Below are 144,179 nucleotides of genomic sequence, written 5' to 3'. Positions count from 1 at the left end.
TGAGAGAATAAGAAAACTTTTTCTAAAGTTTCTTAGTGATTTCATTTTTTTTTAATTGATTTTGTTGAGTGGATCGATTAATATAATGTTTTTTGTTTAAGATTTGGTTGACTAATTTGATATTGTTGAGGCAGAGACAAATATATGCAACTAGAAATGACATATTGGAAGTATGTTATTTATTATAACATATGCAGTGAGATGTCAATGATTGGAGTTTTTATCCTGCCTGTCACTTAAAGTGACATATCGACCCGTCAGTTTTGTAACCCGTATATAATGAATTATCATAAAAAGAAATTTGCTTGCTTTGGTTTTTGGAGAGAGATAATAGTGGAAGTTAGTGGAGTTGCAAGTACGGTGGCGTTGAAGAGGGTAAGAGTGAAGGGTGAAAAGTGAATGAAAGTGTTCTGGACGTTGAAAAATAATGGGGGTGTGGAGAGACATTTTTAGGGGTAGAATGGTTATATTATTAAAGAATGGGGTGTGGAGAGAGTACTAATTTTTTTCAGAAAAAATTTGCCGTGTGGAGAGAGAGTATCGGTGTGTGACAAGTATCTCTAGAATAACCCAAAATCTCTTATTGCACGAGCACAATAAGCCCAAAGCAACATAAGCATTGTGGCCATGAAAATTTATAGTATCCCACTGTTGAACAGATCACAGAAATACATGAAGGCTCATGGATATAAATCTAAAATACTTTAAAGATTATGCCTCTCATCTACAGTGGGACAACAGTGTTTTATTATTTTTTATGTACTTCTTGGTTACTTGGTCATTTATTATTTGTCCCTCTATTTTTTGATTATTTACCTAATTTACCCTATTTAAAAGAGTAAAAGAGAGAGAGAGAGAGAGAAGTTGTTGGGCATAAAAGAAAGAGAGATATGGTTGGATGAGGGAAGAGAGAAAAATGTGCATAGCACGTGCACCATTCTAGTAGATTATAAACTCCCCAAGAAAGTTGTGTCAATATAATGTAGTAAGATGATGTTTAATTTGGTATTAAAATATGTAATTTTTTTATGCTGTAAATATATACGTACTTGCAGATAACACTCCTATGAGGCCAAAGAATGGTACATAAGAGCATCTTTAGGAGTGATATCAACCTAGCATCAAACACCAAATTTCCAACAATTTGGTATTTTTTCAACTTCAGGAGAGTCATATGTCGATGAAAACACCAAAAAAATACCAAACCAAATACCAAATCGGCCAATATTTGGTTCCAGGTTTGATGCTGTATCAAATCACTCACGCGGTTTTGCCAAAACCGCGCGGTTTTTCTAACGCCGCGTGGGCTTGGGCTGCTAAATGGGCTTCTATGGCGCGGTTTTGCTAAAACCGCGTGGGCTTGGGCTTCTATGGGCACGGTTTTGCCAACACCGCGTGCGTTTTTTCTGAAAATTAGAATTGTGGGGCATAGAACTTGAAAAATTATGAATTGTGCATAGAAGTTAAGAAATTAATAATTGTGCAATTGAAGAAATTAAGAATTGTGATTCAAAATCGAAAAAATTAAAGAAATTAAAAACCTATGATTATGATTATGATTATGATTATGATTATGATTATGATTATACAGTCCAAAATCTATGATTATGATATAATCATATAATATCAAAAATGATCCAAAACCTATCATATTACATCAAATTTATTTAGCTATCTTCTTATGCCTCTTACTACTCGATCCCTCTCCTCTCTCTATTTGGATATTCCTAAGCTACTTCTCTAAGTTCCTAACCTAAGAATCAAGATCTTCTCTGTCTGCACGAAGGTTAACTACCTCAGCCTGAAGTTCCTTATATCCCTGATGTTGTTGCGTGTACACCTGCTGAATATCCTCATACATTTTCCGAGTCTCGTCATATGCACGTTAGGATTGCTGATATGTCTGAGAATATGCCTCCTCCCTTTCTTGGCTATAATGATACACGGTAGTCCTTATCCCATCAAACATACAAATCTGGTTCTCATAACTTTCCCGAATCTCAGCCTAAAATCCAAGAAAATACATTATGAGTACATATTATATATATAATGAATAAGAAAAATAAAATAACTAAACTCACCATGGTATACTGATCAATCTGCGGCTCTAACTCATGGCAACGAGCACGAGGCACCTTAGGAATGGAAATGTAAGTAGCCTCCCCATCAGGTCCACACACGGCAAACATCTGAGGATTACTGGCAGACACAGGAGCTGGATGATATGCATTCAGAGGTTGTGGGTTGTAAACAGACTGTGGCGGATGAGGAATACGTACGTAGCTCACGTCTCATCCCTTCTAGGCCCACAAACTCGAAGTTGCTAGCCCAACCAACAGGGGGCAACAACGGACCCATGGAGACACGATTCCACCATCTATAATCTTGATCGCCATCCGCTTTCAACAACAAAAGAAGACGATCGGCCAAGGACCACCACCGGCATGAATTTCATGAACTTGAATTCTACCCCACGACTTCGCATCACTAACATCCGGCATGGGAGCACATGGAACTCCATAACGCCCAAATATCTGCCTCCAACATCTATAAGCCCGCGCATTCCAAACCATATAGTCACGTCGCGGCAAAACAACTCTATGACGCGGACAACACACAAGCATCTTTGCCTGTTGGATCGTCAAAGGCAGTAGTCAAATGCCAAAGTCTCCACTCAATAGATGACAATGATCTAATATCAATCTGAGCACGAGCCATACAAACATTATTTCTAATTTGCCCCCTGTTACGAGTCAAGTGAAGCCCTGACCAACTACCAAATCTAGGGCGAGTATCAACAATCATGTCTATGTTAGGACAAAGAGTTTGAAAGTACTCATAAAACCAAATATCTAAAAGTCCTGTGAATCCTGCAATCTGAGGACTTCTACTTCTGAATGTCTGTGAAGCTTTATCTAACGCCGCTATCAATATGGCATATACTGAGCTACCCAAGTCATAATCTCTCATAGCATGCAAATCAGATACATAAGCATAATATCCCAGTCGTACTGTAGAATGACCATTGGGAAACAGAATATGCCCAATAAAAAACATCAAAAAAGCCCTAACATATACATCAGCACCCTCACTACCAGGTAGAACAGTCAAAGCTAACTCCGCTCGTGTATCAGGATCTAAGAGGGGTTCCATATATGCAGTCTTAATATGAGATAAGTTAATACCAGAAGAATCATAAGCATCCGCATCCAAGCGAGGAAAACTCATAAACATACTATCTATATTCTCATAATTTGTATGAAAAGGTATCGGTTGCCCTATACCGATACTCAACCCATAAATCATAGTGAAGTCTAGTGGTGTGAACCCTAACTCCGAACAAGGGAAATGAAATGTATGAGTTCTACTCCACCATCTTTCTACTAAAGCTATGATCACTGCCTAATCAGCCTTCTCATAATCGACATCAACCAAAAGACCCAAAGGTGTATACAAAATAATATCTCTAATATGTACAAACTCATCCAAACTCTTAATAACTGTCCACCACTCTCTAACACCATGTAAAGCCGATCTAACTCGGTAGTCAATAACATGCAGATATTATGGAAAAAAAATAATGCGTATAAGATAAATAATTAATTTGTCCAACTCAACTAATTAATGCATAATATTTAAAATATTTAATCAAAACTAAATAATTACATGAGTATTAGCCACTACACTCGACACATGTTTTGTATCACGTGTAGAAGAGACAACTTCCATATCAAGTGCTTCACCGGGTGCAAATTGTTAATCGAAGTTGTTCATCTGATACTCCAGTACATAGGGATGTCTATTAGTCGGCACGACATCCTCGAGTTCTTCTCCCCCACCGTATTCTACTTCCTCGGGTTCTTCTCCCTCATCGCCAATGTCGTCTGTGTACTTCTAATCATCACCGTCGAAAGGTTCAAAATGATCCATATAAAATTTCAAGAGTTTAGTTAAGTTTTTGTGTTTTGTTTTTTTAACTAGGAGAGGGTTTATAATTGAGAGAAGAGTTGAAAGTGATTGAACCGCGCGACTTTGGTCCTGATTATATAGAAGTAACACGTGGTGTTCTGAACACCGCGTGGTTTTCTGAAAACCGCATGGGCTTGGGCCTGTCAGTTGGGATTTAGTGGCGGGGTGTTGGAAAAACCGCGTGAGGCTATATGGCGCAGTTTATCCAAAACCGCGTAGTTTGATGTCGAAAATTTGATGTTGCTCCTAAAGTTGCTTGGTGTTTTTTTGGTTTAGTGTTTTTTTGGTTCAAAATTTTAGTGTTTTTTTGGTAGCTCTCCTAAAGATGCTCTAAAATTTATTTGCTCGCGCTAGTGTAATATCATACCCACGCGCGAACGATGACACTAATAAAACCAAAGTATTCTTTAATTAATGAAGACATAATGACGACACTAATGACAACACTCAAAACTACCAGCATCATTGCTACTAGGGCTGGCAATGGGTCGGGTAAGAACCGATACCCGATCCGGTCCGAATCAATAAAAGCGGGTCTGGGACAGGTAGTTAGCATATTGGACCGGTTCTGGGTCTTGAAAATCATAACCGGACTCTTATTGGATTGGTTCTGGATTAAGTATGTACCGAACCGTTATGGGCCTAATCCAATTAAAATTTTAGTCTTATTCTTTCTAATTTTCCTCCACCATATATTTCTATTATCTTATACAACATTGCAATATTTAAAGTTCCAAAATAAGATATGCAAAATACATATGTAATATTACGATATTTTTTTACATAATAAAAAGATGGTTTCTATTACAAATTTGGATTTCAAATCATTCATTATGCCTTTTTTATTTGTATATCTTGTTTTTGTGTTTAGCAAAAAAAATTATTTAATATTTATATAACGAAAATTAGGATCCAATTATTAAAAACTCGGTTCACCGGGTTGAAATTGAGCTTATTGGTTCGGAACGGATCGGATCCGGAATAAAAAAAAAGTTTTCGGTTTGGTTCTGGTTCTCTAACTCAAATATCCGTTCGGATCAGGTCCGGTTCTGGGTCTGTATTGTTGAAAAGCGGATCGGTTTTGGATTTGCCTATATCCGGACCGATCCAACCCATTGCTAGCCCTAATTGCTACCACTCCCAGAACATGAAGGGCTTTGGGGTGGCTTGCTCATCATCTCCTCAAACCCGCTCGTCATTTCTCGTAAATGGCTACTTAAGGAGGATACCATATCCGGGTCAAAGAGTTGGGTATCAAGTTTCCCAATTGTTTGATAATATACTCTTCATAAATATGACCCACTTTAAGGTTTAATTTGATGCAATTGAGGTTAAATTCATTAATTTCAGTGAATGCGTTTTGCTATTGAATGAGTTTTGCTATTGAGGTTTCAATTAATGTAAAGTCTTTCCCTATTTTCTGGTAGCGTGTATGATATACACTGTTCTTTTATATCTACATGAATCAAATTTCGCGTGGTAATCCTTAAATATATTTGAAGATACCAACTCAATTTTGGAGATATTTGAAATTTTGATTTGTTTTTAGAGTATTTTAGTCATATAAGGAAAATAAGAAGAGGTTGCAACTCACGTGACCAGTTTTAAGGGCTAATAACATTCCGTCCAATCAATTTTAACGGATTGTACCAATTGAAAAGGGTGATTTTGGATATACCCAACAAAACACTCCCGTACTCCATAACTAACTTAAGTTTTTTCCATACCCCAATAACCACGAATGATTTTTTGTTCCCAGCGGGATTTGCTCCAAGAGCTCCAAGGGAAACAGGAACCAACCAAGTGTCACTGAAAAGGGGTCAACAGTTATCAAATTTCCACCTTAATATATGCTTTCTGATTTACCCCCAACCTTAAAAAAATAAAAGAAAAAAACTTAACCAGTTACAAAATCTAGTTTTTGGTCTTAATTGTTGGGAAAGAAAAAAAGAACAAAAAACTTGAAGTGCTGAACTAGTGACACTTCTTTCAAACTAAAAAAGATAAAAAAAATCTTTAGCTAATGATGGGAAGAACTCCTATATATTTTACAATGAGATTTTTTAAATTATTTTTCTTTTTATTTATTTCTATTTTTAGTGGGGGCAAATCAAGAAGTTTGTTCTAAGAAAGGAATTTGATAACCAAGAAATTGGGCTAGAGAGTCCCATTTAAAAAAAAAACAACTCAAAAGCCCTATCCATAATTTTTTTGGGTTTTAATACCCCTCTATTGTTTTTATCCGCCGTAAGTGTGTTTTTATAGAAAATCTTTAGAATCTAAACTTTTGACTCGAGACCAGGTGCCACCTGTTATTTTTTAATATAAATTATTCTCTTTTTCACCCTTCCAAGATAACTACTTGTTGATAAGATAACTACCATAATAAAATTGAATAAGATAACTACTAGAACAAAAAGAGTAGATTTTGAGTTTGAATAAAATTTAGCAAAAAGTACCGTGTATTGCTCCAAAAGTTAAATTTGACACTACCTGTTTTCATCCGAATATGGACGTTATAAACTTATACATTTTAAAATGCAGATGCACCATGTTATAAACTTATATATTTTAAAATGCAGATGCACCACGTTATAAAACTTATATATTTTAAAATGTAGATGCACCACGTTATAAACTTATACATTTTAAAATGCATACACACCACGCATTTTAAAATGCAGATACAAAATGCATTTGATTATTTATTTTGTGGGTTTGATTAACTACTATTAAATGAAACGGGTTGGTTTAGGGTTTAATGTTTATAAATTTAGGATATAGGGATTAGGGTTTAGTGTCTTAAGGTTTAGGCTTTAGGCTTAGGGTCTAGTTTATAGGGGTTAGGGTTTAGTATCTTAAGGTTTAGGGTTTAGGCTTAGGGTCTAGTTTATAATGATTTTGGGTTTAGTGTCTAGTAGTTTGGAGTTTAGACTTAACGACTAGTGTCAAATGCCTCTACAAAATATTGGAGGCATAATATTTTTAGTTTTTTCATTACCGAAAAGCTAGTGTGTGTCTTGTGAGGGTGTACTTTCAGTGATAGCATCTGGGCCACTCATATAGGCACAATCTTGGTGTATTGCGACAAAGAAGTATCTTGTCAAGGGCTCTAATTCCTCACAAGACTCATACACTCGATGCACCCTAGATGTCCTCTTTTCATTATATGCATTTTTAAATGTGAAGGCAGGTAGTTATAAGTGAATTTTTTGTGTGAAATTCAATTTTTTGTTTTGTATCCCACTATGTTACTGGGTAGATAGTCGGTTATGTTTGTTTCCAAGTGAGGATATTTTCGTCTATTCCTGGTAAAGTTGGATAACACAAATTGGGGTATTAAATTCTAAACAAATTTAAAAAGAGTCTTAGGACTACTAAATATTTATAACTAACTCCTCTAGACTAATTTTCTGATTTGATAACTGTCAATCTCTTTTTAGTAGACACCTTGCTGATTCCTGTTTCGTTTGGAGCTGTTGTAGCAAATCCGCTGGGAGCAAAAAATCACTCAATAACCACCTCAATCTAATAATATCTCCCAAAATTATTTGGGATATTTCTAACAGGGTCAAACAAAAAAAAAAAAAAAAAAAAAAACAAAACTTCTTTTTGGTAACCTGTTTCGAGTGAGTATCTTTTCTCATTCTTCCTTATGTTCTTCTTTTCTCACCTTCTTCTGCCTTTTTGTTATACCTCAAAAAATTACAACCTCTATAGAACAACTTGGCTGATAAATTTTGAACTCTGAATATATTTGCTGATGTATCAATGGTGACTTTTTTTCAGGCCGACAGTGGAAAGCTTGGGGGTTCTGACTTTTCCTTATCGTCACAAGGTGCAAATGAAAGGTTTGATATGGATGACTATTCCGTTAAGGTGCCTGAAGTCCCATGGATAGTGCCAGAGATACCAGCTCCACCTACAACATCAGGACTCTTTTGGCCAAAAAGCTCTCGAAACTCACCGTCTGACAATTTAGTGATGTATGCTGCTCCTCTCCTCAAAGCTTCCAACATTACCAACCAAACCATACCATCTCAAAATACCGAAGGTGGTGACTGCAGACGATAGGGCATACTTTACTGGAAGTGTTGTATAAAGTTTGTATTTTCTTATGCAGCTTCAAAAGCAAACTTGTTACTCTTCGGCATAGTTTCAAAAGAAGGCCCTCCCCAGCATAGTCAGTATAATAAAAGGTATAAGGTTCTCAGTCCGTTGGTTATGGATGCTGACGTATTATCTTGTCATTGCAAAACTAACGCTTTGATTTGGTTCCTGTACCACAAAAGAATAGAGAAAAGCTGGAGTACGTAAAGGAGTTTCCATTATTGAAAAAGTTCAGGATAATCATGCATGCAATTTTTCAGACCAATAGCAAACAAAGTTCTTAGTTAGAACGAAATTTTCTTATTTCCACTTGGAGAAATAAGAGAGATGTTTCAACTCATTGCCAACTGACATGCTCAAGGCAAATCAACCTAACTTGAAAGAAATGAGTTAAAACTCAAAACAATATGACGATATATTCCTAAAACAACGTGTCTATTGTCTTTAAAGTATGTTGTAAGTTCTACGAGAAATTTATTATCTTTATCTTTTTTTTTTTGGAAAATATTATTACACTTTTGAAAGGAAGCCAATGACGACGCCTTCTGTTGAGGTAATTGCAACGAAGTGTATTCCAGCAAAAAAAAAGGTCATTCCCCGATTCCGAGTAGTGACCCTGAGTAATAACATACATTGACACGGAAATCTGACAGTTTCTTCTGCGCCGTGAGTTTACGCTAAAATTTGTCACTACCTGATCACAAGACCTTTTATTGCTACAACAAAATGATCATTTTTATCAAGCAGAAATGCAGAATATCTAAGTTGAAAATTACTTACTATTTGAGCGCTCCATGTCACGGCAACATTTGCTTCCACAGAAACACATAAACGCTTTCACAGGGTTTATGATCTTTAAAGTCAATCCCATAATCCCAAGTTAATTCTTCCAAATCATATACATCTCTAGTGGTGAAAAATGCAAGATGAATTTTTATTTATTTTTATTTATTTATTATTATTATTTTTAAGATATTGGAATCGAATGGTACATGTGTTGTGTTCCAGACTTCTACCACAAACTATTACCACTTTCCATCCCCTTTGATTATTGATGGGATAAAAGAATAAGAGGTTATTCGGAAAAAAAAAAAAAAAAAAAACGGTCTTTTTCTTCTACAACTAAATCAAATTTAGGAAGCTAAATGTGTCTAAAATCATTTTATTTATTTATTTTAAAGTTGAGGTAGGGGAGTGTTTTGTTGGGTATGTCCAAAATTACCCTTGTAAAAATTTGAAAGTTCTATATATTTTTAGGCAAGAAAAAAAATACATTGTATGTAATGCAAAAACAACAAAAGTACATTGTATTTGTAGGTCATTTGTCATTAATGAATATGCATTACTACAAACTCGACTCACATACATTATTGCGACAAGTGCCTATACTCTCCTGTGGTTCAACAAATAAAACCCTAAACTTCATGCCTTAGGCGGTGACCTTGGAGGAGTTGGGTTGATCTTCGGGCCTCTGCCTTTTGAAACAGGAGGACGCGGTGGTTTAGTTTGAGGGTCAGTAGTTTCAACTTGCTCTAGAAGTGAGCCTTGGGAAAATGCCTTGTGGACATCTAGTTTTGAAGTTAGCAGAACGTGGTCTTGGACTACACCAGCTCCACTCGTTCGAGACCCATAATGTCTTATTGCAAGAGCATTATAAGTACAGAATAACATAAGAACAATAAACATAAGCATTGTGGCATGAAAATTTCTATGACCCTCCATTGTTGAACTGATCGGCAAAAAGAACAGAGAATTCTTTATGCTTAGAACATTGAAGGCTCGAGATATAAATAGATTAAGAACTTCCCAAGAAAGTTGTTCCCATTTTCGTGTCATTACAGTAAGACGATGATTTTGTATCAGAATCATCAAATGGATTTCCAATTTTGTCAGGCAAGATAACATAACTAAACAATTCAGCTATTCACTAGATGAAAGTACCATATATATAATAATAGAAAATATTAGAAGATTCTAATGTCAAAGTTTCCAAACATTACTTGATTTACTTCTCTAAACACGATTTTTTTCCTTTTTGTTTGGCTCTTTTTTAGGTTATTTGTAATTTGTATCTGTTCCGGGTGAAGAGAATTAGATTAGATGTTTCTTCTTCGAAAATGCTAGCGAGACAGCCACTGTCACAAACTTATGTGACAGCCCACTTGTGTTTCGCCAGGTTACAATTGGATAACTGGGAACATGGGAGATCGATTCTCACCTTCTACCCAATCGCTAATCATCTGAGAAAAAAACATATAAAACCAAGAGGAGAGTGACTGGTATGGTTGTCTCATCTTCTCAATTCAAGAATAATTCATTGAAAGTCTCAATTGATAGTTCCAAGCTTAAGTTTGTCATCAAATTGGATTAGCAGACTTGCAATTTTAGAAAAGAACAATTTTTTTTTTTCTGGGTTGATAAATGGATTTGTGTTTTTAATCTTCTTTCACCTAAATCTTAATGTAGTTAAAATTTGGACAGCAATAACTTTTTGCCACTCATCAAGCTATTATTTTTTTTGTATTTTTAATCTTCTTTCACTTGAATTTTGATATTTTCACATTCAATTTCAAACGAAGTAGATGCTTATTTTTGCAATTACTAACACATGCAGATAGAAATGAGATCACCGGATGGAGCCATTAAGGAGATGGGGAGAAGAAGATGAAACAGAAGTTTGCCCCTTTTTCTTTTTTTTTTACATGCCCATCTTTTTTATTCACAAACAAAGACTATCCATTTTGAAGGTACCCAGTTTCCCACTTACAAACGTGGCGAAACACTAGTGGGATGTCATGTATATTTATGACAGCAGCTGTCTCGCTAGCACTACTCTTTATTCTTCTCTTGTTTGAGGTATATATAAGATATTTACAAGCCTAATAAGGCAAAAAATATTAATACAATAAAAGAAGAATAATGCATGATCTTCACTAATTATGGTAACACAAGTTATTGCTTAACACTCCCCCGCAAACTCGACTGTCCTGGAGAGACAAGGTTGGAATGTAGAAGTTGAAAACGAGGCTTATGTAGCCTTTTAGTGAAAATATCAGCAAGCTGATCAGGAGAAGGACCAAATTGGACTCGATGAGTTCCAGCAATGACGCTCACGAATAAAGTGATAATCCAACTCAATGTGCTTGGTCCGACCATGAAACACAAGATTGGATGCCATGTACGTTGCACTAAGATTATCACAAAGAAGGGTGATAGGTCCTGAAACTACAAGTTGAAGCTCATGCAACAAGTAAGATACCCAAGTAGTTTCAGCACACACATGAGCTAGTGACCAATACTCAGCCTCAGCACTAGACCGTGAGACAGTCGGTTGTTTCTTGGCAGTCCAAGAAATAAGGTTAGGACCCAAGAAGACACAAAAACCAGTGGTGAAACGTCGAGAGTCGGACAACCAGCCCAATTGGCATCGCAGTAAGCCCGAATGGCGAGTGACGAATTAGTAGTCCATACTTTAAAGAACCCTTAAGGTACCGAAGAATACGTTTGGCTACAAGAAAGTGAAAAGTATGAGGAGTACTCATAAACTGGGCCACATGATGAACGACATATGCAATGTCAGGGCAAGTAGTGAATGCCAGATACTGAAGAGAACTAACAAGTTGATGATACTCAGTTGCATCAGGTAAGGGGTCACCACTCGAGGTTGAAAGTTGGGCCTTGGCACGCACAGGGGTGTTGCAAGGTTTACATTCTATCATAGAAAACTGACGAAGTAGATCAACGATGTACTTGGTTTGTGAAAGATGGAGTTGAGACCGGTGGAAGTAGATGTGATCTCAATACCTAAGAAGTATGAGAGAGAACCAATTCAAGGTCTTTAATCTCGAATTTTGCTCCAAGAATAGAGATGAAAGTTGATAACAGAGATGGAACATTTTTAGTTAGAATAATGTCATCAACATATAGTAACAAAACCATTATCTCTGATGAACGACGAAAAACAAACATCGACGGAATCTGCTCGACTATGAAGAAACCCATAATGAAGCAGAAAGCTACTGAGACGCTAAAACCAAGCTCGAGGAGCCTGCTTAAGACCATAAATAGCTTTATGAATCCGGCATACATGATTAGGACGAGTAGGATCAACAAAGCCAGGTGGCTGACTCATATAAACTGTATCATCAAGAAAGCCACAGAGAAAAACATTATTGACATCCAACTGTCGCAATGACCAACCATAAGATACAACAAGGCTCAAGACGGTCCGAATAGTAGTGGGTTTCACCACTGGACTAAATGTCTCGCCATAATTAATGCCAAGCTATTGATGAATTCCTTTAGCCACTAATCGAGTCTTAGGTTGCTCGATAAATCCATCCAATTTCAATTTTAGTTTGAATACCCATTTGTTTGGTACCACATGTTTGCCTATGGGAGGAGGGACAAGAGTCCATGTCTTGTTTTTCAAAAGAGCATTGAACTCATCTGTCATCGCTTGGCGCCATTCAGGAAACCGAACAGCCTGTGAGTAACAAGTGGGTTCCTCAGTGGAGGTAAGTTGGGCACCTAAAGCACGAGGAAGAAGGTACATAACCGTACCATCAATGCAAACTTTAGGTCGGTGAATGCCATCCCTATGACGAGTGACCATAGTATGGCTAATAGGAGGTGGCCCACTAGATCAGAAGAGTACCCATCTGTAGTGGTGGTAAGAGATTGATCAGAGGAGCTTGAATGAGTATCCATAGGAGAATTAGTAGCCTCGGGCACAGTCACTGTATTAGGAACATGCACATGGACTGTAGGGGGCACACTCACTATAGGAGGGACAAGGGTAAGAACAAGGGGGTTGAGAGGAACCTGCTCAGAGACTGGAGGGAGTATTGGAACAAGAACCTAATCCATAAAGCCATTAGTGGAGCCTGAGGGCAAAGACTGAATGGAAAAGTATGCTCATCAAAACGAACATGCCAAGATATGTAAACCTTTCCAGTGGAGCAGTCAAGGCCCTTGTACCCCTTATGCTGCATGTTGTAACCTAAAAAAACACACTCAGTAGTTCTTGGCAAAAGTTTGTTAGTCATATAAGCTCCTAAATGGGGGTAACAGGCAAAACCAAAGACACATAACTCAGAGTAAGTAGGGGACTTGCCATAGAGACAAGAAGAAGGGGACGACCACTGAATAGTAGGAGAAGGAAGATGGTTGATGAGGTAGATAGTAGTGGAAACCACAACAACCCAATGAATCAAAGGAACATGACTACTAAGAAGGAGAGTACGGGCCAGGTCAGTAATGTGGCGATGTTTCTATTCTACAAAACCATTTTGTTCTGGAGTGTGTGGACAAGAAAAGCGATGGTGAATACCATGAGTGGAGCAAAGAGTCTTAAAGTTACCATTATCAAATTCCCCCCTTCGTCACTTTGAAAGTTTTGATGGTTAGGGGAAAATTGAGTTTTGATATAGGCAAGAAAATTTTCAAAATGACTAAACACTTCAGATTTGTGTTTCATAAAATACAACCATGTAAAGTGTGTAAAATCATCAGTGAATAAAACATAGTATTTGTAACCAGAGTGTGAAACAGTAGGAGATTGCCAAACATCATAATGAACAAGAGTAAAAGGTGAAACAGTACTTATTTCATTAGAACTAGAAAAATAAAGGAAGGTGTGTGGATTTACCCATAGCACAACCTTTACCAAAAGAATGCTTAAACTTAAACTTTATTATTGACAATTACCCCAAGAAAGACATAACCTTACTTTAGGGATGACCTAACCTACTATGCCACAAAGACGAGGTCTGGTGAGATGCATGTAGAGCTTGGGAACGAGGCAGAAGCGGAGGTAGTTTGTAAAGACCATCTCTACATTGGCCTTGAAAGAGCATTAGATTTAGCAAAGATAAAGAAGTGGAATCAAATGCACAAATGACATTGTTATCATGACAAAATTGAGCAATAGAAAGTAAGTTTTTACGCATTGAAGGGATAACATAGACATTATTAAGACGAAATCTGAGAGGAACCAATAGGAAGTGCCATGTTACCCGTGTAAGTAATGGGAAGCTTATCACCATTTCCAAGAAGTACCGAGTCAGGTCTAGTGTAAGGCGTACACTGGTGAAGATAAGTTGAGTCTCCAGTCATGTGAGTAGAAGCTCCTGTATCCAAGTAGTAGGAAGGATCATATGACTGTTGTAGAGTATAACCAGATGGGCCTCCTGAGTAATAAGGATGCCAAAGAGTAGGATGAGCAATCTGTAAACCAGCAAATGTAGAATGTAGGGAGCTAGGGACCTGAGGTCTATCAAAACGAGGCAACATGGGATAAGTGGAAGCAAAATGCCCAATGCCATGAGAAAGTTGGCAAAAGCCAACAGTGGGATGTGCTCCAAGAATACCCGGTGTATCTGTGCGGTACTGGGAAGGACCCTTATAGGTGTTTTTACCTTTCTTACCCTTATAATAATTCTGGGAAGAGGCATGGGATGCTAGCAATGCTGAAGGCCCCAAGGGAGCGGATGCACGGTGATGAGACTCATAAATGAGAAGCCGAGAGTGAAGTGCCGAGATCTGAGGCAAGGTCTCAAGGATCTCAAGTGCAGTAATCAACATCTCATATTTAGAACCTAGGTCGCAGAGTATTGCATTGACCAAATCAATGTTTTTGATAGGTTCACCAATTGTAGCTAGAGTGTCGGTATATGTTTTGGTCTCCTGAAGATATTCAGAGACAGTACGAGTACCATGAAATATCTCGTTCAAATTTTTCCTAATTTGAGAGGAATTAGCAACAGATCTTTGAGAAAAATACTCCTGTAAATGAGACCAAATAGCAGCAGAAGTTTGACAACCAATCACAGATGAGAGAATAGGAACAGACAGAGTGGCAGAGAGAATGCTAACAAGTGTCTTATTAGTGTGTAGCCAAATATTATAGTCGGGATCTGTAATTGTAGGACATGGGTATGAGCCATCAACAAACTTATAAAGATCGATCTTGGCCAATAAGGAAAGCCTCGATTTGATGAGACCATAACAAAAAGTTGTCATCGTTGAGTTTGATCATGACAAGATTTGTAATAGTAGGGATAGAAAATGTTGGCACTGTAGCAGTTGTAACAGTTCCAGAAACAATGGATTCGGTTGAGTTATTAGTTGACATTGTATAAAAGTACTGACTATACTAAACAACTAAATAAATCAACCCAGGTGATATAATGAACAGTAGATCGATGTTGCAATTAAATTGCAATAAGTAGATGATGGGAACTCTTACAGCAGAAGTCTCTCAATAATAGATCGAGAATAAGAAACATAGAAGAATTGTGATGCCGCAAGAAGACTGTAAGAGAAATCAAGACTAGCAGAAACCAACCACGTTGTATGAAAGTGCCAAATGAGAAGCCAGGAAGTGGAATCCGTTGGTGCCAAAAGAAGAATAATCACTAGATGCCAATACATTCCAGACTATTAAATCAACACTATATTAAATTCAATAGCTTAGTGATGTTTTATTCCTCAATTGAAAAGCTTTCTGACAATCCTATAGCAAGAATCTAAAATCTCCCCAATGCTAAACAAGTAATGTCCTTCCACATCATCAGCTAGAGGAAGTAACCTTGGTGAAGGCGGAGGCATCGAAAGTCCACTGGTTGAATTGAGGAGGAGGCACCTTGGTTGAGGTTGAGGCATCTAAATTCCATTGGTTGATTTGAGGAGGAGGCACAATCATTACAGAATCCATCGCTCCAAGAATTCACTAAAAGATTTAGGTGAAAACGAAACAAATCTGGACAGACGGTCGAGAGATTGAGGGAGAGAGAGATATGGTGAACTAATTCAACACAGAAAATTAGTTTAGGGGAGTTGGTTAAGAATTCTTTAGCGGAAGCGTGGTGGGCCCATAACCCAAAAGTCCCGGATCGGAACCTGGCTCCGATACCAAATTATAAGCGGTAAAAGGCTTATCTAATTAATAGACAGAGGCCGTATTTATTGATACTCAAGATTACAATATTATAGGAAGCACCAGTATGGGAATAAGAAACGGATCCCTAATGGCCAAGATATAGAGGCGGCTCTGGAGGCCAACTTCTGGTCATCTTTTCTTCCCCACTTAGTATGCTATTCAGCCCCATAAAGAACTACGATAGACTTGATTCCTGAAAGAGGATACGTAGGCAGCCACTTCGTGGTTCAGTCCATATTATCAAATACTCCTATTGGTTTCGGTAGATACGCCTTTGAACTATAACACGGTGTGAAAACATCAACAAAGGATTGTGGGATACTTAGAAAATACCCTACATCTTATGGCACAGTCTGTGGGGATTGAAGCTAGATACTTGTGGATTTTGGTTTAAAGCATGGAATCAGTAATTTATTAACCACTAAAAATTGGTGCGCACTAAATGCGTATTGAAAATTAGATTTGTTGAAATCCGATTGTTGCATTGCGACCTCTAAATCGTGTTCTTATTAAATTTGGTTACTTTGGTTACCGATTGTTTTCTTCTATATGTGACAGCGGGTTTGAGACAGCCAAGGTCACACTTAGATTGGTTTCATTAAATAGAAGCCACCACTAACTCTGGTTCTCGGTACATGTTGGTCTAAAAACGAAAGTCTTTTTTTTCTGTAGGACATGTTCTCCATTGAGGGAGGTTTGCTGAATTTCAATATCAATACTTGTTTGAAGTTTCTCTGTTGGATCATGTTTTCGTATCAGAAAAGATGATCTTGATCAGAGATTTTGAATCTGATTTGTAAAAGATGGGCTATATAGATGGGATGGTCGTGATGTGCACTAGATGCCTTTTGCATCGTGGTCATGATTGATCCTTGTTATTATCCAGTCTTTTGAGTTTTGGCGCGTGGGTTGATTGGGTTGTCAACAATGCATGGAATGGCTAGAGGTCTGTTGCATGTGATGAGGGAGATCTAAGACAACAGTCATTGCCGTGCAAAACTTAATTGGTTCACTATTATTTCTTTTGCCTGATTAGTCCGTGCTTGGTGCTGTCACCTGGTGCAGCCACCGCCTTTCAGGTTCCTTAGCTTTAAGTTATTCAAGTATTTGACACAATAATCTGGAGAAGACACTCTTGGTCCAGCCACGTCTACTACTTGCTCTAGTCATTATCATAAGCATAACATTATTATAATGATGGGTACATGATTTGTGATAGTCATGGTTATCATACACTACGAATTTGGATATAAAAAAAAAAGATATCAAAGACAATCTGAAGTTTGAGCCTGTACACAGTGTTGTTGTGTTTACGCAAGGAAAAACTTCACATGTGAAATCTAGTTGAGTTGCGCTGCCGCACTGGGGGTGGTCGTTCTACTACTTCCGATCCCGCGACAACCCAAGTTCTATCCAGTAATTGGTGGGGGACTCATGCAGTCCAGCCACGTCTATATGGTACACATCAATCTGGTAAAAGTGACTTGTCAGCCATCGAGGGGTTTAACACTTGAATGGTTTAAAGTCGAGCTTCACCTTTCGGTTGGTTTCAATTCTTCAGAGTAAAAGTATCGAGTTGATCTACTAGAGGAAGCCTGGTTTAGTTTGTGAACAGTTCCTACTTGTGGTGATGCATGCTAGAATATGGAGTGGAAATGGAAGTGTGCCTTTCCTAACCTCATGGTTTGTACAACCTGGTGATGAAGGTGACATGTGCTAAAGAAGCCTGCCAAGCTTCTCTTAAGTTTATTGTCAAATCTTGTTTTGTATAGTGTTCTTGCTTCAACAAGGAATGGTTGTTTAGTTAATATGGATATGGACGATTTTCATGTATAAGAGCTGATTGAGTGGTACTACCACCACTGGGGGTGGTGGTTGCCGGACCATCATCCCCCGTAATTCAAGTTTTATCCAGTGTTTGGTGGGGGATTGGTGCAGTCCAGACACGTGATATTTTCCTAATTGGGGTAAGTTAAGATGAGTTTTGGTATTTTGGCCATAACTTTGGCTATGGTTGTTAGAATCACGCGTGTGACCCCAATTCGGAAAGTCAATACGCTCTATGGTCGCCTTTTTCGATGTCAAAATCTCTTGTTTTCCCTTCCAAATTCATCATTTTTAGATTTTCTTTCCTTTTTACCGTTTTGGAAGTAAATCTGAGTCCGATTTAGGCTATTTTTGGTAGATTACTTCTGTTATTATATAGTTCATTATCTCTCAGCAATATGAAAAATCAAAACATGATAGCTTTCATGAGATTGAGCTCGTGGTTGAAGTCGTCTCTTCTGATTGGGAAATGTTTCTACCAATTTCAGAGATGTATTGACTTTCTAGCTCTATGCTACACCAGGAGTGATTGTTCGACCACTTCCAATTCTGACAAGGGACAAGTTCTTCTCATTGCTAGGATGTTATGACCCATGAAATTAGTGCACAAAATAAATAGATGTCTGTTGCGCATGTGATGATGGAGATTAATATAACAACTTAATAAGTTCGTATTCAATTTGGAAAAGGAATGGTGACGTCCAAGACAAATTGAACTTTGAGCTTGTACATCACATGGTGTTGCTGTGTTTACACAAAACAAAACTTCTTGTGTGGAATTTGGTTTAGTAGTATTGCCATAGTGGGCATGGTAGTCCAATCATTTCTTGTTTAAATAGTGGCTACAACTTGGTTTCTGGACATCATTAATTGGTGGGGAGAGGGGCACTCGCTGTCCATCCACGTACTAATAGTATGTTTATATTAGCTTCAATTGTGACGACAACTTGGAGTAGTATGCTACAATGACTCTAGCTAGTTCGCTGGTCTTGCTACAATGGGGATGTCCGTTCGCCACTTCCAATCATGGAGACATCTTTACTTCAGTGTTTGGCAGGGGACTGGTGCAGTCCCACCATGCCTACATGGTATTTGATTCAATATGGTGATTTGTTAACGACCTATGGAATTCGAGATTTAAGTGATGGGGTAGTTGAGTTTCACCTTATCGAAAGTGAGACGTTGTAAGGAACCGCCAGAAAGGGGTTTCTAAAGATGATCATGCAGGTTTGCCATCTTTTCCATGCTTTAGTATGACACCAAGAGCATTATATTACTCAAGGGGTGGTGCAACCACTCTATTCAGTTAAGAGCTCATGGTGAACTTTGGAATTTCTTGATTGAAATGGTTCATTCATGCACTTAGTTTTGACAACCGCTAGCAAAAGTGCGATATCTTTTTGTACAAAGCTCGGTTTTGCAAGCGGTTTTTTGGGATTGGAAGAAGATTCTGCTAGCTCCCTTATGGTATATGGTGAAGTGTCCACTTCTCTACCAGTTTGCACAGGAGCTCAAATTCTTTTAGGCACTGCAGACTAAAGTTTTAATCTTGACAGTTTCTGCATGAGACAGAGAAATGGGCATATCTTCCTCTCTGCAGGTCGATTTTGCACACCGTTTCTTGTGTTGGAAACTAGATTACAGTGTCTTTCCGGTGATATGAGGCACTACACTTGGTTCTTATGCATTTGGTTCAGTGACTTATATCTTTGGACGGAAGTCACAAATTGGTAGTTTTGTGGAGGAACATGTATAACGTCCTCCCTTAAGGTCCGTTTTATGAGCTGTTCCTTGCATTAGAAACTTGAGTCAGTTACCTTTTTGAAGGTTCATGGCACTACAAAAAGTTCTCCTTGTGATACATCAAGTCAGGTATGCAAGCTGTTGAATATTTTAGAAGATAGACTCAGAACTTTTCCATTGGTATATGGGAAAATGTCTTGTTCTTTTGCACTATATATAGGAAGCAGCAGTATGAGAATAAGAAACGGATCCCTAATGGCCAAGATATAGAGGCGACTCTCTGGAGGCTGACTTCTAGTCATCTCTTCTTCCCCACTCAATATGTTATTCAGCCCTATAAAGAACTACGATAGACTTGATTCCTGAAAGAGGATATGTAGGTAGCCACTTCGTGGTTTAGTCCATATTATCAAATACTCCTATTGGTTTCAGTAGATGATCAGTCTGTAAAACAGCGGTCGGGTTTGTCATTTCATTCGCATTTCAATGAAATTGCAAAAGTTTATTTATAAACAAAAACTAATTCGATCACGTGATGTTTGTGAAAATGGATTTAGGTGAGAAAATAATGAAAATAAAAGAAAATAGACTTTGATTATGGAGATAGAAAATCCATTTGAGCGAATCTTATCTCCATTAAAAGAGTTAGTCTCGATTTTTTATCCCTAGTAATGACTCTTCATCTCTGAACGAGCCTTATTAGCCCATGGAATCGATTTCAGAACCCCATCTCTAGGTGAACTTACTCGATTCTTTAATCGATATAATTATCGAAAAGCCCTCCCTAACGAAAATAATCCTCACTCGGGCAAAGTTTCTGCTCTGAGATCACAAAACTAAAGTGTTATTCTAATTAATAGAAAATAAAACTGAATTAAAAACATTTTAATTAAAAACTGAAAATTAAATTCTTCATTACACTATAAAAGCAGTAAACTACTCTACTCCTATGATTGAATGCTAACCATTCAATGAGAAAAACTAAAACTAGACCCTTCTATTTATAGTTTTTTTGATAGTTTAGATTCAATCCATCTAATCTAAATCTAACGGTTACAAATAAAATATAATATCCCAAGGAATATTCTAGGAATATTCTCTATAATAGGAATGGGCTTGGACTAAATAGTAACAAGCTTTGGCTTTATCTTCACTAGCATCTTTGTACGTGTCTCCGCCACGTTAACAATCTCCTATTTTATTTTATTTTTCATTAATTTATGGATGTGAAACTACCATTTTATCCATGCAAAAAGACAAAATAAAAAAAATAAAACAAAAAATAGCACGAACTGTAATATTCGTGTTTGGCAAGGGGCAAAATTGGAAAAAAAATTAATGGCGTGATGAATTTACTGTTGAAGCCCTCGTTTTCTTTAAAGAAGTTAGATATTCCAAGCTGCACGACCATTTTTTGGAAGCAAGATACCGTTACGTAGAGTTTTCTACGCTGATCATTTTAGCTAGTCAAATGCTTGAATTGGAGTTAGGAGATAGAAGATATCGCTGTTTGAAGTTTTCTCCTGACTTTCGGGCTGATTTTGGTCAGTTTGACCAAGTTTTTTATCCGAAAATCTATTCTTTAGCTGGCTTAGGGACTCAAGTTTAGATTCTTCAACTTGTTTCATGGTTCTCTTAATCCATGAGCTTTGCTGACAGTTTGGAGCTTTAAATGAGCTTATACTGAAGATTTCAAGTCCAAGCTTTATTCAGTTGTATTTCTTACTAAAATGCAGGTTTTGTGTGTATTTTATCGTTGTCTGTTGAAACCTGTGAAAACATGAAAATACCATTAATTTACATTTATTAAACACATAATTGACCCAAATGGAATGTCTCTACGGGGTTTAAAACATAGTTTTGGGTGCTTATCAGTAGCTACGCTTTGAACTAGAACACGGTGTGAAGACATCAGCAGAGGATTGTAGGATAATCAGAAAATTCTCTACAATCCTTTTGATTAGACAACTGGGAGTCAAAATTTCACAAACAACAAAATGCAACTAGTGGAGAGACTTGACATTGTGGGTGTCATTAGCCAAGTTGTCAGTTGATTGATGCTCCTCAAAATTTGGATACTGGCGTGGATGCAAAATGGGATCAACATAGTGGAACAAGCAAATGGTAGCCCATCAAGAAGTGTGTGGACCTCTCGAACCATCAGTTGAAGCTGTCCAGAAGGTTGTGGTATTTGACCGCACGAACGCAATGTCTCTTTGGGTGGTATGTGGACCTAGCTCATCCTTATTTAGGGACAATAGTTTCCCTGGAGATGATCGAGGATCGGCACTCCCTTATTTGTAGCGGCGTGATTGCAACATGACCGTTACCTCACTATGGCCCAGGAAAGAGAGTACTACAGCTCCATTCTAGTATGCTTGCGAGCAATATTGGATGGATTTGTGTCCCAGATATAGTTGTTAATGGAACCCATTACCCACAGGTCTAGGATCAACCAGATTAAGACCAGTGCATTGGTTTACTGAGGGATTAATCGCTTGCATCTATTGGGGTGAAAACTATTAGCCTCGAGTGTATGAATGATTTCTCAATTCACTCCTCGATGCTTCAAAGGAAGGAGTGCTGCCACAGTTGGGATAGTGGAGTGGCTTGAGTCGCAATGGAGCATGCATTTTGAAGTGCATTGACAAACCCTGCGTACGTGGATGAAGAATGGTCTAGCGGGTGGATTGAAAGTCTTGGTGATAGATCGACTTCAGTATAGATGATAAATCTCCTCACAGGTATCTCTATTTTTCCAAATTTTCATAAAGAAGCCAGCCATGTCCAAGAACAGAAGGGTCTGGTATTGTTAGTGCAAGAAGATGCACACAGTTACTCAATCCGAAGCCAGAGGTTTTGATCTTCATCTCTCGACGTGGACGTCGAGAATTAAGTGGGAGTGCAAGTGGTAGAATACCACAGTTTTCCAGTACATAATGGTACATTCTATGGACAGTACAATTTTGTCTCAAGGTAAACAATGATTCCTTTTCCACATTATCACAAGTTCCTTTCGATTCCACAACAATGATCATACAGTTTTATAACACCCCGTCTTTTTATTTTATTTTTTCCTATAATCTTATATATAAAGCGGATACCAGATTTCCCAATTAGTTCCCGTATTCCCGGTTTTAACACAAAGTTTTTAATAGGAAGGGTACCAGAAACTTAGACAGCCACTTATTTTTTGTTCTTCATTGAAAGAGTACATTTGTAATTAGCCCACACCCGAAAATAACCCAAACAGACGCACAGCTTCGAACAGTTTACCAAAATTAGAAAAACTAAACTATTCGGTCATCTTCTCTAAACCAATCTCTTTCTCAACTCTCTATCTCTGCGCATTTACATTTTTTTTTCATAATCGATTGATGCATCAAAGAGGCGATTCTTTGAGATAAATCTAGACTGCCACTTTCTTTTTGCTCTATCTTAGAAGGGCAAATTAGTAATTGAAATTATTCCCAGACTAAAAAAAACTCATCCCCAAACAACACACCGATTCTTTTAGATTTAATGAATCTGTTATAATTCACACATCTTCATCTCACACCTAATTTCTCTCCATTTACCCAAAATGCATGCCCTCTCTAATATTCAGCAGACAATTCAATCTCGTTTCTATCATATAAGTATTTTACTGCTCTAAATTTTTTTCTTCTCGGTTTTTTGCTTATTTTCCTCCTTTTAAGTTTTCGCTAATCGCTACTCCTTGCATGTTACGGACAAAAAATTCATTGAAGTGTTGTAGTATCATACTCGAAGGTACATTTACAATTAACGTGCCCCTGCCCCACCACAGCTCCAAATTGTCAAGACTCAAGACATCAATTCATAAAATGTGGTTTCGAACAAATAGGTTATGGGTGATTAGTTATTATATAGTTAAATCACATGTCAAGCTATACCAAATCTTTGGTTCATCGAGATACATAACGATTACTATATCTTTTCAAAATTGCACCAATCTTATTGTTGGTCTTTATGTACCTAGCTTCCTGATTCATAGTTATTCTCACATTTTAGCGGCAAGAATGTCAGTTGAGTGGGACAATGGTGCATAAGTTTCAGAAAAATTACCATTTGATGGATGACCTGCTTTTAGATTATGAGCACGTGATACAGGTAACCAATGTAACAATTCTTTACAGTGGACATTCTATGTGTAGCAACTAAAGCTACAATGATACATAAGCCAAATCATCATGACAATACAGTACAATACAAGAACTTAAGTTTCCAAGTCACAATGCAGTTCCAGTGCGCATTACACAATAGCTTCAGTGCTATGATTATTTCGTTTTAGTTATGTTTGTTTCATTGCAGTTCTATAAATTTTATATTCATATGAAATGCCTTCATTCACTTGGATAAACAGATTAAAGAATGAATATACACATTACCATCAGACTTAAAAGGGTTCATCCTTTAAAGTCACATTGCCAACTGATGTCTATAAATCTGCAGGTAGAATATGACCTTCTAACCAGCAATGCAGGATCTAACTATCAGGGAGGGACCAAGGAGGGACTCCTATAATGTGATAGTTCCAGTGTTTTGACAAGTTGACACATACGATGAACAAAATCAGATTTTGGAGTTGATTGCCTCTCAAAATATAGAACAACTCTCAATATAGGAGCAAAGGTGGAATAGCAAGGAAAACCCTTTTTTCTGCAGAGTTGTGTACCCCCATCCTCCAGTGATTTGTATATGGCTGCAAGTAAATACTTACACCGAGTAGATTTGGTGGTGGTGAACCCTGTGTTGGTGGTGGGTCCATTACTTCAACCAATCGCCAACGCTAGCATTGTTCACATACTCAAGTACCTCACTGGGTCTGCTAAAACCTACGCCAACTCGGTACAGACTTGCGTTCATGTTAGAGACGTGGATTTAGCTCACATACTCGATTACGAGACTCCTACTTCTGGAAGGTATCTATGTGCCAAGAGCGTACTGCACTGACAGTGATGTTGTGGAGATACTAGCCAAATTCTTCCCTGAATACCCCATCCATACCAAGTAAGTATAGTATATTAATACGTAACTATTTATGTATTTGTACGTAATTAATTACCATTCGCTATCTAGCCAATCAAATCGGAACACCATACCCACTATTGAGTGGGGGCCAAAATATGAGTAGATAGTGTCATAGTGGCCCAAGTTCCACTAAGGCAGTAAGACTGAATCTGCAACTTTCTACGCATGCCTGATTGTGCTAATGGACAGGCTTAGGTGCTCAACAAATTACAAACCGGCCATAAGATTACCTACTTAAGCGAAAAAGACAATTGAGGGCTGTAGTAATTTATTTGTGTTAACATTTTTTTCCTTACGATATTAGAATCTTATGGACACGTAGCAAATCCATACTTAGTATCATGCATAGCATGCTGAATTTTCCTTTTATCCACGTGTCGATTGATGTGGGTTGGTGGTGTTGGAACTATATATTCAGTTTCTTACGCATCGAAAGAGGGACTATTGAAGAAGTCTATAGATTCCTTTTTTCTTAAGAAAAATGCTAATCAGCTACCTTAATTAGTCATCAGTGTTGCCCCTAATTAATTATCCTGAACAACACGTTTATATCTGTTTTTGAACATTTATATAGCCATTGTCTATTTTAGTTAGGGTCATCTTTTGATGCCTATTAAACATGGTTACATCGTGATTCTCCCCGTGACAAGCTGACCATATTTTACTAGATATTGTTTTAGATGATTGCCGAGGAATTCAGCGTGTACTATGTGAATGTAGTTGTTTTGGGTTTATCTGCCACTTGATATTTAATTCATGTTTTTCAGCAAATCTGAAATTTGAAGGCGCCATGATTAAGAGAACCGCTGCTGCTCAAAATTATATAAGTGAATAATATGGTACAACTTCTACTGTGATATTCATTGGTGAAGTTATGAAAAACTCGGAGCGTTGTATTTACAAAGGTGAGTTGGTTTTAATTCGATGCCCTTTACCGCTTATTAGTTGGTTCCATAATGCTATGTTAATTGTATTGATGAGTTAGGTTACAATGACTTGGGTTTTCATGCTTAGTTAATTGGTTTCTCCACGAGCCATCTAAAAATCGTCTAATACCTTTTTGTTCATCATGTGTTTACCATGTGTTGATAAATCTCGACTACTTATATTGGACTTTTTTCCGTAGGGAATCCATGAACTGCAAAGAGCTTTTTAATAATTTAATATTGAAATTTTTTCCGAAAATCATGGTATCGATATATCCTTCATGTAGTATCGAAATTTTGGGCCTTGGTAATTACTATGGTTATGGCATTATGCACTCATATAAGTTCTGCATTATGGAAAAGCATTTGGCTTGCATTATGGAAAAGCATTTGGCTGGAAAGTTTTTAAGGTACTTTGTTAATACTTGAATTAGCTCGCATTGACTCGATTCAGGATTGGATGTTTCTTTCATTTTGCCTATGTCTTACATATTTTAATTTATGTTATTTTTAGGATTCAAGATTCATGGAGGGTCAATGCATAGATAGTCGAAGGAGATGAGGACAAACTTTACTATCAATTTTGATTGATTTTGATAAAATGTTTATTTTCTTTTGGTGCATCAAATTTCAGAATTTATATACTCATTATGTATGACTTTTTGGTTGTGATTTGTAGTAATAAAAAGGAGTACTTGATCTCGGAGGTACTTATGAGGTTTTCTGTTTATTGATAACTTTTGTAGAATTCTCGAAAAAAAAAATAGAGGCATTTTATGCAGGTGAAGGTGGTAAATGGGTGGCAGAGTGAACATTATTATTTTTTTTTAAATACAACATTGTTTCATTGAGTCACTCATGTAGCCAAAAAAGTGTGAGTAATGGGTGCAAAAACCGTTACTAATAGTTTAAGAAATGTACGCTTTAAATCAGTTAGAAACCTGTTACTATTGTTGGAAATAATTAACGCTTTTGATGCTGAAAAACCATTAGTAATTTATTTCAGTGACGATAAATAACCACTACTATAAATAATTTGTAACGGTAAAAAACTGTAATGAAATAAATCAACAAATTAATAACGCCTAATTCTTTACGCATAAAAACCGTTACAAATATTTTCAGTAAAGTTTTTCCACCGTTAAGGATATCCTGTTTAGGTGTAGTGCATGTTGGTTTTAGGTTATGTTAATTTTAATACAATGATACAAAGAGATTTAAAAAACATCTTAATGAGTTTTATATATATATATATATAATTGTTTTCTTTTGTATTATTATTTACTTATGTCCACAGTTCTTTGAATTATATATAGGCTAAGCAAATTGGTTTAAAGATAGATTTATCTGGCTGTCCTTCATTCATTATATCTTTAGGAAGACTGGTAAAAAAAAATAATAATCAGATATGGGTATTGCTCATGTGCTCTGCCAGGTTTAAAGGCTTACGTAAGAAAATGCATGCATGTTTTAACCATATTCTTATCACATTACGGTGTTAAGTGTTTGTGCCAATGAGTCTACAGGAAATGCATTTTCCTTAAGTTGTACTTGGTAGGTGGTATGAATTAGATTTTGATTAGTACTTCAGCAATATCACACATTTTCCTTTTCCTTATCAAGATTCCACAAAAGTTCACGTGGTCATTTCGATTGTATTATTTTCGTGCACTACTCCCAAGTAGAGTAGGATGTCTCTGCTAGAGCATTTTAGTAAGCTCCCTAAGTCCATGATCTCTAAAATGGATCATGCCTCATTAATAAATTAATGGAGCACTCATCGTAGGAATCACCGTACGTTGAATTTTGATTGTTTTTTTGGTGTTATGGGCAATCTATTAGCATTTTGGCAGATTTTCTATAACAAGTTAATTATTTTGGCATCTCTGATATGTTTGTAGTATAAATGCTCCTACATGTAAGGCACTACATCTTTGTGCCTAGGAGGATTATATTGAGCCGAAAAGCTTTGGTGGAAATGAAGTCGACAAAATAGTTAAATTAGGCATAGCGTCTCAGTTGCAATTGCTTATGTGTTTTGCAAGCATGGACTAATAGATATATATCCTCTAAGTTATTCAAGAAAGCTAGCTGAATGGATGAAGCCTTGATGACATGGGAGGTGGAGATGGATCAGAAAATTACAACCTTTGTTAACATGTTAACAGATCTACACAATAATAATCGTTGCTCATATCCATAGTAGCTTAATTGTTTGCAACTTAGGAGTGATGTAGAGGCTATGAAGAAAATGTTTATTAGTTGTAGCAAGTGAGGGTATGCCAGAAATGTATATAAGACTTTGATAGAGCTCATGTCAAGGCCAAAACTATTGCTACAGAGCTTCTGAGGAAAATGCTTCTTGGAGGAGTCAAGCCATTTGGTATGACATACATTCATCTCATGAAACTAGCATAGTGGTTTTGGACTTTACCTTTGTTTTAGAGTTCAAAAATCGTATTACCTGCTCGCGACTACTCGTGATAGAGAAAACGCCGGACAAGACATCAAAATTGGAAATTATATATTTATCTGTAATTTGTTGTACTTGCCGTGTATCATATATTTCTTTATTTATCTTAATTTTTTTCTTTTCTTTTCGAAACATGTTACTTTATGGTGTTCTTAGGAAGTTCTTTACCAAATTTAGCATATAGCAAAGCTTTGTACCGTGAATATTTTTGCAAGTAAAAGTGTAGAACAACTAAAAACAAAGTAGAAAATGAATAGTGGGATCTTTTAGGAAATTAATAGTACAATTCATTTTTTTTATCAAAGGATAAAAACCAAAAACAAAATTCATATTTATGCATTCCAACCTTGATCAAAAGGTTTTGCCTATCACGTGCATCGCACGTGCCCGTTTGCTAGTAATAATAATAATAATAATGATAATAGGTTAAACTAAATATATGATAACTATCAGTTAAGGATAAAAGTCCCGTAAGTAAATAGATAAGTTTTATCCTTATTTTTCGGTGAGGTTTTTTAAAACTAAAAGGGGATTCTCACGAAGAGTTTTTGAGGGAAAAACACAACGAGAGTTTTAGGGGAAAAAAAATGGAGTTTTACTGAAAGAAGAAAACATTTTGAACGAGGAAGATTATTTTTTCACGCCGACAGTCGACTTCGGTCTTCCGGGGTTTTTCCGCTTTCAGAATCTAGTTGTTCGGTTTATAAACTGTGAGTAGTCTGAAGATGTTTTTTTTTTTTTTTTTTTTATATTTGTTTCTGCTAATCATATCCGTAATAGTGGTTTCCTTATTTGATATCTTGTAAACTCTGTTAATGGTGTCTGCTGATAGATAAAATTTCGAAGTACTACAGTATGTAAAAATTCTGACGAATTTGAGAATTGAATTGTCGAAGCCTTGACACCGGTTGTTAATGGCATCGCCATCAGAACCAAATCGTCCTATTCTTTGTTGTGTTTGAATGATGTGTTTTGTTTGATTTTGTGGTGATGTTAAACTGTTGTGGTTATGATTGATGATGTTTGGTTGTGGTGGTGAAGTGTTGGGTATTAAATTGGTGTTTGGTTTGATTGGGTACTGGAGAGTGTGAGGGGAAGCTTTGGAACAAGCGCATTAATAGAGGTTAATATCGATCCAGTTTTGAGGGAGGAATTGGTGAAACAATGATTTGGGTTTTGTATTAACTAAAGTAGTAGGGGTTTTAGTTTAGGTCATTTTCGGTTAGGTTGAGAGGTGAGTGGTGGTCCGGCGAGTGAAGCTTTAGCAGAACATTAATGTCCTCGATTTGAGATTTTTGCAATATAAGGGAATTGGGATTTTTGGGTATCGGCAGATTTGGTTTTTCAAAGGGAACCAAACCGCTGGGTTTAATAGTGGTGTTAGATGGCCGATGGTGGCTGGTGGTGGAGGAGAGGTGCTGTGAGGAAGAAGAAGGTGAACAGTACGTGAGTGTTGGGTTGGATTGGGCCTGGGCCGAATCAGTGGCTGGGCCTGAGTGTTTTAAACTTTTAGATTTCATTTTGGGTTTAAGTTTTAGACTTTGGGCCTTTGACTTTGGGGTTTTGGGTTAGAGGAGTTTGGGGCTGGTTGACTACTATTGAACTGGCTGGTTGACTGTTGTTGACCTTTGGTAGGTTGACTTTGAATGTTGACCAAGTTTGACTTTGACCAGTTGACCCAATTTGACCTTTGACTTGACTAAGATTAGGTCTATTATGATAGGTTTAGGGCTATTAGCATGCTTGGCTTTATGCTAAGACCTTTATATATACGTGTGTACGTGTATTAAATACTATGTGATATTTCAGTTTTATATATGACGCTATGACACTTAGACATCCATATAATTAATAACGCGTAAACCAAAAATACAAGAAACAAGATACTCCTTCGTTCTCTGAAATAATATATGCAATAAAGTTCAATAATGTGTAAACAAATTTACTGCACCCTTTTAGAACTCTCCACGCCTCAAGTTTTGGAAATGAGTTTTATGACTGATGATGTCATATGTTAGGTGGGCATTTATTGAATGTGCCATAAATGGCCCATTAGTGTTATAAATGGGTATTCATTGAATGTGCCATGAATGACCAGATTGTTTGGACTGCCCTAGAGAGGAACTAAGGTTTTCGCCTTGCGGGTTAGTTGTATTCTTTGAGTGTACGGGAATGTAGGGTTGGGTATTCCTTGAATGTAGCGGGAATGACCCAGGGAATTCATTGAATGTGCCATGAATAGCCCGTTAGTGATATGATAGGTATTCCTTGAATGTGGCGGGAATGACCTAATGTATTTATTGAATGTGCCATGAATGGCCTAAGTTTTTGTGCCCGAAGAGGCTGTGAAATATGTGTATGAAAGCCCACAGATGGCTATGATATTGTGGTATTAGGTGGGAGAGAGGCACACAAGAATGTGTGATTTGGCAAATGTGTGGAGTGCAAATCGTGGAGTAGGTACTAAAGGGTGAGTGTATAAGAAAAGTAATTGATTAATTGATAAGAGAAATTGATTTGATTATGCAAGTGTGTTTGGGCTTACATTTGAATACCTATAGGATATCTACATATGTTATATACAATTTCTAACTTTCTTTTGCAGGAGGGTAGGACTTAATAATATTTTGTGCAGGGACGTGGACCTACCCTTATACAGCAGTGGATATCGATAAGTTTTAATTCAATTACTTAGTTATTAAAACAAGTTATTATAATGAATTATAAACTGGAAGTCTTACCTATGGTTGTTTGCTTCAGAACTAATTTTTCTCGCAGAAATACACTGAGCGCGCCCCGCGCCTCATTGGCCTATTTTCCGAGTGCGCCCCGCGCTAAAGTGCTTGGACATCGTCCAAAGCAAAGAGCGCACCATGCGCCTTCGAAAGGTAAATTTGAAGCGCACCCCGTGCTAAAGTGCCTAGACTTCGAGTCAGTCAAGAGCATGACCCGCACCCTACCTAGTTAGTTAATGTGCATCCCCATTTTAGAGTCTACTGATCTTTTTCTAAAACAGCGGTCGGGTTTTACATTTCGTTCGCATTTCAATAAAATTACAAAAAGTTATTTATAAATAAAACTAATTTGATCACGTGAATTTGTGGAAGTGAATTTAGGTGAGAAAATGATGAAAATAAAATAAATAGACTTTGATTTCGGAGATAGAAAATTCGTTTGAGCGAATCATATCTCCGTTAAAAGAGTTAGTCTCAATTTTTTATCCCTAATAACGACTCTTCATCCCTGAACGAACGTTATTAGCGCATGGAATCGATTCAGAACCCCATCTCTGGGTGAACTTACTCGGTTCCTAATCGTTATAATTATCGAAACACCCTCCCTAACGGAGATAATCCTCACTTGGGTAAAGTTTCTCCTCTGAGATCACATAACTAAGGTGTTATTCTAATTAACAGAAAATAAAATAGAATTAAAAATATTTTAATTAAAAACTGGAATTAAATTCTTCATTACACTAGGAAAGCAGTAAACTACTATACTCCTACTGATGGAATGCTAACCATTCCATCCGAAAAACTGAAACTAGACTCTTCTATTTATAGTTTTTTAGACGGTCTAGATTCAATCCATCTAATCTAAATCTAACGGTTATAAATAAAATAGAATATCCAAGAGAATATTCTAGGAATATTCTAGAAATATTCTCTAGAATAGTAATGGGCTTGGACTAAATAGTAACAGGCTTTGGCTTTATCTTCATATTCCAAATCGTATGACCATTTTTTGGAAGCTAGATACCGTTGCATAGAGTTTTCTGCGTTGATCATTTTAGCTGGTCGAATGCATGAATCAGAGTTAGGAGACGGAAGATATCACCATTTAAAGTTTTCTCCTGACTTTCGGGTTGATTTAGGTCAGTTTGACCAAAATCTCTTCTTTAGCTGGCTTAGGGACTCAAGTTTGGATTCTTCAACTTGTTTCATGGTTCTCTGAGTCCCTGAGCTTTGCTGGTAGTTTGGAGCTTTAAATAAGCTGATACTGAAGATTTCAAGTCCAAGCTTTATTCGGCTGTATTTCATGCTAAAATGCAGGTTTTGTGTGTATTTTATCGTTGTCTGTTGAAACCTGTGAAAACATGAAAATACAATTAATTTACATTTATTAAACACATAATTGACCCAAATGTAATGTCTCTACGGGGTTTAAAACACAGTTTTGGATACTTATCATCTACTTATCCAGTGAAACTTATAGAATTCAAAAAACTTAAGGTGGTTCATTACAGACTTATACAGAGCTCCTAATGTCCAAGAGCTTCCTGTATCACTAAGAGCATTGATTACACTTGCACAGTCTCCTTCAAACAAATACTTTGTCCTTCTTAATCTACTAGCCAACATCACTGCCACCTCTGTTGCCACCATCTCAGCTTCCTCAAGTCCTTGTGCCCTAAACCTTTGAACTGCTGATCCCACAAGCTGGCTTTCTTCATCCCATGCTAGACGTACATCTATCTCCTGCCCACCCTATGTCCCTGTGATAAGAGGCATCAAATCTTATTAGTACATAATTGGGTGGTGTGATAGGGAACAAACAATCTAAAGAATTAGAGTTAGAGGGGTTATGAGGAGTAGTCTGCTGTGGAGAATCTCTGAATACTTGAATGCATTTGTTTGTGTCCATGCTACATTTCCTGAGCATGCTTCCCCTGTGACCATTCTTGTGCTCAATTTTTTTTGCATTTTAGGCCTCCCATATGCCATGAAGGAGGAGGCAACTGAATGTTCCAGCTCTTCTTATTGGTTCCTTATTACTTGTGCACCACTTCATAAACTGTTGTACCCAATCACTTAGGCTATCTCCCTGAAGACTTTGGATTCTCAAACTTAGTTCAGAATCATACCAAGCAGCTCTGGTCCAGTTGCATTCAAAGAACAGATGCTGGTCTGACTCTATATTCCTTTCACATAAAGGGCAAAAGAAATCTCTCACCATCTTCCTTTGACTCAGTAGAGTTCCCAGAGGTAGTACTTTCATGTAAAGTTTCCAAAGAAACAGTTTTGTACTAGCAGAGAGTTGGGCTGTCACAGCCCAAATTTCTAAACAATTACAAAGTGAATATTTGAGATATAAATATCTTAAACATCACTATGTTCGATTGTCTAAAACCCAGGCTATGACGGGGTGGATACAACACATACAAACACCTTAAAAACCATATCATAAAATAATCAAATTTAAATAAATACTCCTAATAGTTATCTGCTATCACTTTATTAATAGTCTATCTTCCGTCCAAAAAAAACATCAAACAAACTCTAAGAATAAAAGTCCTCACAACCATATTCTTATATCATACTGAAAGTGTAAACTACGTTATTACATCCTTCCCATAAGAATCGGACCTAATGAAAGAACTAACGGACTGCTCCAGGAAAGAATCCAAATCAAATGTTGTGGTTCCACTGCCTTCCACCTATGTTCCCAAGAACACACCCACGTTGCCAAAACAAAGCAAACATGGGTTAGCAAAATGGAATTTACTAGTATGAGTAGACTAACAACATAAAAACAATTCCATACTTTAATTATCCAAATAAACACTTTATATGTATCCATAACTTAATCATTCTCAGCTTGGAAGACAGGTAGTTCCGTCATTTCAACCGGCATAGTTTCTTCCCAAGCAAGACTTCCATTCTATTAACACATTATAATATCTCATTTTAATAACTTAGAAATTGAATTAAATCTTACCAATATCCACTTCTGTATAAGAGTAAGACAGCATCCCTACACAAAATATTATTAAGTCCTACCCTCCTACAAACGGAAGTTAGAAATTGTAAATAACATATATATGTAGATATCCTATAAGTATTCAAATGCAAGTCCAAGCACACCTGCACAATCAAATTAATTTCTCTTATTAATTAATTGATTACTTTTCTTATACACACACCCTTTAGTACCTACTCCACGATTTGCACTCTACACATTTGCCAAATAACACATTCCTATGTGCCTCTCTCCTACCGAATACCACGATATCATAGCCATCTCTAGGCTTTCATACACATATTTCACAGCCTCTTTGGGCATAAAAACTCAGGTCATTCATGGCACATTTAATGAATACCTTATGTCATTCCTGTCACATTCAAGGAATACCTATCATATCATTAACGGGTCATTCATGACACATTCAATGAATACCCGGGTCATTTATGGCACAGTCTATGAATACCCATTTATAACGCTAACGGGCCATTTATGGCACATTCAATAAATGCCCACCTATCACATGACATCACCAGACATAAAATATCATTTCCAAAACTTAAGGCGTGGAGAGTTCTAAAAGGGTGTGGTAAATTTGTTGAGAACATTATTGAATTTTATTTCATATATTCTTTCAGAGTAAGGAGGAGTATCTTGTTTCGTGTATTATTGTTTACGCATTATTAATGATATCGATGTTTAAGTGTCATAGCGTCGTATATCATAAAAGAAATATAGTAAGAATGAAATTTCACATAGTAGTTAATACAAGTACACACGTGTATATATAAAAAGTCTTAGCCTAAAGCCAAGCATGCTAATAGCCCTAGACCTATTTTAATATACCTAATCATTAGCCAAGTCAAAGGTCAAACTTGGTCAACTAGTTTAAGTCAACCCTGGTCAACAACAGTCAACCTACCAAGGGTCAACAACAATCAACCAGTCCTAAACTCATCTAACAAAAACAACCAAAGATTAAGGCCCAAAATCTTTAGCCTTTCCCAAGCCCAATCTAAATAAACTTAAGCTCATATGTGAAATCTAAAATAAAACACTCAAGCCCACAAATCTGATTTCGGCCCAAGCTGAAACCCAACTAAAAGAACTGGTCTTTTCTTCTTCCTCACTAGCGCACCACCTCCATCGATCAGCCACCACAAACCTCCACTCGCCACCACTACAAACCGTTCAGTTTTCACCCTCTACGAAAACCCAACTCTGCCAATAACAATTTTTAATTCCCTCACTCCTTAAAAACTCAATCTCGACCGCCATTAATGAATTTCAAAGCTTCACATCAACCCAAAGACTAACAATTGTTACTACCACATCCACACATATAAAACAAAGTGTAGTTAAAAAAATCAAACCATCAAAAATCATAGTCGATATAGTCGAAGTCAGCCAGGCGTCAAGCGTCCACGTCTCGTCAGCGTCAGCGTCCGGTAACATTGAGTAAAACTAATAGTAACGAAATTAGGCCACTCGGATAGAGATAACCTAGGAAGCATCCTTTTGTGTTTCAGAACATTGACATATGCTCTAAAACAAGACCAGCCAGGAAACCAAACAAGACTTACAGAACAGGATATCAAATTATCGTACTAAGCTACTGAAGTAGTAGAATTCATCTTATGGAAATAGATTTGACCAAACAAACCAAAACCGTGGGAATCCCAATTTTCTAAGTCAATTCATCAATTGAATTGGACTATTTGATTGGGAGTTCTTTAACATATACTAGCATACATCCTTCTATGATCAGCAAGATCCTTGACTTCAGATATATTCCATTCTCTCTTATCCCCTAGTCGTAATTTATTTACCTTTTTTTAGTGTTTATCTACATGAATTGAGGTTCTCTCCACTGTTTCTATACACAATTCCCGCAGTGTTTCAGGTTCTAATAAATTTCTTTGTAATATTTTCGTTAATTTATTAGTATGATTGATTTTTTATCATTGTTTTGTTGTATGATTATTTCGTTGGGTGTTTGGTTTTTCATTATTGAATTCTTTGTTTGATTCTCCTTACTTTATATTCGTTAAATTTATTTTACTTCAAGTATGCCAAGTTATTGGTGTAGAAAATTGTTCGTTGGTTTTCACTGTCACATACCATGTAACCGAATCATCTTGCTAGCATTTTTTAGTATTTGTAATTCTGTTATTCTGTATCATATTAACTTGATGGATTTTTTTTTTTCTTTTGAGCTGATGGGATCATCAGCTACAAGCATTTGCTGCTTGTAGGATTATCTGTCCTCTCAGTTTTGTTCTTATAAGAACCTAAGGAGTGAAATTTGAACATGACGTCACTAAATCCCCTTTTGCACTTGCACTTGCATCTCCACCATAACAGACTCTTATTAGGCACTTGGTTTAGTTATATACAATGAGATTTCCTCTACTGTAGTGTATTTAATTTCACTATTTCTATTTTGATTAAAAAAGTTGTAAATCTAATAAACTACCATAACTATTAGAAAAAAACTGGTTTATGTAAACTGCCATAGTTATATACAATGAGCTTATAGGTGAATTATGTGCTTGTTGGTTTCCGTAACGTGTGTGCATGCTGGTTTCCGCAACGTGTGTGCATGCTTGCTAAGATGACTTATGTATTAGAACCGAGTTACAGTGATAATTGCTGGCCCTTTTTCTCTGATTTTGGTTGCTTTTCAATCTTTCTATCATGTGTATGCATTTTAAGGACAGTAGAAGTTTGATTGAATGCAATCTTCAATACAAGACCACTTTGTGAAGTTAAATTACACATTGTTTCTGGTAATTGTTCGTATATTCTTATATGCATGCCTAAATTAATTTCTATCAATAGTGGTGTAGGAAGTTGGATTGTTAATGGACTGTCCTTGGTTAGTTTAAATGTTTGGGTTTTCTTATTTTGTGATGTACAATTATTATCTCGTAGTAGGGAACACTGAAATGGATAAGAGTTGGATGCAATTGCCAAAAAAGTTTTGGCCAGCGTATCAAAAAGGAATTAGGGATTAGCTTGAGAAGTAGTCATGAAGAGCTACTATATAAATAAGATATATACATTTCTTACCTTTTATGATTAAATTTGGATGCAACAAGTCAAATATAAGTTATATTGTGGATTGCAGCAAGTCAAATTGTCCTTATACAAATAGTTTCAATTATTCATACCAGGCTTAAGTATGATAATAGATCGAGTGATCTGCGATATTTTTCCTCATTTTAATCTAGTAGTGTTGTTTTGTTCCACCATGTGGCGTGTACAAGTATTTTTTTTTCCTTTGGTGAGATATGTTTCCTTTTCCATATTTATTAAAGGTGCAACATACTTGATTCATGTTTTCTTCTTTGATTACTAGAAATGGATAAGAGTTGGATGCAATCCGAATAGGTTTAGGCCCCGACTATAAAAAAGAATTATAGATTTTGTTGAGATTGCTCGTGGTCATACGCAGACGAACGGGCAGGACTAGATGTCCATGCAAACAATGCAAAAATAGGAATTATAAGCACATCGACGAGGTAAAAGACGATCTAGACCTTTACGGCATGGAAAAGAATTACACCCGTTGGGTTATTCATGGAGAAGACTATGAGGAACAAAGTGACGATGATGACGATGATGTTGGTGAAAGGCAGGGTGCAGGTTTGATGGACTGGATGACATGTTTGAAGATTTGCAGGCTCCAATACACATTGATAATCTGGTGCCTAATGTGGAACATAGGGAATCAGGAGGTAATATAGATCCATTTGATGAACTTTTGAGTGAAGCACGTCAACCTTTGTATCCAGGCTGTAAATCTTCAAAGTTAGATTGTGTCGTGAAGCTGCTTCATTTGAAGATAATCAATCGCTGGAGTAACAAATCATTCACTATGATTCTCCAGTTGATTAAAGCAATATTGCCTGAAGGTGAGACACTCCCAAAGTCTCATTACGAGGCGAAGGCATTAATGCGTAACTTGGGACTTGGTTATATCTCAATCCATGCATGCAAGTATGATTGTGTGTTGTTTTGGAAAGAAAATGAAAATCTTCAAAATTGTCCAGAATGTAATGAGCCGAGGTATCAAGTCTTCGAAGGCAAGACTAAAAAAATACCACAGAAGGTGTTGCGTTACTTTCCACTTAAACCAAGGCTCAAGAGGCTATTCATGTCGAGGGTTAATGTTGCAGATATGAGATGGCATAAAGAAAAACTTGAGCATGAGAAGAACGTACTTAGACACCCAGCAGATTCTAAAGCTTGGGGTGATTTTGACAAGGAACATGAGTGGTTTGCCAATGATCCTCGCAAGCGATGGATTTAACCCGTTTGGGAATATGAGCAGCCAATATAGTATGTGGCCGGTACTGGTTATGCCGTATAATTTACCACCGTGGAAGTGTATGAAAGAACCATTCACCTTCATGTGCCTACTGATCCCAGGGCCTACATCGCCTGGGAATGATATCGATGTCTATTTACGACCTTTGATTGATGAACTAAAAGAGTTATGGAATGATGGGGTGGAGACGTATGATGCAGTAGCAAAGGAAACATTTCGGTTGCATGCTGCAGTGTTATGGACTATAAATGATTTTCCAGCACTAGGTAATTTATCTGGTTGGAGCACGAAAGGGAAACTGGCTTGCCCTAATTGTAACAAGGATACAGTTTCCATGTATTTAAAGAATGGCCGAAAGTTGTGTTATATGGCCAATCGTCGTTTTCTGCAGCCAAGGCATCCTTGGAGAACTCGTGGCAAACACTTATTTGATGGAAATAGGGAGAGCAGGTTGCCACCTACAGAGTTGTCTAGGGATGAATTGTTATCACAGGTGAACTATGTAGAACCTCTTCAGAAATTTGGAAAGCCGCCGCCTAACAAGAAGAGAAAGCGTACTGAGATGGAGTTGAATTGGACAAAGAAAAGCATATTTTTTGAGTTACCGTATTGGGACACTCTTAAGCTACGACACAACTTGGATGTTATGCATGTTGAGAAGAACATCTGTGACAATGTAGTGGGGACATTGTTAGATATAGATAGCAAAATAAAAGATTCAGTAAAAGCTTCGATTAGATTTGGCGCGTGGGTATAAGAAAAGAGTTGCATCTAATCCCAAGAGGTGATAAGTTTGTAATGCTGCCAAAGATGCTACACATTGTCATCTTCGAGAGAAAAAATCTTTTTGAGTGGTTGAAGTCGGTGAAGTTTCGATGGCTATGCATCTAACATTTCTAGATGTGCAAATGCTAAAGATGGTAAGATAACAGGAATGAAAAGTCATGACTGTCATGTGCTCTTGCAACAACTTCTCCCAATTGCAATACATGGTTTTGTGCCCAATGATGTAGCCATTGCATTGGTTGATTTGGGAATGTTCTTTAAAGAGTTATGTTGCAAGACTTTAAAATTGGAAGTATTAGAGAAAATGGAAAAGGACATTGCGGTGGTACTTTGTAAGCTCAAACAAATATTTCCTCCTGCATTCTTTGATGTAATGGTCCATTTAGCTATCCATTTGCCACGTGAGGCGATACTTGGAGGACCAGTGCAGTATAGGTGGATGTATCCTATTGAAAGGTGAGGTTTACAGTTTGTAATTTATTTAATTTGAAATTAGCATGTTCAAGTTTTTATTTACTATATATATATTACATGTGTGTGTTATATGTAAACATGTATCTACACACGCTAAAACAATATGTTCGAAATAAAGCTCGCTCCGAAGGTTCAATTGCTGAAGCGTATGTAGACACCAAATGTCTCACGTTTTGCTCCATGTATCTTCAAGGAGTTGAAACTCGGTTCAATCGTGAAGAACGAAACTATGATGGTGGTAATGAGAATCAACAGGTTCGATTTCCTGTTTTCACACAGAATGTTCGGCTTTGGGAGCCTATACAAGTTCCATTATTGATCCAAAGGACTATGCCAAGGCTCATTACTATGTGTTGAATAATTCTGAAGAAATTTCAACATATTTAGAGTAAGTTTTATTGCATTTAGCTTACCGAGTCTTTTTTTTATCATCATCAACTACTCTGAGTTATTAAGTTTATATATATTTGATATGCATGCAGTCAACACATGACAGAGCTTGAAATGCAAAGCTCACATAACTTACATGAGAAACAAGAAATGTTGTTTCCTAGTTGGTTTTAAAAACGTGTAAGAGCTCGTATTGCTACTTTTTTATGCAATGGTTATGAACTTGGATAATATGCTAATTATGTTTTCCTAATTTGGTGTACTAATTTTATGAATAGATGCAAGTATTGCGCAGTGAGAACTCCTCCTCGGGGCTTACGGATGAATTATATTCATTGGCATGTGGGCCTGATAAACGTGTGAAACGGTATAGCGGATGCATTGATAATGGGATTAGGTTTCACACCAAGGATCGAGAAAAAAATCTCCGAACCCAAAATAGTGGTGTTGAAGTAAAAGGGGAACACCAAGGAGAAGAGATTGACTTTTATGGTTTGTTAACTGATGTTTTTGAGGTTAGTTATCTATTTGGGAATCGAGTTTATCTTTTCAAATGTGATTGGTATGATGTTGGTAATAGAAGGACGGGGATTCAAATGGATGGGCACTTTACTAGTATTAATGGCTCCAAGATGTGGTATAAAGAAGACCAGTTTGTCTTAGCCACGCAAGCATGTCAAGTCTTTTACGTCGATGATACCAAATTAGGTGTTGGTTGGAAAGTTGTGCAAAAGACAAAGCCTCGAAACGTGTTTGATGTTCCAGAGAAAGAAGAAGCAGGTAGTGATGTAGCATATCAACAGGAAGAGCAGGTTGGGGTGAATATCGACAATGTCCAACTTGATCAAAGTCATGAAGCAAGCAGCAGCGGGGTTCAAAATGCACCATTCACACCCATACGTCTAGATAGGGAGGATTTGGACCCAAACGAAGTTAATGCTAATGTGGTCGTGGCCGCTATGGAAAGTCATCAAACCGATAACAATTTCATTATTGACGAGGAAGATGATGAAATAGATGACACATTAATGGAGTATTGTTTTGAAGAGGAGCATGTCGTATCCAGTGATGATGATACAGACATTGACTGAATGTTAATGAAAAACTTCATTATCCATTTTGTATGTTGGTAATCTATATATATATATCATGCATTCACATTAAGCGTTAAAGCATATTCTAGCTAGGACAGGTTGTTTGGATTGCATTACATTAAGTGATAGTTTTGTTGTTAGATCTATTTCGTACTAAGTCAGGTACATGCTTATATATTAAGAATTGAAACTCTCCATTTTAATGCTATATTAATTTTTTTATATGACTTTTAATGTGCTTTATTATTGTATTTAGATTATGTGCCATTTGATATCAATTGTTTTTTATCAAATTTAAGTTTTGCGTGTATAGCTATGACGTCAGGTGTAACTCGACGAGTGAGAGCACAACCAATGTCAGCGGTTAGCAAAGTGAACACATCAAGTATTGGTAATAAGATTATATTTTGATTTGTTTAATGCATTGGATAGTTCAATAATAAAAGACTAGGCATCTTTTTTTCTTCTTTTTATGAATGTTTTTGTTAACAGCTCCAACTAAGAAAAAAAGAGGCAAGGCTATGAATAAGAAACTCATTGATTACAAAGCTGCTACTGGTCAAAAACCTAGGATAGAGATCCACAAAGATCATGCAAGACCTGTGGGAAGGTGGAGTACTCAATTCGTGAGGGAGATTGGAGTAGTAGCGCGACAACATGGACCTCTTACAGGCAGTGATTGGGATAAAGTGGAAGAGGATGTGAGAGGACCATTACGTGATCGCATTAAGGTAATAAAGTTTTTATTCTAGTTGCATGGCATATCAGAATGATTCCTTGTAACTTTGTAATGCATTTCTTGTAGGACAAGTTTGATGTGGATATGCAACTTCCACATGTGAAGTACGTCGTGGACAAGATATTAGGGGAGCGCTTAAGAGGATATAGGTGTCTTCTTCACTTGCACTATAAACGTTTTGGAAATGATGCAAAGGCACGAAATCCCTTATAGTGGCGTGGCGCAAGATAAATGGGATGCTTGCTGTGATTGGTTTCGAAGGGAAGATTTCAAAGTATGATAGTTTACTTATTAGGCTCCTTTAAATGGTTATTGTTGGATGGTTATTGTTGTGATTGGTTTCATGTGTTTTGAGGAAATTAAGGAAATCTAGAAGAGGATATAATTATATTTTTGAGGTTGAAGTGGTAGTCTGGCTATGTTCCAAAGAAAGGATTGTTATAAATTTTTTTTATTAAGGCTGAGACCCTTTGTTTTCCTCTTGACTTGAGATTAGGCAATAATGCAACTCTTTACATTTATCCCATCTTAGTTCAAAGTTGAGTCCAATGAGCCACTGATTATATGATTATATTATTCAAATACAACTTGTATTACAATATTCATTTTACTTCAGAAAATTAGCGAGCAGAATTCAAGTAATCGGCAAAAGCTCTCAACAAACCATTGTGCTGGTTCAAAGTCATTTCTACATTTCTTCGAGGAATCGGTATATTTTTTATTTACATAATTTATGTTGCTTTGGAGTTGTGTACTATTATTTAAAATAAATTATGCTTTCAAATATTTTTTCAATTAGACTCTGAACCCAACAAACTATGGGAAAGATTGAATTCTACCGTCGAACCCACTTTAGTAGTAAGGGATGGACTAGTCCTCAGAGCTCGTGAAAATTATGTAAGTTAAATGACTCTTACTTGCTTTTACCATTGCACTTTAATTTCATATATTTATCCCTAGTTTAAACTTACGAGAACCGGATCGCGACAACTTAAAGTTGAGTCCGGGCGTATGTGGTGGTGAGCCAAAGACCGAGGATGAAATTTTTAGTACAATATTGGGTGTAAGATCTGGATATTATAAAGGCCTTGGGCATGGTGTCATGCCACCATCAGCTAGAAGGATGAGATCCATTCACTTAGAAGAGGAAGTGCAAAGGAGCAAATCTTTGAAGAGGAAGTACAAAGGGCGAGGGTCGAGGAAGCTGAAAAACGTAAATGACGAGCTCATTGCTGAAATGGTATCCCAAAGAACTAAATTGGAAGAGGTTTTGGCCGTTCAAGCTAGGATGGAGGCTTGGATGCTACTGATTCAGTGGAGGTTCTCAATGGTAATGTAGTTTGAGAACTTTAAGCAAGTAAGAAATATTGGTATCTTATTTTCTGTTAATGATGTATTGGGGTTTTTTTTTTTCTTTTTTCACACAATTAGGGATATATGATTGACAATTAGGTGTACACAATTAGGGATATATGATTAACAGGGTACTAAATTGTCCAAAAAAAAAACAGGGTACTAAATTGTTATTTTGCGGCATTTAGATAATGCAATAAAACATTGCCCTCCCTCTCTCTCATATTGGCGCCAAAAAGATAGGAGTAGCATATTTGAACATCTTTTGTAACTTTTAGAACCAATGCAAATCAGGAACATAGTGAGCTTGTATTCTGGTAGAATTTCAGTCAACCTATCCTACCTTGATTTCCATATCAAGTTTCTAATGCCTTCTTTCATCTTTTCGAGATACATCACAATATATTGATTCTACTTCAAAGAGGCCCTTGTTGATTAGTTTGTTTCAGATCGCTTAAAAGCCACAATTTGCATGATGTTTGCAATGGGTAGACTTTGGACATTATTTTGGTGTTAGCTCCAGTTTGCACTTCTCACAACACGCTTTGTTTTTAACTTTTGATATGTTGAAAACGATTCGACTCTAGGGGTAATCTCTCAATGAACTCACATTTTACTCGGGAGAGCTTTTTCATACATCTTTGATCAATTCAGAGGAAATGGAAAGGAAAACTTTAGTTTCAATCTTCTTCATGAGTTTTTGGTGCCTAGTTATTTAGGGGCTGGATTTTTAATGCACTTAATTCGGACGCCTATGCATGTGTTTCCTTTTCTATTTTATTATAATTATTAACTTGTTGTTGTGTGAAATCTCGTGTGCTCTCTCACAAGCCATTTTTTTTTCCCCATTTGTGTGAGTCGGTCACCCCGAAATGAGCAACGGTGTGGTGCTTAATTCCTAGGATATAGCAATTGATGTAAGATGCCCTCTCGGATTTAATTTCTTCATTGAGATTTTTACTTTTGTTCATAGTGGTTCAAAAAATCTAAATATTTACCGACCGCTTAGTAGTTATATATCATTTCCTATTACAAGTAATGTCGAATCGCCTAATGTATTGTCATAAGAAGGGCTTCCAACCGCTTGGAAAGGGCCTTGGGACATCGAGCAACAAATCCCACCCACTAGCTTAGAGGCGGTAATGAGGTGTGTAACATGCCTTTTATACACTGGTGTATCTGTTCGTTGATACTTGTGTTGTTTTCTTGGTGCATACTAGGTATGCAAGAATGTGTCAGAAATCCCACGCCCGATACCTTTACATCTGACTGCCATCTGTTGGAACTGCCTTATCCCACACGGGATAACCAGTCCCAAAGCGCTAGTTATAAAACCGAAAAGGAGAACAACCATATTATGTTCTCCTTATAAAACGGGTTGCAACTAGTTCTCACCGAGGAAGCGGTCCACACTGGAGACCAGCGAAAGCCGAAATGCATCGGCATCTAAAATCCACCTATTCTATTGTCTTATGCGGGACATACCGTTCAGCAATCGCAACACACTTCGATCGAAGCCTAGCCTATAGTATAGAAGTAAGAGGGTGTATATATGGGCATAAACGACCGGCGAGGTGGAGCATCCTTTTCCCGGTTCGCCTATAGAGTTGGGTTGTACTTGACTCGATCCTGCTCTGGTCGACCTAACCTTGATAAAGGAGTGGATAACACGACCCCAGAGAGTTTGAAGTGAGGAGCCAAAGGAGTGACAACTGATTCGATTCCATAGCAGCCGCCAGATCCGAAACTGCATGAGCAAAGCAGCGCCTCCTGTCGCGGTCACGCGCTTCTCAACTTTGCAATCTCTGCATCGACTTGGGATTCTCAGTAGCATTGCCGCGCCGTGAAAAGCTTGTGTGCCTCTCGCGATCGCCGCCCCCCTCTGCTTCCTTTGAAGCCTCTTCAAATCGAACCATAGCGGTTTACGCATCCGAATCGCATCGGGAAAATACCGCTCAAAGACGTTAAAGGGTGCTTTCACTCTTTCTTTCCCTTTTATAGGCGTGAACTCTAGTTTCAAGTAGGTTTTCCCGAGCGTCTATGGGCTGTTGGATAATGCAGATAAAGAACAATTCTAGTCTGAATTAGGACTCAGGGGACACTTCTGACTTGTTAGCTGCAGGTACGAACGTAGCATCTGTAAGAGCAGCAGCTCCTTCTTTTCTTGCAAACAGAAAGAGAGCACCGGATAGTGATTCAACCACAGCGGTATTGCCAAGAGCGGAAGCATCGATCGTCATTTTCTTCATTCATTCCTATCCCACGAGCAGAGAAAGAACTGGGGATGGAATAGGTGACTTGTTCTCTTTCGATAGAGGCACTGGTTGTGGAATCAAAAAAGATATTATATCGGCGGATTGATTGCTCTTATCCTTCCTTCGCTGCAGATGGCAGAGCTACCGCACTACGTTCCGTTGATTGATGGGAGTATTGAACAACCAGCACAAGAGACAGTAAAGAAGCTCAGCTGCCAGAGTAGAGTCTCGGTCGGTCGCCCTGGAGCAAGTGCCTAGCTCAGCTCCAAAGATTGACGAGAAGACCGCCACTGTACATCTTTCTTTCAAAAGATGAGAACACACCACCATTTAGATGAGGGAAAGCCCTTCCTAAAACCAGGCGTGATCTTATATACGATACCACCAACGCCACTTGGGCAACGGCAACTCTGAAAAGTGCATGTTTGTTGGGGGAAGAGAATCTATAGTCCAACTATATGATGTGGTTTTCATGGATCAGATAGCGACTCGCTTATTCGGGAGCCCAGAATCACCCTAACAAAAAGTTTTTCCTCCTGATGCCTTCGCTTATGGTTTTGGATCAAGCTATGTCACTGTAGACAACTCTGGAATTTGGAGAAAGAGAAAGACGTTATGGGTTAATGGGGTTTCTGCCTTAGCTGCTTGTTAAGATGCGGGGTAAGCTGCCTTTGCTTTCGGTAGATCTGGTTAATCAACGGGCTTTGGCCCTGCCTCTCAATCTGCTCGAACTCAAAAAGTAACAGCACCTGGATTTTAAGATGACCACAGCCCGCAGTTATGGATATAAGCAATTTGATTTTGAAATCGTCCGGCTATATGGCTCACGATTACAAAGGCACCCACCACCTCCAGAGCCAAGGGCAGCCTGAACTGCCAATAGGTGTAAGACTAAGTGGAACTCCACAACAACAACTGCATCAGGCACGTCCTACTCAAGTCCAAGCATCAGGAATGGAACATACGTCCTCCGGTTTGCATTTATCATATCCTTTGGCTCCTACACTTGGCCCTCACCACCTTTACTTTTGCCAAGGCTATTCTGATTTAGTTCCACTAGAGCCTGCAGGTTGTGGCTATGAGCAACAATTCGTGTTTGGAAATCTTCCAGCTATGGCTTTAAAGTATATGATGCCAGACCACCTCTGGAGTGAAGGGTAGCTTGGACTTCCAGTAGGTGTAAATCGCAGTGGAATTCCACAACTGCAACTGCTTCAGATGTGAGAGTCAAATATATCCTCTGCTGTAGTGACTTGAACATGATTTTGCTGGTGCAGTAACTAAGAAACTGCTGTAGATGGACCAGTCACCAAATGTACTGAAGAAGTAAGTAGGTGAAGCCATGATTGGCCAGTTGGCTTTTAAAGGGAGAATTTTTTTGCTAAGAAAGTTGATTTATGTGTTTATAGCTTCTATTATAGAATAGAATACTAATGGAGAAACGATATCATTAGTTTAATCAAGGCCATGGTGTTTGGCAAGATCCGAGTTAGCGTCCGATCTCCGGTCATATCACTATTAGTTGTATAATGAGTGTGCCTTTTCTGAAAAAAAAAATTGCCCCGGGCTTAAGCTTATGAATAGTATGATTTTGTTTACGCTTTTTTAGCGACTCTGATCGAAAGAAGAGGAAGACTAGTGCTTCTTTTGAAGACGAACATCGAACAATGATTTCTTTTAATACGCTCGACATGAGATCGACCATCAAGGGCTTTTGTTCCCGGGGTGGAGTTGGGAATAATTCAATTGAACACCACGAGGGCACGCATGACCAGGAAGGTTTTGAAGTGAAAATATACCACACCTCCCTCTTATTTTGTGCTTGGAGTTGGAAATGAGCTGCTATGCCCACAGCTCTTATTCGAGTCCTTTTACTTTGAGTATACAGGAAGCATCCCACGCCCGATACCTTTACATCTGACTCTGCCATCTGTTGGGACTGCTTTTTGTAGTTGAGCTTGTTTGCTTGATTTACTTGATGTTTAGCCTTGCTTATTTTATTGTTTCATTGGTGATAACTTTATGACACGAGGTTTTTTAATGGTTTGGCATTTACATGTACAATTTAGTTCAAAATCTATTAGCTTTTGGCTATTTTTGTCTTCTTATTTGATCTGTACCTTCATGAATGTGATCGAGTTATAACTTTGATAAGTTCTTTCTAAGCTTTTGGCCATGGGCACCAATTTACGCATATAGGAGGTGCATAGTTTCATATGAATTGCCAACTTGTGTATATTAGGTTTATTAATGTTTCTAATAAATTTACTAACGTGATTTTTTTTTTTTTTTAATTTGTTGTGCCAGATTGGTCGATTGGTCGCCAGAAGTAGTAGAATCAAGAAGAAGCTCTGAGTGGATGCTGCTCAAATTAGCATGCTATAGACATTATTTGTGGAATTTTAGTTTTGAATAATTCGTTTAAATTTAGTTGAACGTTGTTAAGATTATGTGAGACGATGTATTTTCGCAAAAAATAGTTATGTGAATTCTTTAAGATCTTTTGTATTGAATGATTTAGTAATGAAATTCATTTTGTTATGATTTGTGGTGAATTGTTATAGGGTTACTGTGTTCTATAAAAATTGTTTTGGGCAGGATTATGTAAATGAAAATGTACAGGTATATGTATGAATTGCACCATTTGTAATGCTAAATGCGTCCCAAATAAAGCATGTGTTTTTCTGGAATTTATATCATTCGCAACAATTTTGGTGTAGCTAAAAGCTTTGATTCTACCGTAACGTAGACACCTTTTACCACACTTGGTGTGTCGCTAAATTTATGGACGTCTTTTGCCACGCCAAATGTACAGCTAAAAATTCAAACTTTCCGTACTGTGTAGCCAAATATTTAAACTTTCCGCAACAGAAATAGTGTAGCAAAAGGTTGCCTTTTGCGACGCCTAGTTGTGCAGCTAAAGGCATCACTTTTGCAACGCCATCCTAGTTGTTACAAGCTCTCTTTTGCGACGCCAAGCATTGCAAATAGTTTGAAATAAATTTGCAATTAATTTAATTTTCATAAATGAAGTAGCAACGAATTAGTGTATTAGCAACGCCCATAGGTGTCGCAACAAACTAGGAACATTTGCCACGCCACTTTTGGCGTTGCATTTGAGTATTTGAGACGCACTTTTTAGCCACGCCTTTGCAACGCCATCTGGTGCGTTGCGACAGATCTTTTGCCACGCTCAAAGGCACTTTTAGCGATGGGGTATGGCGCTACTAAAAACATGTTCTGTTGTAGTAAAGGAACTCAAATATCAAGTCGATGTAAGTAACAATTCAAAGTAACGAACATTTGCATATCACCGTCTACTTCAGGAGCTTTGTGTTAGTGACTCAAAATATGCAATATGCCTTTGGGTCAAATTAAATATATCAAGGTTTAACGAAAATCAAAGAATTAGATTACTAACCAGAAGAATATATGCTAATCAATCAACTAAAATCTTAAAATAAAAAGGCTCAGACTACTCACTCGTAATACGCTCTTACTATCCACTGATATCAACTATTAGTAAATCTCCAACAAGAAGCCTCTCTTCTCCTCTATGTGAAAACTTTTTTTTTTGTTATTCTCTGTGTAAAAATAAACTCTACGTGTGAACTCTTTTTTGTTTTAACCCCCCCTCAAAAAAAAAATAAAAATAAAAATAGGATAAAGGTTTATCTCTTTACCTATGGGGTTTCCTATCCTTAACTAATATTTATCCTATTTTTTTGTTTTATCTATTCTTATTATTTTATTTATTATTATTATTTATGGTACTAGGAGAATATAAATAAAAAAAATGGGGTGTTATAATATACACACCTTAAAAGGATCTCGTCCCGAGATTCAAGGTAGAGTGTTAGAGAAAAGCTCAGGATGCATATGTCTTACTTTATCTTCAAGTTCCCAAGTCACGTCATTTTCCCTTTCACTCCACTGCACTTTCACTAAATTTACTATCCTCCTCCTAAGGTGTTTCACATCTCTATCTACTATCGTGATATGCCTCATTGTTGAAGTTACATCATCGTTCAACTCTAGCTCTACTCGCTAAACAACCTCGGTAGGATCTTTCACACATTTATGTAGCATGGACATGTGGAAGACATCATGAATCATCGCTAAGTTAGGTGGCAAAGCAAGACGGCATGTCAAATTACCAACGGATGCTACTATCTCATATGGTCCAATATACCGTGGACTTAACTTTCCTTTCATGCCAAACCTCATAACTCCTCTCATAGGGGAAACCTTCAAAAACACAAAAACGCCAACAGAAAACTCAACCCGTTTCCTCTTCAAATCTGCATAACTTTTCTGCCTACTTTGTGATGTCTTAATCCTTTCTCTAATGACTCTAATCTGTCCAGATGTCTCTCTCACTATCTCAGGCCCAAGTAATACTCGATCTCCCACGTCTGCCCAACAAGCAGGTGATCGACATGGACGCCCATATAAAGCCTCAAAGGGTGCCTTACCGATGCTCGACTGGAAACTGTTATTATATGCAAACTCCACCAAAGGCAAATGCTCCTCCCATCCTCCACCAAAATCCATTACACAAGACCGTAACATATCTTCTAATATCTTATTCACCCTCTCCGTCATCCATCCATTCGAGGATGATAAGCGCGATCATCGCCAAACTAGTACCCATAGCACGCTGAAAACTCTTCCAAAACTCATAAGTGAACAAAGGATCTCGATCTGAAACAATACTCACTGGAATCCCATGTAACTTGACCACTTCTCAAATGTACAAGGAAACCAACTTATTTATATTTCTACGCACGTCAATAGGAATGAAATGAGCAGACTTTGTTAAACGATCAACAATAACCCAAATAGATTCATTACCTCTCTAAGACTTGGGCAAGCCATCAATAAAATCCATAGAAATGTGCTCCCATTTCCACATCGGTATCTCTAATGGCTGCAATAATCCAGAAGGCCTCTGATGTTCTGCCTTAACCTGCTGACAAGTTAAACACTGAGAAATATTTTCACCGACATCTTTTTTCATCCCTTCCCACCAAAAGGTCCTCTTCAAGTCATGGTACATCTTCGTTCCTCCAGGATGAATTGTAAACCGAGAACGATGAGCTTCATATAATATCTATTTCTTTAACTCTGCATCATCTAGTACACATAATCTCCCATGAAATCTCAATCCTCCCTCATAATCAACTGCCTAATCAGACGGACAATCATCTAAAATATCAATGACTAGATCATCTAACTGACTCAAAAGAAATGGGTCTTTGTGCTACATGGCAAACACTCTATTGAAAATCACTGGTTTAACCTCCAAACTTCATATATACCCTTCATCTATACCTGGTGTAGTCCGGATGTCATAAGCTGCTATAGTCTCCAAACTCTTCCACTCTTATACCATAAGAGTGGTCAAAACACAAGGCAATCGACTAAGTGCATCAGCAACTACATTGCCCTTGCTTGGGTGATACTGAATCTCGAAGTCATAACTACTTATGAATTCCATCCATCTCTGTTGTCTTATGTTCAACTCTTTCAGTGAATAAAGATACTTCAAACTCTTGTGATCTGTGTAAAGCTCGAACTTCTCACCATATAAATAATACCTCCACACCTTCAAAGCAAAAACCACTGCCGCTAACTCCAGGTCATGAGTAGGACAACGTCTCTCGTGTATCTTCAACTATCGTGAAGCATACGACACCACCTTTTGGTCTTTCATTAACACAACCCAAACCAGTTCCACTAGCATCTGTAAAAACCACTAGTTTTCCACCTCTAGTCGGGATTAATAGAATTGGAGTTGTAGTCAACTTCTGTTTCAATTCTAAGAAAGCCTTCTCACAATCATTAGTCCACATAAACTTCACATCCTTCCTAGTTAACTTTGTGAGCGGAGCTGTAATAAGCGAGAACTTCTCACTAAATCTCCGATAATATCCAGCTAACCCCAAGAAACTCCTAATCTCTGTAACAGTGGTTGGTTGTTTCCATTCTTTCACTACAGCAACCTTCTCCGGGTTTATAGCAATCCCCTTACTAGATATCACATGTCCCAAGAAACGAATTTCTTCTTCCCAAAAATGGCACTTGCTAAACTTAGCATACAACTTATGTTCTATAAACGTCTACATCACTATCTTCAAATGCATTTTATGTTCTTCTATGTTTTGTGAATACACTAAAATATCATCAATGAAAACAATCACAAATTTATCCAAATAGGACCTGAAAATACGATTCATCAGGTCCATAAAGAATGTAGGTGCATTCGTCAACCCAAAAGGCATCACAGAAAACTCATACAAATCATATCGAGTTCTAAATGCAGTCAAAGGAATATTCTTCTCTTCAACTCCCATCTGATAAATAACAAGTCCTTAAATCAAACTTTGAAAATATCTTAGCCCCTTTCAATTGATTCAACAAATCATTAATCCTAGGAAGCGGGTACTTATTTTTTATAGTCACAAGATTCAAATCCCTGAAATCAAAACACATTCTCAAGGTACCATCTTTCTTTGAAACAAAAATAGCAGGCGCACCCCATGGTGAGTTGCTCGGTCGTATGAATCCCTTCCTGAGTAATTCCTCGACTTGTACTTTCATTTCCTCCAATAGCTTAGGCGCCAACCTATAAGCCAACTTTGAAACTGGTGCAGTCCTTGGTACCAAGTCCATATGAAACTCCACCTCCCTTTTGGGTGGCAACCCTGGAATCTCCTGAAAAACATCTTTGAAGGGGGCACTACTTCCATATTGCCGATATCCCTCGTAGGTATCTCTATAGAGCACAGGAAACTAGATGTCACCGAGTCCTCCTTACTAACACAAGTGTGAATCAACCTTGACTTGCCAGGTGTATTCACTATAACTTCCCTCCTTGCACAATCCAAGGTAACATGATAGTGCGTCAACCAGTCCATACCAAATATGAAATGGAAACCCTTAAACCCCAAAACTATCAAGTCTACCACAAAGACCCGATCTAAGAAATACAACTTAAAACCTTTGCACTTGTCATATAAGATAACAGAACCTCATAGCAGTGTCTCGACACACAAAGGTTTAGATAATGGTGTAGTTTTAAAACGTTCTATCTCAATATACTGACGAGATATAAAGGAATGCATATGAAGCACCCGAATCAAACAAAACTCTGAATATAAACTGAGATGAACTAAAGGTACCTTCAACATTCCCATGTCCTGGCATAGCTGCATAGGCTCTAGCACGAGTGATTGGTGATGGTGCTCTGTTCTGTTGATGACCCACCTACTTACACTCCCAACATGCCATTTCAATAGGAACTATGGCTCTAAGTGCTGGTGCTGGTAAAGGTAACGTTGCTGGTTGATACAGAAGAGCAGGAGCACGACCCTGAAACTGGTTACCCTGCCTCTGCCACTGATTCCCTTGAGGTTTATAGCCTCCATGCTACCCGGCGGCCTATAACCACCCTGCTGTGCAAATCCCCCATGGGGTTTGAATACACCCTATTGGTGAAATCCTCCCTGAAACCCCTGGGATGGCGGTCTCTGGAATGCCCCTCTAAGAAATATCATAAGGCCTAAATCTATTCGACTACTTGTTCTCAAAATGTTGAGGGCCAACAACTTGTATCTCACCAAACTTCCTCTTCCCCTCGACTCTCTGAGAGATACAATCTGCTCCTCATATCTCAACTCCAAATCCAACACACGATCAAAGGTGTCCCTGTCAAAAGGAATTAACTTGCTAGCCAAGTAACTCTCTAGTCCACGTATGAACTTTTGGTTTTTCCTCTTTTCAGTATCCACAAGATGGGCAGCAAACCTCGATAACTCATTAAACTTGGTCACATACCCAGTCACAGACTTCCTGTCTTGAGTCAACTCAGAGAATTGTTTAGCCAACTGCTCTTTTATTGCTTCAAAAATAAACTTGTTCTCAAATCTCATCTTGAAGCCCTCCCAAGTCAAAGTTCTAGTGTCCAGACTAGGGTGAGAGCTCGCCACCAAAACCTAGCAGCGTCATCAAAGCTGCATACACTCAAATACATTTTCACAACTTTGAATCCAAGACTTCGCTGTGATCGCATTCCCAACACTAGTAAACCACTGCCTGCCAAGAGTACCAACTCCTTATTGCGCTTAGCAAAAGGATCTCCTTGAACAGGCTGGTTATTCTGCATAGCCTGCAACAAATGATTCAATTGTCCCCCTGTCATATGTACTGGAGTGTTCACTGTAGGTCCAGTAGTATTACCATTTCGTGTCTCAACCATGATCTACAATTTCAAACAAAACTCCCATTAATATTCACATATTTCCAAAACACTCAACATTATAGCCCATATTCCACATCCGAGGATCACTTAGACTTTCTAAGTCTAAGCTAACCTAAGCTTTGATGTCAAATTGTCACAGCCCAAATTTCTAAACAATTATAAAGTGAATATTTGAGATATAAATATCTCAAAAATCACTATGTTTGATTGTCTAAATTAAAACCCAAGCTATGACGGGGTGGATACAACACATACAAACACTTTAAAACCCATATCATAAAATAATCAAATTTAAATAAATACTCCCAATAGTTATCCGCCATCACTTTATTAATAGTCTATCTTCCGCCTAAAAAAAACATCAAATAAACTCTAAGAATAAAAGTTATCACTACCATATTCTTATGTCATACTGAAAGTGTAAACTACGTTATTACATCCTTCCTATAAGAATCGGACCTAATGAAAAAACAAACGGACTGCTCCATCAAAGAATCCAAATCAAATGTCGTGGTTCTATTGCCTTCCACCTATGTTCCCAAGAACACACCCACGTTGCTAAAACAAAGGAAATATGGGTCAGCAAAATGGAATTTGCTAGTATGAGTAGACTAACAACATAAAAACAATTTCATACTTTAATTATCCAAACAAACACTTTATATGTATCCATAACTTAATCATTCTCAGCTTAAAAGACAGGTAATTTTGTCATTTCAACCGGCATAGTTTCTTCCCAAGCAAGACTTCCATTCTATTAACTCATTATAATAACTCATTTTAATAACTTAGTAATTGAATTAAATCTTACCGATATCCACTTCTGTATAAGGGTAGGACAACGTCCCTGCACAAAATATTATTAAGTCCTACCCTCCTACAAACGGAAGTTAGAAATTGTAAATAACATATGTAGATATCCTATAAGTATTCAAATGCAAGTCCAAGCACACCCGCACAATCAAATCAATTTCTCTTATTAATTAATCGATTAGTTTTCTTATACACCCACCCTTTAGTACCTACTCCACGATTTGCACTCTACACATTTGTCAAATCACACATTCCTGTGTGCCTCTCTTCCACCGAATACCACAATATTATAGCCATCTCTGGGCTTTCATACACATATTTCACAGCCTCTTTGGGCATAAAAACTCAGGTTTTTCATGGCACATTCAATGAATACCTTAGGTCATTCCCGTCACATTCAAGGAATACCTATCATATCATTAACGGGTCATTCATGACATATTCAATGAATACCCGGGTCATTCATGGCACAGTCTATGAATACCCATTTATAATGCTAACGGGCCATTTATGGCACATTCAATAAATGCCCACCTATCACATGATATCACCAATCATAAAATCTCATTTCCAAAACTTGAGGCATGGAGAGTTCTAAAAGGGTGTGGTAAATTTGTTGAGAATATTATTGAACTTTATTGCATATATTCTTTCAGAGTAAGCAGGAGTATCTTGTTTCGTGCATTATTGATTACGCATTATTAATGATATCGATGTCTAAGTGTCATAACGTCGTATATCATAAAAGAAATCTAGTAAGAATGAAATTTCACATAGTAGTTAATACTTTTTTTTTTTTTGCAGGCAAAATGTGAATATTATATATAATAATAATAAGGTTACAATATGGGTTAAGCACCACCCGGGCTGGATTAAGTTCCCACTATGCGTGACATCCCGTGTTTGCACAAGGGCTTTGATAAACTAAGTGGTTACCTCATTAGGCGTTGCCCAACTAGTAACAATCATGCGTACTAAGTAAAGAAAATTGATTGGAAACTACCAAGTTGGTTAAAAAAACCCCAACAATTTCCAGCCCAAAACTGAAAAGCCCATAAGACCAACGAGTCGGGGAGACAAGATCTCCACCTTCTCTACCCGGAAACCATCACCCTCGTTGATAACCCGTAAAAACACAACTAGATTACTCTAACTAACCTCATTCTTACGGTATCAATTATTTATTTTCTACTCTCACATATATATTCATTCAATATATAGAGTACGGAATCGTTCCACTCTTAAACTAGCAAGACATAAATGAATTCATTAATCAAACACAAGGAAACAATGGTGAGAACAATGAGAGTAGTGTTGTGATTTATTTAAACTAAAAACTAATTATAAATTTAACTAAGTAATTAAAAGGTGAATTTAATGAATTGGAATAACATAGAGGGGGGAAATTCCACCATGCAATTCGATTGGCTATTATTTAGTCATCGAATCGAATATTGATCCCTAGTGAATACCAAGTCCTCTCGAATCAAGGTTCCACTAGCATGAGAGTTTAGCTCCACCACAAATCTTTTTGATGGTGGCTCTAAACTCTAGTTCATCAATATGAGATTTATCTCTAAACACTCATAATAATGAACTTGAAATTCTATTCTAAATAACAACTATTCTAACAAGCAATCATCCTCACATGGCTTCTTTAACCTCCTCGATCTAATGGAGTTTTTAGCCTAGTTTCATTGGATTCATTGACAATAAACAATAATAGGAAGACATAAATAAATTAAACTAAACTTGATTAAAATAAACTTGATTAAACAAATATAACAAATAAGAATCAACATGAATTAAAACTGAAATTACAACTAATGTACAACTAAGATTATGAATAACTAATTATAAATTTAAGACAAACTAAATCTATGAATTCAATATTGAATTAGAAACTAAAACTTGAAATACAAACAAATTATTGATTCTAAAAACTAAATCTTGTTCTAAATACTAATTTGATGCTAATTAACTAGATCTAAAAAAACTATTAGATCTAGACTAAGTAAAGCTAATTAAAAACAAAGTAACTTAAGAGCTCAGCTTTTGTCTCTTGATATGGAGGAGAGAAGATACACAAATTCGTGCATGGGCTGAGGAGCCATGTTTTGGGCCGAAAAATCGAGCCCAAAACCTCATTACTTCAGTCCACAAAGGGGTTTTCAGCTGGAAATAACTTCAATAGCCTTTTTGTCCACTTCTGCTCCTCTGATTGGGTCAAAGCTTGGACCATTGGAAACCATTGGAAAGCTCTTTCCGATCTGGTCGTTTTGACATAAGGTAGACCCAATTCCAAGGTCTGAGTCTAAAGATACGGCCTTCGAAGTTCTGCTGACTTTTGTGCGCTGTTTCTGCCCGCGTTGACTTTGACTTTTCAGCTTTGACCGGGCTTTAAAAAGGTTTTTTCTCCTTCAATCTTAGCCTTTTATCATAGAACTTCTTAGCAACCAACCCTTGCTCCTTTATCTCACAAAAAGGGCACATTTCTGCACATATTCGAGTCCAATGCCTGAAATACATAAGAACACGATAACAGTACTAACTCTTACTTATTAATCACATAATTAGTCAAAAGCGATATTGTTAAAGAGGTTAAAACTATAGTTTTGGGCTCTTATCACTCGTTGTTGGCTGCCCCACCGCAACCAGCACCCTTGTGGTCATCCACGCACCAAGGTAATTGCCAAGAGCGTCGGGCGAATAATCCCAGCTACCATCTCCTTCCGGTCAGTGCCCATGTGAAAAGCACAAGCCTAACTGCAGTTTCCGATGGTGGTACAATCGCTAAATGTCAGTCAATCCCAGACTAAAACCGTCGAAGCTATTCAGCTGAGATTCCCGTCCTCAAACCATCGAAGCTTTTCAGCTGAGATTCCAGTCCTCAAACCGTCGAAGCTTATTAGCTGAGATTCCAGTCCTCAAATCGCAACACACTCACAAATCGAAACGACGAAGGGAATTTCCAGCAGCTCCGCTGCATCACATCAGACCACCTCCAGATTCCAATGGGTTTAGCACACAACCACGCAACCCCACAGTCACCAGAATTACAAACAAAAAACCAACAGTTCATTACCGATACAAGATCTGGCCATGAATCATGGATACTAAGAGTACTACAAGATCTAACGAAAGTAGCCACAAACTAATTATCAGTACTGCATTGAAAAGCTTAAAGCTTTAAGCTTTCCAAAGAGGAATAGTGATAATCAGTTATGAGAAGAGTAGTTGAGATGCAAGCAACAATCCCAACCAAGAACCTACCGAGCTTTGCAGCCATGAGTGCACAAGAGTAATAAATGGACAAGTTGCTTAAGAAATGACAACGTCCGGCGGCGGCGGCGGCAGCGACCGAAGTAGCCACCGCCACCGACAAAAGAAAGGTTTTTTTAAGTCTAGAGGTTTATTGGAGATTTTTAAGTAGCCACCAAACAATCACATAGTAGTTAATACACGTACACACGTATATATAAAAAGTCTTAACCTAAAGCCAAGCACGCTATTAGCCCTAGACCTATCCTAATAGACCTAATCATTAGCCAAGTCAAAGGTCAAACTTGGTCAACAGCAGTCAACCTGCCAAGGGTCAACAGCAATCAACCAGTCCTAAACTCATCTAACAAAAAAAAACCAAAGACTAAGGCTCAAAGTCTTTAGCCTTTCCCAAGCCCAATCTAAATAAACTTAAGCCCATATGTGAAATCTAAAATAAAACACTTAAGCCCACAAATCTGATTTCAGCCCAAACCAAAGCCCAACTAAAAGAACAGAATCGCTGGTCTCTTCTTCTTCCTCACCAGCGCACCACCTCCACCGATTAGCCACCACAAACCTCCATTCACCACCACTAAAAACCGTTTGGTTTTCACCCTCTACGAAAACCCAACTCTCTACCGTTAACAATTTTTAATTCCCTCACTCCTTAAAAACTCAATCTCGATTGCCATTAATGAATTTCAAAGCTTCACATCAACCCAAAGACCAACAATTGTTACTACCACATCCACACATATAAAACAAAGTGTAGTTAAAAAAATCAAACCATCAAAAATCATAGTCTAAAAGTTTATGGACTCATGTTTCTGACCCATAGCCATTACTGAACCTTTCCTAAGAAACCCAAGCTGCTGACAATAAAACTAGCTAAATACTGCAAGCTAATTCTATTCGGCTTTATACCTTACCCATTCAACATATATATGAAAAGGTAACTTGCGCCAATAGCTAAACCAAAAACAAAGGAACTCAAATATCAAGTCGATGTAAGTAACAGTTCAAAGTAACGAACATTTGCATATCACCGTTTACTTCAGGAGCTTTGTGTTAGTGACTCAAAATATGTGATATGCCTTTGGGTCAAATTAAATATATCAAGGTTCCACAAAAATCAGAGAATTAGATTACTAACCAGAAGAATATATGCTAATCAATCAACTAAAATCTTTAAATAAAAAGGCTCAGACTACTCACTCGTAATACGCTCCTGCTATCTGCTGATATCAGCTATCAGTAAATCTCCAGCAAAAAGCCTCTCTTCTCCTCTATGTGATTTTTATTATTATTATTATTATTATTATTATTATCTGTAAAACGTGTGAACTCCTTTCTGTTTTAAACCCCCCCCCCCTATCTCTTTACCTACGGGGTTTCCTATCATTAACTAATATTTATCCTATTTTTTTTTTTTATCTATTATTATTATTATTATTATTACTAGTAAACGGGCACGTGCGTTGCACGTGCTAGGAAAAAAAATTGGGGTGGAGAAAATCAAAAGAAAGAACGCCATTTAAATTAGTAACATATTACAGGTCGAGGTATGACAGAAAACTTCAATAAGAAAAAACACTTCAATATGCTAGTTGTGTTATTTGTCTGCTTTGATTTTTGCTGCGCTACCATGTTGCGAATAAATATATTCGAAAAGGTATTTAACCGCCTGTAACTTAGTCAATATATAATTATTAGTGCATATACCACAAACTAATTTACCCAAAAAATAGGTATTATGTTGATGAAGTTATCTTTTGTGCTGCTGGTTGTGTAATTATCTTGTCGAGCATATATATGTGATTGAGGAACATTGTTGGATCCATATGAGTGTATTACCTGTAAGATATAAGAATATTATATCATGGTGTGCAAAATAATTGTTATTTTACATTGGAGAATAAAATAGCTCAAAAAAAAATGCAAGAAGAATAACCTTTTTTTCATCATTGTCTTCAAAATGATCTAGCGAATCCATCAGCTCTTTTTTTGTCGTTTTAAATATTTTGGTTGGTTTAAATAAGTAGGTAGCTTGGACAGAGAAATAAATTGTAGCTAGCTAACAAAAGTCATTTTATATTTATTTATTTAGAAACGATTACAATGAGAAACAATTAGAAAAAAACATTGGACACTGTTAATATTTGTTCTATATATAGATATATTAAGTTGGATATAATATGTAGAGTGAATTGAATGTGTAAATAAAAGCTTTCTGTAAGATATCTATGTGGAAAGATTACCATTTAAAAACTTTCAATATAATGTGGATCTTATTTCATGTGTATGAAGATTGAATAATTCAAATGATGGAGTGATGATTTTTTGTCGCATTGCTGAATTACATCTGTTTAACCATGTCGTTAGTCGCACAATCCTTTGATCAATTTTTGTATTGGTTATTGGTCCCCATTTTGAAAATGCTATTATCACCTAACTCCACATGCAATTCGTTGGCACGTGTCGGGCTTCCACTTGATTAACATAATGCAATGGAATGTTGGTTCTTTGAGAGTCAAATTAAATGTAGTGAGTAGTTAGCAGCCGGTGCAGAGTGCATAGTGCATAGATTTCACAACTCATCAAAGGATAAAAGAAGAATTAGTATATCTTACTTCCCATAAATTTCACAACTCATCAGTTGTATATCCCATTGCCTAATGCACTCTGGAAATATTTTATCAGCAAGATACATACATTGCTTTGCACATGCTCAGAGCTCAAACCAAGAATTCTCTCCATATGCACCCAATCTATCCCGGATGATTCCTGCCCCAGCCCCATTCTGTTTTTCGTCAAATCACATGAACAAACACAAAAATGAAATAAAATAAAATTATATGAAATGCACAAACTTAGAGATGAAGTGCAGTAAGCAAAACTGCCACATTAGTTGTCCCCGCTACTCCTGCTGCCCCATTGCCTCCTCCGTCTACTGTCGCTGCCCATAATCACTTGGCTCATTCTGCGTGTTAAAGCTGAAGTTCCAGGAAAAAAAAGAAATGAATAATGGAGGCCAAGCAGTACGAGAGCATAGACGTAGAAAAAGAATTAAGTAGAAAAAAAAAAGATTTGCATGAGACATCTCAATAGACGAATTGACCATGGTGTATCCAATAGGAAAAAGGAACATCTCAAAAAGGGAAGTAGAATATGTAGCAATGACCAAATAGATAAACACCGTGTTCATAGACACATTTTACTACAGGAAATCTGGGAGAAGAATAACAACCATTCATACTCTTCACAGGAGTCTGAAAAACATATCCTTCACGACAACAAAAATAGACCATTAAAACGGTTTATACTTAATGTTCCAAACCAATTTTGCCAAGTTCTAAACATAATCTTGAAAATATAATTAGACAATGTGACCCATAATCACCCACAGTACAATATAAACATCCTAAAAATATGCTTCAACCCTTGTATATGCTCTTTTAAAGATGATTCACATCTAGAGCAGTATACGGTTTGTGTCAAATACAGATAAGTGTTGCTTACTCGCAACACTTCACGTGTAATAATATCATCAATAAAAAATTACTCAATTTATACCTCATCAATAATAATAAGCAAGTTTATAACTAAATTAGTTTTATGGGTTAATAAAAAAAATGTAAGGGAAAATTAACGGGAAAAATTGTATCTCTGCTAGGCTGCACAATGTGGGTTTGACGTGAGAGCGATGAAAACTGCAACAACTTCAAAAACAGAATTCGAAAATAACCATAAAGATGCTTTTTCTTTGTGATTTCTTTTTTCTTCGACCGAACCTATCATCTTTGACATCTATCATGGCAGAACTTCACCTTCCCAGCAAAATCTCCAAGGGGTAATGAGAAAACCAAAAACACCTTCAAGGAGTTTTCATATAACAAAGAATATAATATATATAACAAATTCTAACTCGAGAGTTGTTGCATTCCAACCCACAGGCCAAACATAAACTATGCCATACCCCTTGACTCATATTCTACACAATCACTTTTAAGAACAATCGCCTATGGAAGCAGCTAACTAAGACGGTAGCCGAATGAAATAAAAAAAGCAACAAAAGAAAGAAGGAAACACCCTACAACAGGCAACCTGCAAATTCAACTATTGCCTTGTAACATTAAGATATTTAGCAATTTACATCAACAGCCTAAGAACCAAGCCCGTGGATAAAATTATAATTCGAAGCTCTGAAAATCCAATGAGATTGAATATTTCCAAACAGAACTATAAGTGACTGATGCTATTAAGAAGAAGATGGAGAGCCATACCTTTGATTAGACTGAATTTCCATGGATGTAGTGATGAACCGGTGAGGTTCTGTGGACCTTTTGCCCATCATGAGTAAAGAAGAGCTTGAGAAAGTCGGAGAACAATATGGATGAAGAAGAGTGGAGCATGAATCCTTTTTCCCATTACTAAGCCAAAGCTTACATACTGCTCTAAGAAGAACTAAATGGCGAATCTTCTTATAGTGACACTTAGGAAGATGATGCTATTACTCAAGTTTAGTCTCTATATAATCCCAACAAATGCTAAAGCAAAATTCCATATGTATAGTGCACCTGTTAAATGAACAAATAAGGTTCAATATGTATAGGGCATCTCTTAAATAGTTTTTTCTCGCAAAAGGACTACATCACAAAGTTGACAAACATACCTCTGTGTTAATTGTGCCTACACAAAAAAGGTTCAAGCAAGACCAACTCAAATGTGTTCAGTAAGAAAATGAGTTAGTACTTGTAGGAGTGTGTGACAGGATATGCAAATCCCAATAGCGTCATAAGAGAATATGAGTGATCGAATGGCAATCTAAGCTACTTTAAAAGTTTAAATTCATGCAAACCCTAAAGACCAATTACATGCTTAACTATGGCTTTGTCAAATCCTACAGTGAACATCTAAATCTTTTAAAAGTCTTCAAAGGATCTAAGCATTAAAATCAACATAATGAATCTTCCTGGCCTATGGAAGCTTTAAGCCACCAATTCACCATGATTAAAGATCAAAACAAATGTGCTGCTTCTCTAATTTTTTTCTAAATGAATTCTCATATAAATTACAAATATAAATAATAATAATAATAAAAAATAAGTTACGAATGCCAATCAAACTTGCTAAGTAGAATGAGAGGTAAATTAGAGTACCAAACATAGAAAATGAATAATACAGTTTGAAAATTCTGGTTGACTTTGTTACAAACTACAAACATACTTACGGAATTATGAGGCTTTTATGTATTATGAGACTTTTAGTGTACATATGCATCTCTCTTTGGAGATGTGCAATATCCAGCACATACTTGATGTAAGAGAAAATCTTGTCTTCCTAGCTTGATAAAAAAAACGAAAAGAATATGAAGAGACAATATAGAGAAGAGTGGGCAGTCGATACCTTTGCAACCAAATAGTTAGCAAGGTAAGGTTAGTCTTCAACTCCAGAGGAGACTATACGGAATATTTTGGATCTCCATTTTCTGCCCGAAACTTAAAACCCAAAGAAGACAAATCGAGCCTTAACTCCAAGTTGACTGAGTCTAACTATATGAGTCGTAGAAAACTTCTCATTAAGCTCTCCATTATCACTAGCAGCATTGTCATTGTGGTGGTACTTAACCTCGCTCACGAGCAACAAATGTTGATAATATGCTAAGATCACGGTTCAAATAAGTCAATACAGACTCGCACTCTGTAATAATTTTTGTGATAGATGAGGACTTATCCTTAGTTGATTCAGATGATCCTGCTGACACAGCTGCATGTGAATCCCAGATATTCCTCAAGGTCCAAAGGAACTGAAATTGAACACGAAACATTAAATGTCTTCAGAAATTATCTAGTTCTAACTATATGAGTCATAGCATTAGCTTCCAATACAGGAAAATGGTCTCTTTCAAGGTCAAGAGCCCTGAATTCCCTGATGAATGATGTGAGCAGTTCAGAGTTTGATGACTGGGAAACAGTCTGGAACCTTGAACATTGCCAATCATAGGAAGATGTTGTTCTTTATTAAGCATAACAAATCTGAGGCATTTAGCATTTGTAGGAGGTAAACTAATGTCATTAGGCTTTTCTTAGTACAATAGCATATCTAGAAAGAAATAGATGAGCGACGTAAAAATTGAAAATGTGTGTTCAGGGCTCTGGTTGACTGTTTCTTGGTAGCATGGTCAACACTTCATATCTGATAAAAAAAGAGATAAATTGTGTTCTTTACGTAAAATGAAAGAATGTTCACCAATGAAATACCTTCAAAAGCATTTTATAAGCCTCCAGCAAGCGATTAGCAGCAGGGCCAAACCCATGCAATTGTGGTACCTCCATCATGTGAGTCCAAGGATGAATTGTCTCCACATCCAGGGTGCACTATCAGTTCCATCATGTTTTTAACTCCTTTGCATCTCCTTCAAAGATTGTATACTTCCAAAGTCTACTGCTAGCTCTGTAGCCAACAATTTTGCCTCTGCGGAGGTATAGGACTTCATCTTCTTTGTGCAATCTCCTAGAAACCTTCCTTCATAATCCCTGCCAACCACCGTTAATGTAGCAAGAGTGCCATCATTCACAAAAGCCTCATCAAAGTTCTCTTTAATCCAACCAGGAGGTGGACTAATGCAGGCATTATCTTTGGCCCTTATTTCAGCTGGTTCCACATGAAGAGTTGTCCATTTTTAAGAGAAAGCCTTCTGTCAATGCTCAGAAAGTAAGTAACTTATTTCTAGCTTGCCATATAACATTGAACATAGCAATGAAGTAAGTAACCAATTGATGCCTCTATTGACCTCTTACAGGGATAACTTAGATTCGACACAGTACCATGATAAACAGCTACTCCTACTGCAATAGTGCCTCCAGGTGGCTTTAATGATCCAGGTGATTGAATATAATTGAACGGTCAACCGAGGAAACCTGTCCCGCCACCAAGAAATGGATTGCTCGTGAGACGCCTGATACCTCTTGCATATGAAGTAGCTGACACAAAACCAGTAAATAAAGGATCGGGCTACTATGAGATTTGCAAATGAAGCAAATATGAGAACCTTGATTCTCTCCACTTCCTCCCTTTAAGCTCGCGTTCTGCCACGTCCATCTCCTGCCTGAGGCGTTAACAGTTACAAATGAATAAACGAACGACCAGTTACTGTTTGTGGGCTGGCATTCAATTAACTCAAACTAATTACTAATCAAAACTAAGCAGTTCAAACTGTACAAATTTGACACAACTTGCTCCGCACATGATCCAATGCCTTTTGAGCATCATAGCATGATATGTGAATATGTTATGGATAAAAGACACATTTTCTTTCTTACATGCTCCAGTGACTCTTTTGCATAGTAGCAAGTAAACTGCTTTCATAAGATTTACTTTCTAACAACATGGACTTTGTTAGGTTAACCATAAATATAAGTAAAAACTATAATCAGAAGGCTAATTGTTGTGTGGCAAAAATGACAAAGATAGTCCACAGACCAGAAGCCAAGTAAAAGGAGCACATAATTCATTTAAATGAATAGTAACTGTAGCACTTACCTTTTCTAGTGGAGAAGCCATTTTACCACACATAGCACATTTCTCTTGAGGTGTTTGCAGCGTGCCAGTAAGCTAATGGCTACAACAAATTTCGCGAACATCCTCGATGATTGCATAAAATATGCAGCACTCCATCCAGGACTACCAGAATCTTCACTCTTAGTCATCTCTCTTAACAATTACACCAGATAAAAATTCTGATCCTTCTGAAAAAAGTATGTCAAATAGCCATAAGTTAGTTACTCCCTCATATGAAATCAGACGACATAAGAAGAAACAATACTAATTTTTTATGGCAGAAGAAGTATTGAAGCCCATTGATAAAAATGAATGTTACATTTAACTGTCAATTTAATCTATCTAATTAAATACAAATCCAAAATAACAATTTAATGTGAAAAGTAGTCATACCTTCAGTTTGGTTTAAATGGCTATGATAGCGATTTCTATCTCTAATCCAATGGGAATCCATTGGTGATTTCTTGTACGAAGTCTTTCAGCACCTGGCATCCTCTGTTGTCCAAATTACACACAAACTCAGAGCGTCATTAAACTGAATAAAATGATAAGGAAGAAGACAATTTAACCATACTAGTAAACGGGCACGTGCGTTGCACGTGCTAGAAAAGAAAATTGGAGTGGAGAAAATCAAAGGAATGAACGCATGTAAATTAGTAACATATAACATTTGTTTGAATGGATATATTATGTAACATGGTTTATATTAATACAGGTCAAGGTCTGACAGAAAACTTCAATAAGAAAAAACACTTTAATATGCTACTTGTGTTCTTTGTCTGGTTTGATTTTTGTTGCGCTGCTATGTTGCGAATAAATATATTCGAAAAGGTATTTAACTGCATGTAACTTAGTCAATATATAATTATTAGTGCATATGCCACAAACTAATTTACCCAAAAAATAGGTATTATGTTGATGAAGTTAACCTTTGTGCTGCTGGTTGTGTAATTATCTTGTCGAGCATCTATATGTGATTGAGGAACATTGTTGGATTCATATGAGTGTATTACCTGTAAGATATAAGAATATTATATCATGGTGTGCAAAATAATTGTTATTCTACATTGGAGAATAAAATAGCTCAAAAAAATGTAAGAAGAATAACATTTTTTTCATCATTGTCTTTAAAATGATCTAGCGAATCCATCAATTCTTTTTTTTTTTTTTGTCGTTCTAAATATTTTGGTTGGTTTAAATAAGTAGGTAGCTTAGACAGAGAAAGAAATTGTAGCTAGCTATTACAGTGAGAAACAATTAGAAAAAATACATTGGACACTGTTAATATTTGTTCTATATATAGATCTATTAAGTCGGATATAATATGTGGAGTGAATTGAATGTGTAAATAAAACTTTCTGTAAGATGTCTATGTGGCAAGATTACCATTTAAAAACTTTTAATATAATGTGGATCTTATTTTATGTGTATGGAGATTGAATGATTCAAATGATGGAGTGATGATTTTTTCAAATCATCTGTATGGAGGCGACAAAAGGAAGAAATTATGGATGCTAGTTGCATCACTGAATTACACCTGTTTAACCATGTCGTTAGTCACACAATCCTTTGATCAATTCTTGCATTGGTTATTAGTCCCCATTTTGAAAATGCTATTATCACCCAACTCCACATACAGTTCGTTGGCACGTGCCAGACTTCCACTTGATTAACATAATGCAATGGAATGTTGGCTCTTTGATAGTCAAATTAAATGTAGTGAGTAGTTAGCAACAGGTGCAGAGTGCATAGTGAAGGAGTTCAAAGGCATTAAAAGCGTTATCAATTGTGCACACTTACTATGCTATGCGTAGATGATTATAGAAATAGTTTTTCAAGCAAAGAACAACTTTGATTATAGAAACATCCATATCTGAGACCGTGTATTGGGAAAAATGTTAGTGTTCTTCATAAAAAAAAATTGTTGGGCATGCTATTAAAAACTATAATATTGCATCCAATAGACAGAACTTCAGATGTCGAGGGTGTCATGTTGAATAAAAACCCCATCTAGTATTACGGATGAGAACCTTAGAGGTTTCCTTTCATTTAGTATTCCGAGTCAAAATTAAAAGTTGGAAGAGAAGCCCAAACCAAAATGCTCATTTGCATAGTGTATTTTGTATCTACTAAGGCAAAAATTACTGTGTCATGATATTATATTTTTATTTAGGAAAAATTACCGTTTGAACTTTAATTACAGTTATAAGTTTCATTTTTATTGCACATAAGTGTGCATGCGGGATCGAAAATGTAGACAATGTTACTGGGATTATATTTGTAAGTGAAACTATTGGGAGTGAAACTATTGGAAGTCAAAATGATGTAATAGAAAATTTTGAACAATAAAATAAATTTGAGCTGTTAGTGAATACAAAATGGCGAGTGGAAAAAAGCAGATCAATGTAACCACAGGTTATAGAAGAAGTCACAGAAACAATGTTTAAAAATTTGTTTTATTTATAAATCTATTAGGCAAGCCTAAGCCTACCTCACATGAGTGCAATTTTATCCCTTGATTCAAACACCTTAGCCTTCTAAATGGTTAACCACCAGGCGTGCATGGTGAATATATATACCTCATTAGTAGAAATCTCATTGAACTTCGACCCGGTGTCGATTTGAAGGAAAGGAAAGGGTATGTATGTTATTTGTTTCCGTTGTGATTTAAGGAGCGAAGGAAAGGGTATGTCTGTTCGGAGTTTTTCTCGGTTGTAATTTAATTGATGTAAAGGTTATTGATGTAAAGGGTGAAGCGTATTTACCAATTTACCCTTTATGTAAAGAGCAAAAACAAAAAAGGCCAATCTAGTAGACATTCCCAAGGAGTCAAGGATAGGGACCTAGAATGCTTAAATAGAAAAACACAGCTTAGTAGCAAACTATTGACCTCGTGTTCCATTAATATTTTTCTCCTTTTGAATAACATTGCTTGGGGCACCAGTAGGCAGTAGGGCTTGTATTTCACTTCTTTATTACCTTCATAAACAATAAAACAAAGAAGCATACCATACCCGTTCATGTACATAAACCAAGTGAGAAAGTGACAGAATAATCAATGATGCACTCTGATATTGAAAGGAAAATATAACAACCTAGCACTTTCATTATTATTTTAGTGCACAATTTTCACATTTGCATTGACGGTGAAAAGAGAAGCTAAATTCAATTAGCACATACAAATCAGTGAGAATTTCGCGATGCTAAGTTCATTTGCAACCAAACTACACGTGCTAAGGTTATTTGGCATAAACATATACTGAAGGTCTCTGCAGTCTGGATCACGAACCACCGGGATAAATTGATAATGAGTTATTCCAACCATATGTGTTATCACAACCAAAATCAAAATGTTCGAGTTCATGTTTTTGCAAAAGGCAAAGTGTCCTGAAAATACATCGTTCCAGTTCTTCCAAACAGGCAATGGCCCAACACAATGAGTATGGCAAGAGTTTCCACAGTTCTGCACCTAACCAAACACGTTTCATGCTAGTTTTTCAAACTTGCGATTAATCGTCAAAAGAAACATCTGAGTAGTTTAAGAAATTCTTGCGATATTTTTAATATCTTCAACTTCACCGCAAACTTACGATAACTTCCATCGACCGAGAAAGAGCAAATAGAATCAACTTCCCTTCCATCACTACTTAAGGAAGCTCTTTTTCTATTATCAGATTTCTCCCCCTTGTCGTGGGAATCTTGAACTCCTACTACCAAAATAGCCTTGGCTGAGATTATCTCTAAAGTTTTGCGCTCCAACATCTTCACTCTGGTTTCCAACAGTTTGTACCTTTCGTTTTGTGCTTCTAGCTCATCCTCGGCTTTTCTTTTCTCACATTTCAGAACTGCATTCTCTTCATTTAGTTCAGTGAGTTTCTCTTATTTATCCTTGTTGGATTTCTCAAGTTCACCTAACAAAATTTTGATTCTCCCCATCGCAGTCCTCTCTTGTTCATAAATGTTCATAAACAATCTTACAACTTTCTTCTACGCGGGTTAGTTTCTCTTTGAGCACGTCACAGATCACCTTGTACTCCCTGAGCTCATTTTGAGTAACAATCTTATCATTTTCATACATACCAAGCTTATCCTTCAATGTAATACACTCTTTCTCTTTCTCTTCAAGCTTGTCGACAACTCATATTGTTTTTGCTTTAGGCACTTCCCAACATTTCCCGAGAAATTGGTATGCGTATCCATCCTCTCTCGCTCATAAACAACCTTAAGTTCTTCTTCTTTCTCTCAAGCAACCTTTCTTTTTTGAGCTCATAGCAAATATTCATATCTTTGCCTGAGATGCCTTTCAAAGATTATCCGTAAGAATTTCCACCTTCAGTAACATATCCCCGCAATATAATCGTCTCTTTCTTCTTGTCTTCTAGTACAATAAGCAATTAACGAAATCTATCATTGTAAATTTGCAAATCTTTAAGCCATAAAATTGATTCTCTTTGTCACCATCTTTGAATCTTCTTCCATATGGGCTACTTTTTTTTCTTTAAGTTTTTCACAGACTATCTTATACTCCTTGAGCTTATTTTCATGTGCAACTTCATCACCCTCCAACTTACAAAGCTTATCCTTGAATTCAATACTCACTTTCTTCTTGTCTTCAAGAGCGATCATCAATTTTGAACTTTTACCCCTACACATTCCCAAATCATCTTCTAAACGGTCTACCTTTTCTATCAGCTCGTCATAGATGGTCTTATATTTCTCCACCAAAATTTTAGTAGCAATCTTATCACACTCCAACCCAAGCTTATCCTCCACCTCAAAGATCACTTTTCTTCTTCTCTTCAAAGCGACATTGACAAATCAGAAAGTTTAGTCTTACACAATTCCAATTTTTTTTCAGAATCATCTACCTTTTTTAATATCTGCTCCACCTTCTTAAAATTGGCACACCGATACGCCATTTTCAAATAAGAAATGAGCTCCGAATTGAAATGCTGAGGCTCTCGAGATATTCCATTTTAAATGTCCTAATTCCACTCCTTCAACAAAAACATTTTTAGTTAGAAGTGGAAAAAAAGAAGGCATTATTAGTAAAAGCAACACAAATTGGAAAGTAAGCCGTGACAATCTAAGGACAAACAAAATAAGGTAAACTTAGATTCCTGAGCTATACATTCAACCAACAATGTAATTCTAAAGTCATAGGTTTTGAAGACAATAGTTTGGTAAGAAAAGCTAAAAGGTTCATTTTCATGTTGATATGCATCACTATATGTAAATTTGTGTTAGATAGATTATATATATTTGTGTGTGTAACGATTTTCAAAGCGTGGATAAGCTGAAAACAAAGATGCACATAGAAACCTCGTCTTCCAAAAGCCCATCCACCTCTTTCCTACTTGCTCTGCTGACGAACTCAAGCTGCTTATTAATGTCGTCAATAATCCGATCAAATTCATATTTAACTAATACTTTATCCTCGTGATGAATCCGTAATAAAGAACCATGTTTCTCCTCGAGTTTAAGCCAATAATCCATATTTAACGCGGGCCTGGTACTGTTTAATCCTCCTATCCGTTGCCGCTTTGTTCTTCATGGCTGGGAAAGCAGTCACGAAATCAAAATTGAGAACGAAGAAAAAGGTTGGGATAACTTGTAGAAGAAATACAAAAAATGCGTTTCCTATATTCTTCGAACTTAGAAAGAGGGAGACAATTACGAAACCAGTCACACTTTTCAAATCAATGACATCTAAGGAATTAAAACCCAACTTACCGTAAGAAAACACTAAAACAACATTACCTTAAAGAGATAGAGAAGATCGATTACATAATCGCACAAAAAGATTTGATAGCTTTTAGTTGAGTTTTAACTTTGTTCCAAAACTTTTAAAACCGAGACAATGTCTCGTAGAAGCAGAATCATTACACTTCTATTGTTTACTAATAACCTGTTAAAAAAAACAAAACTTTAATCCGAAATCAAACAAAAAACTAAAATCAAACAAAAAAATTGAAAATTAGGCTTTGTAACAAAATCAAACCTAGTTTTCCTGTTGGAAAATTGCAGACTTAAAAAAAAGTAAAAGTTCTCAATAAACATAGAGGAAATATAATATTAACTCCATTCTACATCATATTAACACCATGAGATTCGAGAATCATCAAACTTAATTAAAAAAATACATTGGAATGATAATTTTGGGGAAGAAGAAAAATCATCCTAAGAATTGCATTATACGCTACCGGACCATAAATGTAAATAAACCAAAAAAACGCTAATCAATACAGAAATGAAAACACTCAACCGAGATCGAGTTGATAAGTTTTAAAAAAGAATATGAAGAGACAATATAGAGAAGAGTGGGTAGTCGATACCTTTGCAACCAAATAGTTAGCAAGGTATGGTTAGTCTTCAGCTCCAGAGGAGACTGTTCGGAATAATTTGGGTCTCCATTTTCCGCCCGAAACTTAAAACCCAACGAAGACAGATCGAGCCTTAACTCCAAGTTGACTGAGATGGACGTTGTAGCCAAACCTAGCCCGGCATGCGGTATCATGTGATGCCTAAGAGGGGAGTCTTTGACAGCTACAGCTACGATTCTTGAAGATAAACCAACTTTTCAAGACAAAGAGCTCTGACTACATAGCTATCGCTGTTCTTGAATGCTCTGACTACACTTACTTGTTCAAAGCATCGCTGAGAGGCAAAAGCTTGAATCTGTTTCTTCGCATCTACAGGAAGATAAGACGTAGTTGAGAACATCAAATCAAGGAATACAAAAATAACAATCCGAGAGGATGAGAAGTAGAATAACTAAAGATAGAATGGTTACATAGTTACATTCTAAGAAAATAAAGGACGATAAGCTTATAAACCATTCAAATGTAATTTAGTAAAAAAACATACTTTACTAACACAATAACCAACAAAGTCTGATTATTTTTCTCTTCATGATATTGTGAATTTGTTACTTTTAAGAGCACTTACTATCTGATCCCGCGACTGCCAGTCTTTTTGAATAGTTCATTTTTAAAGAAATTGGAAAATAAGCTTAAAAGATGACGTATTAGTACTCTAAAGAGATAGAACAAAATTTTTTGAGCTAACGCATCGTGCTTGCACAATAAATATTTACTGTCCCAAGACCACATCACAAAGTAGCTTGCTAACAACAAAGTGTCACAACATCATTAACGCCATTTTCAAGGTACACATGTTAGCAGCTTTGACCTTAACCTAAATGCACTACAGCCATGTTCTAATAAACCTTAGCCATGTCTAGTTTAAGAATTCCAATGGCGATGATAACTCTTTCCATTATGGCACTCATTATTGTCTAGGTAGCTTCCCTTCTCCCTTAACATCATTTTCTCTTCAATTCAAAGCACTTAACCATGACTCCAAACCTAGCTCCAATACCAAATTTTAAGAATCAACCAACTACAGAAATAGGTACAGCCTTCAAACCCTCAAGAATTTGCATTCAAACCCATTATCAAGAATATATAAGGAAGGCAAAGATCCAAGGCTCCCATGCTTGAGTTTCACATATAAGAAATAAAAACACAATAAAATAAATTAAAATAAAACAGAAAAAATCAAATCAAATCAAACACTAAGAAAATGTTAAAAAATTGCAAATGGTCACCTGCTTGCTTATGTTGCCCCCTCTCTCCACATGCACTGTTAAGTAAAAAGTATCAAATCAACCAAAGGAAATACAACGTATAAATCAGGGAGGAAACAAACCAACACCAATAAGAATTGAACTAACCTCATGTGGTATGACATCATATCATTGGCAACAAATAAAAAAAACCCACGAAACCAAAGCGGTTTATGTTTACCAAAGGAAGTGGTAAATGAACCTAAATGAAATTTGAATCAAAATTCGGACCTTCTCCCAAGAATCTGTGTTCAAGTGCTCGGATATCGATATTAGGATGAAGTCCAAGAACTACCATGCTCTCAAAGTGCCTCGAAGGATCTTTTACAGATCTGTGACCCTGCAGAACATAGATAATCAGAGCTGATAGTCACACTGAGACTAAATAAGAAACACAAAGGTAAATGAATTTTTCGTTTGCAACAAATGAATTCTCTGGAAGGCACCTTTGCATATTCATTTTTCCGACTAAAGTGCTACTCTTTTTAAGAGATTGATAAATAGTATGCCATCAAATTTGTCGGGAGTTTCCATAAAGAAGATTAACACTTTGATATTTAAGTTCCGATTTCATTAACACAAACGATCATTAATGATTGATTCTGTTGTACTACAAAGTGTAATAAGTGAAAATTTAAGCAGAATTCACGTCAACTACTTGATCAGAAGAAGAACAAAGAAAGAGATTAGCATACCATGGCATGCAACTGAAACCATGCCCACTGACGCTTCAGGCTACTCAAAACTTTGGGATTATATGCCGCTTTCTTGACTTCGAAAGCAGGAGGTGAGGAGCCTTTTAATACCCTTGTGAACCGGCGTTGAAATTTCTGAAATTGGCTATTGTCATCTTTAATTGAAAATACAAATAAGAACGCGTGGGGAGCGAGTAAGCCAGGCGGTATGCTACCGCAACATATCTCGCAAACATCCTCGGTGAGTCCGCATAAAATATGCGAAGATTCCATCCAGGACTACCGAATCTTCACTCTTAGTCATCTCTTAACAATTACACGGATAAATTCTGATCCTTCCGGAAAAAAGTATGTCAAATAGCCATAAGTTAGTTACTCACTCACATGAAATCGGGGCGACATAAGAAGAAACAATACTAAATTTTTATGGCGTAAGAAGTATTGAAGCCCATTGATAAAAATTCAAAATAACAATTTAATGTGAAAAGTAGTCATATTTGTAGCGAGTTAAACCTTCAGTTTGGTTTAAATGGCTATGATAGCGATTTCTATCTCTAATCCAATGGGAATCCATTGGTGATTTCTTAATAAGAAGTCTTTCAACACACGCATCCTCTCATTGTCCAAATTACACACAAACTCAAAGCATCATTAAACTGAATAAAATGATAAGGAAGAAGACAATTTAACCATATTATCCTTGGCTAATGATCTATCAAGATCTTGCAATAAATGAAATAGCAAACTATCCACTCTTTAAGAATATAGGGGAATAAAATGACAAAAATCATATATGTTAACGCAAGCATTGATGACCCTAAAATTGAAAGACGAGGAGAAGACATAAACACCAAATAAGCATTTAATCAAACAATTCATGATTAAGTAAAGGACAAATGGAAAAGGAAAAAGGTAAGAGATTGCACATCTATAGAAAATCATTACCAAAAGTTATTAAAGTTCATCAATTATCGGAGGAGAAAAAACAAATTGGCAAGTTAAGATTAATTAAGAATAAGTAGTTGTACAAACAAATGATATAACGATTGCAAAATTGGGAACAAAACAAACTACTATATATTCATTACAAATCTGCCCACATAAAAATGAAAAGAGATTATGAGAAGGAGATGGAACCTTTGAATTAGGAAGAGAAAGTTGGGAACCAAAATTCCAGAAGTTTGTTATTTGAAGATTTGGTAGAAGATCTTCTTAGTCGTAAGTCGTAACAATGAGAAACAAATATTGAGGGGGTCGAACTATATCTCGGAAATTGGGAGTGGGAGTTGCCTCTTTATGATAAGAATGGATAAGAGGGCATACCTGGATGAAAAATAAACTGAACATGGAGTCTTCAAAAACTCTACCTTTAAAATTGGGATGTTGTGAGTCTTCAAAAATGAAAATTCCAGCGAGTGTCACTGTAGAAAATATAGAAGAAAGTATTACCTTTGATTCTGAAAATGAAAACAGGGTTCAAATTTATGTTTCATTGGATTTGAACTCCCGAACTTAACTGTTTTTAATGAGAAATATCAAGAACGGAGAATTGGGAAGAATTGAAGAAACTGGATGGAAATTGTGATTTGGTAAAATGAAAACAGGGTTTAAATTTATGTTTCGGTTGGTTGGCAAAGTGTTTGGGAATATCAGGAACGGGGAAAGGAGAAGACGAACGAACGATTTACTTTTTTTTTAATTGGAAACCGCGAAACGGTGTCTTAAATGTTTTAATTGTGAAGTCGTTGAGTTTTATAGTTTTGGAAATGTTTTAAATTACCGATTTACTCTTCAAAAGTGAAGTGTAGAAAATTTTGTGGGTGAAACTTTTGGGTACCCTTTTGATTTAAAAGATTAGGTTAAAACCAAAGATATGGGAACTAATAAATGGCGGCTAGTTTTCCCATTATATATAAGATAAGATAAGATTATCCTTGGCTAATGATCGATCAGTAGTGCAATAAATGAAATAGCAAATTATCCACTCTTTAAGAATATAGGGGGAATAAAATGACAAAAAATCATTGATAACCCTAAAAATTGAAAGACGAGGAGAAGACATAAACACCAAATAAGCATTTAACCAAACAATTCATGATTAAGTAAAGGACAAATGGAAAAGGGAAAAAGGTAAGAGATTGCACATCTCCAGAAAATCACTACCAAAAGTTATTAAAGTTCATCAATTATCGGATGAGAAAAAACAAATTGGCAAGTTAAGATCGGAGATCGGAACCTTTGAATTAGGAAGAGAAAGTTGGGAACCAAAATTCCAGAAGTTTGTTATTTGAAGATTTGGTAGAAGATCTTCTTAGTCGTAACAATGAGAAACAAATATTGGGAGTGGGAGTTGCCTCTTTTTCTCAATTCCGTTAGAATGAAGACAGAGGCACTTTCTTTAAACTGAACATGGAGTCTTCAAAAACTCTACCTTTAAAATTGGGATGTTAGAAAATATAGAAAGTGAGGCTTTTGATTTGGGAAATTGGGAATATCAGGAATGGAGAAGACGAACGAATGATTTACTTTTTTTTTTAATTGGGAAACCGCGAAACGGTGTCTTGTTTTCTAAACACGTTGAGTTTTATAGTTTTGGAAATATTTTAAATTATCAATTTACCCATCAAACGTGAAGTGTAGAAATTTTAGTAGGTGAAACTTTTGGGTATCCTTTTGATTTAAAAGATTGGGTTAAAACCAAGGATACAGGAACTAATAAACGGCGGCTAGTTTTCCTATTATATATAAGATTATTATTATTATTTATGGTACTAGGATAATATAAATAAATAAAAATGGGGTGTTATAATATACACATCTTAAAAGGATCTCGTCCCGAGATTCAAAGTAGAGTGTTAGAGAAAAGCTCAGGATGCATCTGTCTTACTTTATCTTCAAGTTCCCAAGTCACGTCATTTTCCCTTTCACTCCACTGCACTTTCACTAAATTTACAATCCTCCTCCTTAAGAGCATTTTTAGGAGAGCAACCAAAAAAACACCAAAATTTTGAACCAAACCAAACACCAACCATCTTTAGGAGCAACATCAAATTTTCGACATCAAATGACGCGGTTTTGGATAAACCGCGTCATATAGCCCACGCGGTTTTCCCCGAGCACCGCGCCAATGAAGGCCATCTTAAAAGCCCAAGCCGCGCGGTTTTTCGATCAAATTTCTTATTTTTTTTCTTTCCCAATCTCTCATGCGGTTTTGGCAGAACCGCGTGATTGAAGCCTACAATCTAGCCCAAGCCCACGCGGTGTTGGCAAAACCGCACGCTTTTTAAAAATGAAAAAAAAACGTGAGTGATTTTGATACTGACTAAAAGCTAAACCAAATATTGGCCGATTTGGTGTTTGGTTTGGTTTTTTTTTGTGTCATCGACATGTGACTCTCCTGAAATTGAAAAAACACCAAATTATTGGTGGTGTTTGATGCTAGGTTGGTATCACTTCTAAAGATGTTCTAAAGTATTTCACTAAATTATATTATGGAGACCTTGAAAAAGATGTCTGACCACGTATTAACTAGAGATCGAGCCCTACATTATCCATTTCTCCAACTTAGATATTCTTTCTCGTTGATCTTCGGTTACCATCCTCTTTTTCTATGCAAACCCGCAAGTTGAAACTTGTCGTCCACTCCACAAAAGTATTAATAAATACCCACCACATCAACCAAAAAATAGACCGTGCTAATTAAATGCTAACGCTGTTAAGTTTGAAACACATCAAAACTAAACTGCCACGCCACTTGCACTTCCTCTCCATTGTACAAAACCATGCACAAAAATTTTCTTACAACCAAACACCTCAAACTCATAAACACCCATCTTTGGTTTATACTCAAAATCTCATCAGAACCATAGAGCCTGATTTAACGTCCATAAAAGCTACCCATTGTTTAGCTTTTAAGTTAGGTGCACTGACAGACCTACTCACCGCCACTTCTCTACTTGTTCTATATGCTAGAGCTTCTCATTTAAGCTCATCTTGGAAACTGTTTGTAGAAATGCATACAAGAGATGTTATCTCTTGGAATGCAATGATAAATGCATGTGTTTGTAACCAACGTTTTCAGATTGCATTGGAGTTGTTTTGGGAAATGAGGTGGAAAGAAACTAGTGGTGTTGATTCGACGACGTTGGTTATCGTTGTATCTGCGTTATCACGTATGATTGACTTGAAACGAGGTCGAGTAGTTCATTGTTTGAGTTTGAAATATGGGATGGGTTCTGATTGTTTTCTGTGTAATTCTCTTGTAGACATGTATGCTAAGTGTGGCGAGTTAGGTTCTGCGGAATGCGTGTTTGAGGGTATGGAATTTAGAGACTCTTCGTCTTGGAATTCGATGATGAGTGGCTGTGCTTATAATGGGTATCCTGAGAGGTCATGGAGTTATTTTAAGGACATGGGCTTGTATTATGGTTGTGTTCGAGCTGATAATTTTAGTCTCTCATGTACTATCTCTGCTTGTTCTAGTTTGGGTGACCTACAATGTGGACAAACAGTTCATGGGCTTGCAATCAGATTGGGATATGAGGAGACTGCCAACATTTCGATTGGGAATGCCCTTATTTCGTTATATTCACAATGTGGGGATATCGAAGATGCAGAGCTCGTGTTCAATAAAATGGTTTATAAGCACGATGTTGTTTCATGGAATTCAATGATTCATGGGTTTGCCACAAATGGGATGATTTTAGAAGCCTTTAGTCTCTTGCATGAAATGCAACTTACGTGGTCTGTTCATCCCGATTTGGTGACGTTGATTTCAATTGTTCCACTCTGTGCGGAATTTAACCTATTACGAGAAGGAAGAAGTGTTCATGGATTCATAGTCCGGAGGAAAATGAGATTGGATTTGTCTTTAAAGAACAGTATTATGGACATGTACTTGAAATGCAACATTCTTAAGCCGGCAGAACTCATGTTCACAATTTTGCCCGAAAGAGATCTCATCTCATGGAACACGATGATTGCAGGGTACTCTCACAATGTGTGCTCAGTTGAAGCTCAAGGTTTGTTCCAAGAGTTGCATCGTTCAGGACCTTCATGCAACGAGTTGTCTCTGTTGGCTGTTCTCTCCTCTTGTGATTCATTTGAGGAGCTTGAGTTTGGTGAGTCGGTTCATTGTCTACATCTTAAATTGGGGTTCTCAAACAATTTCCTGGTAACCAACGGTTTAATGTTCATGTACATAAATTGTGGAGACGTGATAGCGTCCTTGGCATTGTTGCGGAATATTTCAGATGTTGCCGATATTGTTTCTTGGAACACTATCATAGTAGGATGTGCACGGAATGGTTACTCTCATGAAGCTAGAAACTTTCAAGCAAATGTGTTGCAGTTCCTACACAAGCCCCGACTCTATTACCTTTGTAAACGTTGTATCAGCATGTGGTGATCTGCAGTTCCTATCTGCTGGGCGATCTCTACATGGTTTCACAATTAAAACTCCAGTGGAATTAGATGTTCGTGTGAGAAACTCATTGATAACAATGTATAGTAGATGTAAAGATGTTGAAAGTGCAAGATTAGTGTTCAATACCAGTTCCTTTCGTAATCTATATTCATGGAATTGCATGATATCTGGTTTGGCTCAAAACAAGGATGGTCAAAGAGCATTAGAGCTATTTCATCTCTTTGAATATGAACCAAATGAGATTACAATTGTCAGCATACTCTCCGCTTCAACTCAGACTGGATCTCTAAGGCATGGGAAACAAATCCATGGTTATGTGTTCAGGTTTGGAGTTCAACAGAATCTATTTATATCAACTGCCCTTATGGATATGTACAGTAAATGTGGCAGATTAGAACTTGCCATTCATCTATTTAAAGATTCACCAGAGAAGTCAATTGCATCTTGGAACTCCATGATCTCTGCATATGGGTTCCATGGTCAAGGTAAGGAAGCGATCAAGTTGTTCAGTGAGATGTGTGAGTCTGGGACTAGTCCAACAAAAAGCACTTTCATCAGTCTGTTATCTGCTTGTAGTCATTCTGGGCTCGTAGAAGAAGGACGCTTGTATTATGAACTCATGTCCACAGAATTTGGGGTGGAACCAACTATTGAACATCATGTTTGCTATCTTGGGATATGCTCGGTCGAAGTGGGAAACTTAGTGAAGCTTACGAGTTTATCAAGGATATACAACCTCAACAGCAGGCAGGTGTCTGGGGGCACTTTTAAGTGCTTGCAAGTATCATGGAGACATAAAGATGGGGAAACAAGTTGCGAACATCTCTTCAATATAGATCCTGAAAATGCTGGATATTATGTTTCTTTATTCAACATTTACACAGCTGATGGAAGGTGGAGTGATGCAATGGGCATTAGGAAAAACTTTCAAGACAGGATGTTGAGAAAGCCCCCGGTTATAGCCTTATTGACATTTGTTCAGGATGAGGCCATATATCACACATATTTAAGGGTTGGTGATTTTCTAGCTTGTGTTTTGGTGCGTTAGTTCCAGGCAGCAAAACAACAGTAGTAATTGGTGATGTAGTGCAGTGGAAAGTTTTGTAGCACCACTTGTACACCATGAAAAAAAACTTGTGTGAGTGCCTCTAAGCTCTCTTCTGTTCTTTTCTTGTACTATTTATGGATCCGTTTCCCTTGCTTCTATTTGAAACTAAGCTACAAAGCATCCATGGCATACAATGTATCCTGGAAGCTGCAAGTCTCTTTTTACTCATGGCGCCTTTCCTCTGATTCATCCTCTTCCCCATTGCTGATGCTTGCATTTGTTATCATAGCACAGGAGCTATCAACACTTGATCTTCATCAGCTTTTTCAGGTTCAAGGACACAGGAGACTGTCTTGAACTCTACATAACTGACATCCCTGCTCAAAGCCAAACTCACGGATGGGATTCCTCCTTGCTCACAAGATGTCCAGATCCGACCATTCTGATATAGCAAAGACGGTCTACACTTTCTACAAGATCCAAGGCACTAAAAACAACACTCTTACCTTCTCCAAACTCCATAGTTGATAAATCATCCTATGACTATCTTCTGAAAGTCCAGAATCTAGTCACCATTACTGTTCAATCATCTATGTAAAGTCTTGATAAAGAGACCAGTTCTTGTGTCTACTAGTCAGAAAAAAAAGGTTTTTCGCCTGTTTCTGGATTGGTTTTTTTTATAAGAACAAACGGACAGGTTGTTGTACCCATAGTCCCATACTCAAAGCATGAGTCTAACTGTTAAGGTATTGCTCGACGTTTCAGCGCAATGTTGTCTTTCTAGTATACTCACCTGCATTGGATATCTTAAGTGCCTCTGATAATTATGTTGATGCTTATCAACTCCAGGTGGTAACTGTAAAACCGTACTTTGTTTTTAGGGAGATATTACTGATGATTATGGTCTTCCTTGTGTGCTTGATTTATCTGTATTAGAACATTTGGATTAATTAGATCTGATCACAATGTACTCTCTCTCTCTCTGATGTGAATTAAAGGGCGGAAGCAACTTCAATCAACACACTTTTAATCCGAAAATCACTACTAAATTCTCAATAAATCAACCCCGTACTTTTGTCTTCTTTATACAATCTCCAAATAATCCTAATTAGGAATACGAATTACTAAGATAAACTAAAGTTACTAAATACACTAATTCCATCACTCTCTCTCTTCTTTTTTTCTCCTGTTTATATGGTCCCCCTGGATAGAACTAACACACATGGTCCAGGATACTATCTCTAAGTCTTGCTTGAGGCTGGGAAGGAATATCACCACTCATTATTCTTTATATCAAATATCTCTGTTGGTATCAACCAGAAAATGATGAATGAAGATGATGAAAATTCATTTAAGGTAATACGATTAATCACTTTTTACATTAATCAGCTTATAAAGTAAATTTTAGGAAAAATTGTCCTAACTGTGGTCTATCATCTGTGTTTTGGATCTTTCAAGATTGAAGAAACCACCATAAAATAAATTCAATCAGCTTTCCAACAAAACAAACTTACTTCTAAACAGCTAGTCCAGTACTACCTTGATGCCATTCAAAAGTTGAATCCTACACTCTGTTCAGTGATTGAAGTTAATTCAGAAGCTCTCTCCCAAGCTGCTAAGGCTGACAATGATTGGATACTTCCTGGTGGGTGTGGGTGTTCCTGTGGCATGGAAGGAATTCCTGTATTGCTTAAAGACAATATTGCCACCAAGGGCACGCTCAACACTACGTCTGGTTCCTTTGCACTCCTTAATTCAGTTGTTCCTCGTGATGCTGGTGTTATCGATCGGTTGAGAAAGGCAGGTGCCATCATATTGGGTAAAGCTGGGCTTTCTCAGTGGGCGAACTATAGGGGTACAAATGCCCCAGGTGGATGGAGTGCAAGAGGTGGTGTGAAAGTAAGTTCACTGTCTGCTTAGATGCTTAGAGTTTTGTCGCCTGTTATTTTGTGAGGACAAGTTTTAAGATACTAACATTGTGCATCTTCGGTGCTGAATGTAACCAGAACCCATATGTGCTAACAACAGAACCAGGTGGTTCAAGCACAGGATCCGCTGTTAGTGTTGGAGCCAATTTAGTGACAGTTTCTCTTGGCACTGAAACGAACGGATCAATCATCGAGCCTTGTAGTGTCAGTTGCGTTGTGGGAATAAAACCAACTTTGGGCCTACTGGGGTGATACCTATCAGTCTTAGACAGGACACTGTTGGGTAAGCAGCATCTTATACTTCTTATTGAGATGCTATAGTTTACTGAATGAGTCTAAAAGTGAATTCGTTTCACAATAATGTAAAGCTGTAAAGAAAGATCTGAAAGCGATTTTCTGATGGTATGTGAGATCCTTCTTGATTTAATAGAGAAAAGTCTTTGTAAAACCTTTCAGGTTTTAATAATAGAACTCTCTGTGCTTTGTACCAATACAGTTTTCCCTAGTGAACCAAGCAGGCAAGCATGGCCAAAAATAGATTTCTATACCTATAATTTTTATTTTTATTTCGGATAACCTATTTATATATAGAGGATGTAGCTACAAACCAAACAGTTGTCACCTAAGCAGTGATGTCACAGTCCACTTGGGCTCATGGCTAACATCACCAGCACAAACGGTAATTGACCATGGAACCATTAATAGCTCTAGAGAAATTAGGTAGGACGGCGATTGGCACCGGCTGGGGGCTGCGTAAGGCTAAAATAGTTACGAGTTAAAAAACTCCCTAGTTGAAGCTAGTGAGTTACCTATATGGGGTTCGCAAACAAAAGTTCCAAGGTGCATTGCTTTGCTGAACTGAACGACGACTTTTCTTTGACAGGCCAATTGGAAGGACAGTATCGGATGCAGTGTATTTACTGGATGTGATCGTTGGTTATGACCCAAGAGATGATGAGATGACCAAGGAGGCCTGCCAATATATTCCCCTTGGTGGATACAAACAGTTTCCAAGGTGATATACGACGACGATCCTACTTCCCCGGTTCCTGCTGTTTTTCAGAGACATATAAATACCATGAGGTAAGGGAATAACAGTTGGGTTGCAGTTGTTGGCATTACTCAGTTTAGATAATTCTAAGGCTTTATTAACATTAGCATTTCTTGGTTTGTGCTGATAATGCTAGAAACAAGATTGATATCTTTTCACCATTCGTCTTTTGTGACTTCGTATTTTATATAAAACTGTGGTAGTATGAAGCCATGAACAGGCAGAGTTTTCAAGACCCCACTTCAAGAATTTTATAGTCTTCACTCTTAACTCTTAACTCTCAAGTACGCAGTCAGTAAGACAACAATCAAGTTATTTTTCTTGTAAAACCCCCGTTGGATAACCAAATGGTGGTTCCGAAAAATAACTTCTTAGATATATTTAGTAGAGCTACCAAAAAAACACCAAAATTTTGAACCAAAAAAATACCAAACCAAAAAAAACACCAAGCAATTTTAGGTTAGGAGCAACATCAAAATTTCACCAAGCAACTATGCGGTTTTGCCAAAACCGCGCCACTAAATCCCAACTGACAGGCCCAAGCCCATGCAGTTTTCAGAAAACCGCGCGATGTTCAGAACACCGCATGCTACTTTCTATATAAACAGCTCCAAAACTGCGCGATTCAATCACTTTCACCTCTTCTCACAATTATAAAACCCTTTCCTTAAAAAAAAAACAAAAACCTACCTAAACTCTTAAAATTTGATATGGATCATTTTGAACCTTTCGACGGTAATGATTGGCAGTACACAGACGACATTGGCGATGAACCTGAGGAAGTAGAATACGGTGGGGGAGAAGAACCCGAGGATGTCGCGCCGACTGATAGACATCCCTATGTACTAGAGTATCAGATGAACGACTTCGATTGGCAATTTGTACCGGAGAAGCACTTGATATAGAAGTTGTGTCTTCTACACGTGATACAAAACACGTGTCGAGTGCAGTGGCTAATACTCAGGTAATTAATTAGTTTTAATTAAATATTTTGAATATTAATTAGTTGAGTTGGACCAATTAATTATTTATCTTATACGCATTATTTTTTTTCATAATATCAGCATGTTATTGACTACCGAGTTAGATCGGCTTTACATAGTGTTAGAGAGTGGTGGAAGGTTATTAAGAGTTTGGATGACTTTGTACATATTAGAGATATTATTTTGTATACACCTTTGGGTCTTTTGGTTGATGTGGATTATGAGAGGCGTGATTGAAGCGTGGTCATAGCTTTAGTAGAAAGATGGTGGAGTAGAACTCATACATTTCATTTCCACTTGTCTTGGAGTTAGGGTTCACACCACTAGACTTCACTATGATTTCTGGGTTGAGTATCGGTATAGGTCAACCGATACCTTTTCATACAAATTATGAGAATATGGATAGTATGCTTATGAGTTTTCCTCGTTTAGGTGCGGATGCTTATGATTCTTCTAGTATTAAGTTATCTCATATTAAGACTGCATATATGGACCCCCTCTTAGATCTTGATACACGAGTGGAGTTAGCTTTGATTGTTCTACCTAGTAGTGAGGGTGTTGATGTATATGTTAGGGCTTTTTTGATGTTTTTTATTGGGCATGTTCTGTTTCCCAATGGTCATTCTATAGTACGACTGGGATATTATGCTTATGTATCTGATTTGCATGCTATGAGAGATTATGACCTGGGTAGCTCAGTATATGCCACATTGATAGCGGCGTTAGATAAAGCTTCACAAACATTCGGAAGTAGAAGTCCTCAGATTGCAGGATTCACATGACTTTTAGAGATTTGGTTTTATGAGTACTTTCGAACTCTTTGTCCTAACATAGACATGATTGCTGATACTCGCCCTAGATTTGGTAGTTGGTCAGGGCCTCACTTGACTCGTAACAGGGGGCAGATTAGAAATAATGTCTGTATGGCTCGTGCTCAGATTGATATTAGATCATTGTCATCTATTGAGTAGAGACCTTGGCGTTTGACTATTGTCTTTGACGATCCAGTTGTGCAGCATGCTTGTGTGTTATCACGTCACAGAGTTGTGTTTGCCGCACATGACTGTATGGTTTGGTACTGTGGAGACAGATGTTGGAGGCAGATGACTGGACGTTATGGAGTTCCATGTGCTCCCATGCCAGATGTTAGTAATGCGAAGTCGTGGGGTAGAATTCAAGTTCATGATACAGTCTCACACCTTAAGGGAGGTTATTAGAGCAGTGACATCAATACCCATCTCGCACAGGATCAGGTAGTGTGGACGCCTCATCCGAGGGGACAGTTTACCTCACACAATTGCATATCGAGCTCTCTCACGATGAAGGATATGAAAAAATGGCATAAGCTGGTCTGGGGTAAGTGGGTGTTACCAAGACACTCATTCATTACATGGCAGCTGTTCTCGCAAAGTCTCCTGACTCAAGACAGATTGGTTCCAAGGAAAATCCTACATTCTTCAGCTTGTTGTTTATATAATAACAGCTGAGAATTCTCAGGGCACCTCTTTTTTGAATGCTCGTATTCCAAGGAAATCATCTCTAGAGTCAAGCGACTTCTTGGTATTATCACGCATGCAATGAGCGATGTTAAACAGGGGGGAGTGGTCGTCGATTATGCATCTATGCAAAGAGGCAGATGTGGGAGAGGTATACAAGGTTTTTTTCTGCGCTGCCGCTGCCTATATCTGGAGGGAAAGGAACGACCGCAGATTTCAAAGACACTACCAAGTCGACAAGGAGGATATCTGGAAAAACCGGTTAGAGACACAAGGAATTATTTGCAAGTCCTAAGACCTGAAATAGGCGATTCGGACAATATGAGGAATCTATTTCAAAGACTCAACCTTGAACCCAAATACAAGACGCAAAGGCAAACCGAATGTGTTTGGAGCCCTCCAAGTGGTAACCGAGTGAAAGCTAATACAGACGGAGCCTTGAGTAGTAATGGTGCGGGACAAGGTGAGGTTATAAGAGACAAAGAGGGACAAGTGGTAGCTGGATTCAGTGGCAATGGAGGCTTTTCGTATGTGCTGTTTCAGGAAATCAAAGCTATCAACATATGCTTGCAAAGATGTCTCGATGAAGGTTACAAGGAAGTGGAGGTCGAGTCTGACTCATTGAGGGCCGTGAACGCAATCAACAAGGTAGAGAAACCCCCTTGGTTCTGTCTTGACATGCTTAAAGCTATAGATATAAAAAGAGATAGGTTCACTTTTATATCATTCTCTCATGCTTATAGAGAAGTGAACCGTGCTGCGGACTATCTAGCTTCTCTTCATGACGCATCTAGTTTTGTTGTACATTTTGTCCCTCCATTAGATCATAGATTATAATGTATTGTAAATGATGATGCAAGTGGACAAACTTATGTACGAAACAGTTGAATCAATGCAGGTGAGGGTCTGCCTAACCCTAGCTTAATTTTGTAAAAAAAAAAAATCCTCATGGTTTGTACAACCTGGTGATGAAGGTGGCATGTGCTAAAGAAGCCTGCCAAGCTTCTCTTAAGTTTATTGTCAAATCTTGTTTTGTACAGTGTTCTTGCTTCAACAAGGAATGGTTGTTTAGTTAATATGGATATGGACGATTTTCATGTATAAGAGCTGATTGATTGGTACTACCACACAGGGGGTGGTTGCCAGACCACTACCTATCCTGCGGAAATTCAAGTTTTATCCAGTGTTTGGTGGGGATTGGTGCAGTCGAGACACGTGATATTTTCCTAATTGGGGTAAGTTGAGATGAGTTTTGGTATTTTGACCATAACTTTGGCTACGGCTGTTAGAATCACGCGTGTGACCCCAATTCGGAAAGTCAATACGCTCTGTGGTCGACTTTTTCGATGTCAAAATATACTGTTTTCCCTTCCAAATTCATCAATTTTAGATTTTCTTTCCTTTTTACCGTTTTGGAAGTAAATCTGAGTCCGATTTAGGCTAGATTTTTGGTAAATTACTTCTGTTATTATCTAGTTCATTATCTCTCAACAACATGAAAAATCAAAACATGATAGCTTTCATGAGATTGAGCTCGTGGTTGAAGTCGTCTCTTCTGATTGGGAAGTGTTTCTACCAATTTTAGAGATGTATTGACTTTCTAGCTCTATGCTACACCAGGAGTGGTTGTTCGACAACTTCCAACTCGGGAAGGGACAAGTTCTTCTCATTGCTAGGATATTATAACCCATGAAATTAGTGCACAAAATAAATAGATGTCTGTTGCGCATGTGATGATGGAGATTTATATAGCAACTTAATAAGTTCGTATTCAGTTTGGAAAAGGAATGGTGACGTCCAAGACAAATTGAACTTTGAGCTTGTACATCACATGGTGTTGCTGTGTTTACACAAAACAAAACTTCTTGTGTGGAATTTGGTTTAGTAGTATTGCCACAGTGGGCATGGTAGTCCAATCATTTCTTGTTTAAACAGTGGCTACAACTTGGTTTCTGGACATCATTAATTGGTGGGGACTTGGTTTCTGGACATCATTAATTGGTGGGGAGAGGGGCACTCGCTATCCATCCACATACTAATAGTATGTTTATATTAGCTTCAATTGTGACGACAACTTGGAGCAGTATGCTACAATGACTCTAGCTAGTTCAATGGTCTTGCTACAATGGGGATGTTCGTTCGGCCACTTCCAATCATGGAGACATCTTTACTTCAGTGTTTGGTAGGGGACTGGTGCAGTCCCACCATGCCTACATGGTATTTGATTCAATATGGTGATTTGTTAACGACCTATAGAATTCGAGATTTCAGTGATGGGGTAGTTGAGTTTCACCTTATCGAAAGTGAGACGTTGTAAGGAACCGCCAGAAAGGGGTTTCTAAAGATGATCATATCATGCAGGTTTGCCATCTTTTCCATGCTTTAGTATGACACCAAGAGCATTATATCACTCAGGGGGTGGTGCAACCACTCTATTCAGTTAAGAGCTCATGGTGAACTTTGGAATTTCTTGATTGAAATGGTTCATTCATGCACTTAGTTTTGACAACCGCTAGCAAAAGTGCGATATCTTTTTGTACAAAGCTCGGTTTTGCAAGCGGTTTTTTGGGATTGGAAGAAGATTCTGCTAGCTCCCATATGGTATATGGTGAATTGTCCACTTCTCTACCAGTTTGCACAGGAGCTCAAATTCTTTTAGGCACTGCAGACTAAAGTTTTAATCTTGACAGTTTCGGCATGAGACAAAGAAATGGGCATATCTTCTTCTCTGTAGGTCGGTTTTGCACGCCATTTCTTGTGTTGGAAACTAGATTACAGTGTCTTTCCGGTGATATGAGGCACTACACTTGGTTCTTATGCATTTGGTTCAGTAACTTATATCTTTGGACGGAAGTCACAAATTGGTAGTTTTGTGGAGGAACATTTATAACGTCCTCCCTTAAGGTCCGTTTTATGAGTTGTTCCTTGCGTTAGAAACTTGAGTCAGTTACCTTTTTGAAGGTTCATGGCACTACAAAAAGTTCTCCTTGTGATACATCAGGTCAGGTATGCAAGCTGTTGAATATTTTAGAAGATAGACTCAGAACTTTTCCATTGGTATATGGGAAAATGTCTTGTTCTTTTGCACTATATATAGGAAGCAGCAGTATGAGAATAAGAAACGGATCCCTAATGACCAAGATATAGAGGCGGCTCTCTGGAGGCTGACTTCTAGTCATTTCTTCTTCCCCACTCAATATGTTATTCAAATTTCTATAAAGAACTACGATAGACTTGATTCCTGAAAGAGGATATGTAGGTAGCCATTTCGTGGTTTAGTCCATATTATCAAATACTCTTATTGGTTTTGTTAGATGAGCAACAGAAACAAATGGGTCGGTCGTTTGTCATTTCATTCGTGATTTCAATGAAATTGAAAAAAAGTTTATTTATAAACAAAAACTAATTCGATCACGTGATGTTTGTGAAAATGGATTTAGGTGAGAAAATAATGAAAATAAAAGAAAATAGACTTTGATTATGGAGATAGAAAATCCATTTGAGCGAATCTTATCTCCATTAAAAGAGTTAGTCTCTATTTTTTATCCCTAGTAACGACTCTTCATCTCTGAACTAGCCTTATTAGCCCGTGGAATCGATTCAGAACCCCATCTATGGATGAAGTTACTCGATTCCTAATCGTTATAATTATCGAAACACCCTCCCTAACGAAAATAATCCTCACTCGGGCAGAGTTTCTGCTCTGAGATCACAAAACTAAAGTGTTATTCTAATTAACAAAAAATAAAACTGAATTAAAAACATTTTAATTAAAAACTGAAAATTAAATTCTTCATTACACTATAAAAGCAGTAAACTACTCTACCCCTATGATTGAATGCTAACCATTCAATGAGAAAAACTAAAACTAGACCCTTCTATTTATAGTTTTTTTGATAGTTTATATTCAATCCATCTAATCTAAATCTAACGGTTACAAATAAAATATAATATCCCAAGGAATATTCTCTATAATAGGAATGGGCTTGGACTAAATAGTAACAAACTTTGGCTTTATCTTCATATTCCAAACTGCACGACCATTTTTTGGAAGCAAGATACCGTTACATAGAGTTTTCTACGTTGATCATTTTAGCTGGTCAAATGCTTGAATTGGAGTTAGGAGATAGAAGATATCGTTGTTTGAAGTTTTCTCCTGACTTTCAGGCTGATTTAGGTCAGTTTGACCAAGTTTTTTATCCGAAAATCTATTCTTTACCTGGCTTAGGGACTCGAGTTTAGATTCTTCAACTTGTTTCATGGTTCTCTTAATCCATGAGCTTTGCTGGCAGTTTGGAGCTTTAAATGAGTTTATACTGAAGATTTCAAGTCCAAGCTTTATTCGACTGTATTTCTTGCTAAAATGCAGGTTTTGTGTATATTTTATCGTTGTCTGTTGAAACCTGTGAAAACATGAAAATACCATTAATTTACATTTATTAAACACATAATTTACCCAAATGGAATGTCTCTACGGGGTTTAAAACATAGTTTTTGGTACTTATCAGTAGCTACGCTTTGAACTAGAACACGGTGTGAAGACATCAGCAGAGGATTATGGGATAATCAGAAAATTCCCTACAATCCTTTTGATTAGATAACTGGGAGTCAAAATTTCACAAACAACAAAATGCAACTAGTGGATGAGACTTGACATTGTGGGTGTCATTAGCCAAGTTGTCAATTGATTGATGCTCATCAAAATTCGGATACTGGTGTGGATGCAAAATGGGATCAACATAGTGGAACAAGCAAATGGTAGCCCATCAAGAAGTGTGTGGACCTCTCAAACCATCAGTTGAAGCTGTCCAAAAGGTTGTGGTATTTGACCGCACGAACGCAATGTCTCTTTGGGTGGTATGTGGACCTAGCTCATCATTATTTAGGGACAATAGTTTCCCTGGAGATGATCGAGGATCAGCACTCCCTTATTTGTAGCGGCGTGATTGCAACATGACTGTTACCTCACTATGGCCCAGGAGAGCGAAGAGTACTAGAGCTCCATTCTAGTATGCTTGCGAGTAATATTGAATTGATTTGTGTCCCAGATATAGTTGTGAATGGAACCCATTACCCACAGGTCCAGGATCAACCAAATTAAGACCAGTGCATTGGTTTACTGAGGGAGTGATCGCTTGCATCTATTGGGGTGAAGACTATTAGCCTCGAGTGTATGAATGATTTCTCAATTCATTCCTCGGTGCTTCAAAGGAAGGAGTGCTGCCACAGTTGGGATAGTGGAGTGGCTTGAGTCGTAATGGAGCATGCATTTTGAAGTGCATTGACAAACCCTGCGTACGTGGATGAAGAATGGTCTAGCGGGTGGATTGAAAGTCTTGGTGATAGATCGACTTCAGTATAGATGATGAATCTCCTCACAGGTATCTCTATTTTTCCAAATTTTCATAAAGAAGCCAGCCATGTCCAAGAACAGAAGGGTCTGGTATTGTTAGTGCAAGAAGATGCACACAATTACTCAATCCGAAGCCAGAGGTTTTGATCTTCATCTCTCGACGTGGACGTCGAGAATTAAGTGGGAGTGCAAGTGGTAGAATACCCACGCTTCCCAAAGACATAATGGTACATTCTATGGGCCGATTAAATTTTGTCTCAAGGTAAACAATGATTCCTTTTCCACATTATCACAAGTTCCTTTCGATTCCACAACAATGATCATACAGTTTTATAACACCCCGTCTTTTTATTTTATTTTTTTCTATAATAATAATAATAATAAGAATAATAATAATAATGATAATAGGTTAAACTAAATATATGATAACTATCAGTTAAGGATAAAAGTCCCGTAAGTAAATAGATAAGTTTTATCCTTGTTTTTCGGTGAGGTTTTTTAAAACTAAAAAGGGATTCTCACGTAGAGTTTTTGAGGGAAAAACACAATGAGAGTTTTAGGGAAAAAAATGGAGTTTTACTGAAAGAAGAAAACATTTTGAACTAGGAAGATCATTTTTTTCGCGCGACAGTCGACTTCGGTCTTTCGGGGTTTTTTCGCTTTCAGAATCTAGCTGTTCGGTTTATAAACTGTGAGTAGTCTGAAGATGTTTTTTTTTTTATATTTGTTTCTGCTAATCATATCCGTAATAGTGGTTTCCTTATTTGATATCTTGTAAACTCTGTTAATGGTGTCGGCTGATAGATAAAATTTCGAAGTACTACAGTATGTAAAAATTCTGATGAATTTGAGAATTGAACTGTCGAAGCCTTGACACCGGTTGTTAATGGCATCGCCATCAAAACCAAATCGTCCTATTCTTTGTTGTGTTTGAATGATGTGTTTTGTTTGATTTTGTGGTGATGTTAAACTGTTGTGGTTATGATTGATGATGTTTGGTTGTGGTGGTGAAGTGTTGGGTATTAAATTGGTGTTTGGTTTGATTGGGTGTTGGAGAGTGTGAGGGGAAGCTTTGGAACAAGCGCATTAATGGAGGTCAATATCGATCCAGTTTTGAGGGAGGAATTGGTGAAACAATGATTTGGGTTTTGTATTAACTAAAGTAGTAGGGGTTTTAGTTTAGGTCATTTTCGGTTAGGTTGAGAGGTGAGTAGTGGTCCGGCGAGTGAAGCTTTAGCAGAACATTAATGGCGTCGATTTGAGATTTTCGCAGTATAAGGGAATTGGGATTTTTGGGTATCGGCAGATTTGGTTTTTCAAAAGGAACCAAACCACTGGGTTTAATAGTGGTGTTAGATGGCCGATGGTGGCTGGTGGTGGAGAGGTGTCTTTGTGAGGAAGAAGAAGGTGGTGAACAAAGATGCGTGAGTGTTGGGTTGGATTGGGCTTGGGCCGAATCAGTGGGTGGGCCTGAGTGTTTTAAACTTTTAGATTTCATTTTGGGTTTAAGTTTTAGACTTTGGGCCTTTGACTTTGGGGTTTTGGGTTAGAGGAGTTTGGGGATGGTTGACTGCTGTTGAAGTGTTGAACTGGCTGGTTGACTGCTGTTGACCTTTGGCAGGTTGACTTTGACTGTTGACCAGGGTTGACTTTCACCAGTTGACCCAATTTGACCTTTGACTTGACTAAGATTAGGTCTATTATGATAGGTTTAGGGCTATTAGCATGCTTGGCTTTAAGCTAAGACCTTTATATATACGTGTGTACGTGTATTAAATATTATGTGATATTTCAGTTTTATATATACGACGCTATGACACTTACACATCCATATAATTAATAACGCGTAAACCAAAAATATAAGAAACAAGATACTCCTTCGTTCTCTGAAATAATATATGCAATAAAGTTCAATAATGTGTAAACAAATTTACTACACCCTTTTAAAACTCTCCACGCCTCAAGTTTTGGAAATGAGTTTTATGACTGATGATGTCATATGTTAGGTGGTCATTTATTGAATGTGCCATAAATGGCCCGTTGGCGTTATAAATGGGTATTCATTGAATGTGCCATGAATGACCCGGGTATTCATTGAATGTGCCATGAATGACCAGATTGTTTGGACTGCCCTAGAGAGGAACTAAAGTTTTCGCCTTGCGGGTTAGTTGTATTCCTTGAGTGTACGGGAATGTAGGGTTGGGTATTCCTTGAATGTGGCGGGAATGACCCAAGGCATTCATTGAATGTGCCATGAATAGCCCGTTAGTGATATGATTGGTATTCCTTGAATGTGGCGGGAATGACCTAAGGTATTCATTGAATGTGTCATGAATGACTTGAGTTTTTGTGCCCGAAGAGGTTGTGAAATATGTGTATGAAATCCCAGAGATGGCTATGATATTGTGGTATTCGGTGGGAGAGAGGCACACAGGAATGTGTGATTTAGCAAATGTGTGGAGTGCAAATCGTGGAGTAGGTACTAAAGGGTGAGTGTATAAGAAAAATAATTGATTAATTGATAAGAGAAATTGATTTGATTATGCAAGTGTGTTTGGGCTTATATTTGAATACCTATAGGATATCTACATATGTTATATACAATTTCTAACTTTCTTTTGCAGGAGGGTAGGACTTAATAATATTTTGTGCAGGGACGCGGTCCTACCCTTATACAGCAGTGGATATCGATAAGTTTTAATTCAATTACTTAGTTATTAAAACAAGTTATTATAATGAGTTAATAAACTGGAAGTCTTGCTTGGGAAGAAACTATGTCAGTTGAAATGACGGAACTACCTGTCTTCCAAGCTGAGAATGTTTAAGTTATGATATATTTAAAGTGTTAGTTTGATAAGTAAAGACTGGAAATGTTTATATGTGGTTAGTCTACTCATACCAAAGAAATTCCATTTTGCTTACCCATGTTTGCTTTATTTTGGCAACGCGGGTGTTCTTAAGGAACATAGGTGGAAGGCAGTGGAACCGCGGCGTGTGATTTGGATTCTTGCCTGGAGCAGTCAGTTAGTTCTTTTATTAGGTCCGATTCTTATTGGAAGGATGTAATAACGTAGTTTACATTTTCAGCATGACATGAGAATAAGATATTGAAGACTTTTATTATTAGAGTTTGTTTGATGTTTTATTTGGACAGAATATAATTTAATAAAGTGATGGTGGAAAATTATGGGGATTGTGCAGTTTAAGTTGATTCTTTTATAATATGGCTTTTAGGGTTTTGTATGTGTTGTGTCCACCCAATCATAGTCTGGGTTTTTAAACAAGTGAACATAGTGATGTTTAAGATATTTATATTTCAAATATTCACTTTGTTATTGTTTAGAAATTTGGGCTGTGACAAGTTCAAAGGATATTGTTATACATCAGTACCCTACTACCTCCACCAAGTATGAGTAACCAGAGTTCAGTGAACAACCCGCAGTGTAGAGGAGAAAAGTAACAGTATGGAAAGGGATCTGTGTATGGAGACATATTACTCAAGGAAGAGTACTTGTCCTGGCAGAATGCCAGAGTCGCTTTGGCATGGAGCCAAATCTTTGCTAAAGCAGGAGCACATTTCCTGGCAGAATGCCAGAGTGGTTTTGGCGTGGAGCCATATTATTGCTCAAGCAGAAGCACAATTCCTGGAACAATGCCAGAGTTGTTTGGTGTGGAGCCATCTGGTCCTTCGGGACATTGCTTCAGTGGAATTAGGATGACCAAATGAATTAGGACAATCATATATATTGGGAGAGTTCGAGTTGTTCGTATGGGTGAGCAATTTCCCCTTAACCATGATGTTAGTACTTTCTTCCTACAAGTATTTCAGCAATAGAAGTGCAGTGTCCACTTCGTCAAGGGGCAGAGTGACAATGTTGATGAATACAAGTTTGTTCTTAAGATATATATGGCAGAGTTGATTGTCTGAAGTGTTTGAGTCAAGTATGATGTAAGATGTGGCAGATACGGATGAACCAAGATGGATGATAAGAGCCCAAAACTGTAGTTTTAACAATATTGCTTTTTGACCAATTATGTGATTAATAAGTAAGAGTTAGTACTGTTATCGTGTTCTTATGTATTTCAGGCATTGGAGTCGAGTATGTGCAGAAATGCATCCCTTTTGCGAGATAAAGGAGCAAAGGTTAGTTGCTAAGAAGTTCTATGATTAAAGGTCAAGATTCAAGGAGAAAAATCCTTTTTAAAGTCCGGTCAAAGCTAAAAAGTCAAAGTCAACGCAGGCAAAAATAGCGCATAAAAGTCGGCAGAACTTCCAAAGGTCGTATCTTTGGACTCATACCTCAGAATTGGGCCCACCTTATGTCAAAACGACCGGCTCGGAACAAGCTTTCTAATGGTCTAAGTCTTGACCTTATAAAAGGACCATAAGTGGATAAAAAGACCATTTAATTCAATTCTAACTGAAAACCCCTTTGTAGACTGAAGTAATGAGGTTTTGGGCTCGATTTTCCGGCCCAAAACATGTCTCCTAAGCCCATGCACGAAATTATAGATCTAGTCTCTTCTATATAAAGAGACTGAGACTTAGCTCTTAAGCTACTTAGTTTTTACTTACAGAGATTTTTCATAGAATTAGTTTTATATCCAAGTAATTAGTTTTAGATAAAGAAATGAATTTTATCTAGAATCAAATTTAGTTTTATAATAAAGAATTAGTTTTTCATTTCAACTTAGTTTTATGATTCAATACTTAGTTAGCTTTAGCTTGTCTTAATTTCATAATTAGTTTAGTCATAAACTCAAGTTCTAAATTAGTTTCAATTCAATATTAATTCATTTCGAATCATATTACCATTGTTCAATTAGATTTATAAAGTTTAATTACTATTCAATAATGACTTGTTCTTATTGTTCTTGTTTTAGAAATGATAATACAATTATTCAAGACTAAAACCTCCATTAGAGGGGTTTAAGGAAGCCTTGATGATGACTTGAGTTTTGATTAGCATGGATATAGTTATAATGTTCTATTATACTCTAGAAAGTAATTAGTTCACCATGAGAATGGGTTTGATTACTTCACATACTAGTTATTAGTTGGTAGAGATTACCATGAATAATTAGGGATTAGAAATACCCAACCTTTACGTGAAAACGTAAATATTAGGATTACAACGTATTCTATGCTAGTTTATTAAGTCGAAATCAAGGTGGAATCAAATTTCCCTAATTCATTCTTATATTGTCAATTTAGTATTGGATTGTCGTCATTTCATTTATCACATCTTGATTAGTTAATTCACCATCGTAGTTAAATTTAATTCCATTACTCTCACGACTTTGTTAACTTACACAAATTAGGAAATTTCACATCTAAACGACTAGGAGTGGAACGAATTCTCTACTCTAAACATATTGCATTGATAACGAGAGTATATAACTTTGATATATAAGCACGAAAATAGTTTTAGTTTTAGTTACATTTGAGTTTAAACACTTATTCGTAGGTAAAACTATCGTTTTTCCTTTTATCAAATGGCGCCACTGCCATCTTAGTTGTGTTTAGTTACATTTCCCTTAGTAGTGTTAATCCTACCAAAGTCCCATTAAACCCACCCACCCTTGTTTGGTTCTACCTGTGGTTCTTTGCTTCAGAACTAATTTTTTCTCGCAGAAATACACTGAGCGCGCCCCGCACCTCATTGGCCTATTTTCCGAGCGCGCCCCGCGCTAAAGTGCCTGGACATCGTCCAAGGTAAGAGCGCACCATGCACCTTCGAAAGGCAAATTTGAAGCGCACCCCGTGCTAAAGTGCCTGGACTTCGAGTCAGCTAAGAGCAACCCGCGCCCTACCTAGTTAGTTAATGTGCATCCCCATTTTAGAGTCTACTGATCTTTTTGTAAAATAGCGGTCGGGTTTTACATTTCGTTCGCATTTCAATAAAATTACAAAACGTTATTTATAAATAAAACTAATTTGATCACGTGAATTTGTGGAAGTGAATTTAGGTGAGAAAATGATGAAAATAAAATAAATAGACTTTGATTTCGGAGATAGAAAATTCGTTTAAGCGAATCATATCTCCGTTAAAAGAGTTAGTCTCAATTTTTTATCCCTAATAACGACTCTTCATCTCTGAACGAGCGTTATTAGCGCATGGAATCGATTCAGAACCCCATCTCTGGTGAACTTACTCGGTTCCTAATTGTTATAATTATCGAAACACCCTCCCTAACGGAAATAATCATCACTTGGGTAAAGTTTCTTCTCTGAGATCACATAACTAAGGTGTTATTCTAATTAACAGAAAATAAAACTGAATTAAAAATATTTTAATTAAAAACTGGAATTAAATTCTTCATTACACTAGGAAAGTAGTAAACTACTATACTCCTACTGATGGAATGCTAACCATTCCATCCGAAAAACTGAAACTAGACCCTTCTATTTATAGTTTTTTAGACGGTCTAGATTCAATCCATCTAATCTAAATCTAACGGTTATAAATAAAATATAATATCCCAGAGAATATTCTAGAAATATTCTAGAAATATTCTCTAGAATAGTAATGGGCTTGGACTAAATAGTAACATAGGCTTTGGCTTTATCTTCATATTCCAAACCGTATGACCATTTTTTGGAAGCTAGATACCGTTGTGTAGAGTTTTCTGCGCTGATCATTTTAGCTGGTCGAATGCATGAATCAGAGTTAGGAGACGGAAGATATCGCCATTTGAAGTTTTCTCCTAACTTTCGGGTTGATTTAGGTCAGTTTGACCAAAATCTCTTCTTTAGCTGGCTTAGGGACTCAAGTTTGGATTCTTCAACTTGTTTCATGGTTCTCTGAGTCCCTGAGCTTTCTTTGGTAGTTTGGAGCTTTAAATAAGCCGACATCAAGATTTCAAGTCCAAGCTTTATTCGGTTGTATTTCATGCTAAAATACGTGTTTTGTGTGTATTTTATCGTTGTCATTGAAACCCTGAAAATATGAAAATACAATTAATTTACATTTATTAAACACATAATTGACCCAAATGTAATGTCTCTACGGGTTTAAAAACACGCTTTTGATACTTATCATCTACTTATCCAAAGAAACTTATAGAATTCAAAAACTTAAGGTGGTTCATTCTGGACTTATCTGAGAGCTCCTAATGTCCAAGAGCTTCTCAGATCACTAAGAGCATTGATTACACTTGCACAGTCTCCTTCAAACAAATACTTTGTCCTTCTTAATCTACTAGCCAACATCACTGCCACCTCTGCTGCCACCATCTCAGCTTCCTCAAGTCCTTGTGCCCTAAACCTTTGAGCTGCTGATCCCACAAGCTGGCTTTCTTCATCCCATGCTAGACGTACATCTAGCTTCTGCCCACCCTATGTCCCTGTGATAAGAGGCATCAAATCTTATTAGTACATAATTGGGTGGTGTGATAGGGAACAAACGATCTAAAGAATTAGAATTAGAGGGGTTAGGAGGAGTAGTCTGCTGTGGAGAATCTCTGAATACTTGAATGCATTTGTTTGTGTCCATGCTGCATTTCCTGAGCATGCTTCCCCTGTGACCATTCTTGTGCTCAATTTTTTTAGCATTTCAGGCCTCCCATATGCCATGAAGGAGGAGGCAACCGAATGTTCCAGCTCTTCTTATTGGTTCCTTATTACTTGTGCACCACTTCATAAACTGTTGTACCCAATCCCTTAGGCTATCTCCCTGAAGACTTTGGATTCTCAAACTTAGTTCAGAATCATACCAAGCAGCTCTGGTCCAGTTGCATTCAAAGAACAGATGCTGGTCTGACTCTGTATTCCTTTCACATAAAGGGCAAAAGAAATCTCCCACCATCTTCCTTTGACTCAGTAGAGTTCCCAGAGGTAGTACTTTCATGTAAAGTTTCCAAAGAAACAGTTTTGTACTAGCAGAGAGTTGGGCTGTCACAGCTTAAATTTCTAAACAATTACAAAGTGAATATTTGAGATATAAATATCTCAAACATCACTATGTTCGATTGTCTAAAACCCAGGCTATGACGGAGTGGATACAACACATACAAACACCTTAAAAACCATATCATAAAATAATCAAATTTAAATAAATACTCCTAATAGTTATCTGCTATCACTTTATTAATAGTCTATCTTCCGTCCAAAAAAAACATCAAACAAACTCTAAGAATAAAAGTCCTCACAACCATATTCTTATGTCATACTGAAAGTGTAATTAAACTACGTTCTTACATCCTTCCCATAAGAATCGGACCTAATGAAAGAACTAACGGACTGCTCTAGGAAAGGATCCAAATCAAATGTCGTGGTTCCACTGCCTTCCACCTATGTTCCCAAGAACACACCCACATTGCCAAAACAAAGCAAACATGGGTCAGCAAAATAGAATTTGCTAGTATGAGTAGACTAACAACATAAAAACAATTCCATACTTTAATTATCCAAACAAACACTTTATATATACCCATAACTTAATCATTCTCAGCTTGGAAGGCAAGTAGTTCCGTTATTTCAAATGGCATAGTTTCTTCCCAAGCAAGACTTCCATTCTATTAACTCATTACAATATCTCATTTTAATAACTTAGAAATTGAATTAAAACTTACCAATATCCACTTTTGTATAAGCGTAAGACAATATCCCTGCACAAAATATTATTAAGTCCTACCCTCCTGCAAACGAAAGTTAAAAATTCTAAATAACATATGTAGATATCCTATAAGTATTCAAATGCAAGTCTAAGAACACCTGCACAATCAAATCAATTTCTCTTATTAATTAATCGATTACTTTTCTTATACACACACCCTTTAGTACCTACTCCACGATTTGCACTCTACACATTTGCCAAATCACACATTCATGTGTGCCTCTCTCCCACCGAATACCACAATATCATAGCCATCTCTGGGCTTTCATACACATATTTCACAGCCTCTTTGGGCATAAAAACTGTCACAGTCCGAATTTCTAAACAATAACAAAGTGAATATTTGAAATATAAATATCTCAAACATCACTAGGTTCACTTGTTTAAAAACCCAGACTATGACGGGGGATACTACACATACAAAACCCTAACAACCATGTTATAAAAGAAACAACTTAAATTAAAATAATCCCAATAATTATACGCCATTGCTTTATTAAGATATCATCCGTCCAAATAAAACATCAAACAAACTCTCAAAATAAAATTCCTCACTACCATGTTCTCATGCCATGCAAAAGGTAAACTACTTTATTACATCCTTCCAATAAGAATCAAACCTAAAAGAAAACTAACGGACTGCTCCAGGCACGAATCCCAATCACACGCCACGGTTCCACTGCCTTCCACCTATGTTCTCAAGAACACACCCACGTTGTCAAAACAAAGCAAACATGGGTTAGCAAAATGGAATTTGCTGGTATGAGTAGACTAACCACATATAAACATTTAAAATCTTTTCTTATCCAACTTAAACTTTAACTCTATCATAACCTAATCATTCTCAGCTGGGAAGAAAGATAGTTTCGTCATCTCAACCGGCATAGTTTCTTCCCAAGCAAAACTTCTATTATATTAACTCATTTTAATAACTCGTTTTAATATCTAAATACTTGAATTAATACTTACCAATATCCATTGTTGTATAAGGGTAAGACCGTGTCCCTACAAAATATTATTAAGTCCTACCCTCCTGCAAAAGAAAGTTAGAACTTATATATAACATATGTAGATATCCTATATGTATTCAAAAGTAAACCCAACCACGCTCGCATAATCAAATCAATTTTTCTTGTCAATTAATCAATTACTTTTTTTATACACCCACCATTTAGTACCTACTCCACGATTTACACTCCACACATTTGCCAAATCACACATTCTTGTGTGCCTCTCTCCCACCGAATACCACAATATCATAGCCACCTATTGGCTTTCATACACATATTTCACAGCCTCTTTGGGCACAAAAACTCAGGTCATTCATGGCACATTCAATGAATATCTTAGGTCATTCCCGCAACATTCAAGGAATACCTATCATATCACTAACGGGCCATTCATGGCACATTCAATGAATGCCCGGGTCATTCTCGCCACATTCAAGGAATACCCAATCATACATTCCCGTACACTCAAGGAATACAACTAACCCCAAGAATAATACCTTAGTTCCTCTTTTTAGGGCACCCAAACAATCGGTCATTCATGGCACATTCAATGAATACCCGGGTCATTCATGGCACATTCAATGAATACCCTTATATAACGCTAACGGGCCATTTATGGCACATTCAATAAATGCCCACCTAACATATGACATCATCAGTCATAAAACTAAATTCCAAAACTTGAGGCGTGGAGAGTTCTAAAAGGGTGAGATAAATTTTGTTTATGCATTATTGGAATTTTATTGCATACATTATTTCAGAGAACGAAGGAAAATCTTGATTCAATTATTTTTGGTTTACACGTTATTAATTTCATGGATGTATAAGTGTCATAACGTTGTGTATCGTAAAAGACTGAAAAATCACAAAGCAGTAAATACACATACACAAGCTAGTATATTTAGAAAGGTCTTAGCCTAAGTCAAACATGCTAATAGTCCTAGACTTATCCTAATAGACCGAATCATAATTTTAGGAAAAAGTCAAATTTTTGGTCAACTGGTCAAAGTCAACCCTAGTCAAAAGTCAACAGTCAACTCTGGTCAACAGTCAACATTGGTCAACCCGGCCTAAACTCCTCTAACCCAAAAGCCCAAAGCCTAAGACCCATAGTCTAAACTTAAGCCCAAAAATAAAATTCAAAAGTTAAAACATATGAGCCCACCATGATTTGGCCCAAGCCCAAATCGAATTTCATTGTTCATCTCCTTCCTCTCATAAAATCTCCACCAGCGCCTCCACCACCGATGCAGCCACCACCGGCCATCTATAACTTAAAATAACCCAGCGGTTTTCATCCTTTTTCAAACCTACACACCTATCCTAACAATTCATGATTTCATCATACTGCAAAAAGTCGCGACCTACACCATTAACACTCTGTAAAGCTCCAATTGTCCCCTCTCCAGCACCCAATCCACCACCAACACATCCACCTCAACCCAACAACAATCTCCCAACAAAAACCAAACAAAAACACTAATCCAAACAATAAAAACGCAGGACGGTTTGGTTTGGTTTGGTCGCCATTGAAGCTCCTCCGAGCTTCAGCAGCCCCACCTCGCAACACCAACAACCCATCTCTCACCAATTATAACCCTAACAGTTCCAATCACAACCACACTAGTCCAACTCACAAAAATAATCAGAACGATTTATTGGTTTAACTTAAGCCGCCATTAACGACCTTTGGAGCTTCGACAGCTCCTCTACAACTCCCAAACCCAATAAAAATCGGCTTACCCAAACTCCAACAGTAACAAGCTTATACCAAAACGTATATAACTAATTAAATTTGATTCAAAAACATATTTTTATTTCATAGGTTTGTTTACACAGTACCCAGACGAAGTCGATCACAGTACTGCAAACTAACGAACAGTATGTAGAATAAACAGTATGTAGAATAACACTAAAGAATAATTGAACAGAAAGTAATTAGCAGATTAGTAGATATCAGACATTAAAGTTTTTAAACAGACTTAGAAATATTGGTTCAGTGAAAGATAAAATATCTACTCACTATTTATAAACCGAACCGCGAGAAAAACCGAAAAGATCAAGTCAATGAAACAAACGAAAACGACGATCTTCTTCGTTCAAAACCTTCTCTTCTTTCAGTAACTCCTTTTTTTTTTCTAAAACTCTCGCTGTGTTTTCCCCCAGAAACTCTCGTGAAAAAACTATATTTTCTAGTTTTTTAAAAACCTCCCCGAAAAACAAGGGTTAAAACTTATCTACTTACTTACGGGCTTTTATCCGTAACTGCTGGATATCCTATCTCTGTTTTATCTATTTTATTATTATTATTATTATCTTTATTATTATTAGGAAAAATAAAATAAAAGACGGGGTGTTATAAAAACTCAGGTCATTCATGGCATATTTAATGAATACCTTATGTCATTCTCGTCACATTCAAGGAATACCTATCATATTATTAACGAGTCATTCATGACACATTCAATGAATACCCGGGTCATTCATGGCACAGTTTATGAATACCCATTTATAACGCTAACGGCCATTTATGCCACATTCAATAAATGCCCACCTATCACATGCATCACCAGACATAAAATATCATTTCCAAAACTTAAGGCGTGGAGAGTTCTAAAAGGGTGTGGTAAATTTGTTGAGAACATTATTAAATTTTATTGCATATATTCTTTCAGAGTAAGGAGGAGTATCTTGTTTCGTGTATTATTGTTTATGCATTATTAATGATATCGATGTCTAAGTGTCATAGCGTTGTATATCATAAAAGAAATATAATAACAATGAAATTTCACATAGTAGTTAATATAAGTACACACATATATATAAAAAGTCTTAGCCTAAAGCCAAGCATGCTAATAGCCCTAAACCTATCTTAATATACCTAATCATTAGCCAAGTCAAAGGTCAAACTTGGTCAACTAGTCTAAGTCAACCCTGGTCAACAAAAGTCAACCTGCCAAGGGTCAACAACAATCAACCAGTCCTAAACTCATCTAACAAAAAAACCCAAAGATTAAGGCCCAAAATCTTTAGTCTTTCCCAAGCCCAATCTAAATAAACTTAAGCCCATATGTGAAATCTAAAATAAGACACTCAAGCCCACAAATCTGATTTCGGCCCAAGCTGAAACCCAACTAAAAGAACTGGTCTTTCTTCTTCTTCCTCACCAGCGCACCACCTCCACCAATCAGCCACCACAAACCTCCACTCGCCACCACTACAAACCGTTCGGTTTTCACCCTCTACGAAAACCCAACTCTCTACCAATAACAATTTTTAATTCCCTTACTCCTTAAAAACTCAATCTCGACCGCCATTAATGAATTTCAAAGCTTCACATCAACACAAAGACTAACAATTGTTACTACCACATCCACACTTATAAAACAAAGTGTAGTTAAAAAAATCAAACCATCAAAAATTATAGTCTAAAAGTTTATGGACTCAAGTTTCTGACCCATAGCCATTACTGAACCTTTCCTAAGAAACCCAAGCTACTAACAATAAAACTAGCTAAATACTGCAAGCTAATTCTATTCGGCTTTATACCTTACCCATCCAACATATATATGAAAAGGTAACTTGCGCCAATAGCTAAACCAAAAACAAAGGAACTCAAATATCAAGTCGATGTAAGTAACAATTCAAAGCAACGAACATCTGCATATCACTATCTACTTCAGGAGCTTTGTGTTAGTGACTCAAAATATGCGATATGCCTTTGGGTCAAATTAAATATATCAAGGTTCCACGAAAATCAAAGAATTAGATTACTAACCAGAAGAATATATGCTAATCAATCAACTAAAATCTTAAAATAAAAAGGCTCAGACTACTCACTCGTATTACACTCCTGCTATCCGTTGTACCCATAACTTAATCATTCTCAGCTTGGAAGACAGGTAATTTCGTCATTTCAACCGGCATAGTTTCTTCCCAAGCAAGACTTTCATTCTATTAACTCATTATAATAACTCATTTTAATAACTTAGTAATTGAATTAAATCTTATCGATATCCACTTCTGTATAAGGGTAGGACAGCGTCCTTGCACAAAATATTATTAAGTCCTACCCTCCTGCAAACGGAAATTAGAAATTCTAAATAACATATGTAGATATTCTATAAGTATTCAAATGCAAGTCCAAGCACACCCGCATAATCAAATCAATTTCTCTTATTAATTAATCGATTACTTTTCTTATACACCCACCCTTTAGTACCTACTCCACGATTTGCACTCTACACATTTGCCAAATCACACATTCCCTCGTGCCTCTCTTCCAATCGAATACCACAATATCATAGCCATCTCCGGGCTTTCATACACATATTTCACACCTTTTTTAGGCATAAAACTCGAGTTATTCATGGCACATTCAATGAATACCTTAGGTCATTCCCGCCACATTCAAGGAATACCTATCATATCATTAATTAAATGGCATTCATTCGATCTTCAATGAATACCCGGGTCATTCATGGCGATCTATGAATACCCATTTATAACGCTTAATCGGCCATTTATGGCACATTCAATAAATGCCCACCTATCACATGATATCACCAATCATAAAATCTCATTTCCAAAACTTGAGGCATGGAGAGTTCTAAAAGGGTGTGGTAAATTTGTTGAGAATATTATTGAACTTTATTACATATATTCTTTCAGAGTAAGGAGGAGTATCTTGTTTCGTGCATTATTGATTACGCATTATTAATGATATCGATGTCTAAGTGTCATAGCGTCGTATATCATAAAAGAAATATAGTAAGAATGAAATTTCACATAGTAGTTAATACTTTTTTTTTTTTTGCAGGCAAAATGTGAATATCTTATCTTATCTTATCTTATATATAAAGCGGATACCAGATTTCCCAATTAGTTGCCGTATTCCCGGTTTTACACCAAAGTTTTTAATGGGAAGGGTACCGGAAATTTAGACAGCCACTTATTTTTTGTTCTTCATTAAAAGGGTAAATTTGTCATTTAAAGTATTCCCATAACTATACATGTCAACTTCTTCGGCAAACAGAGACAGATACACCGTTTCGGCGGGTTCACAATTAAAAAAAAAAAAAAAAAACGTCTTCTTCGTTCCTGGCCAATACCCATATTAACTTTCAAATCGAAACTACAAATTTGATAATTCCTAACTTGCTCTCCATCAGAACGATTTCTATTGAACCAATAGCCAATCATTTTAAAGGTTAGTATGCATTTTTCTCATTGTTTACTTTTTTCCCTCTTAATTCTTCTTTTCGCTTCAAACTGAATTCTATGGGAACTCTTAATTTTAATTTCAGTTTCTTATTTTTATTGCAAAACTGAACTCTTAAATGCAAAAATTTCAGTGCCGCTTTGCTTCAGTGTTTTAAATTTTATTTTTTGGTTTGTTGTTGTGTAGAGCGCGCATCAATTCACTGTGTGCTCCTCGTCTGCAAAAATACGTTCTCTAATAGATAGGTATGCACGGAATTCAGTTTAATTGATAATTATTCGTTTTTTTGTTAGAAAGCCCACTATTATGATGAAACTTACTTGATGATGAAATATATTGTATATCTGCGTCTGGCAGCTTTTTTGCAGATGATGAAGAGGACAAGGAGGAGTATTTTTTCAACGAAAATTTTGTTCAACCAGTATTGGAGAACGATCTTTGCTTTCTAAGTAACGAGTTCAGGTTTGGTCCTAATCTCTGTTGCCTAATCTCTATTTTCGTATTGTTCTATTTCTTACTTTTTCCTTTTCTATTTTTTTTTTTTTCCAGTCACAGAATGGTGCCTTTATCATTCAGGACTTTTTTACCCAATTTCCCGCTTCAAACTTAAAGGTATGGTCTTCTAATCTGTTGCCCCATTTTCTTATACCAAGTTTTTAGTTATTTTTTTCCCCAACCAACCGTTTCGATACTTTCCCAAAGAAAAAGTTCGTATTCAACAATCTCTCTTCTTCATCTTGAAAACTCCTCTCCACATGGAAGAGGTTGGATTATTATTTTATAAGAGTAACAATGCTTTCTTTGAGAGATCAACTTTCTTTATCTGCTCTTCATCTCCACACGGAAGATTGGGTATGTTTATTGTATGCTCTTCATATTCTTCATCTTTCAAACCGTTTAGTTGTTACTCATTTAATTGTCAGGTTTCAAGTTATACCTTCCATTATTAAGAGTCCTTTTAATAAATTGCTTTAAAAAAATTACAAACTTTTCTCTTAGTAATAAAAGGAAGTGCATTATTTGAATTTGGGGAAACACACTTAATTTCGTTTTTATTTCTTCTGTTAAAGTCAAGTGAGTATTTCTTAAAGTGAAGAAAAAAATAATATCAAGATCCTGTACTTTTAGGGATTTGTAAGTGATTTCTTTTTCTTTGGTTATGTTGTCTATGCAGAATTTGTTTTGTTAGGATAAGGTTCCTGTTTTTCAAAATTATGGTAAACGTCAATTTTGTTGTTCTTTTATTTGCCTTGACCAAGTTGTTGCTTTCGTGCTTTGAGGGAAACTACTGTGAATTGAATTTTGGGTTTTAAAGTCTTAACAATTTACTCGGTCCTTCGTTTTTTCTTCTCTTAGTTGTTATTTATACTGACAAATGTCGCAAGTTTTCTGTTACATAGAATGTCTTATAAGATAAAGAAATGAAAACTGGTACAAGGCACGTTTAATTACAATGGTGTTGTTCAAAATTTGCAAATGCTCATCTCCGAAATCCATTTGACAGAGTTTGCAGTTTAATAAAAGTCCTCATGGCATTTCCCTTTCAAAATTTTATGTAGTATCAAGGCACGCTCATGTGCATTAGTTTGATGGTATTAGTCGTTGTACTAGAGTGATAGCAGTCATTGTAAAGTTGCACAAGGCGTGACACAGTTCAAGATATTATAATAAGTACATCTTTAGTTTCTTCTTTTTTTCGAATGATTTCATAGTGCTTTATAAAATTTTGTTCTCTGGATTATTTGTTTACAATAATATTAATCTTTAGTTGGGTGTTTGCTACCAATATTTTGTGGCTCTTTATGCATCTTACGTGTTGACTCACAATGTAATAAGACATTACATTCATCTTAAAAAAAAGATTCTTGCACTTTGGATGCATTGCTTTTGACATTATCTCAGTTTACCATTGTTAAATGCAGCGTTGCCAAAAACTTCTCCCTTTCTTTACCTTTTAGTACGTAGCCTATTTAACTTTTTATTCGTTTATGGCCCTTCACTTTTAAGTTTATATATTGTCCACACTAAATTGTTAACTCATGATTACTTAGTGTATTCTTGCTATGTGGATTTGGTTTTGGTTTACTCTATATATTCTATTGATTTACTTTTTTTTTGGTGTTACACATTTTACAGAGGCTACATTACACCAACACGGCAACACTGCTACTATGTAGATCTGAAATTATGTCCCAGAGGGTAAACAAATGTGACCATTACTTGATTAAGCCAACCATTGTAATGTCATGTGAGCAGGGTTGCATCGTTTGAGCAGTTTATTCCGCATGACTTTGATGCACGTGATGAGTTTTCCTGTTGCCGCTGTCTTAAGGGGGTATTATGTCGCGATTTTTTATTCCTAAAGATTGTTTGAATGTAAGGTTTCACTGAATCAGTGTGATTTGACTTATTTCTATTTTTCAATATTAAAACACCAAATCAATCAAATGACTTTATTATCTTAATGAAATGGAGATACGTGACCAATGTTCTCTTCCAGGTCCCTCTCTCGGTTTGCTGACATTGTCTCTCTCTGTATTCAGGTGAGGTCAATCAAACATTCAAACACCTTTTATATGTATTTCAGATATGCATTCAGTTGCATTACTTTGTAATTTCAGAAATTAGCATATCATTTTGTCTCTGCAATGCCAACAGACTGAGCCAGAGTTCAGGCCAACAATGTCCGATATTGTGGAATCTCTTGAGCTCCTGAACGATAGGAGTTCGGCAGATGGTATTGAAGGGAAGTCCTTTGATTTGTCTCTTCAAACAACTAATACTCGCTTCATATCCTCTCCTGTTACTAGCTAAGCCTCTGTGAATGTACAACAATTTTTTGAGAAAACAATCTTGAGTCATATCGGCAGGAATGAGTCACTATGGAAGTGTGTAAACCCATTATACTGGCAGGAATGAATCACTATGGAAGTGTAAACCCATTAGGTAGTGATCCCACGCTATACACAGAACCAATATGGGATTAAATCTACACTTTTCTAAATACTCCTATTGGACGGAATGATTTGGGTGCATCTCGTTGCAGGTATGTTTTTCTTTTCTTCTAAGTATTACATTTTGATTTGTTCCCTAAGATTGTGTTTCTGAATTGAAAGGTCTGTCATTTTATATTAGGTATGAAGCTGCTATCACATTGAAGAATTCTTGCTTGAGCTTGAAAGATGTAGCTTTGGGTGACATACTTCAGATTTTTAATATTGTAGTTACTTTAAAGAAGTGGAATGTAGTTCATGCAAATGACTGGCAGCCGATCACTATTACCGTTGGGTATGGCGGAGGGGTACTTGATTTCCCAAAAAGTTAGTTAAGGTAAGAGAAGAGATCCCGACTCATAAATAGAGTGGAAGTTGACAACTAAATACGAGGAAGGAGGATCTCTTTTTCAAATTTAGGTTAGTGTGGTAAAATATGGTTTTAAATTGCTTTAGGAAGTTAAAGGTATTGGGTTATGCTTTCAACATGGCCAACGGTAAATTCCTTCAAGGATATTATTAGATATTGGTAAGTAATACTCAGTTGTGCGGTTGGGTTGACATGTATCATTACTTGAGATTAGTGTCCACAAGATAGTACCGGAAGTTGCTTTTCCTTATGGCTTGATGATGCAGTCGTAGGCTCCTTTTTGCACGATATGTTCACTTTCCTCAGCGTTATTTGCTAATTAGAACTTCGCTCACGGGGTTAACCTTTGCTGACTCTCTTTGTGGCTTTAAAAGACATTCAATGAGCAAAATCTCAATATGATATCTTTGCAATTTGTTTGGACTAGATTATGAAGCTAAGAAGAATTAAATCAAGTCTTATATATAAAGCCGATACTTGCTTCTTAACTTGGTTGCAATCAAGTCTTATATATTAAATCAAGTCTTACTGTTCTATTCTAATATATTGGTTGCAATTAGTTTTTTGGTATTAGTTTTGTTGTGCTTTGAATTCGTTCTCATAAAAGTTTGGCTTTCTTATTAATAGAGTACCAGAGAACAAGAAATAAGCAAAAGCAGACGTCGATAACGAACGATGCATGATGCTCAACAAGAACAGAATCGTAGGGGATAATCACCATTAAAGAAGAACCTATCAATACGTTGCCAATGATTGTCTCAGGAACAGGTTGCAAACCATCAGAATATAAATCTAGCTGATGTGAGTTCTTAGGGTCAACTTCCTTCACAGGCTACAGACGAAGACTTTATCCATCCATGCTTGGAGAGGTTGCAGAAATTAGAAGCCCTGGTGATTGAACTGACCAATAAACCCGTTGTAATTCCTCCAGAGAAAGACATCATGCTCCTTGAATCAATGAATCGCATCAAATCTATAGAATATGACTTGCAAAAGACAAGAAAAGTAAGGATTTTCCTCTTTTCCATTCACAGTTTTTAATGGCCATTTTTATCACTAATTATGGCTGGTTTGGCCTTTTTAACGAATATTAATTATTTATATGTAGGCATTGCATGCAACGGCTTCAAAACAAATGCAGCTTGCAGAGTCTTTGGAGAATTTAAAAGGAACCAACTTAAGTGTAAGTTTCAGCTCCTGTTGAAAGAAAGCTGGTGAACATCCAGTGATCATGGCCTTTACTTTTGCTTGAGGAATTGTCACACTTGATGATTTCATATAGAACATATAGAATGATTTTTATTTATTTTTTCAAAATTAGATAATACTAAAAATTCTCATAGAAAAATATGGATATGATGAAATCAAAGATGAGTAGCAAAAAGGACATTGGAAATGGTTCTGTAGGCTTATAATGAACTGCATGATATTTAGTTACAACAGTGTTAATAATGTTGTCTGTAAATAAGCTGATAGTAGATTTTGTTGATTGCAGAGGAAAAGATCTTGCTGGAAAGGAGATTGAGGATCCATTACCAGAGAATTCAAACTACAGTTTTACAACCCCACAAATTTTGGTTTTAGGACTCGCAGCCTTGAGCTGTTGGTGCAAGTGCATGTACCTCTCAAAGCTGGAGCATCTTCGTTCTGTTTCTCTTTCCGATTTCCCATAGAAGGGGCCTGTGCGGCAGGTCCCAATACCTTATACACACCATACGGAAGAATAATGGGGATTTCCTTCGAAGTGGTACGACAACACTATTGTTGTAAACTGGCTTGCAACTTGCAAGACCTCCTCAAGGACACATTCCCAAGCTGTGTACATAAATCATACTGAGTTCATTTGTTTCATATTTCAATCATATACAATAAACATTCATTTTATACAAATAAAGTTAATCAATCTCCAGTGGAAGGAAAGTATGTACAAATTTTCTCACCTTATCAATACTTTTAGTTTAACTTCTTGGTTTTTTCATTTCATAAACAAATTCAAGGGTATACTGCCCATGCGAAGACTGATTCAGTAGATGATTACGAAAGAAAAAAATGAGTTAGTAGTGACTACTTAGATTGTGGGAATTGACAATCAGGGAAGGACAAACGACTCTATTATCTATAATCTCATTTTTAATATTCATCACATGCGTTGCACTCTGGTTCGGATCCAGTTAAAGAACTTACCTGATTGCCATGTGTAGAGAAGTTTTACTACAATCCGTAGGATCCCATTTCTTCTGGTAACCGATTAATTGCTCTTGATATGGTAATCAGAATTACATTTTTTTGTTTTAATGTATACGAATCACTCTAAATTTTAATATGTCTACAGGAATTACTTATATGACACTGAGGGTTGCTAGGTACTCACTCAGGGTTACTTATATGAAGCTTCAAGGAGAATCCGTCCTATCTTGGATTCTATCAACTTTAGAGGACACTAAGTGCTGAAACTTTTAGTTTTGTACATATTAAGCAATGTCACAAGGAAACCGGGTTTGCTTCTTCATTTTAAGGCAGATCAAGGAATTCATTGTAGTTTTTAAGAACTCGATTAGGAACTTACTTGAGCATACTTGATTTCTATGTAAACAAATCTTTCAATTTTATGCAACAAATGCAAATCTTTGCAAGTATTTTCTAAAGCAGTAAATTATATGATTTTTCTTGAATTTTTCTAGATCATTCTAGATTTTATCTTCCCAAATAAAAAGTCATTATCTTTGTAACACGTGTATCGGCGGTTTCCCAATTAAAAAAAAATAAAACGATCGTTCGTCCTTCTGCGTTCCTGATATTCCCAATTAAAACCCGTTAAGTTCGAAAGTTCAAATCAAACACTTTGCAACCAACGAACATAAATTTAAACCCTGTTTTCTATTTTCAGGATCAAAGGTAATACTTTCTTTCATTTTCGTTTTCTAATATTCTTTAATCTTGATTTCTTTTCTTTGGTTTTTATTTGCTTAGTACCCTGATGTCTGTTGACCTTCAAAAACCATTTCTGAAACGGACATTTGGATTAATTCAATTTTGTTTTCTCCTCCATCCACTCTATCTTAGAACGTTGCGCCACTTCAATCATTATCATTACATCTTCTACCAACTCATCAAGCAGGTGTTTACTTCAAGGATATTATTAGATATTGGTAAGTAATACTCAGTTGTGCAAGGTTGGGTTGACATGTATCATTACTTGAGATTAGTGTCCACAAGATAGTACCTGGAAGTTGCTTTTCCTTATGGCTTGATGATGCAGTCGTAGGCTCCTTTTTTGCACGATATGTTCACTTTCCTCAGCGTATATCTACATTTGGATTATGAAGTATCTGTTTGGATCATCCAATAGATCCTTATGGTTTTGTCAGGGGTTACATGTTTGGATTCAGCCCTTAACCTGCTTTGAATCAGTAAACGTGATTTCGAAAAATTACATGAAACATCACTTTTTCTGTATATGGATTTATATACTTTTACGCGAGTCAACATAAAGCTTCTTTCACTATCTACAACAATGGTATTCTGTAAATTTGTTCCGCTACAGGTTAATGGAGAAGCTCTATTGAAAGCGATGCCAATCTGTGGTATTCATATCAGTTTCTCATACATGATACAATTGATAATATACTGATGGAGAGACTCGGATTAAGTAGCATTTTACTAAGAGAAAAAGGTAAAGAGCGAATTAGAATACGTTGAAATCAGTACATTGGTAATTGAAGCCAATCAGTCTCTATAAATCAGTATCAGATACGGAATTTTGAATTGGGACTGAGTTCTTACTGAGCAGAATTAACATCAAGCAACCACCGTACAACATGTTGTAGGTTGCAGAAGGGGGACTAGCAGAAGGGAGACTAGAGTAAGTTCATATATTTTGTTTGGAATATGGATGTAGTTGCAATCGTTAAAAACCGCAAAGGAATGCTGACGGCAGCTGAATGACTTGGTACATCTGTGTATTGGGTTTCTTTTATGGAGATGGTATGCCCTTACTACTTTTATTTTTCGTCTAGAATCAAGCGTCTGTCGAATTTTCTTTTTATATTTAGTAATGTGTATCTTTATATTTAAAATTACTTCATGCTTCTGCTGTCAGGAAAACTGAGTTCAAATAAACTGTTGATGATTTCCTATCTATATTTCTGTTTTGCTGTCAAATCCCACTTAGTTTGTAGTTGGAGATAATTGTCAGTGGACATAAATATGTTTGTTTACAATTCCTGAAAGGGTTAAAGAGAACATTGTGGTATTTGTTTGGTAATCCAGATATAATATCTTCCTCTGTCAGAGCATCTTAAGCAGTGCCTGAGAAACCCCAAAGTGTATACATTTGTTTCCCCATCTGCCCCTTCAAAAAGCAAATTGCTAGAATAGAAGGGTAAAACCCAATATTGTCAATTAGTATACGAAGTGGACTACATATTGGTCTCTGATCTCTAATTATATACCTTTGATCACAATAAATTCACAGATGCAATGAATTAAACAATCCCGGCCCAAAATGGCTATTCTATTGGGTTTTACTTTCTAAAATGAAAACTGCCTCGCCAAACAGACACACTGTTTCGGCTTATTTTCCAAATCAAAAAGGGGAAAAATGAGCGTATACGGCACTTTTATTGTTTTCCAGAGTTTGGGTGTTGTCTGGATATTGAATTTTTTTTTTACAGAAGGTGTTCAATGATTTGGGGTGTTGATGGTTTACTCATTTTTCAGTGCATTTTGATGGCATCATTTCACTCTCTTCCTAATTTTCCGTTACGTGGAATTACGACCGGCGATACTGTACTTTTTTTTTTTTTCCAGAGTTTGGGTATTCTCTAGATATTGATTTTTTTTTTTTTTTTTTTTTTTAAGAAGGTGTTCAATGATTTGGGGTGTTGATGGTTTACTCGTGGATTTCTTCCTAAATCATATTGTCATTATCGGATACAATCATTAGTTTTGGTACCAATCAATTTTGAATAGTGGTTACTGTTATATGAACATCTTTTTCCAAGGTTTGACACAATTCTGGTGACCCTATTATTGTCATAATAACTCTTCCTTTAATTGTTTATTTTTCTGGCTTTTTTTGTCTTCTCCATTTTCTTGGTCAAGTGGAGATTCTTCATTGTATTATCTCACGGCTTTTCTCTCGTTTTTTATGTTTTTATTATTACTTTGTGAGTCAACACGTAAGATGCACAATGGATCACGCTTTTAACGTCTCTCAACTCTTTCATTATGCACTCTGTCAAAGTACCACATGTGGAGTTGGGTGATAATAGCATTTTCAGAATGGGGACCAATAACTAATGCAAGAATTGATCAAAGGATTGTGCGACTAACGACAGGGTGAAACAGATATAATTCAGCGATGCGACTAGCATCCATAATTTCTTCTTTTTTTTCCTCCATACAGATGATTTGAAAAATTACCACTCCGTCATTTGAATCATTCAATCTCCATAAACATGAAATGAGATCAACAATATATTGAAAGTTTTAAATGGTAATCACATAGAAATCTTCCGAAAAGCTTTTACTTACACATTTAATTCACTCTACATATTATATCCGACTTAATAGCTCTATAGAACAACTATCAACAATGTCCAATGTATTTTTTTTTTAATTGTTACTTAATGTGATCATTTCTAAATATAAAAAATAAATAAATAAAAATGACATTTGTTAGCTAGCTAGAACTTCTTTCTCTCCCAAGCTACATGCTTATTTAAACCGACCAAAATATATTATATTTAAAGCTTTTAAATGGTAATCTTGCCACATAGCCATCTTCCGTAAAACTTTTATTTACACATTCAATTCCCTCCACATATTATATCTGCCTTAATAGATCTATATATATAACAAATATTTATAGTGTCCAATGTATTTTTCGTTTCTAAATAAATAAATAAACAATTGCTTTTGTTAGCTAGCTACAGTTTCTTTTTCTGTCCAAGCTACATACTTATTTAAACCGACCAAAATATTTAAAACGACAACAAAAGAGAGCTGATGGATTCGCTAGATCATTCTGAAAACAACGATAAAAAAAAAAGTTATTCTTCTTGCATTTGTTTTGAGATATTTTATTCTTCAGTATAGAATAACAATTATGTTGCACACCATGATATAATATTCTTATATCTTACATATAGTATACTCATATAAATCCAACAATGTTCCTTAATCACATATAAATGCTCGACAAGATAATTACACAACCAGCAGCATAAATGTTAACTTTATCAACATAATACATCTTTTTTTAGTAAAGTAATTTGTGGCATATGCACTAATATTGACTAAATTACAGGCGGTTAAATACATCTTCGAATATATTTATTCGCACTGTGGCAGAGCAGCAAAAAATGAATCGGACAAAGAACACAACTAGCGTATTGAAGTGTTATTTTTTTATTGAAGTTTTTTGTTAGACCTCAACCTGTATTAATCTAAAACATAATTACATAATATATCTATTCAAACAAATGTAATATGTTATTATTCTAATTTACATGCATTTATTCCTTTGATTTTCTCCGCCCCAATTTCCTTTCCTAGAACGTGCAACGCACGTACCCGTTTACTAGTTATATATAATAATAATAAGGTTACAATAGGGGTTAAGCACCACTGGAATAAATATTAAGTTCCCACTATCGTGACATCCCGAGTTTGTACAAGGGCTTTGATAAACTAAGTGGTTACCTCATTAGGCGTTGCCCAACTAGTAACAATCATGCGTACTAAGTAAAGAAAATTGATTGGAAACTACCAAGTTGGTTAAAAAAAACCCCAACAATTTCCAGCCCAAAACTGAAAAGCCCATAATACCAACGAGTCGGGGAAACCAGATCTCCACCTTCTCTACCCGGAAACCATCACCCTCGTTGATAACCCGTAAAAACACAACTAGATTACTCTAACCTCATTCTTACGGTATCAATTATTTATTTTCTACTCTCACATATATATTCATTCAATATATAGAGTACGGAATCATTCCACTCTTAAACTAGCAAGACATAAATAAATTTAATTAATCAAACACAAGGAAACAATGGTGAGAACAATGAGAGTAGTGTTGTGATTTATTTAAACTAAAAACTAATTATAAATTTAACTAATTTAACTAAGCAATTAAAAGGTGAATTTAATGAATTGAAGAACATAGGGGGGGGAAATTCATGCAATTCGATTGGCTATTAGTTAGTCATCGAATCGAATATTGATCCCTAGTGAATACCAAGTCCTCCATCAATCAAGGTTCCACTAGCATGAGTTTTAGCTCCACCACAAATCTTTTTGATGATAGCTCTAAACTCTAGTTCATCAATATGAGATTTATCTCTAAACACTCATAATAATGAACTTGAAATTCTATTCTAAATAACAACTATTCTAACAAGCAATCATCCTCACATAGCTTCTTTAACCTCCTCTAATAGAGTTTTTAGCCTAGTTTCATTGGATTCATTGACAATAAACAATAATAGGAAGACATAATTAAATTAAACTAAACTTGATTAAAATAAACTTGAAATAAACTTGATTAAACAAATATAACAAATAGTCTAAGAATCAACATGAATTAAAATTGAAATTACAACTAATGTACAACTAAGATTATGAATAACTAATTATAAATTTAAGACAAACTAAATCTATGAATTCAATATTGAATTAGAAACTAAAACTTGAAATACAAACTAATTATTGATTCTAAAAACTAAATCTTGTTCTAAATACTAATTTGATGCTAATTAACTAGATCTAAAAAAACTATTAGATCTAGAATAAGTAAAGCTAACTAAAAACTAAGTAACTTAAGAGCTCAGCTTTTTTCTCTTGATATGGAGGAGACAAGATCCACAAATTCGTGCATGGGTTGAGGAGCCATGTTTTGGGCCAAAAAATCGAGCCCAAAACCTCATTACTTCAGTCCACAAAGGGGTTTTCAGCTGGAAATGACTTCAACAGCCTTTTTGTTCACTTCTGCTCCTCTGATTAGGTCAAAGCTTGGACCATTGGAAAGCTCTTTCCGATCCGGTCGCTTTTGACATAAGGTGTATCTCCAATTCCAAAGTCCGAGTCTAAAGATACTTGGAAAGCTTAAACTCTCAGACTTTTCAACTTGTTTAAAGGTCACTTTTAAGTTTTCAGCTTTTCACCGAAGCTTTAAAAAGGCTTTTTCTCCTTGAATCTTAGCCTTTTATCATAGAACTTCTTAGAACCAACCCTTTTGTTTTATCTCGCAAAAGGCGATTTCTACATATTCGAGTCCAAAGCCTGAAATACATAAGAACACGATAACAGTACTAACTCTTACTTATTAATCACATAATTAGTCAAAAGCGATATTGTTAAAGAGGTTAAAACTACAGTTTTGGGGTCTTATCACTCGTTGTTGGCTGCCCCACCGCAACCAGCACCCTTGTGGTCATCCACGCACCAAGGTAATTGCCAAGAGCATCGGGCGAATAATCGCAGCTACCATCTCCTTCCGGTCAGTGCCCATGTGAAAAGCACAAGCCCAACTACAGTTTCCGATGGTGGTACAATCACTAAATGTCAATCAATCCCAGACTAAAACTGTTGAAGCTATTCAGCTGAGATTCCTGTCCTCAAACCATCGAAGCTTTTCAGCTGAGATTCCAGTCCTCAAACCGTCGAAACTTATTAGCTGAGATTCCAGTCCTCAAATCGTAACACACTCACAAATCGGGCCTTGACTGAAGGAATTTCCAGCAGCTCACAGCATCACATCGACCACCCTCCATATTCCAAACGGGTTTAGCACATAACCACGCAACCCCACGGTCCGGAATTACAAACAAAAACCAATAGGTTGGTCATTACCGATACAAGATCCGCCATGAATCATGGATACTAAGAGTGCTACAAGATCCGGCCGAAGTAGCCACAAACTAATTATCAGCACTGCATTGAAAAGCTTAAAGTTTAAGCTTTCCAAAGAGGAATAGTGATAATCAGTTATGAGAAAAGTAGTTGAGATGCAAGAAACTATCCCAAACAAGAACCTACCGAGCTTTGCAGCCATGAGTGCACAAGAGTAATACATGGAGAAGTTGCTTAAGAAATGACAACGTCCGGCGGGCGGCAAGGAAAGCCACCGCCAATCAAAAAAAAGAAAGGTTTTTAAGTCTAGAGGTTTATTGGAGGTTTTTAAGTAGCCACCGAACAATCATATAGTAGTTAATACACGTACACACGTATATATAAAAAGTCTTAACCTAAAGCCAAGCACGCTATTAGCCCTAGACCTATCCTAATAGACCTAATCATTAGCCAAGTCAAATGTCAAACTTGATCAACTAGTCAAAGTCAACCTTGGTCAACAGCAGTCAACCTGCCAAGGGTCAACAGCAATCAACCAGTCCTAAACTCATCTAACAAAAAAAAAACCAAAAACTAAGGCCCAAAGTCTTTAGCCTTTCCCAAGCCCAATCTAAATAAACTTAAGCCCATATGTGAAATCTAAAATAAAACACTCAAGCCCACAAATCTGATTTCAGCCCAAGCCAAAGCCCAACTAAAAGAAACGTAATCATTCTCTTCTTCTTCCTCACCAGCGCACCACCTCCACCGATCAGCCACCACAAACCTCCATTCACCACCACTACAAACCATTTGGTTTTCACCCTCTACAAAAACCCAACTCTCTACCATTAACAATTTTTAATTCCCTCACTCCTTAAAAACTCAATCTCGACCGCCATTAATGAATTTCAAAGCTTCACATCAACACAAAGACTAACAATTGTTACTACCACATCCACACATATAAAACAAAGTGTAGTTAAAGAAAATCAAACCATCAAAAATCATAGTCTAAAAGTTTATGGACTCAAGTTTCTGACCCATAGCCATTACTGAACCTTTCCTAAGAAACCCAAGCTGCTGACAATAAAACTAGCTAAATACTGCAAGCTAATTCTATTCGGCTTTATACCTTACCCATCCAACATATATATGAAAAGGTAACTTGCCAATAGCTAAACCAAAACAAAGGAACTCAAATATCAAGTTCGATGTAAGTAATAGCTCAAAGTAATTAACATTTGCATATCACCATTTACTTGTGAGCTTTGTGTTAGTGACTCAAAATATGTGATATGCCTTTGGGTCAAATTAAATATATCAAGGTTCCACGAAAATCAAAGAATTAGATTACTAACCAGAAGAATATATGCTAATCAATCAACTAAAATCTTAAAATAAAAAGGCTCCGGACTACTCACTCAGTAATATCACCTTTTTATGGCGATGGAAATTATCAAGAAATCTCTAGCAAGAAGCCTCTCTTCTCCTCTATGTGATTTTTTTATTATTATTATTATTATCTGTGTAAAACGTGTGAACTCCTTTCTGTTTTAACCCCCCCCCCCTCCTTATCTCTTTACCTACGGGGTTTCCTATCCCTAATTAATATTTATTCTATTTTTTTGTTTTATTTATTATTATTTTATTATTATTATTATTATTACTAGTAAACGGGTACGTGCGTTGCACGTTCTAGGAAAGGAAATTGGGGCGGAGAAAATCAAAGGAATAAATGCATGTAAATTAGAATAATAACATATTACATTTGTTTGAATAGATATATTATGTAATTATGTTTTAGATTAATACAGGTTGAGGTCTAACAAAAAACTTCAATAAAAAAATAACACTTCAATACGCTAGTTGTGTTCTTTGTCCGATTCATTTTTGTCGCTTCACAAAGGTCTTAAATAAATATATTCGAAGATGTATTTAACCGCCTGTAATTTAGTCAATATTAGTGCATATGCCACAAATTACTTTACTAAAAAAAGATGTATTATGTTGATAAAGTTAACATTTATGCTGCTGGTTGTGTAATTATCTTGTCGAGCATTTATATGTGATTAAGGAACATTGTTGGATTTATATGAGTATACTATATGTAAGATATAAGAATATTATATCATGGTGTGCAACATAATTGTTATTCTATACTGAAGAATAAAATATCTCAAAACAAATGCAAGAAGAATAACTTTTTTTTTTATCGTTGTTTTCAGAATGATCTAGCGAATCCATCAGCTCTCTTTTGTTGTCGTTTTAAATATTTTGGTCGGTTTAAATAAGTATGTAGCTTGGACAGAAAAAGAAACTGTAGCTAGCTAACAAAAGCAATTGTTTATTTATTTATTTAGAAACGAAAAATACATTGGACACTATAAATATTTGTTATATATATAGATCTATTAAGGCAGATATAATATGTGGAGGGAATTGAATGTGTAAATAAAAGTTTTCTGGAAGATGGCTATGTGGCAAGATTACCATTTAAAAGCTTTAAATATAATATATTTTGGTCGGTTTAAATAAGCATGTAGCTTGGACAGAGAAAGAAGTTCTAGCTAGCTAACAAATGTCATTTTTTATTTATTTATTTTTATATTTAGAAATGATCACATTAAGTAACAATTAAAAAAAATACATTGGACATTGTTGATAGTTGTTCTATAGAGCTATTAAGTCGGATATAATATGTAGAGTGAATTAAATGTGTAAGTAAAAGCTTTCTGGAAGATTTCTATGTGATTACCATTTAAAACTTTCAATATATTGTTGATCTCATTTCATGTTTATGGAGATTGAATGATTCAAATGACGGAGTGGTAATTTTTTCAAATCATCTGTATGGAGGCGAAAAAAAGAAGAAATTATGGATGCTAGTCGCATCGCTGAATTATATCTGTTTCACCCTGTCGTTAGTCGCACAATCCTTTGATCAATTCTTGCATTAGTTATTGGTCCCCATTCTGAAAATGCTATTATCACCCAACTCCACATGTGGTACTTTGACAGAGTGCATAATGAAAGAGTTGAGAGACGTTAAAAGCGTGATCCATTGTGCATCTTACGTGTTGACTCACAAAGTAATAATAAAAACATAAAAAACGAGAGAAAAGCCGTGAGATAATACAATGAAGAATCTCCACTTGACCAAGAAAATGGAGAAGACAAAAAAAGCCAGAAAAATAAACAATTAAAGGAAGAGTTATTATGACAATAATAGGGTCACCAGAATTGTGTCAAACCTTGGAAAAAGATGTTCATATAACAGTAACCACTATTCAAAATTGATTGGTACCAAAACTAATGATTGTATCCGATAATGACAATATGATTTAGGAAGAAATCCACGAGTAAACCATCAACACCCCAAATCATTGAACACCTTCTTTAAAAAAAAAATCAATATCTAGAGAATACCCAAACTCTGGAAAAAAAAAAAAAGTACAGTATATACCAAAAATTCCACGAACGGAAAATTAGGAAGAGAGTGAAATGATGCCATCAAAATGCACTGAAAAATGAGTAAACCATCAACACCCCAAATCATTGAACACCTTCTGTAAAAAAAAAATTCAATATCCAGACAACACCCAAACTCTGGAAAACAATAAAAGTGCCGATAATGCTCATTTTTCCCCTTTTTGATTTGGAAAATAAGCCAAAACAGTGTGTCTGTTTGGCAGGCAGTTTTCATTTTAGAAAGTAAAACCCAATAGAATAGCCATTTTTGGGCCGGGATTGTTTAATTCATTGCATCTGTGAATTTATTGTGATCAAAGGTATATAATTAGAGATCAGAGACCAATATGTAGTCCACTTCGTATACTAATTGACAATATTGGGTTTTACCCTTCTATTCTAGCAATTTGCTTTTTGAAGGGGCAGATGGGGAAACAAATGTATACACTTTGGGGTTTCTCAGGCACTGCTTAAGATGCTCTGACAGAGGAAGATATTATATCTGGATTACCAAACAAATACCACAATGTTCTCTTTAACCCTTTCAGGAATTGTAAACAAACATATTTATGTCCACTGACAATTATCTCCAACTACAAACTAAGTGGGATTTGACAGCAAAACAGAAATATAGATAGGAAATCATCAACAGTTTATTTGAACTCAGTTTTCCTGACAGCAGAAGCATGAAGTAATTTTAAATATAAAGATACACATTACTAAATATAAAAGAAAATTCGACAGACGCTTGATTCTAGACGAAAAATAAAAGTAGTAAGGGCATACCATCTCCATAAAAGAAACCCAATACACAGATGTACCAAGTCATTCAGCTGCCGTCAGCATTCCTTTGCGGTTTTTAACGATTGCAACTACATCCATATTCCAAACAAAATATATGAACTTACTCTAGTCTCCCTTCTGCTAGTCCCCCTTCTGCAACCTACAACATGTTGTACGGTGGTTGCTTGATGTTAATTCTGCTCAGTAAGAACTCAGTCCCAATTCAAAATTCCGTATCTGATACTGATTTATAGAGACTGATTGGCTTCAATTACCAATGTACTGATTTCAACGTATTCTAATTCGCTCTTTTACCTTTTTCTCTTAGTAAAATGCTACTTAATCCGAAGTCTCCATCAGTATATTATCAATTGTATCATGTATGAGAAACTGATATGAATACCACAGATTGGCATCGCTTTCAATAGAGCTTCTCCATTAACCTGTAGCGGAACAAATTTACAGAATACCATTGTTGTAGATAGTGAAAGAAGCTTTATGTTGACTCGCGTAAAAGTATATAAATCCATATACAGAAAAAGTGATGTTTCATGTAATTTTTCGAAATCACGTTTACTGATTCAAAGCAGGTTAAGGGCTGAATCCAAACATGTAACCCCTGACAAAACCATAAGGATCTATTGGATGATCCAAACAGATACTTCATAATCCAAATGTAGATATACGCTGAGGAAAGTGAACATATCGTGCAAAAAAGGAGCCTACGACTGCATCATCAAGCCATAAGGAAAAGCAACTTCCAGGTACTATCTTGTGGACACTAATCTCAAGTAATGATACATGTCAACCCAACCTTGCACAACTGAGTATTACTTACCAATATCTAATAATATCCTTGAAGTAAACACCTGCTTGATGAGTTGGTAGAAGATGTAATGATAATGATTGAAGTGGCGCAACGTTCTAAGATAGAGTGGATGGAGGAGAAAACAAAATTGAATTAATCCAAATGTCCGTTTCAGAAATGGTTTTTGAAGGTCAACAGACATCAGGGTACTAAGCAAATAAAACCAAAGAAAAGAAATCAAGATTAAAGAATATTAGAAAACGAAAATGAAAGAAAGTATTACCTTTGATCCTGAAAATAGAAAACAGGGTTTAAATTTATGTTCGTTGGTTGCAAAGTGTTTGATTTGAACTTTCGAACTTAACGGGTTTTAATTGGGAATATCAGGAACGCAGAAGGACGAACGATCGTTTTATTTTTTTTTAATTGGGAAACCGCCGATACACGTGTTACAAAGATAATGACTTTTTATTTGGGAAGATAAAATCTAGAATGATCTAGAAAAATTCAAGAAAAATCATATAATTTACTGCTTTAGAAAATACTTGCAAAGATTTGCATTTGTTGCATAAAATTGAAAGATTTGTTTACATAGAAATCAAGTATGCTCAAGTAAGTTCCTAATCGAGTTCTTAAAAACTACAATGAATTCCTTGATCTGCCTTTAAAATGAAGAAGCAAACCCCGTTTCCTTTGTGACATTGCTTAATATGTACAAAACTAAAAGTTTCAGCACTTAGTGTCCTCTAAAGTTGATAGAATCCAAGATAGGACGGATTCTCCTTGAAGCTTCATATAAGTAACCCTGAGTGAGTACCTAGCAACCCTCAGTGTCATATAAGTAATTCCTGTAGACATATTAAAATTTAGAGTGATTCGTATACATTAAAACAAAAAAATGTAATTCTGATTACCATATCAAGAGCAATTAATCGGTTACCAGAAGAAATGGGATCCTACGGATTGTAGTAAAACTTCTCTACACATGGCAATCAGGTAAGTTCTTTAACTGGATCCGAACCAGAGTGCAACGCATGTGATGAATATTAAAAATGAGATTATAGATAATAGAGTCGTTTGTCCTTCCCTGATTGTCAATTCCCACAATCTAAGTAGTCACTACTAACTCATTTTTCTTTCGTAATCATCTACTGAATCAGTCTTCGCATGGGCAGTATACCCTTGAATTTGTTTATGAAATGAAAAAAACCAAGAAGTTAAACTAAAAGTATTGATAAGGTGAGAAAATTTGTACATACTTTCCTTCCACTGGAGATTGATTAACTTTATTTGTATAAAATGAATGTTTATTGTATATGATTGAAATATGAAACAAATGAACTCAGTATGATTTATGTACACAGCTTGGGAATGTGTCCTTGAGGAGGTCTTGCAAGTTGCAAGCCAGTTTACAACAATAGTGTTGTCGTACCACTTCGAAGGAAATCCCCATTATTCTTCCGTATGGTGTGTATAAGGTATTGGGACCTGCCGCACAGGCCCCTTCTATGGGAAATCGGAAAGAGAAACAGAACGAAGATGCTCCAGCTTTGAGAGGTACATGCACTTGCACCAACAGCTCAAGGCTGCGAGTCCTAAAACCAAAATTTGTGGGGTTGTAAAACTGTAGTTTGAATTCTCTGGTAATGGATCCTCAATCTCCTTTCCAGCAAGATCTTTTCCTCTGCAATCAACAAAATCTACTATCAGCTTATTTACAGACAACATTATTAACACTGTTGTAACTAAATATCATGCAGTTCATTATCGCCTACAGAACCATTTCCAATGTCCTTTTTTGCTACTCATCTTTGATTTCATCATATCCATATTTTTCTATGAGAATTTTTAGTATTATCTAATTTTGAAAAAAATAAATAAAAATCATTCTATATGTTCTATATGAAATCATCAAGTGTGACAATTCCTCAAGCAAAAGTAAAGGCCATGATCACTGGATGTTCACCAGCTTTCTTTCAACAGGAGCTGAAACTTACACTTAAGTTGGTTCCTTTTAAATTCTCCAAAGACTCTGCAAGCTGCATTTGTTTTGAAGCCGTTGCATGCAATGCCTACATATAAATAATTAATATTCGTTAAAAAGGCCAAACCAGCCATAATTAGTGATAAAAATGGCCATTAAAAACTGTGAATGGAAAAGAGGAAAATCCTTACTTTTCTTGTCTTTTGCAAGTCATATTCTATAGATTTGATGCGATTCATTGATTCAAGGAGCATGATGTCTTTCTCTGGAGGAATTACAACGGGTTTATTGGTCAGTTCAATCACCAGGGCTTCTAATTTCTGCAACCTCTCCAAGCATGGATGGATAAAGTCTTCGCCTGTAGCCTGTGAAGGAAGTTGACCCTAAGAACTCACATCAGCTAGATTTATATTCTGATGGTTTGCAACCTGTTCCTGAGACAATCATTGGCAACGTATTGATAGGTTCTTCTTTAATGGTGATTATCCCCTACGATTCTGTTCTTGTTGAGCATCATGCATCGTTCGTTATCGACGTCTGCTTTTGCTTATTTCTTGTTCTCTGGTACTCTATTAATAAGAAAGCCAAACTTTTATGAGAACGAATTCAAAGCACAACAAAACTAATACAAAAAAACTAATTGCAACCAATATATTAGAATAGAACAGTAAGACTTGATTTAATATATAAGACTTGATTGCAACCAAGTTAAGAAGCAAGTATCGGCTTTATATATAAGACTTGATTTAATTCTTCTTAGCTTCATAATCTAGTCCAAACAAATTGCAAAGATATCATATTGAGATTTTGCTCATTGAATGTCTTTTAAAGCCACAAAGAGAGTCAGCAAAGGTTAACCCGGTGAGCGAGTTCTAATTAGCAAATAACGCTGAGGAAAGTGAACATATCGTGCAAAAAAGGAGCCTACGACTGCATCATCAAGCCATAAGGAAAAGCAACTTCCAGGTACTATCTTGTGGACACTAATCTCAAGTAATGATACATGTCAACCCAACCGCACAACTGAGTATTACTTACCAATATCTAATAATATCCTTGAAGGAATTTACCGTTGGCCATGTTGAAAGCATAACCCAATACCTTTAACTTCCTAAAGCAATTTAAAAACCATATTTTACCACACTAACCTAAATTTGAAAAAGAGATCCTCCTTCCTCGTATTTCGTTGTCAACTTCCACTCTATTTATGAGTCCAGGATCTCTTCTCTTACCTTAACTAACTTTTGACGGAAATCAAGTACCCCTCCGCCATACCCAACGGTAATAGTGATCGGCTGCCAGTCATTTGCATGAACTACATTCCACTTCTTTAAAGTAACTACAATATTAAAAATCTGAAGTATGTCACCCAAAGCTACATCTTTCAAGCTCAAGCAAGAATTCTTCAATGTGATAGCAGCTTCATACCTAATATAAAATGACAGACCTTTCAATTCAGAAACACAATCTTAGGGAACAAATCAAAATGTAATACTTAGAAGAAAAGAAAAACATACCTGCAACGAGATGCACCCAAATCATTCCGTCCAATAGGAGTATTTAGAAAAGTGTAGATTTAATCCCATATTGGTTCTGTGTATAGCGTGGGATCACTACCTAATGGGTTTACACTTCCATAGTGATTCATTCCTGCCAGTATAATGGGTTTACACACTTCCATAGTGACTCATTCCTGCCGATATGACTCAAGATTGTTTTCTCACAAAAATTGTTGTACATTCACAGAGGCTTAGCTAGTAACAGGAGAGGATATGAAGCGAGTATTAGTTGTTTGAAGAGACAAATCAAAGGACTTCCCTTCAATACCATCTGCCGAACTCCTATCGTTCAGGAGCTCAAGAGATTCCACAATATCGGACATTGTTGGCCTGAACTCTGGCTCAGTCTGTTGGCATTGCAGAGACAAAATGATATGCTAATTTCTGAAATTACAAAGTAATGCAACTGAATGCATATCTGAAATACATATAAAAGGTGTTTGAATGTTTGATTGACCTCACCTGAATACAGAGAGAGACAATGTCAGCAAACCGAGAGGGGACCTGGAAGAAACATTGGTCACGATCTCCATTTCATTAAGATAATAAAGTCATTTGATTGATTTGGTGTTTTAATATTGAAAAATAGAAATAAGTCAAATCACACTGATTCAGTGAAACCTTACATTCAAACAATCTTTAGGAATAAAAATCGCACGCAATACCCCTTAAGACAGCGGCAACAGGAAAACTCATCACGTGCATCAAAGTCATGCGGAATAAACTGCTCAAACGATGCAACCCTGCTCACATGACATTACAATGGTTGGCTTAATCAAGTAATGGTCACATTTGTTTACCCTCTGGGACATAATTTCAGATCTACATAGTAGCAGTGTTGCCGTGTTGGTGTAATGTAGCCTCTGTAAAATGTGTAACACCAAAAAAAAAGTAAATCAATAGAATATATAGAGTAAACCAAAACCAAATCCACATAGCAAGAATACACTAAGTAATCATGAGTTAACAATTTAGTGTGGACAATATATAAACTTAAAAGTGAAGGGCCATAAACGAATAAAAAGTTAAATAGGCTACGTACTAAAAGGTAAAGAAAGGGAGAAGTTTTGGCAACGCTGCATTTAACAATGGTAAACCGAGATAATGTCAAAAGCAATGCATCCAAAGTGCAAGAATCTTTTTAAGATGAATGTAATGTCTTATTACATTGTGAGTCAACACGTAAGATGCATAAAGAGCCACAAAATATTGGTAGCAAACACCCAACTAAAGATTAATATTATTGTAAACAAATAATCCGAGAACACAAAATTTTATAAAGCACTATGAAATCATTCCGGAAAAAAAGAAGAAACTAAAGATGTACTTATTATAATATCTTGAACTGTGTCACGCCTTGTGCAACTTTACAATGACTGCTATCACTCTAGTACAACGACTAATACCATCAAACTAATGCACATGAGCGTGCCTTGATACTACATAAAATTTTGAAAGGGAAATGCCATGAGGACTTTTATTAAACTGCAAACTCTGTCAAATGGATTTCGGAGATGAGCATTTGCAAATTTTGAACAACACCATTGTAATTAAACGTGCCTTGTACCAGTTTTCATTTCTTTATCTTATAAGACATTCTATGTAACAGAAAACTTTGCGACATTTGTCAAGATAAATAACAACTAAGAGAAGAAAAAAGCGAAGGACCGAGTAAATTGTTAAGACTTTAAAACCCAAAATTCAATTCACGGTAGTTTCCCAAAGCACGAAAAGCAACAACTTGGTCAAGGCAAATAAAAGAACAACAAAATTGACGTTTACCATAATTTTGAAAAAACAGAACCTTATCCTAACAAAACAAATTCTGCATAGACAACATAACCAAAGAAAAGAAATCACTTACAAATCCCTAAAAGTACAGGATCTTGATATTATTTTTTTCTTCACTTTAAGAAATACTCACTTGACTTTAACAGAAGAAATAAAAACGAAATTAAGTGTGTTTCCCCAAATTCAAATAATGCACTTCCTTTTATTACTAAGAGAAAAGTTTGTAATTTTTTTAAAGCAATTTATTAAAAGGACTCTTAATAATGGAAGGTATAACTTGAAACCTGACAATTAAATGAGTAACAACTAAACGAAGCTGAAAGATGAAGAATATGAAGAGCATACAATAAACATACCCAATCTTCCGTGTGGAGATGAAGAGCAGATAAAGAAAGTTGATCTCTCAAAGAAAGCATTGTTACTCTTATAAAATAATAATCCAACCTCTTCCATGTGGAGAGGAGTTTTCAAGATGAAGAAGAGAGATTGTTGAATACGAACTTTTTCTTTGGGAAAGTATCAAAAGCGGTTGGTTGGGGAAAAAATAACTAAAAACTTGGTATAAGAAAATGGGGCAACAGATTAGAAGACCATACCTTTAAGTTTGAAGCGGAAATTGGGTAAAAAGTCCTGAATGATAAAGGCACCATTCTGTGACTGGAACAAAAAAAAAAAATAGAAAAGGAAAAAGTAAGAAATAGAACAATACGAAAATAGAGATTAGGCAACAGAGATTAGGACCAAACCTGAACTCGTTACTTAGAAAGCAAAGATCGTTCTCCAATACTGGTTGAACAAAATTTTCGTTGAAAAAATACTCCTCCTTGTCCTCTTCATCATCTGCAAAAAAGCTGCCAGACGCAGATATACAATATATTTCATCATCAAGTAAGTTTCATCATAATAGTGGGCTTTCTAACAAAAAAAATAATTATTATCAATTAAACTGAATTCCGTGCATACCTATCTATTAGAGAACGTATTTTTGCAGACGAGGAGCACACAGTGAATTGATGCGCGCTCTACACAACAACAAACCAAAAAATAAAATTTAAAACACTGAAGCAAAGCGGCACTGAAATTTTTGCATTTAAGAGTTCAGTTTTGCAATAAAAAATAAGAAACTGAAATTAAAATTAAGAGTTCCCATAGAATTCAGTTTGAAGCGAAAAGAAGAATCAAGAGAGGAAAAAGTAAACAATGAGAAAAATGCATACTAACCTTTAAAATGATTGGCTATTGGTTCAATAGAAATCGTTCTGATGGAGAGCAAGTTAGGAATTATCAAATTTGTAGTTTCGATTTGAAAGTTAATATGGGTATTGGCCAGGAACGAAGAAGACGAGCGTTTTTTTTTTTTTTTTTTTAATTGTGAACCCGCCGAAACGGTGTATCTGTCTCTGTTTGCCGAAGAAGTTGACATGTATAGTTATGGGAATACTTTAAATGACAAATTTACCCTTTTAATGAAGAACAAAAAATAAGTGGCTGTCTAAATTTCCGGTACCCTTCCCATTAAAAACTTTGGTGTAAAACCGGGAATACGGCAACTAATTGGGAAATCTGGTATCCGCTTTATATATAAGATTATTATTTATGGTACTAGGAGAATATAAATAAATAAAAATGGAGTGTTATAATATACTGGCTTAAAAGGATCTCGGCCCCGAGATTCAAGGTAGAGTGTTAGAGAAAAGCTCGGGATGCATCTATCTTACTCTTCGCCTTGGAATTCGATGATGAGTGGCTGTGCTTATAATGGGTATCCTGAGAGTTCATAGAGTTATTTTAAGGACATGGGCTTGTATTATAGTTGTGTTCGAGCTGATAATTTTAGTCTCGTGTACTATCTCTGCTTGTTCTAGTTTGGGTGACCTACAATGTGGACAAACAGTTCATGGGCTTGCAATCAGATTGGGATATGAGGAGACTGCCAACATTTCGATTGGGAATGCCCTTATTTCGTTATATTCACAATGTGGGGATATCGAAGATGCAGAGCTTCGTGTTCAATAAAATGGTTTATAAGCACGATGTTGTTTCATGGAATTCAATGATTCATGGGTTTGCCACAAATGGGATGATTTTAGAAGCCTTTAGTCTCTTGCATGAAATGCAACTTACATGGTCTGTTCATCCCGATTTGGTGGCGTTGATTTCAATTGTTCCACTCTGTCACGAATTTAACCTATTACGAGAAGGAAGAAGTGTTCATGGATTCATAGTCCGGAGGAAAATGAGATTGGATTTGTCTTTAAAGAACAGTATTATGGACATGTACTTGAAATGCAACATTCTTAAGCCGGCAGAACTCATGTTCACAATAATGTACAGTAAATGTGGCAGATTAGAACTTGCCATTCATCTATTTAAAGATTCAGCAGAGAAGTCAGTTGCATCTTGGAACTCCATGATCTCTGCATATGGGTTCCATGGTCAAGGTAAGGAAGCGATCATTTAAAGTATTCCCATAACTATACATGTCAACTTCTTCGGCAAACAGAGACAGATACACCGTTTGGTTCAAAAAAAACAATTAAAAAAACGCGTCTTCTTAGTTTCTCGCCAATACCCATATTAACTTTCAAATCGAAACTACAAATTTGATAATTCCTAACTTGTTCTCCATCGAACGATTTCTATTGAACCAATAGCCAATCATTTTAAAGGTTAGTATGCATTTTTCTCATTGTTTACTTTTTCCTCTCTTGATTCTTCTTTTAAGCTTCAAACTGAATTCTATGGGAACTCTTAATTTTAATTTCAGTTTCTTATTTTTATTGCAAAACTGAACTCTTAAATGCAAAATTTCGGTGCCGCTTTGCTTCAGTGTTTTAAATTTTATTTTTGGTTTGTTGTTGTGTAGAGCCGCGATCAATTCACTGTGTGCTCCTCGCCCGCAAAATACGTTCTCTAATAGATAGGTATGCACCGAATTCAGTTTAATTGATAATTATTCGCTTTTTTGTTAGAAAGCCCACTATTATGATGAAACTTACTTGATGATGAAATATATTGTATATCTCTGCGTCTGGCGGCTTTTTTGAGATGATGAAGAGGACAAGGAGGAGTATTTTTTCAACGAAAATTTTTGTTCAACCAAGATTGGAGAACGATCTTTGCTTTCTAAGTAACGAGTTCAGGTTTGGTCCTAATCTCTGTTGCCTAATCTCTATTTTTAGTATTGTTCTATTTCTTACTTTTTCCTTTTCTATTTTTTTTTTGTTCCATCCGCAGAATGGTGCCTTTATCATTCGTGGACTTTTTTACCCAATTTCCGCTTCAAACTTAAAGGTATGGTCTTCTAATCTGTTGCCCCATTTTCTTATACCAAGTTTTTTAGTTATTTTTTTTCCCAACCAACCGTTTGATACTTTCCCAAAGAAAAAAGTTCAGATTCAACAATCTCTCTTCTTCATCTTGAAAACTCCTCTCCACATGGAAGAGGTTGGATTATTATTTTATAAGAGTAACAATGCTTTCTTTGAGAGATCAACTTTCTTTTATCTGCTCTTCATCTCCACACGGAAGATTGGGTATGTTTATTGTATGCTCTTCATATTCTTCATCTTTCAACCGTTTAGTTGTTACTCATTTAATTGTCGGGGTTTCAAGTTATACCTTCCATTATTAAGAGTCCTTTTAATAAATTGCTTTAAAAATTACAAACTTTTCTCTTAGTAATAAAAAGGAAGTGCATTATTTGAATTTGGGGAAACACACTTAATTTCGTTTTATTTCTTCCGTTAAAGTCAAGTGAGTATTTCTTAAAGTGAAGAAAAAAAAAAATATCAAGATCCCGTACTTTTAGGGATTTGTAAGTGATTTCTTTTTCTTTGGTTATGTTGTCTATGCAGAATTTGTTTTGTTAGGATAAGGTTCCTTTTTTCAAAATTATGGTAAACGTCAATTTTGTTGTTCTTTTATTTGCCTTGACCAAGTTGTTGCTTTTCGTGCTTTGAGGGAAACTACTTGTGAATTGAATTTTGGGTTTTAAAGTCTTAACAATTTACTTTCGGTCCTTCGTTTTTTCTTCTCTTAGTTGTTATTTATAATTGACAAATGTCGCAAGTTTTACATTACATAGAATGTCTTATAAGATAAAGAAATGAAAACTGGTACAAGGCACGCGTTTAATTACAATGGTGTTGTTCAAAATTTGCAAATGCTCATCTCCGAAATCCATTTGACAGAGTTTGCAGTTTAATAAAAGTCCTCATGGCATTTCCCTTTCAAAATTTTATGTAGTATCAAGGCACGCTCATGTGCATTAGTTTGATGGTATTAGTCGTTGTACTAGAGTGATAGCAGTCATTGTAAAGTTGCACAAGGCGTGACACAGTTCAAGATATTATAATAAGTACATCTTTAGTTTCTTCTTTTTTTCCGGAATGATTTCATAGTGCTTTATAAAATTTTGTTCTCTGGATTATTTGTTTACAATAATATTAATCTTTAGTTGGGTGTTTGCTACCAATATTTTGTGGCTCTTTATGCATCTTACGTGTTGACTCACAATGTAATAAGACATTACATTCATCTTAAAAAAAAGATTCTTGCACTTTGGATGCATTGCTTTTGACATTATCTCAGTTTACCATTGTTAAATGCAGCGTTGCCAAAAACTTCTCCCTTTCTTTACCTTTTAGTACGTAGCCTATTTAACTTTTTATTCGTTTATGGCCCTTCACTTTTAAGTTTATATATTGTCCACACTAAATTGTTAACTCATGATTACTTAGTGTATTCTTGCTATGTGGATTTGGTTTTGGTTTACTCTATATATTCTATTGATTTACTTTTTTTTTGGTGTTACACATTTTACAGAGGCTACATTACACCAACACGGCAACACTGCTACTATGTAGATCTGAAATTATGTCCCGAGGGTAAACAAATGTGACCATTACTTGATTAAGCCAACCATTGTAATGTCATGTGAGCGGGGGTTGCATCGTTTGAGCAGTTTATTCCGCATGACTTTGATGCACGTGATGAGTTTTCCCTTGCCCTTGCTGTCTTAAGGGGGTATTGCGTCGCGATTTTATTCCTAAAGATTGTTTGAATGTAAGGTTTCACTGAATCAGTGTGATTTGACTTATTTCTATTTTTCAATATTAAAACACCAAATCAATCAAATGACTTTATTATCTTAATGAAATGGAGATCGGACCAATGTTCTCTTCCGAGTCCCTCTCTCGGTTTCTTTGACATTGTCTCTCTCTATTCAGGTGAGGTCAATCAAACATTCAAACACCTTTTATATGTATTTCAGATATGCATTCAGTTGCATTACTTTGTAATTTCAGAAATTAGCATATCATTTTGTCTCTGCAATGCCAACAGACTGAGCGAGAGTTCAGCCAACAATGTCCGATATTGTGGAATCTCTTGAGCTCCCCGAACGATAGGAGTTCGGCAGATGGTATTGAAGGGAAGTCCTTTGATTTGTCTCTTCAAACAACTAATACTCGCTTCATATCCTCTCCTGTTACTAGCTAAGCCTCTGTGAATGTACAACAATTTTTGTGAGAAAACAATCTTGAGTCATATCGGCAGGAATGAGTCACTATGGAAGTGTGTAAACCCATTATACTGGCAGGAATGAATCACTATGGAAGTGTAAACCCATTAGGTAGTGATCCCACGCTATACACAGAACCAATATGGGATTAAATCTACACTTTTCTAAATACTCCTATTGGACGGAATGATTTGGGTGCATCTCGTTGCAGGTATGTTTTTCTTTTCTTCTAAGTATTACATTTTGATTTGTTCCCTAAGATTGTGTTTCTGAATTGAAAGGTCTGTCATTTTATATTAGGTATGAAGCTGCTATCACATTGAAGAATTCTTGCTTGAGCTTGAAAGATGTAGCTTTGGGTGACATACTTCAGATTTTTAATATTGTAGTTACTTTAAAGAAGTGGAATGTAGTTCATGCAAATGACTGGCAGCCGATCACTATTACCGTTGGGTATGGCGGAGGGGTACTTGATTTCCGTCAAAAGTTAGTTAAGGTAAGAGAAGAGATCCTGGACTCATAAATAGAGTGGAAGTTGACAACGAAATACGAGGAAGGAGGATCTCTTTTTCAAATTTAGGTTAGTGTGGTAAAATATGGTTTTTAAATTGCTTTAGGAAGTTAAAGGTATTGGGTTATGCTTTCAACATGGCCAACGGTAAATTCCTTCAAGGATATTATTAGATATTGGTAAGTAATACTCAGTTGTGCGGTTGGGTTGACATGTATCATTACTTGAGATTAGTGTCCACAAGATAGTACCTGGAAGTTGCTTTTCCTTATGGCTTGATGATGCAGTCGTAGGCTCCTTTTTTGCACGATATGTTCACTTTCCTCAGCGTTATTTGCTAATTAGAACTCGCTCACCGGGTTAACCTTTGCTGAACGAATAATTATCAATTAAACTGAATTCCGTGCATACCTATCTATTAGAGAACGTATTTTTGCAGACGAGGAGCACACAGTGAATTGATGCGCGCTCTACACAACAACAAACCAAAAAATAAAATTTAAAACACTGAAGCAAAGCGGCACTGAAATTTTTGCATTTAAGAGTTCAGTTTTGCAATAAAAAATAAGAAACTGAAATTAAAATTAAGAGTTCCCATAGAATTCAGTTTGAAGCGAAAAGAAGAATCAAGAGAGGAAAAAGTAAACAATGAGAAAAATGCATACTAACCTTTAAAATGATTGGCTATTGGTTCAATAGAAATCGTTCTGATGGAGAGCAAGTTAGGAATTATCAAATTTGTAGTTTCGATTTGAAAGTTAATATGGGTATTGGCCAGGAACGAAGAAGACGAGCGTTTTTTTTTTTGAACCCGCCGAAACGGTGTATCTGTCTCTGTTTGCCGAAGAAGTTGACATGTATAGTTATGGGAATACTTTAAATGACAAATTTACCCTTTTAATGAAGAACAAAAAATAAGTGGCTGTCTAAATTTCCGGTACCCTTCCCATTAAAAACTTTGGTGTAAAACCGGGAATACGGCAACTAATTGGGAAATCTGGTATCCGCTTTATATATAAGATTATTATTTATGGTACTAGGAGAATATAAATAAATAAAAATGGAGTGTTATAATATACACACCTTAAAAGGATCTCGTCCCGAGATTCAAGGTAGAGTGTTAGAGAAAAGCTCAGGATGCATCTATCTTACTCTTCGTCTTGGAATTCGATGATGAGTGGCTGTGCTTATAATGGGTATCCTGAGAGTTCATAGAGTTATTTTAAGGACATGGGCTTGTATTATAGTTGTGTTCGAGCTGATAATTTTAGTCTCTCGTGTACTATCTCTGCTTGTTCTAGTTTGGGTGACCTACAATGTGGACAAACAGTTCATGGGCTTGCAATCAGATTGGGATATGAGGAGACTGCCAACATTTCGATTGGGAATGCCCTTATTTCGTTATATTCACAATGTGGGGATATCGAAGATGCAGAGCTCGTGTTCAATAAAATGGTTTATAAGCACGATGTTGTTTCATGGAATTCAATGATTCATGGGTTTGCCACAAATGGGATGATTTTAGAAGCCTTTAGTCTCTTGCATGAAATGCAACTTACATGGTCTGTTCATCCCGATTTGGTGACGTTGATTTCAATTGTTCCACTCTGTACGGAATTTAACCTATTACGAGAAGGAAGAAGTGTTCATGGATTCATAGTCCGGAGGAAAATGAGATTGGATTTGTCTTTAAAGAACAGTATTATGGACATGTACTTGAAATGCAACATTCTTAAGCCGGCAGAACTCATGTTCACAATAATGTACAGTAAATGTGGCAGATTAGAACTTGCCATTCATCTATTTAAAGATTCAGCAGAGAAGTCAGTTGCATCTTGGAACTCCATGATCTCTGCATATGGGTTCCATGGTCAAGGTAAGGAAGCGATCAAGTTGTTCAGTGAGATGTGTGAGTCTGGGACTAGTCCAACAAAAAGCACTTTCATCAGTCTGTTATCTGCTTGTAGTCATTCTGGGCTCGTAGAAGAAGGACGCTTGTATTATGAACTCATGTCCACAGAATTTGGGGTGGAACCAACTATTGAACATCATGTTTACTATGCGGATATGCTCGGTCGAAGTGGGAAACTTAGTGAAGCTTACGAGTTTATCAAGGATATACAACCTCAACAGCAGGCAGGTGTCTGGGGGGCACTTTTAAGTGCTTGCAAGTATCATGGAGACATAAAGATGGGGAAACAAGTTGCGGAACATCTCTTCAATATAGATCCTGAAAATGCTGGATATTATGTTTCTTTATTCAACATTTACACAGCTGATGGAAGGTGGAGTGATGCAATGGACATTAGGAAAAACTTTCAAGACAGGATGTTGAGAAAGCCCCCGGGTTATAGCCTTATTGACATTTGTTCAGGATGAGGCCATATATCACACATATTTAAGGGTTGGTGATTTTCTAGCTTGTGTTTTTGGTGCGTTAGTTCCAGGCGCAGCAAAACAACAGTAGTAATTGGTGATGTAGTGCAGTGGAAAGTTTTCGTAGCACCACTTGTACACCATGAAAAAACTTGTGTGAGTGCCTCTAAGCTCTCTTCTGTTCTTTTCTTGTACTATTTATGGATCCGTTCCCCTTGCTTCTATTTGAAACTAAGCTACAAAGCATCCATGGCATACAATGTATCCTGGAAGCTGCAAGTCTCTTTTACTCATGACGCCTTTCCTCTGATTCATCCTCTTCCCCATTGCTGATGCTTGCATTTGTTATCATAGCACAGGAGCTATCAACACTTGATCTTCATCAGCTTTTTCAGGTTCAAGGACACAGGAGACTGTCTTGAACTCTACATAACTGACATCCCTGCTCAAAGCCAAACTCACGGATGGGATTCCTCCTTGCTCACAAGATGTCCAGATCCGACCATTCTGATATAGCAAAGACGGTCTACACTTTCTACAAGATCCAAGGCACTAAAAACAACACTCTTACCTTCTCCAAACTCCATAGTTGATAAATCATCCTATGACTATCTTCTGAAAGTCCAGAATCTAGTCACCATTACTGTTCAATCATCTATGTAAAGTCTTGATAAAGAGACCAGTTCTTGATTGGTGTGTCTACTAGTCAGAAAAAAAGGTTTTTCGCCTGTTTCTTGATTGGTTTTTTTTATAAGAATAAACAGACAGGTTGTTGTACCCATAGTCCCATACTCAAAGCAGGAGTCTTAAGGTATTGCTCGACGTTTCAGCGCAATGTTGTCTTTCTAGTATACTCACCTTGCATTGGATATCTTAAGTGCCTCTGATAATTATGTTGATGCTTATCAACTCCAGGTGGTAACTGTAAAACCGTACTTTGTTTTTAGGGAGATATTACTGATGATTATGGGCTTTCTTGTGTGCTTGATTTATCTGTATTAGAACATTTGGATTAATTAGATCTGATCACAATGTACTCTCTCTCTCTCTGATGTGAATTAAAGGGCGGAAGCAACTTCAATCAACACACTTTTAATCCGAAAATCACTACTAAATTCTCATTAAATCAACCCCGTACTTTTGTCTTCTTTATACAATCTCCAAATAATCCTAATTAGGAACCAACAACTAAAATGGATAAACCCTACTAAAATACGAATTACTAAGATAAACTAAGTTACTAAATACACTAATTCCATCACTCTCTCTCTTCTTTTTATCTCCTGTTTATATGGTCCCCCTGGATAGAACTAACACACATGGTCCAGGATACTATCTCTAAGTCTTGCTTGAGGCTGGGAAGGAATATCACCACTCATTATTCTTTATATCAAATATCTCTGTTGGTATCAACCAGAAAATGATGAATGAATATGATGAAAATTCATTTAAGGTAATATGATTAATCACTTTTTACATTAATCATCTTATAAAGTAAATTTTAGGAAAAATTGTCCTAACTGTGGTCTATCATCTGTGTTTTGGATCTTTCAAGATTGAAGAAGCCACCATAAAAGAAATTCAATCAGCTTTCCAACAAAACAAACTTACTTCTAAACAGCTAGTCCAGTACTACCTTGATGCCATTCAAAAGTTGAATCCTACACTCTGTTCAGTGATTGAAGTTAATTCAGAAGCTCTCTCCCAAGCTGCTAAGGCTGACAATGATCGGATACTTCCTGGTGGGTGTGGGTGTTCCTGTGGCATGGAAGGAATTCCTGTATTGCTTAAAGACAATATTGCCACCAAGGACACGCTCAACACTACGTCTGGTTCCTTTGCACTCCTTAATTCAGTTGTTCCTCGTGATGCTGGTGTTATCGATCGGTTGAGAAAGGCAGGTGCCATCATATTGGGTAAAGCTGGGCTTTCTCAGTGGGCGAACTATAGGGGTACAAATGCCCCAGGTGGATGGAGTGCAAGAGGTGGTACTGTGAAAGTAAGTTCACTGTCTGCTTAGATGCTTAGAGTTTTGTCGCCTGTTATTTTGTGAGGACAAGTTTTAAGATACTAACATTGTGCATCTTCGGTGCTGAATGCCTGAATGTAACCAGAACCCATATGTGCTAACAACAGAACCAGGTGGTTCAAGCACAGGATCCGCTGTTAGTGTTGGAGCCAATTTAGTGACAGTTTCTCTTGGCACTGAAACGAACGGATCAATCATCGAGCCATGTAGTGTCAGTTGCGTTGTGGGAATCAAACCAACTTTGGGCCTGACTAGTAGGTCAGGGGTGATACCTATCAGTCTTAGACAGGACACTGTTGGGTAAGCAGCATCTTATACTTCTTATTGAGATGCTATAGTTTACTGAATGATGGAGTGCTCTAGACTATAATTTCAATGAGTCTAAAAGTGAATTCGTTTCACAATAATGTAAAGCTGTAAAGAAAGATCTGAAAGCGATTTTCTGATGGTATCTGAGGTCCTTCTTGATTTAATAGAGAAAAGTCTTTGTAAAACCTTTCAGGTTTTAATAATAGAACTCTCTGTGCTTTGTACCAATACAGTTTTCCCTAGTGAACCAAGCAGTCAAGCATGGCCAAAAATAGATTTCTATACCTATAATTTTTATTTTTATTTCGGATAACCTATTTATATATAGAGGATGTAGCTACAAACCAAACAGTTTCCACCTAAGTAGTTGTCCCTTGTCTCCACTTCACAGAACACCTCAATGAATTCTCTCCTGCGCATTTGTCACCTAAGCAGTGATGTCACAGTCCACTTGGGCTCATGGCTAACATCACCAGCACAAACGGTAATTGACCATGGAACCATTAATAGCTCTAGAGAAATTAGGTAGGACGGCGATTGGCACCGGCTGGGGGCTGCGTAAGGCTAAAATAGTTATGAGTTAAAAAACTCCCTAGTTGAAGCTAGTGAGTTACCTATATGGGGTTCGCAAACAAAAGTTCCAAGGTGCATTGCTTTGCTGAACTGAACGACGACTTTTCTTTGACAGGCCAATTGGAAGGACAGTATCGGATGCAGTGTATTTACTGGATGTGATCGTTGGTTATGACCCAAGAGATGATGAGATGACCAAGGAGGCCTGCCAATATATTCCCCTTGGTGGATACAAACAGTTTCTCAAAACTGATGGGCTTAGTGGAAAAAGGCTCGGGAATATGTGGCATCTTTTCAAGGTGATATACGACGACGATCCTACTTCCCCGGTTCCTGCTGTTTTTCAGAGACATATAAATACCATGAGGTAAGGGAATAACAGTTGGGTTGCAGTTGTTGGCATTACTCGGTTTAGATAATTCTAAGGCTTTATTAACATTAGCATTTCTTGGTTTGTGCTGATAATGCTAGAAACAATGGTGCTGTTGTTGTAAATGACCTGGAATTAAACAACTTCCTAACAATTATGAAAGGAAATGAAGAAGCTCTAGCTCTTAAGTACGAGTTCAAGCGTGATCTCGGCGTCTACTTATCCAATTTATTGAAATCTCCAATTAAATCATTGGCAGATGCAATTGCTTTCAATATCGCCAACCCAGACAAGGTGAGTGGTTAATAAAAGTTTATTTTCATAAGCATCTTCATTACCTGAGGGTCTTTTGCCAGACTCGAACAATTTTAGTATGAACAACGACGCAATCAGCGAGCCATCTCTTCTGAGCCGGATTTTATAATGCCAGCACAAATACTTGTTAGTCCTTCATTGTATTCGGTATCTTTTTACTCTTAATACAATATTTGCTTACTTAGAAAAAAAAACTATTTGGTAAGTTGACTAGTATATTTATGTTTACAATTTGCAGGAGATGACGAATAAATATAATCAAAGCAAGTTCATAGATTCTGAGGAAACTAAGCTTCCATGTAGTGAGTACACAGCGGCGCTCTGTGAGTTAACCAAGCTCTCAGAAGAAGGCTTTCATAAATTTATGAGAGATAATAGCTTGGATGCAATGGTGGTGCCGGAGTTCCTTGGGGCTAGCATCTTGGCAAATGGAGGATACCCCGGCATCATTGTCCCGGCTGGCTTTAATGAAAAAGGGGTGCCTTTTGGAATATTGTTTGGTGGACTTAAAGGATCTGAGCCAAAGCTTATAGAGATTGCATATGCATTTGAACAAGCTACCAAAATTAGGAAGCCACCATCGATTCAGGTTTAAGCTATAAAGATCTTATATTACCTGATACTCAGTTTCAGGTTTTTATATCAACATGTTTACGTCTGATGCTAAACTTATTATTCTTTTACTTTCTTAGGAAATAATCGTGGTAAAACACTTGTTCTAACACACCACATATAACAAGATTGATATCTTTTCACCATTCGTCTTTTGTGACTTCGTATTTTATATAAAACTGTGGTAGTATGAAGCCATGAACAGGCAGAGTTTTCAAGACCCCACTTCAAGAATTTTATAGTCTGAACTCTTAACTCTCAAGTACGCAGTCAGTAAGACAACAATCAAGTTATTTTTCTTGTAAAACCCCCGTTGGATAACCAAATGGTGGTTCCGAAAAATAACTTCTTAGATATATTTAGTAGAGCTACCAAAAAAACACCAAAATTTTGAACCAAAAAAATACCAAACCAAAAAAAACACCAAGCAACTTTAGGAGCAACATCAAAATTCCACCAAGCAACTATGCGGTTTTGCCAAAACCGCGCCACTAAATCCCAACTGACAGGCCCAAGCCCATGCAGTTTTCAGAAAACCGCTCGATGTTCAGAACACCGCATGCTACTTCTATATAAACAGCTCCAAAACTGCGCGGTTCAATCACTTTCACCTCTTCTCACAATTATAAAACCCTCTCCTTAATTAAAAAAAAAAACAAAAACCTACCTAAACTCTTAAAATTTGATATGGATCATTTTGAACCTTTCGACGGTGATGATTGGCAGTACACAGACGACATTGGCGATGAACCTGAGGAAGTAAAATACGGTGGGGGAGAAGAACCCGAGGATGTCGCGCCGACTGATAGACATCCCTATGTACTGGAGTATCAGATGAACGACTTCGATTGGCAATTTATACCTGGAGAAGCACTTGATATAGAAGTTGTGTCTTATAATCGGATACAAAAACGGTCGAGTCGCGATGGCTAATACTCGTAATTAATTAGTTTTGATTAAATATTTTGAATATTAATTAGTTGAGTTGGACCAATTAATTATTTATCTTATAATGCGTTATTTTTTTTCATAATATCGCGATGTTATTGACTACCGAAGTTAGATCGGCTTTACATAGTGTTAGAGAGTGGTGGAAGGTTACTAAGAGTTTGGATGACTTTGTACATATTAGAGATATTATTTTGTATACACCTTTGGGTCTTTTGGTTGATGTGGATTATGAGAAAGGCCGATTAAGCAAATGGTCATAGCTTTAGTAGAAAGATGGTGGAGTAGAACTCATACATTTCATTTCCCTTGCGGAGTTAGGGTTCACACCACTAGACTTCACTATGATTTACAGGTTGAAGATCGGTATAGGTCAACCGATACCTTTTCATACAAATTATGAGAATATGGATAGTATGCTTATGAGTTTTCCTCGTTTAGGTGCTGATGCTTATGATTCTTCTGGTATTAAGCTATCTCATATTAAGACTGCATATATGGACCCCCTCTTAGATCCTGATACACGAGCGGAGTTAGCTTTGACTGTTCTACCTGGTAGTGAGAGTGCTGATGTATATGTTAAGGTTTTTTTTATGTTTTTTATTGGGCATGTTCTGTTTCCCAATGGTCATTCTACAGCATGATTGGGATATTATGCTTATGTATCTAATTTGCATGCTATGAGAGATTATGACCTGGGTAGCTCAGTATATGCCACATTGATAAATGGCGTTAGATAAAGCTTCACAAACATTCGAAGTCGAAAGTCCTCGATTGCGGGATTCACGGGACTTTTAGAGATTTGGTTTTATGAAGTACTTTCGAACTCTTTGTCCTAACATAGACATGATTCGCGATACTAATACTCTAGATTTGGTAGTTGGTCGGGGCCTCGACTCGTCAATAGGCGATTAGAAATAATGTCCGTATGGCTCGTCTTCGATTGATATTAGATCATTGTCATCTATCGAGTAGAGACCTTGGCGTTTGACTATTGTCTTTGACGATCCAACAGTTAAAGATGCATGCTTGTGTGCTATCACGTCCACGAGTTGTGTTTGCATACGCATGGATCGTATGGTTTGGTAATCGTGGAGATAGATGTTGGAGGCAGATGATTGGACGTTATGGATTTCCATGTGCTCCCATGCCAGATGTTAGTGATGCGAAGTCGTGGGGTAGAATTCAAGTTCATGATGCAGTCTCCCACCTTAAGGGAGGTTATTAGAGCAGTGGACATCAATACCCATCTCGCACAGGATCAGGTAGTGTGGACGCCTCATCCGAGGGGACAGTTTACCTCACACAGTGCATATCAGGCTCTCTCACCAGTGAAGGATAAGAAAAAATGGCATAAGCTGGTCTGGGGTAAATGGGTGTTACCAAGACACTCATTCATTACATGGCAGCTGTTCTCACAAAGTCTCCCGACTCAAGACGATTGGTTCAAAGGAAAATCCTACACTCTTTTAGCTTGTTGTTTATGTAATAACTACCGAGAATTCTCGGGGGCACCTCTTTTTTGAATGTTCAGTATTCCAAGGAAATCATCTCTGTGAGTCGTTTAACTTCTTGGTATTATCACGCATGAGCGACAAAGAAATGGGGGAGTGGTCGCCGATTATGCATCTATGCAAAGAGGCGATGTGGGAGAGGTATACAAGGTTTTTTTCTACTAGCTTGCCGCCTATATCCGGGGAAAGGAACGACCGCAGATTTCAGCACACTACCAAGTCAGCAAGGAGGATATACGAGAAACTGGTTAGAGACACAAGGAATTATTTGCAAGTCCTAAGACCTGAAATAGGCGATTCGGACAGCGCAAGGAACCTATTTCAGAGACTCAACCTTGAACCCAAATACAAGACACAAAGGCAAACCGAATGTGTTTGGAGCCCTCCAAGTGGTAACCGAGTGAAAGCTAATACAGACGAAGCCTTGAGTAGTAATGGTGCGGGACAAGGTGAGGTTATAAGAGACAAAGAGGGACAAGTGGTAGCTGGATTTAGTGGCAGTGGAGGCTTGTCGTATGTGCTGTTTCAGGAAATCAAAGCTATCGACATATGCTTGCAAAGATGTCTGGATGAAGGTTACAAGGAAGTGGAGGTTGAGTCTGACTCATTGAGAGCCGTGAACGCAATCAACAAGGTAGAGAAACCCCCTTGGTTCTGTCTTGACATGCTTAAAGATATAGATATGAAAAGAGATAGGTTCACTTTTATATCCTTCTTTCATGCTTATAGAGAAGTGAACCGTGCTGCGGACTATCTAGCTTCTCTTCATGACGCATCTAGTTTTGTTGTACATTTTGTCCCTCCATTAGATCATAGATTACAATGTATTTTAAATGATGACGCAAGTGGACAAACTTATGTACGAAACAGTTGAATCAATGCAGGTGAGGGTCTTCCTAACCCTAGCTTAATTTTGTAAAAAAAAAATCCTCATGGTTTGT

The 144,179-nt window shown here is 36.6% G+C and overlaps 4 protein-coding genes, 8 long non-coding RNA genes and 3 pseudogenes across 41 annotated transcripts; 11 read left to right on the top strand and 4 right to left on the bottom strand.

The window, feature by feature from the left end:
* Nucleotides 1-41,135: 41,135 nt before the first annotated feature.
* LOC147512694 (uncharacterized) lies at nt 41,136-41,813 on the top strand. The gene is made up of 3 exons (XM_086598772.1): nt 41,136-41,252; nt 41,354-41,592; nt 41,667-41,813. Exons 1-3 carry the CDS (start codon nt 41,177-41,179, stop codon nt 41,811-41,813), a joined length of 462 nt encoding a protein of 153 aa, XP_086454898.1. The 5' UTR covers nt 41,136-41,176.
* An 18,464-nt stretch (nt 41,814-60,277) lies between these two features.
* On the bottom strand, nt 60,278-65,143 carry LOC147512693 (uncharacterized). Of its 3 annotated transcripts, none has more exons than XR_015215084.1 (6): nt 65,091-65,143; nt 63,809-64,656; nt 62,955-63,354; nt 61,832-62,125; nt 60,419-60,541; nt 60,278-60,332 (listed from the first exon to the last, which is right to left on the bottom strand). It is a non-coding gene; the product is annotated as an uncharacterized LOC147512693 (long non-coding RNA). The 3 variants fall into 3 exon arrangements; XR_015215083.1 differs by having other exon boundaries at nt 60,311-60,348; XR_015215082.1 differs by lacking the exon at nt 60,278-60,332 and having other exon boundaries at nt 60,357-60,541.
* Nucleotides 65,144-65,201: 58 nt separating this feature from the next.
* On the bottom strand, nt 65,202-74,649 carry LOC147512692 (uncharacterized). The gene is made up of 3 exons (XR_015217252.1): nt 74,568-74,649; nt 65,502-65,603; nt 65,202-65,296 (listed from the first exon to the last, which is right to left on the bottom strand). It is a non-coding gene; the product is annotated as an uncharacterized LOC147512692 (long non-coding RNA).
* A 2,340-nt stretch (nt 74,650-76,989) lies between these two features.
* LOC147512691 (pentatricopeptide repeat-containing protein At4g19220, mitochondrial pseudogene) lies at nt 76,990-79,842 on the top strand (annotated as a pseudogene).
* Nucleotides 79,843-80,086: 244 nt separating this feature from the next.
* LOC147512689 (putative amidase At4g34880) lies at nt 80,087-93,908 on the top strand (annotated as a pseudogene). The gene is made up of 7 exons (XR_015216098.1): nt 80,087-80,233; nt 81,224-81,259; nt 81,362-81,802; nt 81,910-82,114; nt 82,715-82,914; nt 83,632-83,846; nt 93,684-93,908. The product of XR_015216098.1 is annotated as a putative amidase At4g34880 (transcript).
* LOC147512690 (uncharacterized) lies at nt 85,683-86,198 on the top strand. The gene has a single exon (XM_086598770.1). It carries the CDS (start codon nt 85,683-85,685, stop codon nt 86,196-86,198), a length of 516 nt encoding a protein of 171 aa, XP_086454896.1.
* An 11,482-nt stretch (nt 93,909-105,390) lies between the features above and the next one.
* Nucleotides 105,391-107,894, top strand: LOC147512688 (uncharacterized). Its single transcript, XR_015215079.1, has 5 exons — nt 105,391-105,551; nt 105,750-105,808; nt 105,921-106,025; nt 106,113-106,175; nt 107,700-107,894. It is a non-coding gene; the product is annotated as an uncharacterized LOC147512688 (long non-coding RNA).
* Nucleotides 107,895-107,908: 14 nt separating this feature from the next.
* LOC147512687 (uncharacterized) lies at nt 107,909-110,829 on the top strand. Of its 5 annotated transcripts, none has more exons than XR_015215074.1 (7): nt 107,909-107,939; nt 108,064-108,106; nt 108,222-108,609; nt 108,699-108,893; nt 109,554-109,931; nt 110,035-110,109; nt 110,422-110,829. It is a non-coding gene; the product is annotated as an uncharacterized LOC147512687 (long non-coding RNA). The 5 variants fall into 5 exon arrangements; XR_015215076.1 differs by having other exon boundaries at nt 107,914-107,939; nt 108,185-108,609; XR_015215075.1 differs by lacking the exon at nt 108,064-108,106 and having other exon boundaries at nt 108,107-108,609.
* Nucleotides 110,830-111,033: 204 nt separating this feature from the next.
* Nucleotides 111,034-113,064, top strand: LOC147512686 (uncharacterized). 2 transcript variants are annotated; one of them, XR_015215080.1, is made up of 3 exons: nt 111,034-111,166; nt 111,259-111,821; nt 111,990-113,064. It is a non-coding gene; the product is annotated as an uncharacterized LOC147512686 (long non-coding RNA). The 2 variants fall into 2 exon arrangements; XR_015215081.1 differs by having other exon boundaries at nt 111,071-111,192.
* A 9,659-nt stretch (nt 113,065-122,723) lies between these two features.
* LOC147512685 (uncharacterized) lies at nt 122,724-123,441 on the bottom strand. Its single transcript, XR_015215073.1, has 2 exons — nt 123,107-123,441; nt 122,724-122,939 (listed from the first exon to the last, which is right to left on the bottom strand). It is a non-coding gene; the product is annotated as an uncharacterized LOC147512685 (long non-coding RNA).
* A 98-nt stretch (nt 123,442-123,539) lies between these two features.
* Nucleotides 123,540-129,741, bottom strand: LOC147512684 (uncharacterized). Of its 18 annotated transcripts, none has more exons than XR_015215055.1 (11): nt 129,379-129,741; nt 129,121-129,179; nt 128,904-129,008; nt 128,754-128,814; nt 126,993-127,229; nt 126,325-126,828; nt 125,956-126,235; nt 124,999-125,376; nt 124,821-124,895; nt 123,764-124,507; nt 123,540-123,671 (listed from the first exon to the last, which is right to left on the bottom strand). It is a non-coding gene; the product is annotated as an uncharacterized LOC147512684 (long non-coding RNA). The 18 variants fall into 18 exon arrangements; XR_015215068.1 differs by lacking the exon at nt 123,540-123,671 and adding an exon at nt 126,829-126,870 and having other exon boundaries at nt 124,100-124,507; nt 126,040-126,235; nt 126,325-126,713; XR_015215071.1 differs by lacking the exon at nt 123,540-123,671 and adding an exon at nt 126,829-126,870 and having other exon boundaries at nt 124,100-124,507; nt 126,040-126,235; nt 126,325-126,750; nt 126,993-127,109.
* A 174-nt stretch (nt 129,742-129,915) lies between these two features.
* Nucleotides 129,916-137,554, top strand: LOC147512682 (pentatricopeptide repeat-containing protein At4g19220, mitochondrial pseudogene; annotated as a pseudogene). The gene is made up of 3 exons (XR_015216097.1): nt 129,916-130,598; nt 131,024-131,081; nt 135,410-137,554. The product of XR_015216097.1 is annotated as a pentatricopeptide repeat-containing protein At4g19220, mitochondrial pseudogene (transcript).
* LOC147512683 (uncharacterized) lies at nt 133,566-134,499 on the top strand. The gene is made up of 2 exons (XR_015215072.1): nt 133,566-133,892; nt 133,982-134,499. It is a non-coding gene; the product is annotated as an uncharacterized LOC147512683 (long non-coding RNA).
* A 303-nt stretch (nt 137,555-137,857) lies between the features above and the next one.
* Nucleotides 137,858-141,001, top strand: LOC147512681 (putative amidase At4g34880). Of its 4 annotated transcripts, none has more exons than XR_015215052.1 (7): nt 137,858-138,021; nt 138,124-138,567; nt 138,683-138,897; nt 139,595-139,846; nt 139,951-140,143; nt 140,206-140,290; nt 140,403-140,542. XR_015215052.1 is itself a non-coding variant. In XM_086595710.1 (6 exons), exons 1-6 carry the CDS (start codon nt 137,989-137,991, stop codon nt 140,224-140,226), a joined length of 1,158 nt encoding a protein of 385 aa, XP_086451836.1. In that variant the 5' UTR covers nt 137,858-137,988; the 3' UTR covers nt 140,227-141,001. The 4 variants fall into 4 exon arrangements, 2 of the variants coding, with proteins under 2 accessions (XP_086451836.1, XP_086451835.1); XR_015215053.1 differs by having other exon boundaries at nt 140,206-140,311; nt 140,403-140,540; XM_086595710.1 differs by having other exon boundaries at nt 140,206-141,001.
* Nucleotides 141,002-143,368: 2,367 nt separating this feature from the next.
* LOC147512680 (uncharacterized) lies at nt 143,369-144,112 on the top strand. The gene has a single exon (XM_086598769.1). The coding sequence runs from the start codon at nt 143,369-143,371 to the stop codon at nt 144,110-144,112; it is 744 nt and encodes a 247-aa protein (XP_086454895.1).
* The last annotated feature ends 67 nt before the right edge of the window (nt 144,113-144,179 follow it).

Source organism: Coptis chinensis, chromosome 3, assembly GCF_015680905.1.
Source record: "Coptis chinensis isolate HL-2020 chromosome 3, ASM1568090v1, whole genome shotgun sequence".
Classification (NCBI taxonomy): Eukaryota; Viridiplantae; Streptophyta; class Magnoliopsida; order Ranunculales; family Ranunculaceae; genus Coptis; species Coptis chinensis.
Note: the sequence above shows the minus strand (reverse complement) of the source record. Positions and strands in the feature narration are given on the sequence as shown.

Bases quoted from the DNA above. Each gene is read 5' to 3' on its own strand.
- LOC147512694 (XM_086598772.1), top strand. From the start codon at position 41,177: ATGACGTCAGGTGTAACTCGACGAGTGAGAGCACAACCAATGTCAGCG. The intron at 41,253-41,353 runs GTAATAAGATTA...TTTTGTTAACAG, and splicing joins AGTGAACACATCAAGTATTG to CTCCAACTAAGAAAAAAAGA. The intron at 41,593-41,666 runs GTAATAAAGTTT...CATTTCTTGTAG, and splicing joins CATTACGTGATCGCATTAAG to GACAAGTTTGATGTGGATAT.
- LOC147512690 (XM_086598770.1), top strand. From the start codon at position 85,683: ATGAGGAATCTATTTCAAAGACTCAACCTTGAACCCAAATACAAGACG.
- LOC147512681 (XM_086595709.1), top strand. From the start codon at position 137,989: ATGATGAATGAATATGATGAAAATTCATTTAAG. The intron at 138,568-138,682 runs GTAAGTTCACTG...GAATGTAACCAG, and splicing joins CAAGAGGTGGTACTGTGAAA to AACCCATATGTGCTAACAAC. The intron at 138,898-139,594 runs GTAAGCAGCATC...TTTCTTTGACAG, and splicing joins CTTAGACAGGACACTGTTGG to GCCAATTGGAAGGACAGTAT.
- LOC147512680 (XM_086598769.1), top strand. From the start codon at position 143,369: ATGTGGGAGAGGTATACAAGGTTTTTTTCTACTAGCTTGCCGCCTATA.